Source organism: Phyllobates terribilis, unplaced genomic scaffold (genome assembly GCF_046119375.1).
Source record: "Phyllobates terribilis strain yellow unplaced genomic scaffold, ASM4611937v1 Scaffold_9__5_contigs__length_417890890, whole genome shotgun sequence".
Lineage (NCBI taxonomy): Eukaryota > Metazoa > Chordata > Amphibia > Anura > Dendrobatidae > Phyllobates > Phyllobates terribilis.
The window spans coordinates 408,235,930-408,372,422 of NW_027362769.1; the positions used below are offsets into that span (position 1 = coordinate 408,235,930).

The window sequence follows — 136,493 nt, forward strand, 5'->3', positions numbered from 1 at the left end:
AGAGCAAAATAAAGGAAAATTGGGACAACTCAAGGGCACCAAATATAATAAATAATCAGATATAGGAACGATAATATATAAATATATGCAAAATTTTATTATTCTCAAGACATAGAAACTAGAACATTCTTATAAAAAACATGATAAAAAACACATAGGACAAAAAACAGGAAGAAAAAAATCACCCAAAAAGGAAAAAAATGATAAATAAGCAAAACAATAATATATCATAAGTCTGTGCACAATCGGTATATATCAATAATGATGGTACATAAATCCAAATATCACTAGAGCATATATGGCATGATACAAATAAATAAATTAATCAAGGAGCATAGAAAAAAAATATATATAAGCTCCACTATCTAAGCCCATAAATGAATCAAGTATATAATAATAATAATATAGGAATAAAGACAGTACCAAATAAATAGTAGAGATGCATAGAGAAAAGGAAAATGAAATATAAATAACCTACGCGTTACGCCAAATGTTTATGGCTTCATCAGGGGTGTAATGATATATACCGATTGTGCACAGACTTATGATATATTATTGTTTTGCTTATTTATCATTTTTTTCCTTTTTGGGTGATTTTTTTCTTCCTGTTTTTTTGTCCTATGTGTTTTTTAATCATGTTTTTTATAAGAATGTTCTATTTTCTATGTCTTGAGAATAATAACATTTTGCATATATTTATATATTATCGTTCCTATATCTGATTATTTATTATATTTGGTGCCCTTGAGTTGTCCCAATTTTCCTTTATTTAACTTATTCAATATGATGACCTAATGTTATCAAATTCTGTGTCGTACCTCTGGGTTCAAAATGTTCACTATACACCTTAATAAAATCCTTGAGGGGTATAGTTTCCAAAATGGGGTCACTTGTGGGGGAGCTCCACTGTTTAGGCACATCAGAGACTCTCCAAACGCGACATGGTGTCCGCTAACAAATTGAATGGAAAATCGGCTCAAATTGTTAGCGGACGCCATGTTGCGTTTGGAGAGCCCCTGCGTGCCTAAACATTGGAGTTCCCCCACAAGTGACCCCATTTTGGAAACTAGACCCCCCAAGGCAACTATATAGATGCATAGTGAGCACTTGGAACCCCCAGGTGCTTCACAAATTGATTCGGAAAAATGAAAAAGTGAAAAAAAAAACACTTTTTCATTTTTATGAATCAATTTGTGAAGCACCTGGGTGCATCTAGATAGGTGACTTGGGGGGTCTAGTTTCCAAAATGGGGTCACTTCTGGGGGAGCTCCAATGTTTGGGCACACAGGGGCTCTCCAAACACAACATGGCTTCCGCTAATTATTCAAGCAAATTTTACAATCAAAAAGTCAAATGGCACTCCTTCCCTTCCGAGCCCTGCCGTGCACCCAAACAGTGTTTTTTCCCCACATATGGGGTATCTGCGTTCCCAGGGGAAATTGCACAACAAATTTTGGGGTCCATTTTTTCTTGTTACCCCTATGAAAATAAAAAAAAATTGGGTCTAAAGTAACATTTTTGTGAAAAAAGTTAAATGTTCATTTTTTTCTTCCACATTCCAAAAATTCCTGTGAAGCACCTGAAGGGTTAATAAAGTTCTTGAATGTGGTTTTGAGCACCTTGAGGGGTGCAGTTTTTAGAATGGTGTCACTTTTGGGTATTTTCTGTCATAAAGACCCCTCAAAGTCACTTCAAATGTGATGTGGTCCCTAAAAAAATGGTTTTGTAAATTTTGTTGGAAAAATGAGAAATCGCTGGTCAACTTTTAAACCTTATAGCTCCCTAACAAAAAAAATGTTGGTTCCAAAATTGTGCTGATGTAAAGTAAACATGTGGGAAATGTTATTTATTAACTCTTTTGTGTGACATATCTCTCTGATTTAAGGGCATAAAAATTCAAAGTTTGAAAATTTCAAAATTTTCGCCAAATTTCCATTTTTTTCACAAATAAACGCAAGTGATATCGAAGAAATTTTACCACAATCATGAAGTACAATATGTCACGAAAAAAAAGTCTCAGAATCAGGGGAATCCGTTGAAGCGTTCCAGAGTAATTACCTCATAAAGTGACAGTGGTCAGAATTGTAAAAATTGGCCCTGTCATTAACGTGCAAACCACCCTCGGGGGTTAAGGGGTTAACATTTTTCTTAGTTTTTGTTAATGATCAGTAAGGCGGTATTATTCGGTCACTGGAGGTACTGTTTGTGCCTCAGAGAGTAGTACTATTTGGAATATTGGTCTTCTTTTGGACTTCTTATTATTTGTTAACTGTGTGACATTATTACTATTATCATTACTATTACTTAGAGGTGTATTGGAATACACAGAAAATTATTATGGCTGTGCTGTGTATATACACCCATCAATGCCCATGGTGTCCAACAACATGCTGGTGGTGTCCAACAACATGCTGGTGGTGTCCAACAACATGCTGGTGGTGTCCAACAACATGCTGATGGTGGTGGTTTCCAGGCCCAAATATTTCCCTGAGTTCCTAGGACTCTGGTTACTCCTCTGGGGTTTTCAGCTGCACAGCATTTAATATCGCTTGTTCAGTCCCTTATGCCATACATCTTTGTAGAAGAAGGGAACTTGAGAATTACACTTAAGCCTTTCACGACATCCGCCATACATGCATTCCCGCTAACCACCATACGGCAAGACGATCGCACTGTCTCACTCCCAGAACCGGTGCAATCATCGGCAGGTGTCAGCGCTACATGATAACTGACACCCTGCGGCAATGCTCACAATCACTGCTAGCTCCAAACGCAGGCGTTTAACCCCACTGCTGCTGCTGTCAATAGTGACAGAGATTAATCGGCATAGCAGAAGGAAAGCGCCCCCTCTCTTCTCCGATAGGCACACCATGTATTTATACCAATAAATACATATATTTATGTAAAAACAAAAATAAACACATAAAGTACACATATTTGTTATCATCACGTCTGGAACGACCCAATCTATAAAACTTTCACACTGTTAAACCCCTTCAGTGAACACTATTAAAAAAAAAACGTGGCAAAAAAACGGTGCTTTTTCATCATACAACCCCTGGCAAAAATTATGGAATCACCAGGCTCAGAGGATGTTCATTCAGTTGTTTAATGTTGCTCCAGTGATTCCATAATTTTTTCCCTCTGATTGGTCTGAAAAAAATTACCCTTACTGAGTACCACATTTTTAATCTTGATTTCTTTTAGTGTTTCTTGAAGCCCTAAAGTTGCTATTTGAAATGACTTTAGTTTTGTGCCATGTCTGTGATCTGCTTTTTTTCAACATTAAACAACTGAATGAACATCCTCCGAGCCCGGTGATTCCATAATTTTTGCCAGGGGTTGTACTGCTGGAAAAAATTCTAAAACGAGATCAAAAAGTGAAATGTAAATAAAAATGATATAGCTGAAAATTTCATTTTGTTCCACAAAAAAGAAGCTGCCATACAGCTCCATCAATGGAGAAATAAATGTTATACCTGTAGCTCTCACAATAAAGCGATGCAAAACCAATTCTTTCTTCTATAAAAATAGTTTTTATTGTGCAAAAGCAGCAAAACATAAAAATATTATATAAATATGGTATCACTGTAATCGTACTGACCAGAAGAATAAAGCTGCATTATCAATTTTACCACACGGCATAAAAAAAAAAAAAAAACAATTCCTGGATATCTGATTTTTGTTTATTCTACCTCCAAAAAATCAAAATAGAAAACGATCAAAAAATGTCATGTTCCCAAAAATGGGACCAATAAAAACGCCAAATCATCCCGCAAAAAACAAGGCCTCACATGACTCTTGGTAGAAATATGGCGATGCAAAAACTACTTTTTGCAATAAATAGCATTTTTTGTGTGTGACAGAAGCCAAACATAAAACCCTGATATAAATCTGGTATAGCTGTAATCGCACGGACCCGAAGAATAAAGTCGTCTAATCACTTACACCGCACGAGGAACGGCGTAAAAAAAGAATAAAACCAATTCTTCACCCGCTGCTGATTTGTTCATTCTGCCTCCCAAAGATCGCAGTAAGGCTCGGTGCACATTTATAAGTTCCTTGAGGGGTGTAGTTTACAAAATGGGGTCACTTGGGGGTTTCTACTGTTTAGGCACATCAGGGGCTTTGCAAATGTGACATGGCGTCTGCTATCTATTCCAGCCAATTTTGAGCTCCAAAAATCCAATGGCGCTCCTTCTCTTCTGAGCCCTGCCATGCACCAAAACAGTAGTTTTCCTCCACATATGGGGTATAGACGTACTCGGGAGAAATTGCAGAACAAATTTTATGGTCCATTTTCTCCTGTTATTCTTGTGAAAAGTAAAAATTTGTGATTAAAAGAACATTTTTGTGGGAAAAATTAGAATGTTCATTTTTTTGTTTCCATATTGCTTTAATTTCTGTGACACACCTGAAAGGTTAATAAACTCCTTGAATGTGGTTTTGAAGACTTCAAGGGGTGCAGTTTTTGAATGGTGTCACTTTTTGGGGTATTTTCAGTCATATAGGCTCCTCAAAGTCACTTCAAATGTGATGTGATCCCTAAAAAAAATGGTTTTGTAAATTTTGATGGAAAAATGAGAAATTGCTGCTAAACATTTAACCCTTCTAATTTTCTAACAAAAAGTGTTTCAAAAATGATGCTGATGTAAAGTAGACATGTGGGAATTGCTATTTAATAACTATTTTGTGTAATATAACTATCTGGTTTAAGAGCATAAGAATTAAAAGTTTGAAAATTGAAAAATTTTCCAAATTTTCACCAAAATGTTGATATTTTCACAAACAAATGCAAAAAATATTGGCCTAAATTTACCAATAACATAAAGTCACGAAAAAGCGATCCCAGAATTATTAACTCATAAAGTGACACTGGTCAGAAATGTAACATTTGACCTATATACTAAGAAAGATAAATCCACATGATGGCTTACATTTATCATGGACGCTAGCCCTACCAACCCAAAAAATTACCTTCCGATATTGCACTTAAGGCATGAAATTTAAACGGGAAATTGGAATCAATTGTTTTTATTTAAATACATACAATTAGTGTAAATCTAAAAAAAAAGCTATCAAGTCACAGATCCAGTTATAATGAAGACATTGGTGCCAAAATCTTCAGTCTATGATTCTTCATGAACTGCCCCTTTCATCTTACACCCCAGGGGGACTGAGGACATCTGGTTAATTGAAGCTGGGGGCCCTTCCCAATTACCAACCATCATAGGATGCAGCACTGTGGCCGAATGGTCGGTCCTTGAGGATTATCATCACACATGCAGATATCTTATGGTTGTTTTTATCTGACTGTATTCATACATAACAGATTTTTGGTGGCTTTATTTTCACAATCTGCAATAATAAACATTTGCAAAAAATGTTTGTACCAAATCTTCCCTGGGATTTGCCTTCCAGTGGATCTCCGATGTCCATGCTTTCTTCATAAAACATTTTAACCATTGTTTCCTTTCTGGATGAATCGGTGTATGCACTATATTTATGGGAAGGAATTATGGGGCATCACACAGAGGCATAAAGCTGCCATAGAACGTTTCACGCTCACCACTGTCCTCCCGTCTGCACCATGTGAACATTATTTTCTTGTTATACGCTTTTCCTGCTTTTCTTTCCTTTTCCATTTTCCATCCTTTTCATTCTCTCCTGATGCTCGAACTGTTCCCGCAATCTCTGTCTCTCAAATTCTCCTTGTAGTCTCTCCATTCTTTCCTTATGTACGTCTCGATTCTTTTGCATCCGCGCTTCCTCCTCTTGCAGCCGTAGTCTGAAGGTCTGCTCCATCCGAACGTTCTCCACGTCTTTCTGTCTTCCTAGATTTGCCTCGTGAACCTTGATTTCCCTTTGGTGAACATAATTCAGTACCAATAGCTTCCGGTCTATCAGCTCCTGATCCGCGTCCCGGGGGTAGTTGACTCGAAACTGGGCATCACTGATGACTTCGTAGAGAAACTCCATCACCGCCTCGTGAGTTTCCTTTTTTCTCTTCTGATTTTTGTCTGTGTAATTTTCAATGCTAAAAATTGTTTCAACTCCGATGTCTCTGAACATATTTTCAATTTCGGTGTAGTTCGCATGATTTTTGTGAGTGAGGATGACGGTGGGTACAACCTCTGAAACGAAAGAATGAAAACCTCTCAATTTGTGATTACACTGACAGATTAGTAAATTTGTGACTATTCTTGTTTTGCTCTTTCACTATTGAGTAGATTTTTAAGAAATGCCACGCTGTCTATAGTCAGTGAAGACTAAAATATGGATCGATCTTCAATGTCTTATGTGCCGATAATACTGTTCCACATCAATAAATGTGACCATTGGCGAAACATCAGCATAGCAAAATCTTATTAATCAACGCTTCATTAATTATGTACAACTCGCTATGTAGAACATCCTACGGAACACTGCCCGGCATCTGGGAAATGATGAAGAAAGCAAATTATTCCCCTTATTGTACTATCACAGTGGAAACAGTGTGCACCATTGTACTCTATATACTATGGCTATTGTGCCTTTCGTTTTACTGTAATGTGGAGCATTATTACTCTTTGGAAGACAATTCAAGTCCAGCATCCAAAAAGTTTAAAAGTCCATGTTTATTTCAAAAGCTTGAAAGTTATATCCATGATGGTGTGGCGCGCCTGAGGGTTCAGTCGCCACAGAGGTACTGCACCTCACCCAGAGGTGTGGTGTCTCCTTCTCTCAGGTAAGGAGGGAGTGCTGCCAGGAACCCCAACACCCACATTCAACACTATACTACTCCAGGCCTGCAGGAGGGGCAAGATGCACTGTGTTTCCTGCTGAGCCCTGTCCCTGGCTGGAGTGTGGGGAACCAAAGGTAGGGGGAACCAGTAGTGGGTGTGGGTGGAGGAAGTAGATTAGGGGAGCACCATAGTAGGAGGTATATAAAGGGAAGCCATCTTAGGGTGGCAGGTGAGATCAGTTCAGACAGTGAGGACAGTCAGTCAAGGAGCAGAGTCTCTTCAGGAGCTCTGCTCCACAAGTGGGGCCTAGTGACAGAGGCCCAAGAGGGGAGCAGAGGAGGAAGGCTCCGTTCTATAGAAGGGATCCCAGGGGGTACGGCGAGTGCAGGACGGCACCCGTATGCCCCGAATCTGCCAGGCGTCAGAGGGATCAGGCCGCAAGAAGGGGACCGGCCCCTGGACCAGCCGTGTTACTCCTGGTCTCGGCTGGAAAAACCGGAGGCTTCTGACTTTTATAATGCAGTTGCCACAGCCTCATCTTAGCCACTGTGAGAGTCAAGCAGGTCCGGGAACTCCAGGTTGCCCAGAGGGACTTCAGAGCACCCAAGCTGGACTGTGTATGGGGAAGCGCAGGGCAGGAGGGAGAAGATCCAGCGTGAGGAGTCGGTCTAGTGAGGAACATAAGAAAGCGGGGATCTGTCAAGTGCTCCTGACACATCTGAGGAAGAGCTGAACCCCTGTTCTGGTGAACGCAGCGCGACGTGGGAGGCTGACACCCGTACAGTGTACCTGTGGAACTTACATAAGAACTGTAAGTAAAAACTCGGATGTCTGCACTGCACTGCCTCCGTCAGTTATTTCAGCTGCGCCATCTCTCCCTCTGCATTACAACGCCCAGCATCACCACCATCTGCACCTACACTGCCCCGGGGGCCCGCTCCGCCTGTGGGGAGCAGAAACATCCCAGCTGCCATCCCATCACCCCCGGAGGTCTGCAGCAGCGCTGGTAACCATTACCGGAAACCACAGGTGGTGTCACGAACACTTCCTAAAACTACAAACCCCATATAAATAACATTCCCCTTTTTGTTGACCGCCCTGGGCCACGGACCGGGCCAGCCACCGTGACATATCCCTTTCCTCAGCGTCCACCGGCCCGGCTGCCGAGTACCCCACAGCCCTGGGGGCGCGTCATTGGCGTCATAAAAAACATAAATAAAAATAGAACAAACAGACTGGTTTCGATCAATACTATCTTAATCATTGTTAGAAGGTAAGGGAAAATCTTTTCCCTTTCCTTCTAACAATGATTAAGATCGTATACAGGGTGGGCCATTTATATGGATACACCTAAATTAAATGGGAATAATTGGTGATATCAACTTCCTGTTTGTGGCACATTAGTATATGGGAGTGGGAAAACTTTTCCAGATGGGTGGTGACCATGGCGGCCATTTTGAAGTCGGCCATTCTGGATCCAACTTTATTTCTTTCAATGGGCGCATGAAACGAGATGTGCAGCATCTGAAACAACGGATACTGGAAGCCTGTGCTTGCATTTCTTCTGCGGTGTTGCTATCAGTGTGTCAAGAGTGGGAGAAGAGGGTTGCATTGACAATCCAACACAATGGGCAGCACTTTAAACACATTTTGTAAGTGGTCATAAACTTGCAAAAAACTCATGAAAGAATAAAGTTACCTTAAAACCAAGCACACCATTGTTTTTCTTATGAAATTCTCAATAAGTTTCATGTGTCACATGACCCTCTTCCCATTGAAAAAAATAAAGTTGGATCCAAAATGTCTGACTTCAAAATGGCCGCCATGGTCACCACCCATCTGGAAAAGTTTTGCCCCTCCCATATACTAACGTGCCACAAACAGTAAGTTGATATCACCAACCATTCCCATTTTATTTAGGTGTATCCATATAAACGGCCCACCCTGTAGAGTGAAACGCGTCTGTTAGTTTGTTCTGTTTTTATTCATGTTTTTTATGACGCCATCATGGATATACTGTAACTTTTAAAGTTTTTGAAATAAACTTTGAAAGGAGTTTTTGGATGCTGGACCTCGTCTCATGAATCAATACTCTCCGAGAAGGGTGAGCTGACTAATATCTTTTCCCTCCACAATTACTCTTTATTCCGTATTAAAGCTATGACGTAGTTTTGTGCCTTGATGGTGGCTTTCCCGATAGGCAGTTATGAGATTAGCATTAGATAAGGGTGTAGTCCTTCTGATTGCAGTCCATGCGTTCTGGATCGGTATATACAGGACACTTACTTGTTAGCTTTGTAGCAGTATCTAATATGTCTTTTAGCTCGTTCTTTAGCTCAGGAGTTGGAGAGTTTTTCACACTAAATAAAATAGGAAAAACAAATCAATCCCAATCTTCATGAATATAGGACAATAAAACCCTGTGATGGTGCAACTATGGGGGGGCTCAGAGGTGGCAGTTATATATACTGGATACTACAAGGGGCGGAGAGATGGCAGTTGCAAATGGGTCCTGGTACTTAAAGGGGTATTCCCATGTCAAAGATCCTATACCAAAATGTAGTAGTAGTAATAATAATAGCAAATACATTGAATTAAAAATGTAGTATAGTTCTACTGATAAGCTATGTTGCTTACCCAATGTATGTAGCTTAGGTATCCATGGGTATGACCACTAGCAAGTAACTGTCACTATATGAGTGGTCGTAACCATGGATACCTAAGCTACTGCAATGTCCTGCACATGGGGTAAGTGGCATAGCGAATCAGAAGCACTATACTACATTTCTATTTGGAGATATATGCTATTATTATTATTATTACCCCTACTACATATTGGGATAGGATCTTGGAGATTAGAATACACCTTTTAAGAGACCTCAAATGCCCCTCTGCCTCATATGGTAACCTCAGGATGGCAGGTTGGGGGCTTTGAAACACTTTTTGCTGTGGGCCCTTTCTAACCTGAAACATGTGTCAGCTAATGAATAATATATACAGTGCTGGCCAAAAGTATTGGCACCCCTGCAATTCTGTCAGATAATACTCAGATTCTTCCTGAAAATGATTGCAATCACAAATTCTTTGGTCTTATTCTCTTCATTTAATTTGTCTTCAATGAAAAAAAACACAAAAAGAATTGTCCTAAAGCCAAATTGGATATAATTCCACACCAAACCTAAAAAAGGGGGTGGACAAAAGTATTGGCACCCTTTGAAAAATCATGTGATGCTTCTGTAATTGGTGTAATTAACAGCACCTGTAACTTACCTGTGGCACCTAACAGGTGTTGGCAATAACTAAATCACACTTGCAGCCAGTTAACATGGATTAAAGTTGACTCAACCTCTGTCCTGTGTCCTTGTGTGTACCACATTGAGCATGGAGAAAAGAAAGAAGACCAAAGAACTGTCTGAGGACTTGAGAAACCAAATTGTGAGGAAGCATGAGCAATCTCAAGGCTACAAGTCCATCTCCAAAGACCTGAATGTTCCTGTGTCTTCCGTGCGCAGTGTCATCAAGAAGTGTAAAGCCCATGGCACTGTGGCTAACCTCCCTAGATGTGGACGGAAAAGAAAAATTGACGAGAGATTTCAACGCAAGATTGTGCGGATGGTGGATAAAGAACCTCGACTAACATCCAAACAAGTTCAAGCTGCCCTGCAGTCCGAGGGTACCACAGTGTCAACCCGTACTATCCACCGGCGTCTGAATGAAAAGGGACTGTATGGTAGGATACCCAGGAAGACCCCACTTCTTACCCCGAGACATAAAAAAGTCAGGCTGGAGTTTGCCAAAACTTACCTGAGAAAGCCTAAAACGTTTTGGAAGAATGTTCTCTGGTCAGATGAGACAAAAGTAGAGCTTTTTGGGAAAAAGCATCAACATAGAGTGTACAGGAAAAAAAAAGAGGCATTCAAAGAAAAGAACACGGTCCCTACAGTCAAACATGGCGGAGGTTCCCTGATGTTTTGGGGCTGCTTTGCTGCCTCTGGCACTGGACTGCTTGACCGTGTGCATGGCATTATGAAGTCTGAAGACTACCAACAAGTTTTGCCGCATAATGTAGGGCCGAGTGTGAGAAAGCTGGGTCTCCCTCAGAGGTCATGGGTCTTCCAGCAGGACAATGACCCAAAACACACTTCCAAAAGCACTATAAAATGGTTTGAGAGAAAGCACTGGAGACTTCTAAGGTGGCCAGCAATGAGTCCAGACCTGAATCCCATAGAACACCTGTGGAGAGATCTCAAAATGGCAGTTTGGAGAAGGCACCCTTCAAATATCAGGGACCTGGAGCAGTTTGCCAAAGAAGAATGGTCTACAATTCCAGCAGAGCATTGTAAGAAACTCATTGATGGTTACTGGAAGCGGTTGTTCCCAGTTATTTTGGCTAAAGGTTGTGCAACCAAGTATTAGGCTGAGGATGCCAATACTTTTGTCTGGCCCATTTTTGGAGTTTTGTGTGAAATGATCAATGATTTGATTTTTGCTTCATTCTCTTTTGTGTTTTTTCCTTGCAAGCAAATTAAATGAAGAGAATAATACCAAAGAATACAATTATATATATCAGAAATGTCTGATCACTGAGAGATTGGGGTGAGAAGAGCTCCTACCTGTACACCAATATAGGAATAGTGAAATCTGAGGCTTTCACATGGGGCTCGGCCTCCACAATCCTGTTCACCAGCTCAAATCCTTTGCTCCAATCCACCGACTTGTCCAGAGGCAGCAAGTTTGCTGAAAAGTTAAAATTTGGAGTTAAATAATTGATAACAACTGTGAATAATAGAATCAGAACAATTATAACTTGTGATCACTTTCGCACTCTCAGACTTTGAGCCGGGGGTTGGACCAGATGACCCAGGAGGTCCCTTCCAACTCTACCATTCTATGATTCTATGACTCCTTATTGTTATAATGAGGATGGTCTTACATGTGCGTGTAAGATAAGTGCCGCAATGACAAGAGACGAGTTGTCTCTTTGATCAGCAGCTTTTACCCGTCCTTACTTGTCATGACCGCCAATGTGACCAATAATGAATGCCCCTTTCCTCCGGTGCTCCCGTTCTTTCCGTGAGGGTATATCAGTCCTCTGAACCTGTGACCCAAATGTACCATGCTCCCTGGTCAGGTCACACTATGCCGGCCGGCCACCGCTCCATCCTCCCTGGTCCTAACTGTTCTCGCACACAACTCCCTCGTCCGGTCGTCAGCCGGCAAACACAACTCTGACTGGCTCTCTTCTAACCCCGTTTACACATCAGATGAAAGACATAAAGGCAGACAGACCTTTATAAAGTATACTATACATGTTCCAGAGAATCATCTCTAGTCTTCAATCAAAGGGCATGTACCCTATATTGTAGCCAAAAAAAAACTCATTTCAAAATATTCAAAAAAAAACGCAGAACACTGAGTTAGAGTGAATATTTAAAGGCAATTTTTATTAGATACATTTTAAAAATATTGCATACTAAACAAATAATAAATCAGAGCAGTGTAGAAGCCCAGAGTATGAGCTGGGGGACATGACCGCTGAGCACACACTCAATATAGTTGTGGTCAGCCTGTTAACGGGAAGAGAATAAACAGACTAAACACTGGACTCTCTCATGGTCATGATGTGCCTGCTAACGGGCAAGAAAGTAGCATAATTAAGACGTATTATCAGCTGTGGAAATACTGCTTGTCCCAATGCAAAGAATCCCCAAACAAGCATGTGCTTAGCAACTTGAGAGGGATACATCAAAAAAAGCTACACGGTGAAAACGCGCGTTAGGGGGCTGGAGACCTCCCGCAACACCACATTATGGGTATGAATTATTTATGCTACTGATCAGTGAAAATTACTTTAAAAATTGTGTTACAGCCTTATTATAAATCATATTTACTGTAAAGAGTTAACGATACACTCAGAATTTTACAGTTTCATAGTTTTAAGGTTAAAATTAGATGTAACAAGTTGAGATAAGTCTCCTGGATCAATGTCCCATCTCCATAATCCGGTACCTATATCCTGGAATATTATATTTTTTAAGAAAGGCTTCCAGACTACCTTGTACTTGTTCAGTGAATCGACCATCATAAATCTCACTGCTTGTACCGTATATCAATAGTCTCACGGCTCTAACAGTAAAGAATCCATAGTCTTATTGCTCGTAATGTAAAAAATTGCCATCTGCTGACTATTAAGCCTCCATCTTTATATGAAGAGAATGTCCCTCGGTAATTATCGACATTTACTAAGCACCTATATCGGAAGACACAAGGATAGAGTTGTGACAAGGAAGACTTCTGCCATGACTTCTTCAGGATGTGCCTCGGTAGAAATGGTTTATTCTCTACTTTCCTATAAGACTTCAATAAATCTCCAATTTTATATGAAATGACAGTGGATCCTCTACTTATACCACAATCAAGAATTCAGGGTACAGGAACAAATGTGAATGTTAAACCTTACACCCGACCACAAAAATGGATGAATTTGTCAGGTATTTTCTAAATTAGTTAAGATTTAAGATGATGATTTTGAGATTACTGATTATCACATGGAGATGACGAAGCTCAAAAAACATCCCGATCAAACAACATTAATGAATATGGGACTTGCGACCAATACATAATATTCTTGTGATTCCTAGTGACTACAGGATGTGTTTGGAAATACTCAAAACTCCAATCCTATACGGCTCCGAACATGATTGGATTGACCCAGCAGATAAGATCGAGTGGGATCTGGCACTTTTTTGGCTACTTTGCGTCTCATTTTTGGTTTATGCGGACAATAAAAATAGCATAAAAGTGCAAGTTCTGTATATCTAAAGGGTGACCCTAACACTCTACAGTATCTGTTCTATATAACTTAGGCTACAGAATATGTCGATACTAATGTCTATACTGTTAGCGTTTCATCATGGTGTCTATTATTTTACTAGAAAAATATGGCATATTGGCTAAATGCAGCCATCCATACCCTGAGTATATGTCTGCTATACGTTCATAGGGAACGGTGAACATCGATGGTTCTGTACAAGCCACCTCCATACATTTACCTGTACATGCTGAACTCTTACATTATGGTGCCCAAACTCCTGATTTCGTTACAAGACAGAAATGGAGAAAGCACGAATACAGTGACAATGTCCTGGAGAACGTGAGTAAGAAGCCAGGTCTTCCCTCGCACCTTCCTGTTATTTAGTTCTTACTTACCAAGTTGGGCGAAGATCTCCCCAGTTTCATATGTGTTCATTTTGGAGCAGCCCCTGTTATCGACCAGGACAATGTTCTCGGTGAGCAGGTAAGTCAACCTCTCCGTCGTGTGACCCTCGTCTGCACCTGCTGCATTCGCATGATTTTTGTAGTCACTGTTGGACCACACACACATCGCGGTGTTGATAAATGATGACTTCCCATGGCCGAGGTACCCGAACAGCTGCAGGAGGATTCTCTGAAAACCCTGGTTGCCCCTTTTACATTTGTCAAACGTAAATTCTCTAATCTTCCTCCTCCGTTCTTCATCCTCCATGGCTGATGAGATGTCTGCACCTTCAACGCTCTGCACTCAGAAAAAACCACCAAGACGTTAGGCCAAAGTCCTCTTTTTACAGCCGCTCATATGTGAATGTTTCTTCAAACCTTATCTACAATGAGTTTCTTCCTTGTTTTTTCTTTTTCGCTTTTCAAGACGGGAATTCAAGGTGGATTTTAATACATGGTTCAATGTTTAAATTCTTACCTGAATATGTTTCTACTTCCTTGTAGCGTCCTGCACAGTATGTGAGATAGGGGCGAGAAGGAAATACAGCCACAGCAATATATTTTATAAAGAAGAATCTATTATATTTTCCGCTATTTTGGGTTGCCCACAACCTGTTGGTCTCAAAGCTGACAGAAGTTCCTTTACAAATTATTACTGCCGTTCATTAAAAACTACTCTCAAGTGATTGCACTTCTTATAGCCCTAACTCGGAAGCGTCCTAATTCCCAGAACTGATCACATTCTTCTACTCAAGCCTTCCAAGAACTGAAACCTAATTTTTCTTTCGTGTCCAACACCATCATGATGTCAACCGACTGTTCTTTGAAGTGGATGCCTCTGTTATTGGTGTAGGAGTAGTTCTCTCAAAAAATTCCTCTGGAATCAAAAATCAGCTCTGTGGATTCGTCTCTTAAGAAATGCTCTCCAGCAGAACTACGTTAGTACATCGATGACCATGAGCTCTTAGCCATAAAAGTAGCCTTTTTCCCTTGAGGAATGGTGATATCTACTTGAAAGGCCCAACATCAGTGACCATCCATACTGGCCACAAAAATCTGTAATATTTTCAGTAAGCCGATGGGATGAATCCACATCAAGCTCGATGGTCTTGTGTTTTTCGAGAACTTAAAGGTCTCCTTTGTCTTCTCCTCAGCTTCTTACCCCCAAAGTAATAGGCAAAATGAGAGAATCAGTCAGTCCTTGGAGCATTATTTACACATTTTCCCCAACTCCCAAGATAATTGGCCAGATATGCTTTTTTTGGGAGCAAATTTTCCCACAAGAATTCAGTTTTCAAAGTGTTTTGGGAAGTCTCCAATTGTTCCAGTTTATGGCCGAAAACCTCGTCTTCCCCAGCCAATTGCATCTAAAAGTCTATTTCTGTGAATAGTGTTCCTTAGGGCATTCATAACATCTGGACTGAGGTGCAAACTTTCTTGGCTGCAGCTAAAGCAAAGAAGAGTGCTGCTACACTGTTGACCTGTTCCCAACAACACTCTCGGAGACAATGTTTGGCTTTCCACCAAAGTGGTCTTACAGAACGTTTGGTATTATAAATATCTCTCACTAGTAAAGAAATCAGGACTTCTGAGGGCCTTATTTGTCTTATCCTTCATTCATCTTCCCACTACAAAGATAGCCGGAATGCTAAATGCTATATATGTAATTGTCTATTGGAGGCATTTAATTTGGAAGGCTGATTAATCGCTACTTGCAGGTACTAAAGGTTTTACCGTTTGTTTACATGTCATAGGCAAAAAAAATTGAGACTGACACTCCAAAGGCATACTGATAGGGAATTTAGATTGTGAGCCCCAATAGGGACAGTGATAAAGATGTCTGCAAAGCTCTGTGGAATATGATGGCGCACTAATGAGGGTCTTCAGGAGCAGTGACGCACGGTGGAGGGTCCTGCTATTTGTGGCTGCATTTCAGCAGATGTAGTTAGGTATTTAGTCAGGAATAGTGTTGAGCATTCCGATACTGAAATATCGGGTATCGGCCGATATTCACTGTATCGGAATTCCGATACTTAATTCCGATACTTTTATAATATCGAATACCGGAATCGGAAGTTCCCATAATGCCTGCGCTCTGCAGTGTCTCTGAAGGATGACAAGCTGGATGGCAGCGCTCAGCTGCGATCCAGCTTGTCATCAGAATGCCATCCCAGCGTGGGAGAATTCTCCTGATTGTTTAAAAGCCGGCGCGCGGTAAAAAGCCGCTGGCTTTTAAACAATCACGCAGCCCCATACTGCTTCCCCGCAGCCTCCCACCCCGATCCTCCGCTCCCCTCGCCACCTCCAATCCCAATCGTAAATTAGGACCGGGCGGGGAGCGCAGCACCAAGGAGCGAAGGACCCGGGCGGGGAAGCCGGCAGTGAAAAGACTTCACCGCCGGCTTTCCCGTTCTGTGCTGCGCTTTCCCGCCGGTTATTTCAAATGAACAGCTGAGGTATCAGGTGATGCCGATCAGCTGTTCATTTGAAGTCGCCGCGGTGCCCTCAGAGGGTTCATGTGAGTTCATGCTTCACTGCATGAACTCACATGAACTTTCCCACGGCCGCACAGGTCAGCCTCACCTCCCAGACCCGTCATGATTAGTGTGTGCGGGTTGTGTGTGCGGGTGTGTGTGCGGGGTGTGTGTGTGTGTGTGTGCGGGGTGTGTGTGTGTGCGGGGTGTGTGTGTGTGCGGGGTGTGTGTGTGCGGGTGTGTGTGTGCGGGTGTGTGTGTGCGGGTGTGTGTGCGGGCAGACATAGGCCGATGTGACACTACTACTCCCATCGGCCTATGTCTGTCCCCCGTCCACTCCTGCCAGCAGGATCAGCTCGATGGGAGCAGTAGTTCCCATCAGCCTGATCCTGCTATTTAAATTGCCCTACTGTGTCCCCAATAAATGTTAAATACATGTCATTGGTGGCCAGTGGTTACCTAAAAGAAATTAGTTCATACATTACCTGTCCCCGCCGATCGCCACCTAAAATAAAGTAAAAAATAAAAAACTACACCTATACTCACCAAGACACCTAATTCCCCGAAGCCATCGATCTCCTGTAATAAAATATAAAATAATAAACCACAACCTTATCCTTACCCCTCCGTAGTAGTCCACGAGTGTCCCACGATGATCTCCAGTTCAGAGCAGCCACATAGAATGTGACCGCTCTGAACCGCTGCCGCCGCTAGAATGACGGGGCCGTAAGGGTTCACCGGAGTTCAGGCAGCGCTGCTCCGGTTAGCTCCTTTACGGCACTGCTGTATCGTGAGAAATTCCCACGGTACAGCACTGCCGTAAAGGAGGTCTCCGGAGCTGCGCTGCCTGAATGCACTCCGGTGACCTCAGTCAGTGGCTCCCGCTGCCGGGAGCGGACGTGTTCCCGGCAGCGTGAGCTTACAGCAGCCATGCACAGCTGTCACCATCTCCAGATGTGACAGCTGTGCATGGGAGATCAGCGCAGGAACGTGGACAGGTAACTATTTTTTTTTTAGTAAACTAAGAATTAAATAAAATGGTGTTTTATTTCAAATAAATTATTTTTTTCTGGGTGTAGTGTGTTTTTTCTTTTTAACACTTTGTAGGTTAGTAATGGGGGTGTCATATAGACGGCCATCATTACTAACCTGGGCTTCATGGCAGCTGGCGCTGACATGAACCCCACCACTATTACCCCCTGCCACCGCACCAGGGCAGCGTGGAAGAGCGAGGCTAAGTGCCAGAATTGGCGCATCCTATGGATGCGCCATTTCTGGGGCGGCTGACGGCTGGTGTTTCTAGCCTGGGAGGGGGCCAATATTCATGGCACCCTTCCTGAGCTATTAATATCAGCCCCCAGCTGTCTGCCTAGCCTTTGCTAGCTATTAAAATAGAGGGGACCCCACGTCATTTTTTTTTGGGGGGTCCCCCATTTTAATAGCTAGTAAAGGCTAGGTATTCAGCTGGGGGCTGATATTAGTAGCCTGGGAAGCTCCGTGGGTTTTACCCCCTTCCCAGGCTTCAAACATCTGCCCCAGCCGTCTGCTTAACCTCCGCTAGAGACTAAAATTATGGGGGATCCCACGCCATTTTTTTTTTAAATAAATCCTTTATTTTAACACTAAATGACATTTGAGGACTTAATAAAGATGCAGTCCCTAAATTATTATTTATTTTTTAATAAATTTTTCCCAAAACTTTTGACGTGGGCTTCGCCATATTTTTGTATGCCAGCCAGGTACAGCATCCAGCTTCTATGAACGCGCCATTTTCCGGGGCGGCCGCGGACTGCAATTTTCAGCGGGGGGGGGGGGAGGGCAAAAAGCTTGGGCCTCCCTGCGCTGCAGATTCCATCCCCCAGCTGCCTAGTTGTACCTGGCTGGACACAAAAATAGGGAGAAGCTCCACGTTTTTTTTTTTTTAATTATTTCATGAAATTCATGGAATAATTAAGAAAAAAAGGGCTTCCCTATATTGTTGTGTCCGGCTAGGTACAAATAGGCAGCTGGTGGTTGGGGGCAGCCCGTTCCTGCCTGCTGTACCTGGCTGGACACAAATATAGTGTGAAGCCCCACGTCAATTTTTTTTTAATTATTTCAGGAAATTCATGAAATAATTAAAAAAAAATTATGTGGGGCTTCGCCCTATAATTGTGTCCAGCCAGGTACAGCAGGCAGGAACGGGCTGCCCCCAACCACCAGCTGCCTATTTGTACCTAGCCGGACACAACAATATAGGGAAGCCCTTTTTTTCTTAATTATTCCATGAATTTCATGAAATAATTAAAAAAAAAAATGTGTGGCGCTTCGCCCTATTTTTGTGTCCAGCCAGGTACAACTAGGCAGCTGGGGGCTGGAATCTGCAGCGCAGGGAGACCCAAGCTTTCTGGGTCCCACCCGCTGCAAATTGCAGTCCGCAGCCGCCCCGGAAAATGGCGCGTTCATAGAAGCGCCATCTTCTGGCGCTGTACCCAACTCATCCAGGGCCCTGGTGCGGTGGCTCACTGGGTAATAAAGGGGTTAAGGCCAGCTTGGCATTATCCGCTGGCCCTAAGCCCGAAATTCATGGGGTCACGCCAATATTAGACATGACCGCCATGAATTTCTAGTAAAGTATTTAAAAAAAACACAAACACCCAGAAAAAAGTCCTTTAATTGAAATAAAGACACAATTCTTTATTGTTCTAAATTAAACCATACTTACCGCCACACCCATTCCAGCTGAAGCCAACGATCTCCTGCAATAAAAGTAAAATAATAAAGCAACCTCATCCTTACCTTTCCATGGTTCCCAGGACAGCTTCAGCTCTGCTACATCGAGATGACAGGCTGGACCGCAGCAGAACGCTGCCATCCAGCCTGTCATCCCGCGGACACTGAGAAGCGCAGGCATGCTTGCGCTCCTCAGTGTCTTTCTGTGACGTCATCCAGATGAGCCGAGGTCATGTCCAATGAACTCAGCTCACCTCATGCACGTCACTGACAGCGTGGGAAAATTCTCCTGCACTCAGCGCTTCAGCGTGAGAATTCTCCCACGCTGTCAGTGACGTGCATGAGGTGCGCCGAGTTCATGGGACATGACCTCACCTCATGCACGTCACTGACAGCGTGGGAAAATTCTCACGCTGAAGCGCTGAGTGCAGGAGAATTCTCCCACGCTGTCAGTGACGTACATGAGGTGAGCCGAGTTCATTGTCGGCTCATCTGGATGCCGTCACAGCCAGACACTGAGGAGTGGAAGTATGCCTGCGCTTCTCAGTGTCTGCGGGATGACAGGCTGGATGGCAGCGTTCTGCTGCGGTCCAGCCTGTCATCTCGATGTAGCAGAGCTGGAGCCGTCGTGGGAGCCATGGAAAGGTAAGGATGAGGTTGCTTTATTATTTTTCTTTTATTGCAGGAGATCGTTGGCTTCAGCTGGAATGGGCGTGATGGTAAGTATGGTTTAATTTAGAACAATAAAGAATTGTGTGTTTATTTCAATTAAAGGACTTTTTTCTGGGTGTTTGTGTTTTTTTTAAATACTTTACTAGAAATTCATGGTGGTCATGTCTAATATTGGCGTGACCCCATGAATTTCGGGCTTAGGGCCAGCTGATAATGCCAAGCTGGCCTTAACCCCTTTATTACCCAGTGAGCCACCGCATCAGGGCCCTGGATGAGTTGGGTACAGCGCCAGAAGATGGCGCTTCTATGAACGCGCCATTTTCCGGGGCGGCTGCGGACTGCAATTTGCAGCGGGTGGGGCCCAGAAAGCTTGGGCCTCCCTGCGCTGCAGATTCCAGCCCCCAGCTGCCTAGTTGTACCTGGCTGGACACAAAAATAGGGCGAAGCTCCACGTTTTTTTTTTTTTAAATTCATGAAATTCATGGAATAATTCAGAAAAAAAGGGCTTCCCTATATTGTTGTGTCCGGCTAGGTACAAATAGGCAGCTGGTGGTTGGGGGCAGCCCGTTCCTGCCTGCTGTACCTGACTGGACACAAATATAGGGCGAAGCCCCACATCAATTTTTTTAAATTATTTCATGAATTTCCTGAAATGATTTAAAAAAAATTGACGTGGGGCTTCGCACTATATTTGTGTCCAGCCAGGTACAGCAGGCAGGAACGGGCTGCCCCCAACCACCAGCTGCCTATTTGTACCTGGTTGGACACAACAATATAGGGAAGCCCTTTTTTTCTTAATTATTTCATGAATTTCATGAAATAATTAAAAAAAAAAAATACGTGAAGCTTCTCCCTATTTTTGTGTCCAGCCAGGTACAACTAGGCAGCTGGGGGCTGGAATCTGCAGCGCAGGGAGACCCAAGCTTTCTGCCCCCCCCCCCTCCCCCCGCTGAAAATTGCAGTCCGCAGCCACCCCGGAAAATGGCGCGTTCATAGAAGCTGGATGCTGTACCTGGCTGGCATACAAAAATATGGCGAAGCCCACGTCAAAAGTTTTGGGAAAAATTAATTAAAAAATAAATAATAATTTAGGGACTGCATCTTTATTAACTCCTCAAATGTCATTTAGTGTTAAAATAAAGGACTTATTTTAAAAAAAATTGACGTGGGGCTTCGCCCTATATTTGTGTCCAGCCAGGTACAGCAGGCAGGAACAGGCTGCCCCCAACCACCAGCTGCCTATTTGTACCTGGCCGGACACAACAATATAGGGAAGCCCTTTTTTAAAAAAATTATTTCATGAAATAATTAAAAAAAAATTGACGTGGGGCTTCGCACTATATTTGTGTCCAGCCAGGTACAGCAGGCAGGAATGGGCTGCCCCCAACCACCAGCTGCCTATTTGTACCTGGTTGGACACAACAATATAGGGAAGCCCTTTTTTTCTTAATTATTCCATGAATTTCATGAAATAATTAAAAAAAAAAATGTGTGGCGCTTCGCCCTATTTTTGTGCCCAGCCAGATACAACTAGGCAGCTGGGGGCTGGAATCCGCAGCGCAGGGAGACCCAAGCTTTCTGGGCCACCCCCGCTGCAAATTGCAGTCCGCAGCCGCCCCAGAAAATGGCGCGTTCATAGAAGCGCCATCTTCTGGCGCTGTACCCAACTCATCCAGGGCCCTGGTGCGGTGGCTCACTGGGTAATAAAGGGGTTAAGGCCAGCTTGGCATTATCAGCTGGCCCTAAGCCCAAAATTCATGGGGTCACGCCAATATTAGACATGACCACCATGAATTTCTAGTAAAGTATTTAAAAAAACACAACACCCAGAAAAAAGTCCTTTAATTGAAATAAACACACAATTCTTTATTGTTCTAAATTAAACCATACTTACCACCACGCCCATTCCAGCTGAAGCCAACGATCTCCTGCAATAAAAGTAAAATAATAAAGCAACCTCATCCTTACCTTTCCATGGCTCCCACGACAGCTTCAGCTCTGCTACATCGAGATGACAGGCTGGACCGCAGCAGAACGCTGCCATCCAGCCTGTCATCCCGCAGACACTGAGAAGCGCAGGCATACTTCCACTCCTCAGTGTCTGGCTGTGACGGCATCCAGATGAGCCGAGGTCATGTCCAATGAACTCCGCTCACTTCATGTACGTCACTGACAGCGTGGGAAAATTCTCCTGCACTCAGCACTTCAGCGTGAGAATTTTCCCACGCTGTCAGTGACGTGCATGAGGTGAGCTGAGTTCATTGGACATGAACTCGGCTCATCTGGATGACGTCACAGAGAGACACTGAGGAGCGCAAGCATGCCTGCGCTTCTCAGTGTCTGCGGGATGACAGGCTGGATGGCAGCTTTCTGCTGCGGTCCAGCCTGTCATCTCGATGTAGCAGAGCTGGAGCTGTCCTGGGAACCATCGAAAGGTAAGGATGAGGTTGCTTTATTATTTTTCTTTTATTGCAGGAGATCGTTGGCTTCAGCTGGAATGGGCGTGATGGTAAGTATGGTTTAATTTAGAACAATAAAGAATTGTGTCTTTATTTCAATTAAAGGACTTTACTCTGGGTGTTTGTGTTTTCTTTTAACTTTGACTATGGGGTTAGTAATGGGGGTGTCTTATAGACGCCTCTCCATTACTAACCTGGGCTTGATGTCAGCTGGCATTATAAGCTGACATCAACCCCAACCCTATTACCCCCTGCCACCGCACCAGGGCAGCGTGGAAGAGCGAGGCTAAGTGCCAGAATTGGCGCATCCTATGGATGCGCCATTTCTGGGGCGGCTGACGGCTGGTGTTTCTAGCCTGGGAGGGGGCCAATATTCATGGCTCCCTTCCTGGGCTATTAATATCAGCCCCCAGCTGTCTGCCTAGCCTTTGCTAGCTATTAAATTAGGGGGGACCCCACGTCATTTTTTTGGGGGGGTCCCCCATTTTAATAGCTAGTAAAGGCTAGGTATTCAGCTGGGGGCTGATATTAGTAGCCTGGGAAGCTCCGTGGGTATTACCCCCTTCCCAGGCTTCAAACATTTGCCCCAGCTGTCTGCTTAACCTCCGCTAGAGCCTAAAATTAAGGGGAACCCCACGCCAATTTTTTTTTAAATAAATCCTTTATTTTAACACTAAATGACAAGTACAGTAATCAACACTGTCACTGTACTTCATATATATGTGACTGACATGTTTCTATCTATCTAATCTATGTGTGATTCTCTATTCCTTCTATTCTAAATTGTCGGGTACAGATGCTGAATTGCCGGCCGGCTTTCTTAAAGAGACGGTGCATGAAAACACTATTATTTTTTTAAATAAATCCTTTACACTAAATGACAAGTTCTGTAAGCAACACTGTCACTGTACTTCATATATATGTGACTGACATGTTTCTATCTATCTAATCTATGTGTGAAGCTCTATTCTTTCTGTTGTAAATTGTCGGGTACCGGTGAATGCCGCTGATGAATTGCCGGCTTTTCATGTCATTCTACATTATTCTTAGTTGTTTTACTTCATGTAGAATTAACCTACAAGGAAAGAAAGGGTTTATTTTCATTCCGATATTTGTGTCCCATTGACTTGCATTGGTTTCCGGTATCGGAATCGGCGATATCCGATACTTTTTGGGTATCGGCCCGATCCAATCCGATACGATATTTCCTGATATCGGAAGGTATCGCTCAACACTAGTCAGGAATAATGGTATCCTCAATGCTGAGAAATACTGATGGAAACGTACCCATCATGTTGTACTATCAAGGAGCGTCTGCAGAATTTATTCTGCAGCTGGACAATGACCTCCAACATCAAGTCAATGTCAGTAAGAATGAGGATTGCTGGAGGTGATGATCCGGCCCCAGAGTCCTACTCACCTCATCCCGTCTGTCTGAGATCACATGAAGAGACAGAAGGATCCGCACAAGCCTCATACACAGAAGATCTGGGGTCAGGTCTCCAAGATGTTTAGCAGAACCTACTGCCGAGATCCTCCATAACCTGCGTACAAGAGATGAGAAGACTTGATGTTGTTTTGAAACAAAAAGGGGTCACAACAAATAGTGATTTGATTTAGAATTCTCTTTTGTTCATTCACTTTTCACTTTGTTAATTGATATTTATACATACACACCTCAACATTGAAATACAATACCAAATATGAAAAGTCATAGAATTATTAAAATAATAGTCTCTATAGAGATGATAATGATGGAAAAATTATGGAAAAACATACAAAATGTAAAAACATCTAAATTTATTTAGAAATCCCAGCACCTCTGGACTTGGCTGCTATCACTGAGGTCATTAATGGTCATCTGAGGAAGGTTCTGCTGCGGAATGTACAAATCTTCAGGATCCATTGCTGGCAGCTCCTGTGTGATCACCGACCGATGACGTCCCCGATGTGCTCGATGGAGACAAGTCCAGAGACGCTGCTGGCAGCTCCTGTGTGATCACCGACCGATGAGGTCCCCAATGTGCACAATGGCGACAAGTCCAGAGACGCTGCCGGCAGCTCCTGTGTGATCACTGACCGATCACATCCTCAATGTGCACAATGGAGACAAGTCCAGAGATGCTGCCGGCAGCTCCTGTGTGATCACCGACCGATGATGTCCCCAGTGTGCTCGATGGAGACTAGCCCGGAGATGCTGCCGGCAGCTCCTGTGTGATTGCCGACCAATGACGTCACTGATGTGCTCAATAGAGACAAGTCAGGAGACGCTGCTGGCAGCTCCTGTGTAATTACCAACCAATGACGTCCTCATTGTGCTCAATGGAGACAAGTCCAGAGACGCTGCTGGCAGCTCCTGTGTGATTACCGACCAATGACGTCCCCGATGTGCTGGATGGAGACAAGCCCGGAGACGCTGCCGGCAGCTCCTGTGGGATCACCGACCGATGACGTCCCAATGTGCTCGATGGAGACAAGCCCAGAGACGCTGGTGGCAGCTCCTGTGTGATTACCGACCGATGATGTCCCCAATGTGCTCGATGGAGACAAGCCCGGAGATGCTGCCGGCAGCTCCTGTGTAATCACCGACCAATGACGTCCCCGATGTGCTGGATGGAGACAAGCCCGGAGACGCTGCCGGCAGCTCCTGTGTGATCACCGACCGATGACGTCACAATGTGCTCGATGGAGACAAGCCCAGAGACGCTGGTGGCAGCTCCTGTGTGATTACCGACCGATGATGTCCCCAATGTGCTCGATGGAGACAAGCCCGAAGACGCTGCCGGCAGCTCCTGTGTGATTACCGACCAATGACGTCCTCGATGTGCTTAATAGAGACCAGTCCAGACACTGTGCTGGCAGCTCCTGTGTGATCACCGACCGATGAAGATCATAATGTGCTCAATGGAGACAAGTCCAGAGATGCTGCCGGCAGCTCCTGTGTGATCACTGACCGATGACGTCCCCAATGTGCTCGATGGAGACAAGCCCGGAGACGCTGCCGGCAGCTCCTGTGTGATCACCGACCGATGATGTCCCCAGTGTGCTCGATGGAGACTAGCCCGGAAATGCTGCTGGCAGCTCCTGTGTGAACACCGACCGATGACGTCCCAATGTGCTTGATGGAGACAAGCCCAGATACGCTGGTAGCAGCTCCTGTGTGATTACCGACCGATGATGTCCCCAATGTGCTCGATGGAGACAAGCCCGGAGACGCTGCTGACAGCTCCTGTGTGATTACCTACCGATGATGTCCCCAATGTGCTCGATGGAGACATGCCCGGAGACGCTGCCGGCAGCTCCTGTGTGATTACCGACCAATGACGTCCTCGATGTGCTCAATAGAGTCAAGTCCAGAGACGCTGCTGGCAGCTCCTGTGTGATCACCGACCGATGATGATCCCAATGTGCTCGATCGAGACAAGTCCAGAGATGCTGCCGGCAGCTCCTGTGTGATCACTGACCGATGACGTCCCCAATGTGCACAATGGAGACAAGTCCAGAGACGCTGCCGGCAGCTCCTGTGTGATCACCGACCGATGATGTCCCCAATGTGCTTGATGGAGACTTGCCCGGAGATGCTGCCGGCATCTCCTGTGTGATTACCGACCAATGACGTCCCCGATGTGCTCAATAGAGACAAGTCCGGAGACGCTGCTGGCAGCTCCTGTGTAATCACCAACCAATGACGTCCTCAATGTGCTCAATGGAGACAAGTCCGGAGACATTGCCAGCAGCTCCTGTGTGATCACTGACCGATGATGTCCCCAATGTGCTCAATGGAGGTAAGTCCAGAGACGCTGCCGGCAGCTCCTGTGGGATCACCGACTGATGATGTCCCCAATGTGCTCGATGGAGACAAGCCCAGAGATGCTGCCAGCAGCTCCTGTGTGATTACCGACCAATGACGTCCCCGTTGTGCTCAATAGAGACAAGTCCGGAGACGCTGGTGTCAGCTCCTGTGTAATCACCAACCAATGACGTCCTCAATGTGCTCAATTGAGACAAGTCCGGAGACGCTGCTGGCAGCTCCTGTGTAATCACCGACCAATGACGTCCCCGATGTGCTCGATGGAGACAAGCCCGGAGACGCTGCCGGCAGCTCCTGTGTGATCACCGACCGATGACGTCCCAATGTGCTCGATGGAGACAAGCCCAGAGACGCTGGTGGCAGCTCCTGTATGATCACTGACTGATGACGTCCCCAATGTGCTTGATGAAGTCAAGTCCGGAGATGCTGCCGGCAGCTCCTGTGTGATCACTGACCGATGACGTCCCCAATGTGCACGATGGCGACAAGTCTGGAGACGCTGCTGGCAGCTCCTGTGTGATCACTGACCAATGACGCTGACGATGTGCTCGATGGAGACAAGTCCAGAGACGCTGCCGACAGCTCCTGTGTAATCACCGACCGATGATGTCCCAATGTGCTCAATGGAGACACTGATGGTTGCTCCTGTGTGAACACCGACCAATGACGTCCCCAGTGTGCACAATGGAGACGAGCCCAGAGACACTTTCAGCAGCACCTGTATGATCACCGACCAATTATGTCCTCAATGTGATCGATGGAGACAAGTCTGGAGACGCTGCTGGCAGCTCCTGTGTAATCACCGACCAATGATGTCCCCAATGTGCTCAATGGAGACAAGTCCGGAGACATTGAAGCCATGGTAGTATATTTATGCCAAGCAGGCAGCTCACAGAAGCACGAGCAAAATGTGGCCTGGCTTGCTGTGTAGAATAACAGCTCCTGGACACTTTGGAAATATGGCTGCACCACTTGTTCCACAAGCAAATCACTGTAACGCCGAGCTGTTAGTATACCTGGAATGATGACTATAAGGGCCTGGCTGCAGTAGATTATGCTACTCCACATTATGCCACAAGTCCAGAGTTATTGCAGGCCATGTTATTACATTTATGCCATGCAGGCTGCTCAACTGGAATGAAGACTAGAGGGGTTCAGCTACTGAACATTATGCCAACCCACACTATAATCCTGGAAGTAAGACCAGTATGACGTTCCCTCATGAAGGCCGCTTGATGGTGTTGCCCATGTGGTCTCCAGACGAATCCCTGACTACTATTGTCTCACAGAGAAAAGTAGGATTCATCGCTCAACAGGATAGAGCTTCACTCCAGCCTCCATTATGGTCCTGTTCTGCACCTTGGCAGCCTGTGAAAGCGATGGTATGAGGTTAATGGACACCTGTAGCTGAACTTTTGTCTCATAGTCCAATTTCATGTGGATAATGTTGGGTGGCATGGTGTATGGTAGCCGGACCCCTCTAATCTCCATTCCAGGTACACTAACAGCTCAGCGTTACATTGATTTGGTCATGGAACCAGTGACCGGCAGGATGGCACGTCGGGCACGAGGACATGGCACACTCAGGAATCACAGATGAAGTGTAAGTTGGCAGGAACTAAAGCAGGTTAAGCACGGCGTGCACAGCCGGTGGACTACACCAAACTCCAGTCTTGAATCTCAATCCTAAAACACAAGTGTGTCCTAATTCGCCTTAAGTAGGAACATGGAGATCACATCACTGAGCCACGCAAGGCAATCTGTAAAACCTGACGTGGAGCACATCAAAGGGCAGCAGCCCCAGGTGAAGGAAGTGAAGCCTGGGATAGGTTGTGTAACACCACGCTATGGAAAGATACCAAAGGTTACTGGTGTCAAACTCTCACCAACTTTGTGTTCTCCAAGGAAAATAATTTCCAAGTGAAACAAGTCAGGCTCTGCGGTTGCTCTATGCAGATATAGTCGCAATTAGCATATAAGGTGCAATCCACACATCCAGCCCCGGACTGGACGATGTCTACTGCTACATGCATATGACGCGCCCCCTGGGCCAGTGTTGTTTGGGGGATACCCGGAGCCGGATCAGATGGGGGTTGTAGTCTCCGAGTGGCGGTGACCCGGTCCGTGCCCAGGGTGTCAAGCTCAGTGTGTGGCAGTCCTTATAGATGTTACTAGATGTTCTTTTATGTCGACTACGCCACCCGTTGAATTGCGATCAATACGGCCGCCGCTGCAGCAGAGTCCGCTGAGGCTGGTGATGTGTGTGCAGCTCAGGTAGTATAACCCTCAACGGGAGGGGTATAGCCTCAGGGGGTCAGGTGTAGAGGATGGTGGTTGTGGAGGTGCAGTGAGGATGGTAATGAGACTCAGAGTCGGGCTGTGCAGTTCAGGGTCTTTACTTACTGCTGTTATGCTGGTCACTCCGGCCTTGAGTGACCGCCCGAGCCGTGCTGCGTCCACCAGGTCCTGGACTCGGCCAACTCCCAAGTAATTCTGGAGCGTGATCCTGAGCTCCCTTTCTGACGTTCCTTCTCTCTGGCCTTCCCCACCAGGGATCCACCTAAGTCCGGCTCCCTCGGGCCTCTTGTTGGTAAACCCTTGTCTCTGGGTTCCCTGACCCTATTCTTGGTTTGCCTTCCGGGTGGATTTAGTGGGTGGTCGTGGCAGATCCTGCCCACGACCTCCGGTCTCTGGCTAAGGATTAGTGCCCTCCACCAGCTTGGGATCCGGTACCCTTGTGCCAACTCTTCACCCGCTGATCTAATCTTGGGTTCTTGGAGTTCTCTCTTCTCCCCCCTCTGGGTCCTTCTTTCTCCTCTCTCTCTCTGGGCCTTGGAGCTGCTCTTCTCCTCTGCTCTCTTCCTCTGACTCAACTCTGACAGACTGACTGACCCTGATCTAAGATGGTTACCACCTTATATACTCCCTCTATGTGTGAGCTCAGGTGACCAGCACCCAATGAGCTCCTAGCACTACCCAGACTGCTCCCCCTATCTGCCCCTACACTACTGGGATGTTCCAACCCCCTCCCACTCCAGCCAGGGACAGACACTGTCGTACCTGCACATTTCTCTAGTGGGAGTACTATTGATCTGTCCCCCGGAAATGGGATGTATGTAGTGCATGCAGCCTACTGAGCTCAGTTCCACACTCCATCCTTACCCGGGAGTGGAATACCACACCTCTGGCTTGAGGTGTAATACCCCTGTAGCAGCCGAATCCTCAGGGTGCTACATTCCCCCCTGGTAAATCACAGCACGTCCTCGGGCTGTTAAAGATAAAAACATCCACAAACATACAATTATTTTTCATAAACATCAACATATAAACATATAAAACATCATATATATATCAGCAATAAAACGTTTTCATAAATAACATTCTTGTAAACATTCCTGTCGCTGGTTCCTCCGGTCACGGTGCAACTTGTGACCGGGTAAAGTGCGACAGTCTCTTAAAGAAAATTGTTTCCTATAAAACCTGTAGGGGGCGCTTTAAGAAGCGCAACTATGTACAAGGGGAGGTATGGCCGCTCTCAGTCCTCGGCCAGGTATTAGAAACTAGGGACACACGGGCATAAGTTCACACTTTGTCCCAACGGGGAACATATTTTAAATAAGTAACAGTTCTTGGTACCCCGACGGGCAACTTTATACAGTCTCTGTCTACCGTACTTCAACGACGGCGTCCTCCTGCTCTTTCTTGTTGGTTGGTTTCAGTTTCAGACCCGTCCGGGTCCTCCTGCTCCTCCTCACACCGCAGCTCCTCTTCCGTCAGGCGATGCACATGGAGGGCGTAGGGTCCTTTGGCACACTTGTGCCGGGTGAAGGTGACCTCGTCCCCTACATACAGGTCACGACCTCTGTGTCCCTCCGGCAGATGGCTTTCTACGTCTCTGCGGGTCACAAAGACGTCGCCGGGGGTATGATGGTCTCTAATGAAGCCCCACCCATGCTGCATGTTGAATTTTATCACAGTCCCGGTGGAAGGGGGACCATGAGCTGCACGGGGATTCCTCCTGGTCCGGCTCTTCTGCTCCGCGCTTCTTATCTGCATCTGCTGTTCCCGGACCCGCCTCTCTCTCCGCTCCCTCTCGAAGACCTCGAGCTGCTGCCGGCAGCACTCTGCACGCTCCGCTGCGGCCGCCCGAGTCTCCTGAGTGAACCCCATGAGGTCTTCTCCAATGGGGTCCCACTCAAACTGTGCCTCCTCCAGCGGGGGCGAGATCCTCTTTACAGGCTTCGGAGCCGGAATCAGGGGCTCGCACATGGGCCTTGCTCTCTGGAGTTCCAGCTGAATGTACTCCTGGGGCCATACAAAGGGCTGCCCATCCGGGCACGTATGCTGGGCAAATAGATTTTCACCCAGGTGCGGCACTCTAGATGTTGAGGGCGCGTTGATGGTAGCGGCGCCCGGGTTGACCAGGCCTTGCGACCAGGCTTGGGGCACCCTAAAGGCAAAGGGCACCGTAAGAACGGCGGCGCCCTGGGTTACTCGGCCCTGCGACCAGGCCGGTGGCTCCGCGGAGGTAGGGGGCGCTGTTGGAATAGCGGCGCCCGGGGGTACTAGGCCTTGCGACCAGGCCGGTGGTATTTCCTGCTTGGCCACGCTCGAGGTCGAGGCGTGTGACGTCACAGGGGTCGCGGCCGCGGTTTCCGGTTGAGGCCTAGCCGGCGGCGGTGACGATGCCGCGACGGGCACGGCAGGGGGAACTTCGGGCTCTGCGACGGGGAGCTGGGGCAGGCACGCGGTTTCCCGGCTCGGGGTTGAGACGTCCCCTTTACCTGCCTCCGTCCGTTCAGCTCCCTTCTCGGCGCCGTCTCCGGCCTTCAGTCCTCCTGCACCATCCTCAGAGGCGGTCTGTCTCCTCGTCTCGGGTGGCGTGCTCCGCTGACGCGTTCCGGTCTGCTGGGCCATCTCACGGCTCCACTCCGTCAGCGTGTCTTGCTGCACCTGGGCCATCCTCCGTGCGAGGCCCTCCAGCGTGGTCTGTGCACACTCCCGGTCTCGGAGGAGCTGTGCTAGGATCTCCACTAAGCCTAGTGGAGTTGTTGCTTGCAACAGGCTCCTGACCACTGGGTCGGTGCTGCCTGCCTCTCCCTCCATCTCCGGGTACGGCTTCTCCGGAGTCCTCTCTAGACTTCTTGTCTCCGGGTGCGCTCTCTCCAGACCCCTCCAGGCGACACCCATCTTTGCTCTCTTCTTCTGTCTCCGCCCACATTGAAGGTGGTCCCGGGGCAACTTTGTGATTGTCAGTTCCAGGGGCAGTTCTCTTACGCTGATGGACACTTCCAGCATCACAGTCTCTGTTGGTGGGCGCGGTTTCCGCTTTTGGCGCCATTCTTCGACCTGGCCCACGATGGGAGGTGGCCTCTTGCCACCCTCTGGCACGCCCATAATGGCGTCCGCTCTTCCAAGGCGGGAAATCTTTGGAAATGGCGGGAATCGTCTCCCAGTGGTGAGAAACTCCATGGATGGCGGGAAAAAGCTGCAAATGGCGGACAACCGGCGGGAAACGACCTGTGATGGGGTCCGTTGGCGGGGACCCTCTGGAACCGGCGGGAGACTTCTTTTTAAGGTAACGGTGAACTTTTCTTCAGGCACGCAGTACCCGGTTGTTGCGGGCACGTAATCCTGCCGACTACGCCAAAGTTGACGCGCCCCCTGGGCCAGTGTTGTTTGGGGGATACCCGGAGCCGGATCAGATGGGGGTTGTAGTCTCCGAGTGGCGGTGACCCGGTCCGTGCCCAGGGTGTCAAGCTCAGTGTGTGGCAGTCCTTATAGATGTTACTAGATGTTCTTTTATGTCGACTACGCCACCCGTTGAATTGCGGTCAATACGGCCGCCGCTGCAGCAGGGTCCGCTGAGGCTGGTGATGTGTGTGCAGCTCAGGTAGTATAACCCCCAACGGGAGGGGTATAGCCTCAGGGGGTCAGGTGTAGAGGATGGTGGTTGTGGAGGTGCAGTGAGGATGGTAATGAGACTCAGAGTCGGGCTGTGCAGTTCAGGGTCTTTACTTACTGCTGTTATGCTGGTCACTCCGGCCTTGAGTGACCGCCCGAGCCGTGCTGCGTCCACCAGGTCCTGGACTCGGCCAACTCCCAAGTAATTCTGGAGCGTGATCCTGAGCTCCCTTTCTGACGTTCCTTCTCTCTGGCCTTCCCCACCAGGGATCCACCTAAGTCCGGCTCCCTCGGGCCTCTTGTTGGTAAACCCTTGTCTCTGGGTTCCCTGACCCTATTCTTGGTTTGCCTTCCGGGTGGATTTAGTGGGTGGTCGTGGCAGATCCTGCCCACGACCTCCGGTCTCTGGCTAAGGATTAGTGCCCTCCACCAGCTTGGGATCCGGTACCCTTGTGCCAACTCTTCACCCGCTGATCTAATCTTGGGTTCTTCGAGTTCTCTCTTCTCCCCCCTCTGGGTCCTTCTTTCTCCTCTCTCTCTCTGGGCCTTGGAGCTGCTCTTCTCCTCTGCTCTCTTCCTCTGACTCAACTCTGACAGACTGACTGACCCTGATCTAAGATGGTTCCCACCTTATATACTCCCTCTATGTGTGAGCTCAGGTGACCAGAACCCAATGAGCTCCTAGCACTACCCAGACTGCTCCCCCTATCTGCCCCTACACTACTGGGATGTTCCAACCCCCTCCCACTCCAGCCAGGGACAGACACTGTCGTACCTGCACATTTCTCTAGTGGGAGTACTATTGATCTGTCCCCCGGAAATGGGATGTATGTAGTGCATGCAGCCTACTAGCTCAGTTCCACACTCCATCCTTACCCGGGAGTGGAATACCACACCTCTGGCTTGAGGTGTAATACCCCTGTAGCAGCCGAATCCTCAGGGTGCTACACATACTTGGAAGTTGTTACCTTTCTGATTATCTTTTAATTTCACATTTCCATACTGTGTGGTGTCTTCACTCTTTTCACTCATATGCATTTCCAAAGTCTGTAATTTTTGGCCATAGACATATAACCCAGGCGGGGTTATTTCACACCAGTATCGTAAAGTTAAAACATTATTATTATTGTTTTGATATTTTGCATCCAAATTGGAGGAATGTTCCAAAAAATGTCCGGATATAAATAAAGATTTTTATTTAACTCAGAATGTAATATAAATATATTTAACTTTTTTTTCAGTTCAGGTTTCTAAATAAAAAATGGTGTCTCAGTGTGACAGGAACACACGCCAAATATTATTTTATGCATATTGTCATATTTTTATCTTCTATCTTTATGATTTTAAATTCTATGTTATTTAAATAATAACCTTGTAATTAAAGTTGGGAGTATCTAAATAAGAACTGTTTGAACGCTGATTAAGGCATGGAAGAAACCAGTATTTTGTGACGAAACCCTGGCTTTGGCAAAGTGATCATTGTTGCCACGAGGTGGCTAGTTGTGCTCATTTTTAATAGGTGCATATTTTAACCTTCTTTTAGTGAGAATTACTAATAAATAGTGTTGATCGAGCACTAAAATGCTCGGGTGCTCAAAGCTCGGGCCGAGCTCGCCGTGATACTTGGGTGCTCGACCCGAGCAACGAGCCCAATGTTAGTCTACGGGAGACTCGAGCATTTTTGCGGCGGCACCCGCGGCAGTCTGTAGAAAGCCTAAAAAGTGCCCAAAACGATAGTGACAGCGCTCAAAAGACATGGGGACAGCATGGGGATCGCCCCAGGAAGCATTTCTGACCCCCAGGTCACTGCTGTCAACAACGTGGTCAGAGGTATTAAGCCACTTTTACGGGCTCACAATAAAACGTTCAAAAACTAAACTGAAACTGCTTTCCTGTGAAATATGTTAAAGAAGTTCCTTTCCAGGGTAAAGACTTGTGTATAAGGTAAAATAAATAACCAAAAACAAAAATACTCCTCCACACCTTGGGCTATGTTCACAAGTAGCATTTTTCATGCGTTTTTGCACTTTTGTACTGCTTTCAACCGTGACAAATGCATTCACTGGGAAATGTCATTTTAACATTTTACAACCTTATCTGCCCATGTGCTGTGTGACACATGCATACGGTGCTGAAAAGACATGGGAACAGCATGGGGAAGACCCCTGGAAGCATCTCTGACACCCAGATCACTGCCTAAAAGTGTGCCCATCAAAGTGATCCTTGCCACATCAGAAGATGCAGACTTGCAACTATCCCCGTGCAAGTCCTTGTCCCAGGGCAGTGTTCAATTGTACCTCCCCCATTCCTTGCAATGCAGCCTGCCACCCACCCACCCCCAGGCTGCAATACCATACTGCTAGCTTTCACTTGAAATGGGGCCTTTTAGTTTGGAGGAGGCCGAAGCTGGCCAATACCTCATGGCTGCTTCGGCAGCGAAGTATCCATACTCAGTTCCCAGCCGCCCGGCGGCCGGGTGTCCATACTCGGTCCCCAGCCCCCCGCGGCCGGGTGTCCATAAACGGTCCCCAGCCGCCCCTATTTCTCCTGTCACCTTCCCACACACTTTTCTTAGCCTGGCCTGCTTTAGGGCAGCATTGGACGAGCCCACCAGAGAACCAGACTCCTCCGGTGGGCCATGGCTTCTCCATCAGGGGAGTTGAGAGTGCCAAGGTGAGGAGCATGATGATGATGATAGAAGTTAGCATCTGCTTTGTTTTCTTGGAATGCAAGCGCATGTATGTAGTAGCGGCTAGGCCTGAGGTGGTCAGCGTTTTGGCGCATATCCTACCTCCTCCGAGGATTGCTGGATGTTTCCTGCTACTATCCCAGTTCTATGACTCCCGTTAAAACAAAGCTTCAGGTGATAAATGATGGATGAGGTGGTGGCAAAGGATAAAGAGCAGGAGGAACAGGGACCATTCACATCAATATCAGGCCAGTCAACCAGATATGTCTTGTAGGATATGTTTCTGTAACAAAAGGAGCAGTTCTGCTACACAGTTATAGGGCATACAGTGAGTGCAATGCCTACCAAAAATTTCGAGGCACTCCAATGCCCCTTGGAAGTGACATGGAGGTCAGAGGGCCTTAACTAAACCATTTTTCCATTTATAGCAACTGGGTCTCCTGTACACTGTTGGCCTAAGCAGTGAATGGAAGGCTTTCCAAAAATTATGAGGAACTGCAATGCCCCTTGAAACAGACGTGGATTACAGCGTACTAAAAACCTTCTACCCATTATTGGGGAGTGGGTCTCCCTTAGTTTTCGCCTTTGCATTGAAAAGCAAAAGCTGACTAAAATTAGGAGGAAATGCAATGCCCGTTGGAAGAGTCGTGGAGGTTAGAGGTAATTACAAACAACATTTCAATGCCCCTTGGAAGAGCTGTGGAGTTCAGAGTGGTTTAACAAGACACTTTTAATGCCCCTTGGAAAGTGGTGGAGGTCACAGTAGCTTAACAAGACGGTTTAATGCCCCTTACAAGAGCCATACATTACAGCATCTTAAAAACATTATTCCCATTATTGGGGAGTGGGTCTCCCATAGTCTTTGCTCATGCCTTCCAAGCAAAAGCTACCAAAAATTAGGACGGAGGAACTTGCAATGCCCCTTACAAGAGCCATGCAGTACAGCATATTACAAACATTATTCCCATTATTGGGGAGTGGGTCTCCCATAGTCTTTGCTCATGCCTTCCAAGCAAAAGCTGCCAAAAATAAGGACGGAGGAACTTTCAATAATGGCAACATGGACCACGGTCACCCTGGTGGTTTAGTGGTGGTGGAGGCTGAGGATAAGGAGAAGAACATAAAACAGCCGAAATGAGGAAGCGTATACCCATGTGTGGGTGTGAAGCGGTGCATGTGAATACATCTCCCGAAATAACACAGTGGATTTGACTTTATGTTACTCTGCTGTCATTTGGTGGTGATGAGAAGTCTGGCTCAAACCAGGCCTTGTTCATTTTGATAAGGGTCAGCTTGTCAGCATTGTCAGTTGACAGGCGAGTGCGCTTATCAGTTATAATTCCCCCAGCGGCACTAAAAACACGCTCCGATAACACACTAGCGACAGGGCCAGGACCTCCAAGGCATACAGAGCGAGCTCATTCCAAGTGTCCAGCTTGGATACCCAATAATTAAAAGGCACAGAGGAATGACGGAGGACACTGGTACGGTCGGCAAGGTACTCCCTCACCATCTTTTGAAACTTTCCACTCCTTGTGAGAGTACCCCACGCCTGAGGGTCTGTCCGAAGGGAGGGTCTGAGAAAACTGTCCCAGAACGTTGACAGTGTTCCCCTGCCTCTGCTGGATTGGAGTTGCGTCTCTCTCGCATGTACGACTTGGTTGGGCAACGAACTGTGACCTCTGCCGCTAGCGTGTTCAGATGGGAATTTTTTTAACAGTTCTGCAGCAATGGCCTTCTGGTATTGCCCTATTTTTGTAGACCTCTCCACCTCAGGAATAAGAGAGTGAAAGTTCTCCTTGTAGTGGGGGTCTAAAAGTGTCACCAACCAGTAATGACTGTCACCCAACATTTTGACAACGCGAGGGTCACGATTAAGGCAGCGTAACATAAAGTCAGCCATGCGTGCCAGACTGGTAACGGGCAACACTTCCGTGTCCTCACCAAGATGACGACTGACCATGCTCTCCTCCTCCTCCCCCCCGTCCTCAGGCCACCCACGCTGAACCGACGGTATGACAGTTGTACAGGTAATACCGTCTACAGCGCATGATACCAGCTCCTGTTCTTCCTCCTCCTCCTCCTCTCCCTCATTGTCCCCCAATGCACGTTGGGATGAGATGAGGCTGGGCTGTGTGTAATAAACCGCTGCGGCTTCTTCATTCATCTCATCATACTCTGGCTGCAATGCCTCCTCTTTAATTCTCTGCAGAGAGCGTTGCAAAAGACAGACAAGTGGAATGCTGACACTAATGATGGCGTCATCGCCACTCACCATCTTGGTGGACTCCTCAAAGTTTGTCAAGATGGTACATATGTCAGACATCCAGGTCCACTCCTGAGGTCTTATGGGTGGAGTCTGACCTGAATATTGACGGCCTTGTTGCAGCTGGTACTCCACAACTGCTCTCTTCTGCTCACAAATCCTTTGCAACATGTGGAGGGTAGAGTTCCAACATGTGGGGACATCACACACCAGTTGGTGTGCCGGAAGCTGCAAACGCTGCTGCAACACATCAAGGGCGGCGGAAGCTGTAGCCGACTTGCGAAAATGAGCAGACAGACGGCGTACTTTGACGAGCAGATCTGGCAACTCGGGGTATGATTTAAGACACCGCTGAACCACGAGGTTAAGCACATGAGCCAGGCATGGTACGTGTGTGATCTTGCCTAGCCTCAGAGCCGCCACCAGGTTACGGCCATTGTCACACACGACCATGCCTGGATGTAGGTTTAGCAGTCTCAGCCACAGATCTGCCTGCTCTTTCACAGCTGTCCACAACTCACAAGCAGTGTGAGGTTTCTCACCTAAGCTTATGAGTTTCAGCACAGCCTGTTGCCGCTTGGTGGAGGCAGTACTGCAGTGCTTCCAGCTTGTAACTGATGTGGTGATATCTGAGATGGAGGCTGAACAAGAGGAGGAGGAGGAGGATGATGCACAGGAGCTGAACACTGTGGGGGCAACTGTGACTGACATAGGGCCCGCAATCCTCGGTGTGGGGAGGATGTGTTCCGTCCCAAGGCCTGACTGGGTCCCGGCTTCCACTATGTTTACCCAGTGTGCCGTCAGGGAGATGTACCGTCCCTGGCCACAAGCACTTGTCCACAAGTCCGTTGTCAGGTGGACCCTCCCAGTAACTGCGTTGTTGAGGGCACGGCAAATGTTTTGGGACACGTGCTTGTGTAGTGCGGGGATGGCACACCGGGCAAAATAGTGTCGGCTGGGGACCGAGTACCGAGGGACGGCCACCGCCATAAGGTTGCGGAAGGATTCCGTCTCCACCAGCCTAAAAGGCAGCATTTCCAATGCAAGCAGTCGTGAAATGTGCGAATTTAGGACTGTGGCCTGTGGGGTGTTGGTTGCGAATTTCCGCTTTCTTTCAAAGCTCTGGGATATGGATAAGTGAACGCTGCGGTGGGACGTGGACGTGGATGTTGATGCTGTTTCTTGAGAAACTGGCATAACAAGTGAAGACTGAGAGGAGGGGGCATCTTTACATGCAGTATGGACAGCGGATTGCCTTGCACACACAACAGGGGGTCCTCTTACATGCACAACAGTGGAAGAAGCAGTGGTGACACCCGCTGACACTGGTCGTGGACCCTGGGGTTCACCCCACAAAGTCAGGTGCTTTGCTGCCATGTGCCTGATCATGCTGGTGGTGGTCAGGCTGGTAGTTTTGTCACCCCTGCTGATGCTGGCATGGCAGGTGGTACAAATGGCCTTTTTGGGGTTATCAGCAGTGTCTTTAAAAAAAATTCCAGACTCTGGAAGACCTACTGCTTGTACTGGCAACGTCCCTCGTGTTGGTGTTACGGGGAACTGTTGCCTGCCTTCTGTGTGAGGCCACCACACTGCTTCTTCCTGCCTGTTGGGGTACTGTGCCTCCCTCACCCTGTGTGCTGCTGGCCTCGCTCTGTATGTCCTCCTGCCACGTTGGGTCAGTTACTAGATCATCCACCACCTCCTCCTCTTCCACTTGCACTCCACGATCCTCCTCCTCACTTCCTGGCAATTGTGTCTCGTCATCGTCCACCTCTTGTGACAAATTGTCATCGTTGACTTCCTGTGGCCGTGGCTGTTCAAATATTTGGGCATCGCTACATGGGATCTCCTCTTCCACCACTTCAAGCGGAGCAGGCGAGGGGCACAAATCTGGAAATGGACCAGTGAACAGCTCTTCAGAGTGTCCAAGTGTGGGATCAGTTGCTGTCTGACTACACTCGGCATGGTGGGAGGAAGGAGCATCAGGGTGAGGAGGAGTATGCGGTCGAGACTCACGGCTACGAAGACTTGACCATGTGAAAGACAGACCGGAGGTGGTGGTGCCCAGGTAACTGGAAGTATTATCTGCTATCCAATTAATAACCTGTTCACACTGATCAGTTCGCAATACTGGTGTTGTTCTGTGCTTCTCTAGTAATTCGGTCAAGAACTGGGAGTGAGAAGATGTGGCTGTTGGTTGTGGCACATTTTCACCTTGGCCACGGCCCCGTCCTCTGCACGCACCATCACCAGAACGTCCAGTTGCATGTCCCTTGCGACGCGCCTTGCCCATTGTAAATCAAGTAAAATAGCTTACACTCACACTATCAATAGAAAAAGGGTAATAAAGAGGAGATTAGAACCGAGGAAGAGGAAAACCACAGTTCTATTTCTCTTGACTACACCCAACTCTTTTAAACAATCTGAACAATCAGGGAGACACTATTACTGTTTTTCTTTACGGAAAAAATACCAAAAGCTGGATAATAGAGATTTTTTAACGTGGAAAGGCAAAACCACAGTTATAATTTACTGGTGTATACCAGACTTTTTAAAAAAGATATATTTGCAGCTGAACAGTGAGCGACACACAAACTGTTTTTTTATTAGGTAAAAATGGCCCAAAAGTGGATAATACAGAGGTTTGAACCGTGGAACTGCAAAACCACACTTCTATTTCTCTGGCCGACACCAGACTCTTTTAAACAGATATATTGGTGTCTGAGCAATCAGGGAGACACTATTACTGTTTTTCTTTACTGCAAAAAATGCCAAAAGCAGGATAATAGAGATTTTTTACTGTGGAACAGCAAAACCACAGTTATAATTTACTGGTGTATACCAGACTATTTTAAACAGATATATTTGTGTCTGAACAATCAGGAGACACTATTACTGTTTTTCTTTATGGAAAAAAAACCAAAAGCTGGATAATAGAGGTTTTTTTACCGAGGAACGACAAAATCACAGTTATAATTTACTGGTGTATACCAGATTCTTGAAACAGATATATTTGTGTCTGAACAATCAGGAGACACTATTAATGTTTTTCTTTATGGCAAAAAATGCCAAAAGCAGGATAATAGAGATTTTTTACAGTGGAACGGCAAAACCACAGTTATAATTTACTGGTGTATACCAGACTATTTTAAACAGATATATTTGTGTCTGAACAATCAGGTGACACTATTAATGTTTTTATTTACGGCAAAAAAAGGCAAAAGCAGGATAATAGAGATTTTTAACCGTGGAACTGCAAAACCGCAGTTATAATTTACTGGTGTATACCAGACTTTTTTAAATAGATATATTTGTGGCTAAAAAGTGAGCGACACACTCAACCTGATTTTTTTTTTCGTAAAAATGGCCCAAAAGTGGATAATACAGAGATTTGACCCGTGGAACTTCAAAACCACACTTCTATTTCTCTGGACTACACCAGACTCTTTTAAACAGATATATTGGTTTCTGACCAGTCAGGGAAACACTATTACAGTTTTTTACATGGCAAAAAATGCCAAAAGCAGGATAATACAGAGATTTGACCTGTGGAATTGCAAAGCTACAGTTCTATTTTTCTGGCCTACACCAGACTCTTTTAAACAGATATATTGGTGTCTGACCAGTCAGGGAGACACTATTACAGTTTTTTTTTTACGGCAAAAAATGACAAAGCAGGATAATACTGAGATTTGACCCATGAAACTGAAAAACCACAGTTCTATTACTCTGGCCTCAGACTCTTTTAACCAGATATATTGGTGTCTGACCAGTCAGGGAGACACTATTACAGTTTTTGTTTACGGCAAAAAATGCCAAAAACAGGATAATACAGATATTTGACGTATGGAACTGCAAAACCACAGTTATAGTTATGTGGCATACAATACAATCTTGTAAACAAATTTATTGGTGTCTGACCAGTCAGAGAGACACTATTACAGTTTTTTTTTACGGCAAAAAATGACAAGAGCAGGATAATACTGAGATTTGACCCGAGGAACTGCAAAACCAAAGTTCTATTTCTCTGGCGTACATAAGACTCTTTTAAACAGATATATTGGTGTCTGACCAGTCAGGGAGACACTATTACAGTTTTTTTACGGCAAAAAATGACAAAAACAGGATAATACAGATATTTGAACTAAGGAACTGCAAAACCACAGTTATAGTAATGTGGCGTACACCAGAATCTTTAAAACAGATATATTGGTGTCTGAATAGTCAGGGAGACACTATTACAGTTTTTTTTTTACAGCAAAAAATGCCAAAAACAAGATAATACAGATATTTGACCTAAGGAACTGCAAAACCACAGTTATAGTTATGTGGCGTACACCAGAATCTTTTAAACAGATATATTGGTGTATGACCAGTCAGGGAGACACTATTACATTTTTTTTTACCGCAAAAAATGCCAAAAGCAGGATAATACAGAGATTTGACCTATGGAACTGCAAAACCACAGTTATAGTTATGTGGCGTACACCAGAATCTTTTAAACAGATATCTTAGTGTCTGAACAGTCAGGGAGATACTACTACATTTTTTTTTACAGCAAAAAATGCCAAAAACAAGCTAATACAGAGATTTGACCCATGGAACTGCAAAACCACAGTTATATTTCTCTTGCCTACACCAGACTCTCTTATACAGATATATTGGTGTCTGACCAGAGAGGGGGACACTATTACAATTTATTTTACGGCAAAAAATGCCAAAAACAGGATAATACAGAGATTTGACCCGTGGAACTGCAAAACCACAGTTATATTTCTCTTGCCTACACCAGACTCTCTTATACAGATATATTGGTGTCTGACCAGTCAGGGAGACACTATTACAGTTTTTTTACGGCAAAAAATGCCAAAAGCAGGATAATACAGAGATTTGACCCATGGAACTGCAAAACCACAGTTATAGTTATGTCGCGTACACTAGAATCTTTTAAACAGATATCTTGGTGTCTGCCCAGTCAGGGAGACACTATTACAGTTTTTTAAGCGGCAAAAAATGCCAAAAACAGGATAATGCAGAGATTTGACCCGTGGAACTTCAAAACTACAGTTATAGTTATGTGGCGTACACGAGAATCTTGTAAACAGATTTATTGGTGTCTGACCAGTCAGGGAGACACTATTACATTTTTTTTTACAGCAAAAAATGCTAAAAACAGGATAATACAGAGATTTGACACGTGGAACTGCAACACCACAGATCTATTTCTCTTGCCTACACCAGACTCTTTTAAACAGATATATTGGTGTCTGACCAGTCAGGGAGACACTATTACAGTTTTTTTTTACGGCAAAAAATTCCAAAAGCAGGATAATACAGAGATTTGACCCGTACAACTTCAAAACCAAAGTTCTATTTTTCTGGCCTACACAAGAATCTTTTAAACAGTTATATTGGTGTCTGAACAGTCATGGAGACTCTATTACTGTTTTTTTACGGCAAAAAATGCCAAAAACAGGATAATACAGAGATTTGACCCATGGAACTGCAAAATCACAGTTATAGTTATGTGGCGTACACCACAATCTTTTAAACAGATATCTTGGTGTCTGACCAGTCAGGGAGACACTATTACAGTTTTTTTTTTGCGGCAAAAAATGCCAAGAGCAGAATAATACAGAGATTTTACCCGTGGAACTGCAAAACCACATTTCTATTTCTCTGGCCTACACCAGACTCTATTAGACAGATATATTGGTGTCTGACCAGTCAGGGAGACACTATTACTGTTTTTTTTACGGCAAAACATGCCAAAACAGGATAATACAGAGATTTGACCCGTACAACTGCAAAACCACAGTTCTATTTTTCTGGCCTACACCAGAATCTTTTAAACAGATATATTGGTGTCTGACCAGTCATGGAGACTCTATTACTGTTGTTTTACGGCAAAAAATGCCAAAGCAGGATAATATAGAGATTTGACCCGTGGGACTGCAAAATCACAGATATAGTTATGTGGCGAACACCAGAATCTTTTAAACAGATATATTGGTGTCTGACCAGTCATGGAGACTCTATTACTGTTTTTTTACGGCAAAAAATGCCAAAGCAGGAAAATAGAGAGATTTGACCCGTGGGACTGCAAAATCACAGTTATAGTTATGTTGCGAACACCAGAATCTTTTAAACAGATATATTGGTGTCTGACCAGTCAGGGAGACACTATTACAGTTTTTTTTACGGCAAAAAATGCCAGAAGCAGGATAATACAGAGAATTGACCCGTGGAACTGCAAAACCACAGTTATAGTTATGTGGCATACACCAGAATCTTTTAAACATATATTGGTGTCTGACCCGTCAGGGAGACACTATTACAGTTTTTTTTACAGCAAAAAATGCCAAAAACAGGATAATACAGAGATTTGACCCGTGGAACCGCGAAACCACAGTTCTATTTCTCTTGCCTACACCAGACTCTTTTAAACAGATATATTGGTGTCTGACCAGTCAGGGAGACACTATTACAGTTTTTTTATGGCAAAAAATGCCAAAAGCATGATAATACAGAGATTTGACCCGTGGAACTGCAAAACCACAGTTTTAGTTATGTGGCATACACCAGACTCTTTTAAACAGATATATTTGTGTCTGACCATTCAGGGAGACACTAGTACTGTTTTTTTAACAGCAAAAAATGTCTAAAGCAGGATAATACTGAGATTTGACCCCTGGAATTGCAAAACCACAGTTATAGTCATGTGGCGTACACCAGGATCATTTAAACAGATATCATGGTGTCTGACCAGTCAGGGAGACACTACTACAGTTTTTTTTTACGGCAAAAAATGCCAAAAACAGGATAATACAGATATTTGACCCGTGGAACTGCAAAATCACAGTTATAGTTATGTGGCATACACCACAATCTTTTAAACAGATATCTTTGTGTCTGACCAGTCAGGGAGACACTATTACAGTTTTTTTTTACGGCAAAAAATGCCAAAAGCAGGATAATACAGAGATTTGACACGTGCAACTGCAAAACCACAGTTCTATTTTTCTGGCCTACACCAGACTCTTTTAAACAGATATATTGGTGTCTTCCAAGTCAGGGAGACACTATTACAGTTTTTTTTACGGCAAAAAATGCCAAAAGCAGGAAAATACAGAGATTTGACCCATGGAACTGCAAAACCACAGTTATAGTTATGTGGCCTACACCAGACTCTTTTAAACAGATATATTGGTGTCTTACCATTCAGGGATACACTATTACAGTTTTTTTTACGGCAAAAAATGCCAAAAGTAGGAAAATACAAAGATTTGACCCATGGAACTGCAAAACCACAGTTATAGTTATGTGGCGTACACCAGACTCTTTTAAACAGATATATTGGTGTCTGACCAGTCAGGGAGACACTATTACTGTGCTTTTTTACGGCAAAAAATGCCAAAAGCAGGATAATACAGAGATTTGACCCATGGAACTGCAAAACCACAGTTCTATTTCTCTGGCATACTCCAGAATCTTGTAAGCAGATATATTGGTGTCTGACCAGTCAGGGAGACACTATTACTGTTTTTTTTTATGGCAAAAAATGGCAAAAACAGGATAATACAGAGATTTGACCCGTGGAACTGCAAAACCACAGTTATAGCTATGTGGCATACACCAGAATCTTTTAAACAGATATATTGGTGTCTGACCGGTCAGGGAGACACTATTACAGTTTTTTTTTTACGGCAAAAAATGCCAAAAACAGGATAATACAGAGATTTGACCCATGGAACTGCAAAACCACAGTTCTATTTCTCTGGCATAAACCAGAATCTTTTAAACAAATATATTGGTGTCTCACCAGTCAGTGAGACACTATTACAGTTTTTTTACGGCAAAAAATGCCAAAAATAGGATAATACAGAGATTTGACCCATGGAACTGCAAAACCACAGTTCTATTTCTCTGGCCTACACCAGACTCTATTAGACAGATATATTGGTGTCTGACCAGTCAGGGAGACACTATTACTGTTTTTTTTACGGCAAAAAATGCCAAAAACACGATAATACAGAGATTTGACCCGTGGAACTTCAAAACTACAGTTATAGTTATGTGGCGTACACCAGAATCTTGTATACAGATTTATTGGTGTCTGACCAGTCAGGGAGACACTATTACAGTTTTTTTTACAGCAAAAAATGCCAAAAACAGGATAATACAGAGATTTGACCCATGGAACTGCAACACCACAGTTCTATTTCTCTTGCCTACACCAGACTCTTTTAAACAGATATATTGGTGTCTGACCAGTCAGGGAGACACTATTACAGTTTTTTTTTACGGCAAAAAATGCCAAACGCAGTATAATACAGATATTTGACATTTGAAACTGCAAAACCACAGTTATAGTTATGTGGCATACACCAGAATCTTTTAAACAGATATATTGGTGTCTGACCGGTCAGGGAGACACTATTACAGTTTTTTTACAGCAAAAGATGCCAAAAACAGGATAATGCAGAGATTTGACCCATGGAACTGCAAAACCACAGTTCTATTTCTCTGACATACACCAGACTCTTTTAAACAGATATATTGGTGTCTGACCAGTCAGGGAGACACTATTACAGTTTTTTTACGGCAAAAAATGCCAAAAACAGGATAATACAGAGATTTGACCTGTGGAACTGCAAAACCACAGTTTTAGTTATGTGTCTTACACCAGAATCTTTAAAATAGATATATTGGTGTCTGACCAGTCAGGGAGACACTATTACAGTTTTTTTTATGGCAAAAAATGCCAAAAGCAGGATAATACAGAGATTTGACCCTTGGAACTGCAAAACCACAGTTATAGTTATGTGGCCTAAACCAGACTCTTTTAAACAGATATATTGCTGTCTTCCAAGTCAGGGATACACTATTACAGTTTTTTTTATGGCAAAAAATACCAAACGCAGGATAATACAGAGATTTGACCCATGGATCTGCAAAACCATAGTTAAAGTTATGTGGCGTACACCAGAATCTTTTAAACAGATATATTGGTGTCTGACCAGTCAGGGAGACACTATTACAGTTTTTTTTACGGCAGAAAATGCCAAAAGCAGGATAATGCAGAGATTTGACCTGTGGAACGGCAAAACAACAGTTTTATTTCCCTGGCCTTCACCAGACACTTTTAACCAGATATATTGGTGTCTGACCAGTCAGGGAGACAATATTACAGGTTTTTTTTACAGCAAAAAATGCCCAAAACAGGATAATACAGAGATTTGACCCGTGGAACTGCGTTACCACAGTTCTATTTTACTTTCCTACACCAGACTCTTTTAAACAGATATATTGATGTCTGAACAGTCAGGGAGACACTATTACAGTTTTTTTACGGCAAAAAATGCCAAAAGCAGGATAATACAGAGATTTGACCCATGGAACTGCAAAACCACAGTTCTATTTCTCTGGCCTACACCAGACTCTTTTAAACAGATATATTGGTGTCTGACCATTCAGGGAGACACTAGTACTGTTTTTTTCACAGCAAAAAATGTCAAAAGCAGGATAATACAGAGATTTGACCCCTGGAATTGCAAAACCACAGTTATAGTTATGTGGCGTACAGCAGAATCATTTAAACAGATATATTGATGTCTGAACAGTCAGGGAGACACTATTACAGTTTTTTTACGGCAAAAATTGCCAAAAGCAGGATAATACAAAGATTTGACCTGTGGAACTGCAAAACCACAGTTCTCTTTCCCTGGCCTTCACCAAACTTTTTTTAACCAGATATATTGGTGTCTGACCAGTCAGGGAGACTCTATTACTGTTTTTTTACAGAGATTTGACCCGTGGAACTGCAAAACCACAGTTATAGTTATGTGGCGAACACCAAACTCTTTTAAACAGATATATTGGTGTCTGACCAGTCAGGGAGACACTATTACAGGTTTTTTTTACAGCAAAAAAATCCAAAAGCAGGATAATACACAGATTTGACCCTTGGAACTACAAAACCACAGTTATAGTTATGTGGCGTACACCAGAATCTTTTAAACAGATTGTATTGGTGTCTGAACAGTCAGGGAGACACTGATTACAGTCTTTTTTATGGCAAAAAATGCCAAAAACAGGATAATACAGAGATTTGACCCGTGGAACTGCAAAACCACAGTTCTATTTCTCTGGCATACACCAGACTCTTTTAAACAGATATATTGGTGTCTGACCAGCCAGGGAGACACTATTACTGTTTTTTTACAGCAAAAAATGCCAAAAGCAGGATAATACAGAGATTTGACCCGTGGAACTGCAAAACCACAGTTATAGTTATGTGGCGTACACCAGAACCTTTAAAACAGATATATTGGTGTCTGACCAGTCAGGGAGACACTATTACAGTTTTTTTATGGCAAAAAATGCCAAAAGCAGGATAATACAGAGATTTGACCCGTGGAACTGCTAAACCACATTTCTATTTCTCTGGCGTACACCAGACTCTTTTAAACAGATATATTGGTGTCTGACCAGTCAGGGAGACACTGCTAGGAGGGCGGTTGCAGACAACTTTATTTTAATGGAACGCAACCGACCCCGGGGTCCCCGATGCTACCTGGTGGACTTCTGCCGAACACTTTCCGGGTGGAAAGACAAGCGACAACTTAAATGTAAAACCCTTCTGTGTTAACAGCACACCGGACCGGGTAAGGCGATACGCTCTATCTCCGTTAACTGCACGGAGGGAGAGCGACCGGCAACGCACCTATCAACTATCTTAGCCCTTCGTGTTAATGCACATGGAAGGGTAAGACGGTTCGCACAATCTCCAAGGACCGCAGGGAGACATGCGACCGTGGGAGAAGCAGTAGCCCTGTCTTTGATACAGGCGCTACGCTATGGGGTTTGGCGCTAGTATAACGGTTCACACAATCTCCAAGAACCGCAGGAAGACGTGTGACCGTAGGAGAAGCAGTAGCCCTGTCTTCGATACAGGCGCTACGCTATAGGAGTTGGCGCTAGCGTGCGGGTGTGATTCCCACCGGGTATTCGAGCACTCAGCCGGCGTGTTTCCGGACTGAGCAAACCCGCTCTATATAGCTCACAGGCGGAACAGACTTTTTCTAACCTGCCTAACTAAAGCTATGGCTCTATGAGGAGCCCAAGAGTACACCACAAACAGCCAGCTCAAATGATCTGAGCGCGTCGCCATCTTTGTGGGCGGGCCTTTTAAAGACTAAGTCCTGCCCACCGACGCACCATTGGTGACGTTACACGTGGACCAATCAGGCGGTGCCAGGTCACCGGGTCAGATGGGTGCCAACCCACCAATCATGATCCACCAGGTCACGGACATGCTCAGTGTGGCAAAACCGGGACTTAGATTCCACAAGCCCTGTCTCCCTCTGCAACCCAGGCTTAACATTGCTAGGCACAACTACCTGGGAGACAAACAGTGCTCACGGACCAGCTAGGTGTTTGGGCTGGACTGAAATGGGAGACCACAAAAGGTCTTGGACCCATTTCGAATCCAGCACAAGACCGACGCCTAACAGACACTATTACAGTTTTTTTACGGCAAAAATGCCAAATGCAGGATAACACAGATATTTGACCCGTGGAACTGCAAAACCACAATTATGGTTATGTGGCGTACACCAGAATCTTTAAAACAGATATATTGGTGTCTGACCAGTCAGGGAGACACTATTACAGTTTTTTTATGGCAAAAAATGACAAGAGCAGGATAATACAGAGATTTGAACCGTGAAACTGCAAAACCACAGTTCTATTTCTCTTGCCTATACCAGACTCTTTTAGACAGATATATTGGGGTCTGACCAGTCAGGGAGACACTATTACAGTTTTTTTTACGGCAAAAAATTACAAAAGCAGGATAATACAGAGATTTGACCTGTAAAACTGCAAAACCACAGTTCTATTTCTCTGGCGTACACCATACTCTTTTAAACAGATATATTGGTGTCTGACCAGTCAGGGAGACACTATTACAGTTTTTTATACAGCAAAAAATGCCAAAAGCAGGATAATACAGAGATTTGACCCATGGAACTGCAAAACTACAGTTATAGTTATGTGGCCTACACCAGAATCTTTTAAACAGTCATATTGGTGTCTCACCAGTCAGGGAGACACTATTACATTTTTTTTATGGCAAAAAATGAAAAGAGCAGGATAATACAGAGATTTGACCCGTGGAACTGCAAAACCTCAGTTCTATTTTTCTGGCCTACAACAGACTCTTTTAAACAGATATATTGGTGTCTGACCAGTCAGGGAGACACTATTACAGTTTTTTTAACGACAAAAAATGCCAAAAGCAGGATAATACAGAGATTTGACCCGTGGGACCCGTGGAACCGCAAAACCACAGTTATAGTTATGTGGCATACACCAGAACCTTTAAAACAGATATATTGGTGTCTGACCAGTCAGGGAGACACTATTACAGTTTCTTTTATGGCAAAAAATGCCAAAAACAGGATAATACAGAGAATTGACCCATGGAACTACTAAACCACAGTTCTATTTCTCTGGCCAGTCAGGGAGACACTATTACAGTTTTTTTTACGGCAAAAAATGCCAAAAGCCTGATAATACAGAGATTTGACCTGTGGAACTGCAAAACCACAGTTCTATTTCTCTGGCCTTCACCAGACTCTTTTAAACAGATATATTGGTGTCTGACTCGTCAGAGAGACTCTATTACTTTTTTTTATGGCAAAAATTGCCAAAAACAGAATAATATACAGATTTGACCCGTGGAACTGCAAAACCACAGTTATAGTTATGTGGCGTACACCAGAATCTTTTAAACAGATATATTGGTGTCTGACCAGTCAGGGAGACACTATTACAGATATTTTTACGGCAAAAAATGCCAAAAGCAGGATAACACACAGATTTGACCCATGGAACTGCAAAACCACAGTTCTATTTCTCTGGCGTACACCAGACTCTTTTAAACAGATATATTGGTGTCTGACCAGTCAGGGAGACACTATTACAGTTTTTTTTTACGGCAAAAAATGCCAAAAGCAGGATAATACAGAGATTTGACCCATGGAACTGCAAAACCACAGTTATAGTTATGTGGCCTACACCAGACTCTTTTAAACAGATATATTGGTGTCTGACCAGTCAGGGAGACACTATTACAGTTTTTTTTACGGCAAAAAATGCCAAAAGCAGGATAATACAGAGATTTGACCCATGGAACTGCAAAACCACAGTTATAGTTATGTGACGTACACCAGAATCTTTTAAACAGATATCTTGGTGTCTGACCAGACAGGGAGACACTATTACAGGTTTTTTTTTACGGCAAAAAGTGACAAGAGCAGGATAATACAGAGATTTGACCCGTGGAACTGTAAAACCACAGTTCTCTTTCTCTGGCCTACACCAGACTCTTTTAAACAGATATTTTGGTGTCTGACCAGTCAGGGAGACACTGTTAGGAGGGCGGTTGCAGACAACTTTATTTTAATGGAACGCAACCGACCCCGGGTCCGGGATGCAGCCTGGAAGGCTACTGCCGAACACTCTCCGGGTGGAAAGGCAAACGACAACTTAAATGTAAAACCATTCCCTGTTTCTTCACACAGGAACGGGTAAAGCGGTACGCTCTATCTCCGTTAACTGCACGGAGGGAGAGCGACTGGCAACGCATCTATCAACTATCTTAGCCCTTCGTGTTAATGCACACGGAAGGGTAATACGGTTCGCACAATCTCCAAGAACCGCAGGGAGACGTGCGACCGTGGAAGAAGCAGTAGCCCTGTCTTTGATACAGGCGCTACGCTATGGGGTTTGGCGCTAGTATAACGGTTCACACAATCTCCAAGAACCGCAGGAAGACGTGTGACCGTAGGAGAAGCAGTAGCCCTGTCTTCGATACAGGCGCTACGCTATAGGAGTTGGCGCTAGCGTGCGGGTGTGATTCCCGCCGGGTATTCGAGCACTCAGCCGGCGTGCTACCGAACTGAGCAAACCCGCTCTATATAGCTCACAGGCGGAACAGACTTTTTCTAACCTGCCTAACTAAAGCTATGGCTCTACGAGGACCCCAAGAGTACACCACAAACAGCCAGCTCAAATGATCTGAGCGCGTCGCCATCTTTGTGGGCGGGCCTTTTAAAGACTAAGCCCTGCCCACCGACGCGCCATTGGTGACGTTACCCGTGGACCAATCAGGCGGTGCCAGGTCACCGGGTCAGGTGGGTGCCAACCCACCAATCATGATCCGCCAGGTCACGGACATGCTCAGTGCGGCAAAACCTGGACTTAGATTCCACAAGCCCTGTCTCCCTCTGCAACCCAGGCTTAACATTGCTAGGCACAACTACCTGGGAGACAAACAGTGCTCACGGACCAGCTAGGTGTTCGGGCTGGACTGAAATGAGAGACCACAAAAGGTCCTGGACCCATTTCGAATCCAGCACCAGACCGACGCCTAACAGACATTATTACAGTTTTTTTACGGCAAAAATGCCAAATGCAGGATAACACAGAGATTTGACCCGTGGAACTGCAAAACCACAATTATGGTTATGTGGCGTACACCAGAATCTTTAAAACAGATATATTGGTGTCTGACCAGTCAGGGAGACACTACTACAGTTTTTTTTACGGCAAAAAATGCCAAAAGCAGGATAATACAGAGATTTGACCTGTGGAACTGCAAAACCACAGTTCTATTTCTCTGGCGTACACCATACTCTTTTAAACAGATATATTGGTGTCTGACCAGTCAGGGAGACACTATTACAGTTTTTTATACAGCAAAAAATGCCAAAAGCAGGATAATACAAAGATTTGACCCATGGAACTGCAAAACCACAGTTATAGTTATGTGGCCTACACCAGACTCTTTTAAACAGTTATTTTGGTGTCTGACCAGTCAGGGAGACACTATTACATTTTTTTTTACGGCAAAAAATGAAAAGAGCAGGATAATACAGAGATTTGACCCGTGGAACTGCAAAACCACAGTTCTATTTCTCTGGCCTACACCAGACTCTTTTAAACAGATATATTGGTGTCTGACAAGTCAGGGAGACACTATTACAGTTTTTTCAACGGAAAAAAATGCCAAAAGCAGGATAATACAGAGATTTGACCCGTGGAACTGCAAAACCACAGTTATAGTAATGTGGCCTACACCAGACTCTTTTAAACAGATATATTGGTGTCTGACTAGTCAGGGAGACACTATTACAGTTTTTTTTACGGCAAAAAATGCCAAAAGCAGGATAATACAGAGATTTGACGTGTGGAACTGCAAAACCACAGTTCTATTTTTCTGGCCTACACCAGACTCTTTTAAACAGATATATTGGTGTCTGACCAGTCAGGGAGACACTATTACAGCTTTTTTTACGGCAAAAAATGCCAAAAGCAGGATAATATAGAGATTTGACCTGTGGAACTGCAAAACCACAGTTCTATTTCCCTGGCCTTCACCTGACTCTTTTAAACAGATATATTGGTGTCTGTTAGGAGGGCGGTTGCAGACAACTTTATTTCAATGGAACGCAACCGACCCAGGGGTCCGCAATGCAGCCTAATGGACTTCTGCCGAACACTTTCCGGGTAGAAAGGAAAGCTACAACTAAACTGATAACCCGTCCGTGTTAACAGCACACCGGACCGGGTAAGGCGATACGCTCTATCTCCGTTAACTGCACCGAGGGAGAGCGACCGGCGACGCACCTATAATCTATCTCAGCCCTTCGTGTTAAAGCACACGGAAGGGTAAGACGGTTCGCACAATCTCCAAGAACCGCAGAGAGACATGTGACCGGAGAAGAAGTAGTAGCCCTGTCTTCGGTACATGCGCTACGCTATAGGAGACGGCGCTAGTATGTGGGTGTAATACCCGCCGGGTATTCGTGCACTCAGACGGCGAGCTACCGGACTGAGCAGACCCACTCTATATGGCTCAAGCTACCTGCCTGCAAAAGCTATGGCTCTTAGAGGAGCCCAAGAGTTTAAGCGTGCACACCACAAACAACCAGCTCAAGTGATCTGAGCGCGTCGCCATGTTTGTGGGCGGGCCTTTTAAAGACTAAGCCCTGCCCACCGACGCGCCATTGGTGACGTTACCCATGGACCAATCAGGCGGTGCCAGGTCACCGGGTCAGGAGGGTGCAAAATCTCCAATCATGATCCGCCAGGTCACGGACATGCTCAGTACGGCAAACTTTGGACTTAGACTCTGCAAGCACTGTCTCTCTCTGCAACCCAGGCTTAACATTGTTAGGCACAACTACCTGGGAGATAAACAGTGCTCGCGGACCAGCTAGGCGTTGGGGCTGATGATGATACTGAGCAGCATCAGCTCTGGCTGGACAGAAATGGGAGACCACAGAAGGTCCTGGACCCATTTCAAATCCAGCACCAGACCAACACCTAACATTATCTCCCTCCACTTGATGCTCATTCTCCTCCATGAGCCAGGGGGCAAGAATGTGGTCCAGCGGGTCACAGGAAGGATTCACAGAACTGTGACCCCTCTGGTGTAGAGGGTACCCTCTTTTAACGCGGGTAGCAAGATGGCAAGGAGTGACAACCGGTTCTCCATGTGTGGGATCCTTCACGGGTGACAGAGGGACAGGACCCGCTGGTCCCTGGCAGAAAGATTTATCTCTCGCGCAGACGGGACACGCGTTTACAAAGTCCTTGACGTCCTGGCGCCACCGGGGCCACCAATAGGACCGTTGAAGAGACTTAGTGGTACGTTTGACCCCCAGGTGGGCTCCGTTCTCAGGGGCATGAGCCCAGGAGAGCACCATATTCTGTAGATTAGGGGAAACAAACGTCTTTCCTGACAGAACCGGGTTAGAGGGCACTGCAGCCACCCTCTTTTCCTGAGAGTTTTTTATGACATAATCTGACAAAACCTGGGTCCTGGGGACAGACAAAGAATCTGTACCGGATGCCACAACGGTAGAGGAATCAGAGACTACCCTCCGGGTGACTTTGACCATACACTGAGACGCACAATTCTCACTCCAGGAAGAAATTCTCCCCGAATTCCAGTCAATGTGTGGAGAATGACAACGTAGCCAGGGGAGACCCAATAACACCTCGTCTAACCCACCGGGAATAATAAGAAATGAGATGACCTCCCGGTGGCCCTGAGGGAATGACATGATGAGGGGAATCGACTGGTGGGTGATTTGTGCGTCCAGGAGTGAACCATTGACAACACTAATGTTCATTGGTCTGGAGAGTAACTCAATAGGGATGGCATGCCTCTGGGCAAATGTAGATGATAAAAAATTGCCATCAGCACCAGAGTCCACCCACGCCTTAGCAGTAACTGTAGATTTACCTAGGGACAAAGTCACATTATATGAAAATTTGGAGGAAGAAGCCCCGGGCTTTAATACACCTCCTCCAACGGTGGTAAGACCTACTCGTTTTACCGACTGCTTGGAACCCTTATTTACGGGGTGCTCCAAGAGATGTGCAGGACGGGAACGAGAGGGACTAGACTCCGTCCGGGATACATCCATAGCCTCAGGCTCCGGGTCGGAGGTCTTGGATTTGGGTCTAAAGACGCCTGGTGCCAAAAGATACTGGGGACTGCCAACCTCTAGCTCTAACCTGTGTTCTGCATGACGCAAGTCTATACGGTCAGCGAGAGATATTAACTCCTCCAGGGAGGTTGGAATCTCTCTAGTAGATAAAGCATCTTTAATATGCCCAGCCAGACCCTTTCAGAACACCGGGATAAGCGACCGCTCAGACCAATCCAGTTCAGCCGCTAAGGTTCTGAACTGGACGGCATAGTGACTGGCGGTGGCCGAACCCTGGACCAACGCAAGGAGCTTAAGAGCCGTATCATGCGTGACCTGAGGACCCAGGAAAACACTTTTTAGGGTCTTAAGGAAGAGACCCGCATTTACTACCACCGGGTCGTTCCGCTCACAGAGCCCTGTGAGAAAGCAATGAGATGATATATCCCACTTTGGCTCTTTCGGAGGGGAACCGTGCCTCCATCATCTCCAAATGAATGGAGCATACATTAATAAAACCCCTGCAGAGTCTACTATCCCCAGAAAATTTCTCCGGGAGAGCAAACCGGGGTAATGGAGCACTTGCAGTGGTTGCAGTATTCACCGCAGCCGAGTTAATAATATTGGCTGTTAGAGTAGCCGCCTGGGAAGCTACTGCAGTGATATCAGCGACCGGAGCACTTTGTTCCAGAGTTCTAAGTCTGGTCTCCAGTTGTTGTACGCAACGCTGCAGTTGCTGGTTGTCGGCCATGTTCGGCAAGACCCTGGCGCTCAGATACTGTTAGGAGGGCAGTTGCAGACAACTTTATTTCAATGGAACGCAACCGACCCCGGGGTCCGCAACGCAGCCTAATGGACTGCTGCCGAACACTTTCCGGGTGGAAAGGAAAGCGACAACTAAACTGATAACCCGTCCGTGTTAACAGCACACCGGACCGGGTAAGGCGATACGCTCTATCTCCGTTAACTGCACGGAGGGAGAGCGACCGGCGACGTACCTATAAACTATCTTAGCCCTTCGTGTTAAAGCACACGGAAGGGTAAGACGGTTCACACAACCTCCAAGAACCGCAGGGAGACGTGAGACCGTGGGAGAAGCAGTAGCCCTGTCTTTGACACAGGCGCTAAGCTATGGGGATTGGCGCTAAAGCGGTTCACACAATCTCCAAGAACCGCAGGGAGACGTGTGACCGGAGAAGAAGCAGTAGCCCTGTCTTCGGTACAGGCGCTACGCTATAGGAGAAGCCGCTAGTATGTGGGTGTGATACCCGCCGGGTATTTGTGCACTCAGCCGGCGAGCTACCGGACTGAGCAGACCCGCTCTATATGGCTCAAGCTACCTGCCTGCAAAAGCTATGGCTCTTAGAGGATCCCAAGAGTTTAAGCATGCACACCACAAACAACCAGCTCAAATCACCTGAGCGCGTCGCCATGTTTGTGGGCGGGCCTTTTAAAGACTAAGCCCTGCCCACCGACGCGCCATTGGTGATGTTACCCGTGGACCAATCAAGCGGTGGCAGGTCACCGGGTCAGGTGGGTGCAAAACCACCAATCATGATCCGCCAGGTCACGGACATGCTCAGTACGGCAAACTCTGGACTTAGACTCCGCAAGCACTGTCTCTCTCTGCAGCCCAGGCTTAACATTGTTTGGCACAACTACCTGGGAGATAAACAGTGCTCACGGACCAGCTAGGCCATGGGGCTGATGATGATGCTGCGCAGCATCAGCCCTGGCTGGACCAAAATGGGAAACCATGGAAAGTCCTGGACCCATTTTGAATCCAGCACCAGACAGACACCTAACAGGTGTCTGACCAGTCAGGGAGACTCTATTACTGTTTTTTAACGGCAAAAAATGCCAAAAGCAGGATAATATAGAGATTTGACCCGCGGAACTGCAAAACCACAGTTATAGTTATGTGGCGAACACCAGAATCTTTTAAACAGATATATTGGTGTCTGAACATTCAGGGGGACACTATTACAGTTTTTTTTTTATGGCAAAAATTGCCAGAAGAAGGATAACACAGAGATTTGACCCGTGGAACTGCAAAAGCACAGTTATAGTTATGTGGCGTACACCAGAATCTTTTAAACGGATATATTGGTGTCTGACCAGTAAGGGAGACACTATTACAGTTTTTTTTACGGCAAAAAATGCCAAAAACAGGATAATACAGAGATTTGACCCGTGGAACTGCAAAACCACAGTTCTATTTCTCTGGCCTACACCAGACTCTTTTAAACAGATATATTGGTGTCTGACCAGTCAGGGAGACACTATTACAGTTTTTTTTACAGCAAAAAATGCCAAAAGCAGAATAATACAGAGATTAGACCCGTGGAACTGCAAAACCACAGTTATAGTTATGTGGCATACACCAGAATCTTTTAAACAGATATATTGGTGTCTGACCAGTCAGGGAGACACTATTACAGTTTTTTTATGGCAAAACATGCCAAAAACAGGATAATACAGAGATTTGACCTATGGAACTGCAAAACCACAGTTATAGTTATGTGGCCTACACCAGACTCTTTTAAACAGATATATTGGTGTCTGACCAGTCAGGGAGACACTATTACAGTTTTTTTTATGGCAAAATATGCCAAAAACAGGATAATACAGAGATTTGACCTATGGAACTGCAAAACCACAGTTATAGTTATGTGGCCTACACCAGACTCTTTTAAACAGATATATTGGTGTCTGACCAGTCAGGGAGACACTATTACAGTTTTTTTTATGGCAAAAAATGCCAAAAGCAGGATAATACAGAGATTTGACCCGTGGAACTGCAAAACCACAGTTCTATTTCTCTTGCCTACACCCGACTCTTTTAAACAGATATATTGGTGTCTGACCAGTCAGGGAGACACTATTACAGTTTTTTTTATGGCAAAATATGCCAAAAACAGAATAATACAGAGATTTGACCTATGGAACTGCAAAACCACAGTTATAGTTATGTGGCCTACACCAGACTCTTTTAAACAGATATATTGGTGTCTGACCAGTCAGGGAGACACTATTACAGTTTTTTTTATGGCAAAAAATGCCAAAAGCAGGATAATACAGAGATTTGACCCGTGGAACTGCAAAACCACAGTTCTATTTCTCTTGCCTACACCCGACTCTTTTAAACAGATATATTGGTGTCTGACCAGTCAGGGAGACACTATTACAGTTTTTTTTATGGCAAAATATGCCAAAAACAGGATAATACAGAGATTTGACCTATGGAACTGCAAAACCACAGTTATAGTTATGTGGCCTACACCAGACTCTTTTAAACAGATATATTGGTGTCTGACCAGTCAGGGAGACACTATTACAGTTTTTTTAATGGCAAAAAATGCCAAAAGCAGGATAATACAGAGATTTGACCCGTGGAACTGCAAAACCACAGTTCTATTTCTCTTGCCTACACCCGACTCTTTTAAACAGATATATTGGTGTCTGACCAGTCAGGGAGACACTATTACAGTTTTTTTATGGCAAAAAATGCCAAAAGCAGGATAATACAGAGATTTGACCCATGGAACTGCAAAACCACAGTTATAGTTATGTGGCCTACACCAGACTCTTTTAAACAGATATATTGGTGTCTGACCAGTCAGGGAGACACTATTACAGTTTTTTTATGGCAAAAAATGCCAAAAGCAGGATAATACAGAGATTTGACCCGTGGAACTGCAAAACCACAGTTCTATTTCTCTTGCCTACACCCGACTCTTTTAAACAGATATATTGGTGTCTGACCAGTCAGGGAGACACTATTACAGTTTTTTTATGGCAAAAAATGCCAAAAGCAGGATAATACAGAGATTTGACCCATGGAACTCCAATACCACAGTTATAGTTATGTGGCCTACACCAGACTCTTTTAAACAGATGTATTGGTGTCCACTGGGCTTATGCCGGTAGTGAACGGTAATGCAGAATAGTGCAACTCACCTAGTGTTGCTGATTAAAACCGTTGTCCTGCAATGCACCATGTACAAACATCCTTCAGTCATCTATTCAGTACCCCGGTAGCAGGATTGCCGAATGCTTTATATCTGTCTATTGAAGACATTTTATTAGGAACACTGATTTATCTCTACTGCAAAAGTGATGAAAACAAGATGCTAAAGCTTTTACTGGTTGTCTAGTGTATTCTGCTAATCCTTCACAATTTGATGGCCATCTACTGCTGATAAGAAGGGCTGCAACGAGCTCCTCAGAAACAACTGTAAGGCTATGTGCCCACCATGCAGAAATGCTCCAGATTTTTTCCTGAGCGTTTCTGCATCTCCCTGGCAGAAAAAAACGCATGCGGATTGTACATGCGGATTGTACATGCGGATTGTACATGCGGATCGTACATGCGGATTGTACATGCGGATCGTACATGCGGATTGTACATGCGGACTGTACATGCTGATTGTACATGCGGATCGTACATGCGGATCGTACATGCGGATCGTACATGCGGATCGTACATGCGGATCGTACATGCGGATCGTACATGCGGATCGTACATGCGGATCGTACATGTGGATTGTACATGCGGATTGTACATGCGGATTGTACATGCGGATCGTACATGTGGATTGTACATGCGGATCGTACATGCGGATTGTACATGTGGATTGCACATGCGGATCGTACATGTGGATTGTACATGCGGATCGTACATGCGGATTGTACATGTGGATTGCACATGCGGATCGTACATGCGGATTGTACATGTGGATTGTACATGCGGATTGTACATGCGGATTGTACATGCGGATTGTACATGCGGATCGTACATGCGGATTGTATATGCGGATTGTACATGTGGATTGTACATGCGGATCGTATATGCGGATTGTACATGTGGATCGTACGTGCGGATCGTACATGCGGATCGTACATGCGGATTGTACATGCGGATTGTACATGCGGATTGTACATGCGGATTGTACATGCGGATTGTACATGCGGATTGTACATGTGGATTGTACATGCGGATTGTACATGCAGATTGTACGTGCGGATTGTCCATGCGGATTGTACATGCGGATTGTCCATGCGTTTTCCTGCCAGGGACATGCGGATGTGAAGCGTTCTACACATACATTTCCGCATGCGGGTTGTGATTTTAGCATCACTTGGAAAGTGCTTGACAACTTGGTCACACTATATAAATCCATGCAACCGGCAACCGGCATATATAGTGTGACCGAAAGAATGGTAAAAAATAAAAAATAAATCTATACTTACCTTCTGATGGCCCCCGGAGTCCTTGTCTTGACTTGCCGGCAGCTCGTGGTAGACTAAAGGACCTGCCGACGTCAGCAATCGCGTGACCCGTCACATGACTAAATGACGTCAGCGCAGGTCCTTCAGTCCACCGCGAGCTGCCGGCAAGCCAAGGCAAGGACACCGGGGGCCATCAGAAGGTAAGTATAATGTATATTTTTTATTTTATTCTTTTTTTACAGGTTCTATGGTACCCGGGTCCGGGGGAGAGTCTCCTGTCCTCCACACCCGGGTACCATCCGCACATTGAAACGCATATAATCCGCATGTACAGATGCAGTGATGCGGATTCCATGCGTTCCAATGCAAGTCAATGGCGGCGAAAACGTCGCGATTCCGCAAAATAATTGGTAGTGCTGCGTTTTTTTTCCGCAATGATAATCAGCAGCGGAAATTTCCACAGCATGTGCACAGCACATGCGGATTATCACTGGGGAACATGGCAGGCCTTCTACCAAGCGTTTTTTAAGCGAAATTGCCGCTGCGGAAACGCTTAAAAAACGCATTGTGGGCACACAGCCTAAGGGTCTGCTTACAAGGACCTCCTTAATGATAGCTAATTGATAAATATGTACTGATTGCAGGGGAGGCACTTATGCAGGGGGCACTTTTGCAGATTTTATCAAAGTGCCTTATTTTTCCCAGTTTCAGGCAGTTAACCATGGCATGAATCTAACACTCGTCTCTCTTCTCTTCATACTGTTAAATATACTTATTTTTGTATGTTTTTTTTTTACATATGTAGGACTGTTTACCAGATGTAATTCCAAAGACTTGTCACGAAAATCTTATAGAAAAATGTAGAGGTTTATTCTTGCTTTGTCCATTAAAAAGAATAATTGCAGCAGTTACATAAAATAGGTGAAATAGTTATAAAGTGACTGATTCATGAGTGTCCATCTTTCCTTGAATCCTGAATGGTAGTTTGTCTGTCATTGTCAAGGACATGTCAGCATGGACCATGTGTCCGGCCCTGTCAGCCGTTTCCCCAGCATGGTGATCATTTGTCTGGTGTTGTGTAAAGTCCATGAGCCCCCTCCCTGTGTCTCACATGGGTTATATAGACCCCTCATAGCACCTGTTCTTCTACATATGGTACTAACTTACACTGAGCTAAAAATACAAGAATAGCACATTGTGATGTCAGCTAAAAACCCCAGCACGAGGCTGATGTAATCTATGCCATGTATGATGCAGAATTCAGATTAATATTTGAATATTTAACACATACAGATTCATGGTCATTTCTTCTGCTGTGTTTTGATCCTTTTAAAACTTTACTTAACTTTTCATCTTTGCAAACCTCAAGCAATGGTATATTATTATTATTATTATTATTATTATTATTATTATTATTATTATTATTATATCTTCATTTCATCTTACTGAGTCTGTTCCATGATGCTGTAAGATCATTTCACTTGCTCAAAGACTTTATGATCCATGTTGGCTCGCAAGCTTGTATGTTTGCCTTTGTATCTTATTGCCTCCTGCTGTCTTAAGTTAGTTAATTGCTAACTAGTTAAATTTCCTATATATTTAGACAGAGCCCAGGTGAAGGCACTTTTTGCAGAGAGGCACTTGTGCAGATTTTATCGAAGTGCCAGGTTAAGTTAAGTTAAACATGGCACTTGGACAGAATTGGAGACAGATAAGCCATTTAAGACATTCAAGCAAATTAGTTCCTAGTTCATTGGTGCTGCAAAATGAATTCACCCCATGTATTTGTGTCATTTATGTTCTAGTTGCTGCAGTCACTCATATCTACCGCCCTTTCATACACTCTGTGCATTCCATCCATATCAGTACTTCTCTCCTTCCCTCTCCTATGTATAACTCACACTCTTTCCACAATCTTAAACCACACAAATCCATCCATTCCCACCGCACAATACAAGAGACTCTCTCACAAATCACTGAACCATCTACTCTCTCTATTCTCCTTCTCCTAGTCGCAGGAGATATCTCCCCTAACTGCGGACCTTCTTGTAATAGTAACTTTAACTACTTCTCCACTACACTGAGAAAACCCACTAATCTCATTAATATTCCTTGCATGCCTTCTGTCTCTTTTAACTGTGCCCACTGGAACTCATGGTCAGTGTGTAACAAACTCCCCTACATCCATAACTTTTTCCTTTTAAACTCTTTTAACCTTCTGGCTCTTACAAAAACCTGGATCCAGCAGTCTGACGCCACCATCGCTGCTGCTCTTTCATATGATGGCCTTCCTTTTTCACATACCCCCAGACCTGAGAATAGACCAGGTGGAGGTGTTGGCGTGCTTCTTTCATCAAAATTTGCTGGTCAGGTTATCCCCCCAGTACCCTCACTTATCTTCCATTCTTTTTAGGTCCACAATGTCACACTTTTCCAGCCCTTCTCCCTGCAATTCACGATTGTTTATCCCCCTCCGGGCCCCACCCATCAGTTACTCGATCACTTTGCCATCTGGCTTCCACACTTTCTATCCTGTGATGTCCCCACTCTCATCATGGGGGGGTTTAATATCCCCATTCATGATCCCCTCTTCCCATCCATTCATCTTCTTTCTCTAACCTCCTCCTTCGGCCTTTCACAGCTTACTAACTCTTCTACTCATATTCTGGACCCGATCTTCTCCCGACTCAGTGCATGACTTTACTAACTTCCCTCTTCCGCTCTCTGACCACAATTTTCTTTTATTCTCTAAGAAGAACTGTCACAACACTCAGGACCACCACTTACCACGCTTATAGAAATATACACTCTATTAACACCCAGAAACTTATCAAGAATTTGCAGTCATCATTGGTCTCGATCTCCTCCCTCTCATGTCCTGACTCTGCACTGAAACATTATGATACACTGCAATGTGCCCTGGATAATGCTGCACCTCCGATACATAGATCAACTCGGCACATATGACAACAGCCTTGGCACATGCTGCTAATACGGTTCCTACAGTGGTGCTTCAGGTGCTGAACGTCTGTGGATAAAATCCAATCTGGGAGAACATTTCCTCCATTATAAGTTTATGCTTAAAACATATAACTCTGCCTTTCACCTCTCCCAACAAGCGACTTCAACACCCTCATCACCGCACTATCCAACAATCCTAAATGACTCTTTGACACTTTTCATTCTCTCATTAATCCAAGAGTGCCAGCCCTGACCACCGACTTCAGCGCTGACAATCTGGCCAATTATTGACCATATTCAACAGGAAATTTTCTCCCAGTCCCTTAATACCATGCACGGTCCTCCCTCTCCCATTGCATCTAGCTCATTTTCTGTCTTTGAAGCGGTCACAGAAGAAGTGATCAGGCTTCTTACCCTACTACCTGCACCAGTGACCCTATTCCCTCACATATCCTTCAATCCCTCTCCCCGGCTGGCACCACTCACATAACTAAAATATTTAACCTCTCTCTTTCATTTGGTATTTTTCCCTCCTAATTTAAACACTCAAGCATACATCAATTACTTCAATAACTATCCCTCGGCCAGAACTGTCCTTCTAACTACAGACCGGTCTCTAATCTCCCCTTCATCTCTAAACTCCAGGTCCACTCCCGTCTAATCCCTCAGATAACTCTCTTCTTGACCCTTTACAATCCGGTTTCCGCTCCTCACACTCTACAGAAACTGCCCTCACTAAAGTCTCTATTGATCTAGTAACAGCTAAGTGTAATGGCCACCACTCCCTTCTGATTCTCCTGGATCTCTCTGCAGCATTCGACACTGTGGATCACAATCACAAGGTTTTCTACTCTCCCAGAGAATATCCGCTAGGAATCCGAAAGTATCATTCTCAATCTCTTCCTAACGCAGAGAAGTAAGATTCATCACCATCATCTGATGCCTCCTTAAAAACCATGGACGATGGAATCTCAAACACTCTGCTGTCAGCAACTGCAATCTACAATTCAAGTCTCTCTGAATCGTATTGCATCCAAAGTAACAGAATATAAAAAAATAAAAATCTTGGTTGCGGAGCAAAGAGTGTCCGATTTAGAGAACTTGTTATATTCCTTCACAACCATCTAACATAAAATTACATCAAATGGATGAATCTGGTGTATGGAGTTGGTTCAAGAGTCCTCACCGTACCCAACAGATTCCAGCTGTCCCTCGGTGAAACTCAGCCTCAGGTTTATACAGAAGATACAGTCTATTCCTGTAATTTTCATCTGTATAACGCTTCTTCATCATCACTCATTGGGGAGAATTTGATGGCGGTCACAGAAGGTCGTAACGTTAGGAGTTTCCATTCACTGCCTTGTTTATAAGCGTTAGCTGCACTATAATAATAAGTGGTAGCAGCTGTGTCCCTAATCACAGCATGTATCCCTAATGATAGGAGACTGACACAGGGAAAAGCAAGGACTTGTCCTACAGAAGGTCACCCGACCACCCTTCTGGTCTACACCAACACTCTCCTCCTTCCTAACGCGGCTCAGTCTTGTGCAGGTTATAGCCATAGTTGTGAGGTTTAATCCACGAAGAAAAAAGTCTATACAGACGGAGGTCAGAATAGCCATATGATGGCCCACACTCACATGGGAGCTAATAAACAGTAAATAAAAAATGGCCTCCAGATATGGCTCTTACATAGTTACATAGTTACATAGTTTATAAGGCCGAAAAAAGACAAGCGTCCATCCAGTTCAGCCTATTTCTTGTGCACTGCAGCTATTCCGCAGCGTTGATCCAGGGGAAGGCAAAAAAAAAAAAACATGCGGTATAGGCCAATTTACATCATTGAGGAAAAATTCACTTCCTGACTCCAAATCTGGCAGTCAGATTAAATTTCTGTCTTGAGACAGAAAACTTATACTAGAGACTGGAGATGGACTGATTTTACTTAAATACTAACAATTAGTTTAAATTGGATAAAAAATATAATCAATCAAATTACAGAACCAGTTATAATAAAGGCGAATAGAGTCTAAAACTTAAGTCTGTCGCCCATCTACATGACCTGCACCTTTCATCTTACACCTCAGGGGGACTGAGAACATCTGGCAGAACGTGAATAGTAGCCAAAAGGCCCTTAGAAATTACCAACTGTCCTAGCATGCCGCACTAATGGCTGAACGATCAGTCCACCCCTCTACACCCTGGGGATTATCATATAATAGAATTTTTTTTTTAATTTAGCAATGTTCATACATAGCAGATTTTGAGGAGTTTTTTACAAACTCAATTAAGAAACAATCGCAAAAATGTTTCCACCAAAACCTCCCTGTGCAGACGTAGCATCTGGTGGATTTCTAACGTCAGCTTTTATGAATTAACTTTGCCTTTTTATATCCATTTTAGGCTCTCTGGACGAATCACTGTATTCATCACATATATATAGGGAGACATTATGGGACATCACACAGAGGCATAAATCTGCCATAGAGCGCATCACGCTCACCACTGTTCTCCCATCTGAACCATGCAGACAGTATTTTCTTGTTATACGCTTTTCCTGTTTTTCTTTCCTTTTCCATCCTTTTCATTCTCTCCTGATGCTCGAACTGTTGCCGCAATCTCTGTCTCGCGAATTCTCCTTGTAGTCTCTCCATTCTTTCCTTATGTACGTCTCGATTTTTTTGCATCCGCGCTTCCTCCTCTTGCTGCCGTAGTCTGAAGGTCTGCTCCATCCGAACGTTCTCCACGTCTTTCTGTCTTCCTAGATTTGCCTCATGAACCTTGATTTCCCTTTGGTGAACATAATTCAGTACAAAATGCTTTCGCTCAATCATCTCCTGATCCGCGTCCCGGGGGTAGTTGACCCGGAACTGGGCATCACTGATGACTTCATAGAGAAACTGGATGACCACCTCGTGAGTTTCTCTTTTTTTCCTTGGGTTTTTATCTGTGTAATTTTCAACACCAAAAATCTTCTCGACTCCGATGTCGCTGAACATATTTTCAACTTCAGTGTAGTTCTCGTGATTCCGGTGAGTGAGGACAACGATGGGAACGACCTCTGAAACGAAAGAATGAAAACATCAGAATTGATTATGACGCGCCCAGGGGATGTGGACGACTCGGCGCCTGGGCCTTCTTGCCTAGTTCTGGGGGATGTCGCGGTGGTCGGCTCCCGGGCTCGTATCCTGGGGTCACTCTTAAAAGAAGGGGGGAAGTTATATGGGATAGGGATGTTCGTGACGCCACCTGTGGTGTCTGGTGAAGATCACCAGTGCTGCGACAGTCCTCTGAGGCCAGTGTTTAGGCACCTTAGTTGGTGCGGCTCCCCACAGGTGGAGCTGGGCCTCAGGGCAGCGTAAGTGTAGGGATGCAGGACGGAGGGGACCCAGCCGGGTCAGAGGAAGAACAGGCACGCACACGGGAGTTCACTTCAGTACCTTTACTGGTGGTGTTTCTGGCACGGTCCAGGGTACTTCAGGGGAAGGATGCATATCAGGACTCTCCCCAGTGAGCGAGTGTGGGGCCTTCTGTTCCTTGCCTTTCCTTGATAAGTTTCTGACCTGCCTAGAGCTAGGCCTAACTTGGTCTCCGTCTTGCACCTGCTGACCTGGTGGTAGGGCCCTCTATTTGGAGATCACACTCCCTGGTCTCTTGGGCTTCCGGGACTCCTGACCCTGGTATAACAGTCAGCTTCTGGTGAACCTGGGACGTATAGTTCTCCAGGGGTTCCGGTTATTCCTGCTGGGGATATAGGCCCCCTGTAGGCGCGGACCCGGTGTCCGGTAAATGGTTTTGGGGTGAGCTGGTTAAGCTCCTCTGCCCCCTATGTTGCTTGCTTACTCCACTCACCTTTGGCCATGCTCGGGGCCCTCACTAGGCTTCACAATGGCAGTAGGCCTCGCTACTCTTCGCCGCTCTCTGAGCGTCGGCACGCTCCTGGCTCACTAATCTGAGTTCACTGAGTCTGAACTCTCTCTAGAGGAACTGACTGAGCTCCACTGCAGACTGACCTCTCTCAGGCTCATCTTCTGCAGGAACTGGAACTAACTCTGTCCCCTGAGGAAACTGTTCTATAGACTGCCTGCCTAACTTCACCCTCCAGTATATATATCCATATCCAGGCTCCCTCTGGTGGTCTGAGGTGGTTGGGTGGAGGTGTGTGAATGCTATGAGGGCCTCTTGTGGAGAAGTCCATCCATGCACCCCTCTGGGATCTGTGGCACCAATGCGCAGCAGGGCACCACAATTACATTTACAGAGGAGTAGATCGGTGAATAGCAAATAAAGTAGCACACTACAACGCTAAGTAAGCGAACACGAAATATATGAAATATGAATATCATTACTGCTCAGGAAAATATAAATAACTGAGAAATCTTAGCGCATAAATTGGCCAATTCATGTGTACCTGGTAGCCGCGATAAGGCGTTTCTCCTTACCAGGAACCTACCAATGTGTATCCTCTCTTAGAGTCTAAAATCTCTAATGAGAGGATAAAAGAGATTGCTGCTCCTAGTAAGCACGTGTTCACACCTATTTCTTGTTTTGGAAGTGACGGACAGTCTTTTTTGTTAATAGATCAGTGAATATTCAGCTTTTCCTCTTTCATTAGGGTACAGATGATCAATAACCAAGGCTCAGTTCCGCATATAAGTCAATGGAGACTGAAATACTGGAATATGGAGCGGCCTTCATTGTCTCACGTTTGGCTATGGCAGCTCAGTAATTCGAAAATGTGCAGAGTAACGAAACCTCAGCAAATTAAACGCCTACTGATTTACACATAACTACAGTCATACAGCACGTCCTACGGAACATCGTCTGCTCTCTGAGAAGTGAGGCTGAAACTAAAGGATCTCCAGAATTATTAAAATTTGGAAATATATACTAATGCACTGTATATACTATATGTGTCTCACCTGTGAGGCAGGTGGGATTGTCCAATACAGGATATTATATATAGGTGGTACCAAATCCAGGATTGAGGGTCTCCTTCTGTTCTGTGCACCTACCCCTACAGTATATACTATAGTATCTGTTGATAGGAGATACAGGTCCATAAAGTTCATTCTTTCTCCACCAGCTCTACATTCTCCATCACTAGATTATTGCCCACAATGCCATGTGTTGTGAGAAAGGCCTCTGCTCCATCTATAAATGCTGATACAGTGTCGGCCATTACTACCTCTGGTGGTCGGACAGTCCCCAGTCTGACTGCAATAACTGTAAAGAACCCTTTCCTATTTAAATGTCAGAATCGGCTTTTTCGCCTACGTAGTGTTGGATCCCATGAGTGTGTAATAGCGGAAACAAAAATGGCAAAACATTGAAACGAATTGAGCCCTGACAGATCGGAGTGTGGAGCTTGAGCCTGAACAAAATAATTCAGCAAGGAAAAGAGAGCGCCAGTCGGTTCATAGGCGGAGAAGTGAGCCAAAAATATGTTGCATAAAAGAGAGCTTGTGTGAAATAACAGCAGTGAAGCATCACCGTTACATCCCCTTGCACCTAGGGTACTTGGTTGAGGTAAATGCATTCTTTATGGAAGACTGGGAGAGAGCTGTGTCTGGAGGGATAGCCAGAAACAAACGTGGCACCTATTTTACTGACATTTAGTGGCCATGACCAGGCTGAGAATATCGCCCAATGTCACTGGTAAGAACAAAAGATATCTTGGCTGTAGTATTTTGTTATCGGTGCACCTGCAACGTATTTTGTTTCCTAGTGATGATAACTCTAAAATTTGGACTCTTACAGTCAATGATCTGAACTCTGCTGTTTAATACTATTACGGTGTACAGTGTCCATTTTAGGACATGATCAGATATCAAAGTCAAACATCAGAATGATGTCAGTTTGAGGCTAAATACCCTGTCTGAGAACTGATTTTGATAAGTGACTTTGATAAGAGACTTTGGCATCTGACTTTGATAAGTGACTTTTACAACTGTAATAATAAAAAAAGTTACTGTTCGCTGATGGGACTTGAACCCAAAGCTATGTCTAGAAGCCAATGCACTAACCACTGAGCTATAAACTCAGTGGAAAAAACCTATGCGTTCTATTTAGTTATGTGATTTTCAGTGCAAACCTGTCTGAAACTCATTAGGACTTATGCACAGATTTCAAGCAAGCCAAATTCAAATGATGTGTGATTTTGATGTGTTGATGTGTGAGTCTGATGTGTGACTTTCTTCAAACATCAGAATCAGAATCAGAATGACTTTTAGTCACCCTGAGTATTTTTATGGTTGATCTCATAAGACAAGAAAAGCTACAAGTCACCATCACTTGACTGGATGGCTGAATGGTAAAGCATCAGGCTCTAAAGCTACAGTGTCTGTGTTCAAACCCCAATAGAAGTAGAATTTTTTTTAAATTATGCCTAGTTAGCACACAAACTACATGGGTGCTTTACTTTTAATATTTGACATTCTGATTGTCATCCTGACGTGTTAAGAGTTTCAGACACGCTGTCTATTTGCATGGTAAATTACATAGCCAAAGTAAATTGGGAGTTTGCAGCCAGCTCATGGGTGAATGGAAAGAAAAATTTACAATAAAAAAATTTTATCATTAGACCCCTTTAAAAAATTATGCAAATGTACAGTCACTTGGAAACAATTGCAATAATCTTGAACAAAACGTGACAGTGACTGGTACAGGAGGAGCAAGGACCCTGCCCGCGAGGGCTCACAGTCTACAAGGGATGGGTGAGGATACAGTAGGTGAGGGTAGAGCTGGTCGTGCAGCGATATGGTGGAGCGAGGACCCTGCCCGCGAGGGCTCACAGTCTACAGGGGATGAGTGAGGATACAGTAGGTGAGGGTAGAGCTGGTCGTGCAGCGGTATGGTGGAGCAGTGGTTACTGCAGGTTGTTGGCTTGTCGGAAGAGGTGGGTCTTCAGGTTCCTGTTGAAGGTTTAGGAGAGCGTCCGATATGCTGGGGTAGAGCGTTCCAGAGTAGGGGGGATGCACGGGAGAAATCTTGTATGCGATTGTGGGAAGAGGAGATAAGAAGGGAGTAGAGAAGGAGATCTTGTAAGGATCGGAGGCTGCGTGCAGGTATGTACCGGGAGACTAGGTCACAGATGTATGGAGGAGACAGGTTGTGGATGGCTTTGTATGCCATGGTTATGAACTGGAGTCTCTGGGTAATCGGGAGCCAGTGAAGGGACTGACAGAGAGGAGAGGCCGGGGAATAGCGGGGGGACAGGTGGATTAGTCGGGCAGCAGAGTTTAGGATAGATTGGAGGGGTGCAAGAGTGTTAGAGGGGAGGCCACAGAGCAGGAGGTTGCAGTAGTCGAGGCGGGAGATGATGAGGGCGTGCACTGGTTTTTGCAGATTCGTGGTTGAGGAATGTGCGGATCCAGGAGATATTTTTAAGTTGGAGTTGGCAGGAAGTGGAAAGGGCTTGGATATGTGGTTTGAAGGAGAAGTCAGAGTCCAGGGTTACCACAAGGCAGCGAGCTTGCGGGACTGGGGAGAGTGGACAGCCATTGACTATGATGGATAGGTCAGTTGGGGGGGGTTGAGTGAGATGGCGGAAAGATGATGAATTCTGTTTTATCCATGTTAAGTTTTAGAAATCTAGCAGAGAAGAAGGATGAAATAGCGGACAGACATTGTGGGATTTTGGTTAGTAAGGAGGTGATATCGGGTCCAGAGAGGTAGATCTGTGTGTCATCAGCATCGAGGTGATACTGAAAGCCATGAGACTCTATGAGCTGTCCCAGGCCTAAGGTGTAGATGGAGAAGAGCAGGGGTCCTAGAACTGAACCTTGGAGGACACCGACAGATAGGGGGTGAGATGAGGAGGTGGTGCGTGAGTGGGAGACACTGAAAGTCCTGTCTGTTAGGTAAGAGGAGATACTAGATAGGGACAAGTCTGTGATGCCGAGAGATGAGAAAGTCTGTAGTAAGAGGGAATGGTCCACTGTGTCTAAGGCAGATGACAGTTCCAGGAGAAGGATGACAGAGTAGTATCGCTTGTATTTGGCAGTTAGTAGGTCATTGGTGACTTTAGTCAGGGCAGTTTCAGTCGAGTGATGCGGTCGGAAACCAGATTGTATCCGGTCGAAGAGGGAGCAGGAGGAGAGGTGGGAGGACAGTTCAGAATGGATGTGTTGTTCCAGTAGTTTTGAGGCATAGGGGAGAAGTGATATGGGGCGATAGCCAGTCAGAGAGGATGGGTCAGGGAGGGCTTTTTGAGGATGGGTGTGATTGAGGCATGTTTGAAGCATGAGGGGAAGACACCTGTCGTTAGTGACAGGTTGAAAAGGTGGGTTAGGGTTGGGATGAAGATAGTGGTAAGGTTTGGGATGAGGTGGGACGGGATTGGGTCAAGTTTACAGATGGTGAAGTGTGATTTGGAGAGTAAACAGGAAAGTTGATCTTCCGTAATGGTGGAGAAGGTGGTTTTGGAGGAGGAGGGTTGAGTGGATATGAGGAGGGGCTGTGGGGACTTTAGGCAAACGCTTTGTCTGATGGTGTCAATCTTCTGCTTGAAAATTGAGGCAAAGTCTTCAGCTGAAATAAGAGGAGAGGGTGGAGGCACTGGGGGATGCAGGAGAGAATTGAAGGTGTTGAATAGCTGTTTGGGGTTGTGAGACAGGGAGGATATGAGAGATGAGACGTATGTTTGTTTTGCTGCAGTGAGTGTGGACTTGAAGATAGCGAGGGACTGTTTGAATGCTGTGAATTGCCCATTGATGTGGGACCTTTTCCATCTACACTCAGCGACCCTGGAGGCCTGTCGCAGTTCTTTAGTTAGGCTCGTGTGCCAGAGTTGCCTGTTAATTGTGCGAGCTTTGGTATGTATGAGGGGGGCAACCGAATTGAGAGCTGCAGCTGTTGTGGTGTTGTATAAAGTGGCAGCAACGTCTGCATCATATAAGGAACTAATGTCTGTAAGAGGGAGAAGGGATTCAGAGAGTGAGGGTAGGTCAAGGTGTTTAAGATTTCTGTGAGGGTGTGCAAGTTTGTGGAGTGGGGATAGAGGACCTGGAGAGGAGAGGGCAGAGAATGTAAGTAGGTTGTGGTCAGAAAGAGGGAGGGGTGAGTTAGAGAGGTTAGACAGGGGGCAGAGGCGGGTGAAGATGAGGTCCAGAGTCTGGCCATCTTTGTGGGTGGCTGCGGAAGACCACTGGGTAAGGCCGAAGGAGGAAGTGAGGGATAGAAGCTTAGAGGCAGCTGGGAGGGAAGTGTCAATGGGGATGTTGAAGTCACCCATGAGGATAGTGGGGATATCAGTGGAAAGGAAATGAAGTAGCCAGGTGGTGAAGTCGTCAAAGAAGGTGGTGGCTGACCTGGGGGACGGTAAATGACAGCCAGTTGGAGGTTAGAGAGGGAGTAGATGCACACACAGTGCACCTCAAAAGAGGGGAGAGTAACGGAGGGCAGCAGTGGGATTTGGGTGAAGGAGCAGCTTTCTGATAGGAGGAAACCTACTCCTCCACCATGATTGCCGGTGGGGCGGGGTGTGTGGGAAAGGTGGAATCCACTGTACGAAAGTGCATTAGGAGTAGCTGTGTCGGAGGGGGTGAGCCAGGTTTCAGTGATACTGAATTATTGGTAGTGATGAAGAGATTGTGAATGTAGGAAAGTTTGTTGCAGACAGAGCAAGTGTTCTATAGAGCTCCTGTTAGAGGGACTGTGGAAGCGGGGGCTGGGCGGATGGGTATAAGGTCAGAAGGGTTGTGAGAGTTTGTGATAGATCGTGGGTAGGAGGTGGAAGTGACTGTGGGGATGTTGTGAGGAGGACCAGGATTTGGGGAGATAGTGCCAGCAGTGAGGAGGAGCAGTGAAAGTGTTAGTAGGTGGGAGCAGGAAAGGGTATGAGGTGGCTGTCTGTGTTTTTTAGACACAGGATAGAATGTTGAGGAATAGTTCTGAGGAGTAGGTGAGATGAATGGGGGGGATGGAGGGAGAGATTAAGAGTTCATTACTAGGTGTAGGGATTAGGGGTGGTTGTAAAAAGTGAAGGATTAAGGGGGTGAGAGTGAAAACAAACGCAAACATTGTTTACTGTGACTTAGTATTCAGTTACCTTCAGTTCCCCTCAGATTCAACTCAGGTATAATTCATATTTCTCACACTTAAGCAATGGACATACTTAAGGTGATGGACACAGACTAAAGTGTAACAGACTCCTAGTTCACAATATATTTGCTACAGAATGCATTAAGCTGTGAACCAGAGGGGAGTGGTCTGTGCTCATCTTGACCAGCTTATTAAGGCTGAACCACATGCTGGATATTCAAAGGCCAAGTAAACAGTCATAAATAAGAGTGGGGGGTAGTAGTTGCTAGTTGAAAAACATACCATTAGTACATAGGAGTAGGGAGGTAGAGAGAAATCAGCATGGAAATCGGGGTGGGAATGCTGGGTCACGTACCATTAGTATATAGGAGCTAATATGCTGTGTATAAACCCCCATTCTGGCCAGCAACAAAAGAAAAACACCTTTTACTATACTCACCTATGGGGCGGTTCGGTCTGAGGAGCGTCGCTGGTCTTGGTCCGGTGCATCCTTTCTTCTTTCATGCCGTCCTCCTTCTGTACTTCGTGTGGATGATGCATCCCTGCGTCATCCACACAGGGTCCCCAGCATCGCGCTCCTGCACAGGCGTACTTCAAGACAAGAGCAAAGTACTTTAAAGTGCATGCGCTGGGGCTCTTTGCCTTTCCCAGCATATGGGCACTGCAGTACATTGCTCTGCCCTCAGCAGTGCCAAGAAGTACGCCTGTGCAGGTGTGTGATACCGTGACCCTATGTGGATGACATAGGGCGCATTATCCACACGAAGCACAGAAGGAGGACAGCATCGAAAGAAGAAGGGAGGCGTCGGACCATGACTAGCAACGCCCCTCGAACTGGACCGCCCCATAGGTGAGTATAATAAAAGGTGTTTTTCTTTTCTTGAAGACCAGATCGCGTGCATATACACAGCATATTAGTATGCTATTTATGAGAGAAAAGTGGTGGCCTTCTCCCATATGGGGCAAACTGGTGACAAGTTCCCTTTAATACCATTCCCTTGTTAAACCATCCCCCTTCTTTGGTCCATTTATCACTGGTAAAATACTGGATGAGAAACATGTGTCACTGAGGATGTTAGCCTCAGCGATATGAACCTAGAAAAATGCTCCAGTACACTAAGTGCTGAAAGGGGTTATTCAGCCATATTAAGGACTGAGTTTTTGTGGACAGTTGAAGAGTGGGTGGGAGGCTGTTCACCATATCTCCACCCCAGGGTGTGGTCCAGAAGGAAAATGTGGAGCCTTTGGACTCATTCAGTGTTTAGTGTGTCTGGAAATCTCCAGAGCTGTACTCACGTTAAAGAGAACTGAATTTTGTTTTTTGTTCCCCTGAGCGGGAGAATCCCAACAGCCACACAGACTGTACTCTATGTTGTTTTGTTTTTCCCATTATGCCAGAAGGGCTGTGTTTGTTTGCCTAGTTTTGGAAAGGCTTAAGCAGTACATTTTTAATAAACCAATTGAAAACTTAAATGGAAAGCGTTCCTTTCACTATCTCTTTAAGCAGCCGAGTGAGTCGATCTGACACAGTGTATATGCATGTATGTGTGTATATACAGTACAGATCAAAAGTTTGGACACACCTTCTCATTTAAAGATTTTTCTGCATTTTCATGACTATGAAAATTGTACATTCACACTGAAGGCATCAAAACTATGAATTACCACATGTGGAATTATATACTTAACAAAAAAGTGTGAAACTACTGAAAATATGTCTTATATTCTAGGTTCTTCAAAGTAGCCACCTTTTGCTTTGATGACGGCTTTGCACACTCTTGGCATTCTCTTGATGAGCTTCAAGTGGTAGTCACCGGAAATGGTCTTCCAACAATCTTGAAGGAGTTCCCAGAGTTGCTTAGCACTTCTTGGCCCTTTTGCCTTCACTCTGCGGTCCAGCTCACCCCAAACCATCTAGATTGGGTTCAGGTCTGGTGACTGTGGAGGCCAGGTCATCTGGCGTAGCACCCCATCACTCTCCCTCTTGGTCAAATAGCCCTTACACAGCCTGGAGGTGTGTTTGGGGTCATTGTCCTGTTGAAAAATAAATGATGGTCCAACTAAACGCAAACCGGATGGAATAGCATGCCGCTGCAAGATGCTGTGGTAGCCATGCTGGTTCAGTATGCCTTCAATTTTGAATAAATCCCCATCAGTGTCACCAGCAAAGCCCCCCAACACCATCACACCTCCTCCTCCATGCTTCACGTTGGGAACCAGGCATGTAGAGTCCATCCGTTCACCTTTTCTGCGTCACACAAAGACACGGTGGTTGGAACCAAAGATCTCAAATTTGGACTCATCAGACCAAAGCACAGATTTCCACTGGTCTAATGTCCATTCCTTGTGTTCTTTAGCCCAAACAAGTCTCTTCTGCTTGTTGCCTGTCCTTAGCAGTGGTTTCCTAGCAGCTATTTTACCATGAAGGCCTGCTGCACAAAGTCTCCTCTTAACAGTTGTTGTAGAGATGTGTCTGCTGCTAGAACTCTGTGTGGCATTGACCTGGTCTCTAATCTGAGCTGCTGTTAACCTGCGATTTCTGAGGCGGGTGACTCGGATAAACTTATCCTCAGAAGCAGGGTTGACTCTTGGTCTTCCTTTCCCGGGGTGGTCCTCATGTGAGCCAGTTTCTTTGTAGCGCTTGATGGTTTTTGCAACTGCCCTTGGGGACACATTCAAAGTTTTTCCAGTTTTTCGGACTGACTGACCTTAATTTCTTAAAGTAATGATGGCCACTCGTTTTTCTTTACTTAGCTGCTTTTTTCTTGCCATAATACAAATTCTAACACTCAGTAGGACTATCAGCTGTGTATCCACCAGACTTCTGCACAACACAACTGATGGTCCCAACCCCATTTATAAGTCAAGAAATCCCACTTATTAAACCTGACAGGGCACACCTGTGAAGTGAAGACCATTTCCGGTGACTACCTCTTGAAGCTCATCAGGAGAATGCCAAGAGTGTGCAAAGCCGTCATCAAAGCAAAAGGTGGCTACTGTGAAGACCCTAGAATATAAGACATATTTTCAGTTGTTTCACACTTTTTTGTTAAGTATATAATTGGTCTGTACTGTATGTGTATGTGTACCCAGTTTTCAGGATGGGTGGGGGTCCCAGAGATTTGACTCCCAGCGATTTATGGAAATATACCCAATCCCACAGATAGGGCATAACTTCCAAACTTTAAATAAGTGGTAAGTAAAGCAAAATTTACTGAGCCATGCATTGCTTCTTTACGGGTGGGTTGTGGGGGTTATATGTGGCTGGTGGGGTTTGTGTGCCAGGACTGTTTTTTCGTCTCAGTCCGACCCTGGCTTCTGCAGTCTGATAGCGCTTTTTTGGGGGTCTCAAACACCATCATTAGAGTATGGTGAATGTGGTGTTTCTTTCTGTCTTTTTGCACTTGGTAGGGGTCTGACCTGCGTGTCACATGCATGCTGGATATCTACATACAGGACACTTACTTGTTAGCTGCTTAGCATTATCAAACATGTCTTTTAGCTCTTCCTTTACATCAGGAGTTGGAGCGTTTATCACACTAAATAAAAAAGAAATAAAAAACAAACAATCAATCGACCCAATGTTTATATAGTACATTTATATCGCATGACTACAGGGGTGCAGAGGTAGTGGTGAGCACTATGACTATAGGGGTGCAGAGGTGGCGGTGAGCACTATGACTACAGGGGTGCAGAGGTAGTGGTGAGCACTATGACTATAGGGGTGCAGAGGTGGCGGTGAGCACTATGACTACAGGGGTGCAGAGGTAGTGGTGAGCACTATGACTACAGGGGTGCAGAGGTAGTGGTGAGCACTATGACTATAGGGGTGCAGAGGTGGAGGTGAGCACTATGACTATAGGAGTGCAGAGGTAGTGGTGAGCACTATGACTACAGGGGTGCAGAGGTAGTGGTGAGCACTATGACTATAGGGGTGCAGAGGTAGTGGTGAGCACTATGACTATAGGGATGCAGAGGTGGCGGTGAGCACTATGTCTATAGGGGTGCAGAGGTAGTGGTGAGCACTATGACTACAGGGGTGCAGAGGTGGCGGTGAGCACTATGACTACAGGGGTGCAGAGGTAGTGGTGAGCACTATGACTATAGGGGTGCAGAGGTAGTGGTGAGCACTATGACTATAGGGATGCAGAGGTAGTGGTGAGCACTATGACTACAGGGGTGCAGAGGTAGTGGTGAGCACTATGACTACAGGGGTGCAGAGGTGGAGGTGAGCACTATGACTACAGGGGTGCAGAGGTGGTGGTGAGCACTATGACTATAGGGGTGCAGAGGTAGCGGTGAGCACTATGACTATAGGGGTGCAGAGGTGGCGGTGAGCACTATGACTATAGGGGTGCAGAGGTAGTGGTGAGCACTATGACTACAGGGGTGCAGAGGTGGAGGTGAGCACTATGACTATAGGGGTGCAGAGGTGGCGGTGAGCACTATGACTATAGGGGTGCAGAGGTAGTGGTGAGCACTATGACTACAGGGGTGCAGAGGTGGAGGTGAGCACTATGACTATAGGGGTGCAGAGGCAGGAGTGAGCACTATGACTACAGGGGTGCAGAGGTGGAGGTGAGCACTATGACTATAGGGGTGCAGAGGTAGCGGTGAGCACTATGACTATAGGGGTGCAGAGGTAGCGGTGAGCACTATGACTATAGGGGTGCAGAGGCAGCGGTGAGCACTATGACTATAGGGGTGCAGAGGTAGTGGTGAGCACTATGACTATAGGGGTGCAGAGGTGGAGGTGAGCACTATGACTACAGGGGTGCAGAGGTAGTGGTGAGCACTATGACTATAGGGATGCAGAGGTGGAGGTGAGCACTATGACTACAGGGGTGCAGAGGTGGAGGTGAGCACTATGACTATAGGGATGCAGAGGTGGAGGTGAGCACTATGACTACAGGGGTGCAGAGGTGGAGGTGAGCACTATGACTATAGGGGTGCAGAGGTAGCGGTGAGCACTATGACTATAGGGGTGCAGAGGCAGCGGTGAGCACTATGACTACAGGGGTGCAGAGGTAGTGGTGAGCACTATGACTATAGGGGTGCAGAGGTAGCGGTGAGCACTATGACTACAGGGGTGCAGAGGCAGCGGTGAGCACTATGACTACAGGGGTGCAGAGGTAGTGGTGAGCACTATGACTATAGGGGTGCAGAGGCAGCGGTGAGCACTATGACTACAGGGGTGCAGAGGTAGTGGTGAGCACTATGACTATAGGGGTGCAGAGGTAGCGGTGAGCACTATGACTACAGGGGTGCAGAGGCAGCGGTGAGCACTATGACTACAGGGGTGCAGAGGTAGTGGTGAGCACTATGACTACAGGGGTGCAGAGGCAGCGGTGAGCACTATGACTATAGGGGTGCAGAGGTAGTGGTGAGCACTATGACTACAGGGGTGCAGAGGCAGCGGTGAGCACTATGACTATAGGGGTGCAGAGGTAATGGTGAGCACTATGACCATAGGGGTGCAGAGGTAGTGGTGAGCACTATGACTACAGGGGTGCAGAGGTAGTGGTGAGCACTATGACTACAGGGGTGCAGAGGCAGCGGTGAGCACTATGACTATAGGGGTGCAGAGGTGGAGGTGAGCACTATGACTACAGGGGTGCAGAGGCAGCGGTGAGCACTATGACTATAGTGGTGCAGAGGTGGTGGTGAGCAGTATGACTACAGGGGTGCAGAGGTAGTGGTGAGCACTATGACTATAGGGGTGCAGAGGTGGAGGTGAGCACTATGACTACAGGGGTGCAGAGGCAGCGGTGAGCACTATAACTACAGGGGTGCAGAGGTAGTGGTGAGCACTATGACTATGGGGGTGCAGAGGTGGTGGTGAGCACTATGACTACAGGGGTGCAGAGGTAGTGGTGAGCACTATGACTATAGGGGTGCAGAGGTGGAGGTGAGCACTATGACTACAGGGGTGCAGAGGCAGCGGTGAGCACTATGACTACAGGGGTGCAGAGGCAGCGGTGAGCACTATGACTACAGGGGTGCAGAGGTAGTGGTGAGCACTATGACTATAGGGGTGCAGAGGTAGTGGTGAGCACTATGACTATAGGGGTGCAGAGGTAGCGGTGAGCACTATGACTATAGGGGTGCAGAGGCAGCGGTGAGCACTATGACTACAGGGGTGCAGAGGCAGCGGTGAGCACTATGACTACAGGGGTGCAGAGGTAGTGGTGAGCACTATGACTATGGGGGTGCAGAGGTGGTGGTGAGCACTATGACTATGGGGGTGCAAAGGTGGTGGTGAGCACTATGACTACAGGGGTGCAGAGGTAGTGGTGAGCACTATGACTATATGGGTGCAGAGGTAGCGGTGAGCATTATGACTACAGGGGTGCAGAGGCAGCGGTGAGCACTATGACTATAGGGGTACAGAGGTGGCGGTGAGCACTATGACTATAGGGGTACAGAGGTGGCGGTGAGCACTATGACTACAGGGGTGCAGAGGTAGTGGTGAGCACTATGACTATAGGGGTGCAGAGGTAGCGGTGAGCACTATGACTATAGTGGTGCAGAGGTAGCGGTGAGCACTATGACTACAGGGGTGCAGAGGTAGCGGTGAGCACTATGACTATAGGGATGCAGAGGCAGCGGTGAGCATTATGGCTACAGGGGTGCAGAGGTAGTGGTGAGCACTATGACTATAGGGGTACAGAGGTGGCGGTGAGCACTATGACTACAGGGGTACAGAGGTGGCGGTGAGCACTATGACTACAGGGGTGCAGAGGTAGTGGTGAGCACTATGACTATAGGGGTGCAGAGGTGGCGGTGAGCACTATGACTACAGGGGTGCAGAGGTAGTGGTGAGCACTATGACTATAGGGGTGCAGAGGTAGCGGTGAGCACTATGACTACAGGGGTGCAGAGGTAGTGGTGAGCACTATGACTATAGGGGTGCAGAGGTGGCGGTGAGCACTATGACTATAGGGGTACAGAGGTGGCGGTGAGCACTATGACTACAGGGGTGCAGAGGTAGTGGTGAGCACTATGACTATAGGGGTGCAGAGGTAGCGGTGAGCACTATGACTACAGGGGTGCAGAGGTAGTGGTGAGCACTATGACTATAGGGGTGCAGAGGTAGCGGTGAGCACTATGACTACAGGGGTGCAGAGGTAGTGGTGAGCACTATGACTACAGGGGTGCAGAGGTAGTGGTGAGCACTATGACTACAGGGGTGCAGAGTTAGTGGTGAGCACTATGACTATAGGGGTGCAGAGGCAGCGGTGAGCACTATGACTATAGGGGTGCAGAGGTAGTGGTGAGCACTATGACTATAGGGGTACAGAGGTGGCGGTGAGCACTATGACTATAGGGGTACAGAGGTGGTGGTGAGCACTATGACTATAGGGGTACAGAGGTGGTGGTGAGCACTATGACTATAGGGGTGCAGAGGCAGCGGTGAGCATTATGGCTACAGGGGTGCAGAGGTAGTGGTGAGCACTATGTCTATAGGGGTGCAGAGGTGGCGGTGAGCACTATGACTATAGGGGTACAGAGGTGGCGGTGAGCACTATGACTACAGGGGTGCAGAGGTAGTGGTGAGCACTATGACTATAGGGGTGCAGAGGTAGCGGTGAGCACTATGACTACAGGGGTGCAGAGGTAGTGGTGAGCACTATGACTATAGGGGTGCAGAGGTGGCGGTGAGCACTATGACTACAGGGGTGCAGAGGTAGTGGTGAGCACTATGACTACAGGGGTGCAGAGGTAGTGGTGAGCACTATGACTACAGGGGTGCAGAGGTAGTGGTGAGCACTATGACTATAGGGGTGCCGAGGCAGCGGTGAGCACTATGACTATAGGGGTGCAGAGGTAGTGGTGAGCACTATGACTATAGGGGTGCAGAGGTGGTGGTGAGCACTATGACTATAGGGGTGCAGAGGTGGTGGTGAGCACTATGACTATAGGGGTGCAGAGGTAGCGGTGAGCACTATGACTATAGGGGTGCAGAGGTAGTGGTGAGCACTATGACTACAGGGGTGCAGAGGCAGCGATGAGCATTATGGCTATAGGGGTGCAGAGGTAGTGGTGAGCATTATGACTATAGGGGTGCAGAGGCAGCGGTGAGCACTATGACTATAGGGGTGCAGAGGTGGTGGTGAGCACTATGACTATAGGGGTGCAGAGGTAGCGGTGAGCACTATGACTATAGGGGTGCAGAGGTGGAGGTGAGCACTATGACTATAGGGATGCAGAGGTAGTGGTGAGCACTATGACTACAGGGGTGCAGAGGTAGCGGTGAGCACTATGACAATAGGGGTGCAGAGGTAGTGGTGAGCACTATGACTACAGGGGTGCAGAGGTAGTGGTGAGCACTATGACTACAGGGGTGCAGAGGCAGCGATGAGCATTATGGCTATAGGGGTGCAGAGGTAGTGGTGAGCACTATGACTATAGGGGTGCAGAGGTAGTGGTGAGCACTATGACTACAGGGGTGCAGAGGTAGTGGTGAGCACTATAACTATAGGGGTACAGAGGTAGTGGTGAGCACTATGACTATAGGGGTGCAGAGGTGGAGGTGAGCACTATGACTATAGGGGTGCAGAGGTGGAGGTGAGCACTATGACTATAGGGATGCAGAGGTAGTGGTGAGCACTATGACTATAGGGGTGCAGAGGTAGCGGTGAGCACTATGACTATAGGGGTGCAGAGGTAGTGGTGAGCACTATGACTACAGGGGTGCAGAGGTAGTGGTGAGCACTATGACTACAGGGGTGCAGAGGCAGCGATGAGCATTATGACTATAGGGGTACAGAGGTAGCGGTGAGTACTATGACTATAGGGGTGCAGAGGTAGTGGTGAGCACTATGACTACAGTTGTGCCGAGGTAGTGGTGAGCACTATAACTATAGGGGTACAGAGGTAGTGGTGAGCACTATGACTACAGGGGTACAGAGGTTGTGGTAAGCACTATAACTATAGGGGTACAGAGGTAGCGGTGAGCACTATGACTACAGTTGTGCCGAGGTAGTGGTGAGCACTATAACTATAGGGGTACAGAGGTAGTGGTGAGCACTATGACTACAGGGGTACAGAGGTAGTGGTGAGCACTATAACTATAGGGGTACAGAGGTAGTGGTGAGCACTATGACTATAGGGGTACAGAGGTAGCGGTGAGTACTATGACTATAGGGGTGCAGAGGTAGTGGTGAGCACTATGACTACAGTTGTGCCGAGGTAGTGGTGAGCACTATAACTATAGGGGTACAGAGGTAGTGGTGAGCACTATGACTACAGGGGTACAGAGGTTGTGGTAAGCACTATAACTATAGGGGTACAGAGGTAGCGGTGAGCACTATGACTACAGTTGTGCCGAGGTAGTGGTGAGCACTATAACTATAGGGGTACAGAGGTAGTGGTGAGCACTATGACTACAGGGGTACAGAGGTAGTGGTGAGCACTATAACTATAGGGGTACAGAGGTAGTGGTGAGCACTATGACTATAGGGGTACAGAGGTAGCGGTGAGTACTATGACTATAGGGGTGCAGAGGTAGTGGTGAGCACTATGACTACAGTTGTGCCGAGGTAGTGGTGAGCACTATAACTATAGGGGTACAGAGGTAGTGGTGAGCACTATAACTATAGGGGTACAGAGGTAGTGGTGAGCACTATGACTACAGGGGTACAGAGGTTGTGGTAAGCACTATAACTATAGGGGTACAGAGGTAGCGGTGAGCACTATGACTACAGTTGTGCCGAGGTAGTGGTGAGCACTATAACTATAGGGGTACAGAGGTAGTGGTGAGCACTATGACTACAGGGGTACAGAGGTAGTGGTGAGCACTATGACTACAGGGGTACAGAGGTAGTGGTGAGCATTATGACTATAGGGGTGCAGAGGTAGCGGTGAGCACTATGACTATAGGGGTGCAGAGGTAGTGGTGAGCACTATGACTATAGGGGTGCAGAGGTAGCGGTGAGCACTATGACTATAGGAGTGCAGAGGTGGTGGTGAGCGTTATGACTATAGGGGTGCAGAGGTAGTGGTGAGCACTATGACTATAGGGGTGCAGAGGTGGAGGTGAGCACTATGACTATAGGGGTGCAGAGGTAGTGGTGAGCACTATGACTATAGGGGTGCAGAGGTAGCTATGAGCACTATGACTATAGGGGTGCAGAGGTAGTGATGAGCACTATGACTATAGGGGTGCAGAGGTAGCTATGAGCACTATGACTATAGGGGTGCAGAGGTAGCGGTGAGCACTATGACTATAGGGGTGCAGAGGTAGTGGTGAGCACTATGACTATAGGGGTGCAGAGGTAGCTATGAGCACTATGACTATAGGGGTGCAGAGGTAGTGGTGAGCACTATGTCTGTAGGGGTGCAGAGGTAGCGGTGAGCACTATGACTATAGGGGTGAGCACTATGACTATAGGGGTGCAGAGGTAGCGATGAGCACTATGACTACAGGGATGCAGAGGTAGTGGTGAGCACTATGACTATAGGGGTCAGAGGTAGCGGTGAGCACTATGACTATAGGGGTGCAGAGGTAGCGGTGAGCACTATGACTATAGAGGTGTAGAGGTGGAGGTGAGCACTATGACTATAGGGGTGCTGAGGTAGCGGTGAGCACTATGACTATAGGGGTGCAGAGGTAGTGGTGAGCACTATGACTATAGGGGTGCAGAGGTAGTGGTGAGCACTATGACTATAGGGGTCAGAGGTAGCGGTGAGCAATATGTCTATAGGGGTGCAGAGGTAGTGGTGATCACTATGACTATAGGGGTGCAAAGGAAGCGGTGATCACTATTACTATAGGGGTGCAGAGGTAGTGGTGAGCACTATGTCTATAGGGGTGCAGAGGTAGCGGTGAGCACTATGGCTATAGGGGTGCAGAATTAGTGGTGAGCACTATGAATATAGGGGTGTAAAGGTAGTGGTGAGCACTATGACTATAGGGGTACAGAGGTAGTGGTGAGCACTATGACTATAGGGGTGCAGAGGTAGTTGTGAGCTCTATGATTATAGGGGGTCAGAGGTGGCAGTGAGCACTAAGACAATAGGGGGTCAGAGGTGGTGGTTGCATATACACACGTGGTCAAAATTGTTGTACCCTTCATTTAATGAAAGAAAAACCCACAATGGTCTCAGAAATAACCTGAATCTGACAAAAGTAATAATAAATGAAAATCTATGAAAATGAACAAATGAAGGTCAGACATTGCTTTTCTGCTTCCATGAAACCTCATGAAATCGGCCTGGACAGAAATGATGGTTCTTCTTCTTCTTAACTTAATATTTTGTTGAACCTTTTGAGGCGATCACTGCGATCAAACGATTCCTGTAACTGTCAATGAGACTTCTGCACCTCTCGACAGGTATTTTGGAGACTCCTCATGAGCAAACTGCTCCAGTTGTCTCGTGTTTGAAGGTTGCCTTTTCCAGACTGTTTCAGCTCTTTCCAAAGATGCTCAATAGGATTTAGGTCAGGGCTCATAGAAAGCCACTTCAGAATAGTCCAATGTTTTCCTCTCAGCCATTCTTGGGTGCTTTTAGCTGTGGGTTTTGGGTCATTATCCTGTTGCAAGACCCATGACCTGCGACTGAGACCAAGCTTTCTGACACTGGGCAGCACATTTCTCTCTAGAATCCCTTGATAGTCTTGAGATTTCATTGTACCCTGCACAGATTCAAGACACCCTGTGCCAGATGCAGCAAAGCAGACCAAGAACATAACAGAGCCTCCACCATGTTTCACAGTAGGGACAGTGTTCTTTTCTTGATATGCTTCATTTTTCCATCGGTGAACATAGAGCTGATGTGCCTTGCCAAAAACTTCCATTTTTGTCTCATCTGTCCATAGGACATTCTCCCAGAAGCTTTGCGGATTGTCAACATGTAGTTTGGCAAATTCCAGTCTGGCTTTTTTATGATTTTTTTTTCAACAGTGGTGTACTCCTTGGTCGTCTCCCATGAAGTCCACTTTGGATCAACCAACGACGGATGGTGCGATCTGACACTGATGTTCCTTGAGCTTGAAGTTCACCTTTAATCTCTTTAGAAGTTATCCTGGGCTCTTTTGTTACCATTCGTATTATTCGTCTCTTTGATTACTTTTGTCAGATTCAAGATATTTATGTGACCATTGTGGGTTTTTCTTTCATTAAACGAGGGGTACCAACAATTTTGACCACATGTGTAGGTTCTGATACCTGAAGGAGCTCAAATGCCTCATACATTAACCCCAGCACACATGGCAGGTTGGCGGCTCTAGTACAGATTTTGCTATTGGATCTTTCTAAACTGAAACATGTAGCAGCTACTGAATATATATAAGAAATGTCTGATCAGTGAGATATGGATCATATATGGTGAGAAGAGCTCCTACCTGTACACGAATATAGGAGCAATGAAATCAGAGGCTTTCACATGGGGCTCGGCCTCCACAATCCTGTTCACCACCTCAAATCCTTTGCTCCAATCCACCGACTTGTCCACGGGCAGCAAGTTTGCTGAAATTATACATTTTAGGTATCAAATAAATGATAAAAACTATAAATGATAGAACCAGAAGGAATTTAATTCATTATCACTTCCGCAAACCCTGTTTATTCTGTTAATTCTGATATAAAGCGGATAGTCTGATGACCTGTGTGGCCACCACTCCTGTTATGGATGCTAAGGACAACAGTGGCCACTGCTGACACACACATCTATTACACGTGCCATCAATATCTCCAGCGAGAAAAGCACTTTATAAAACGTGTCAAAATCTGATTCTAAATGTTATGTAATGTGTGTATTTATATATAGGTGCATCTCACTAAATTAGAATATCATCAAAACTTACTGCATTTCAGTTCTTCAATACAGAAAACTCCTATATTATATAGAGTCATTACACACAGAGGGATCTATTACATAGAGTCATTACACACAGAGGGATCTATTATATAGAGTCATTACACACAGAGTGATCTATTATATAGAGTCATTACACCCAGAGTGATCTATTATATAGAGTCATTACACACAGAGGGACCTATTATATAGAGTCATTACACACAGAGGGATCTATTATATAGAGTCATTACACACAGAGGGATCTATTATATAGAGTCATTACACACAGAGGGATCTATTATATAGTCATTACACACAGAGGGATCTATTATATAGAGTCATTACACACAGAGGGATCTATTATATAGAGTCATTACACACAGAGGGATCTATTATATAGAGTCATTACACAACGAGGGATCTATTATATAGAGTCATTACACACAGAGGGATCTATTATATAGAGTCATTACACACAGAGGGATCTATTATATAGAGTCATTACACACGGGGATCTATTATATAGAGTCATTACACACACAGTGATCTATTATATAGTCATTACACACAGAGGGATCTATTATATAGAGGCATTACACACAGAGGGATCTATTATATAGTCACTACACGCAGAGGGATCTATTATATAGAGTCATTACACACAGAGGGATCTATTATATAGAGTCATTACACGCAGAGGGATCTATTATATAGAGTCATTACACACAGAGGGATCTATTATTTAGAGTCATTACACACAGAGGGATCTATTATATAGAGTCATTACACACAGAGGGATCTATTATATAGAGTCATTACACACAGAGGGATCTATTATATAGAGTCATTACACACAGAGGGATCTATTATATAGAGTCATTACACACAGAGGGATCTATTATATAGAGTCATTACACTCAGAGGGATCTATTATATAGAGTCATTACACACAGAGCGATCTATTATATAGAGTCATTACACACAGAGGGATGTATTATATAGAGTCATTACACACAGAGGGATCTATTATATAGAGTCATTACACACAGAGGGATCTATTATATAGAGTCATTACACACAGAGGGATCTATTATATAGAGTCATTACACACAGAGGGATCTATTATATAGAGTCATTACACACAGAGCGATCTATTATATAGAGTCATTACACACAGAGGGATCTATTATATAGAGTCATTACACAACGAGGGATCTATTATATAGAGTCATTACACACAGAGTGATCTATTATTTGGAGTCATTACACACAGAAGGATCTATTATATAGAGTCATTACACACAAAGGGATCTATTATATAGAGTCATTACACACAGAGGAATCTATTATATAGAGTCATTACACACAGAGGGATCTATTATATAGAGTCATTACACGCAGAGGGATCTATTATATAGAGTCATTACACACAGAGGGATCTATTATATAGAGTCTGTAACATACCTGGCGGCGTCCTTGCATAGTGGTCCATCTCCCACTGTGCAAGAGCGCGCACTTGATCTCCAGTCCAGTCTGCTAGCCTGGCTTCCCTCCATGCTGTCTGTTTGCTTCTGTTTCTGCTGCTTAAGGGCGGCGCCCGATCACTTCCTGCTTTTTGTACCTGCTGTGGGTCACACCCCTTGTGCGTCCTCAGCCTATTGCTGTCTGTCACCTGGTATTTAAACCAGCTGCTCCAATTAACCCAGGCCTGAGCATCTTGCCCTGTCAGTTGGCTTCTTGTCTCTGACATGCCAGGTCCTGTGTATGTTACCTGTCTTGCAGTATCTGTTCCCATGTCTGTACTGTGTTCTACCTGTGTACTCTAACCTGCAGTCTGTACACGCTCTCTAGCCTGTTGTCTTCTGCCTATCCTGGAGGCTGTATTTCCAGGCCAGTGTGAACACGCTCCTAGCCTGTTCTTTCCGCCTTCTAGGGGCCGCATACCTAGACCTGTTCCTGTATCTTGCCTGTTCTTGTCTGTAAACTCTCTTAGTCTGTTACCTGTTTTTCTCCATGTCCGTACCTTCCCTTTTCTTGCAGAATCTGATCTCGTACCTATCTCCTACTCGTTGTCTCTGTACTCCCGTTTGTGAGTTTAGAGTCCACTCGCTACTTCATTGCAAGTATCCTGTGTGTACCTGGTTCTGCCTTTCCCTTCCAGTCTGTTCCGTGTGAACAGAGCCCTGTCCCCTCCGCTCTGCCTTGCTTGCCACTTCGGCGGTTCTTGCCTGCTCAGTCCTGTCCACCGCATCTGCATTTTCGCTTTGCTCAGCCCTGTCCACCGCGTCTGCGGTTTCGCTTTGCTCAGCCCTGTCCACCGCATCTGCGGTTTCGCTTTGCTCAGCCCTGTCCACCGCGTCTGCGGTTTCGCTTTGCTCAGCCCTGTCCACCGCGTCTGCGGTTTCGCTTTGCTCAGCCCTGTCCACCGCGTCTGCGGTTTCGCTTTGCTCAGCCTTGTCCACCGCGTCTGCGGTTTCGCTTTGCTCAGCCCTGTCCACCGCGTCTGCGGTTTCGCTTTGCTCAGCCCTGTCCACCACGTCTGCGGTTTCACTTTGCTCAGCCCTGTCCACCGCGTCTGTGGTTTCGCTTTGCTCAGCCCTGTCCACTGCGTCTGCGGTTTCGCTTTGCTCAGCCCTTTCCACCGCTTCTGCGGTTTCGCTTTGCTCAGCCCTGTCCACCGCGTCTTCGGTTTCGCTTTGCTCAGCCCTGTCCACCGCGTCTGTGGTTTCGCTTTGCTCAGCCCTGTCCACCACGTCTGCGGTTTCGCTTTGCTCAGCCTTGTGTACCGCGTTTGCGGTTTTGCTCTGCTCAGCCTTGTCTACCGCGTCTGCGGTTCTGCTCTGCTATGTCTTGTCTACCGTGTCTGCGGTTCTGCTCTGCTCGGCCTTGACTACCGCACCTGCGTTTTCGCTTTACTTTGTTTGTTTACCGCATCTGCGGTTCCGAATTTGTCTCCCAGTCTGTACTGGACCCTACCCAGCCTGCGCTCTAGTCTGCCTGTTCCTGTATTCCCCGGTGTGGGTCAACAGCCATGTCCGGAGTCTGACCTGGAGTAGACCCTGGTCCCTCTGCTCGGTTCCTCCCTGGTGCACTGGCGTCGTATCCCGTTGTGCGACCTTGGTCGGATCGGGAAGATACTTAGTTACGCCCCTCCAGACACTCTCCGGTTCATGGCACAGTGGAATCACTAAATCACGCACACGCCACTCAGCCCGGGCGTGTGCATTACAGAGTCATTACACGCAGAGGGATCTATTATATAGAGTCATTACACACAGAGGGATCTATTATATAGAGTCATTACACACAGAGGGATCTATTATATAGAGTCATTACACACAGAGTGATCTATTATATAGAGTCATTACACAAAGAGTGATCTATTATATAGAGTCATTACACACAGAGTGATTTATTATAAAGAGTCATTACGTGCAGAGGGATCTATTATATAGAGTCATTACATGCAGAGTGATCTATTATATAGAGTCATTACACGCAGAGGGATCTATTATATAGAGTCATTACATGCAGAGCGATCTATTATAAAGAGTCATTACACGCAGAGGGATCTATTATATAGAGTCATTACACACAGAGGGATCTATTATGTAGAGTCTTTACACACAGAGGGATCTATTAGATAGAGTAATTACACACAGAGGGATCTATTATATAGAGTCATTACACACAGAGGGATCTATTATATAGAGTCATTACACACAGAGGGATCTATTATATAGAGTCATTACACACAGAGTGATCTATTATACAGAGTCATTACACACAGAGGGATCTATTATATAGAGTCATTACACACACAGTGATCTATTATATAGAGTCATTACGCACAGAGTGATCTATTATATAGAGTCATTATACGCAGAGGGATCTATTATATAGAGTCATTACATGCAGAGCGATCTATTATATAGAGTCATTACACACAGAGGGATCTTTTATATAGAGTCATTACACACAGAGGGATCTATTATATAGAGTCATTACACACAGAGGGATCTATTATATAGAGTCATTACACACACAGGGATCTATTATATAGAGTCATTACACACAGAGGGATCTATTATATAGAGTCATTAGAGACAGAAGGATCTATTATATAGAGTCATTACACACAGAGGGATCTATTATATAGAGTCATTACACACAGAGTGATCTACTATTATATAGAGTCATTACACACAGAGGGATCTATTATATAGAGTCATTACATGCAGAGTGATCTATTATATAGAGTCATTACACGCAGAGGGATCTATTATATAGAGTCATTACATGCAGAGCGATCTATTATATAGGGTCATTACACGCAGAGGGATCTATTATATAGAGTCATTACACACAGAGGGATCTATTATGTAGAGTCATTACACACAGAGGGATCTATTATATAGAGTCATTACACACAGAGGGATCTATTATATAGAGTCATTAGAGACAGAAGGATCTATTATATAGAGTCATTACACACAGAGGGATGTATTATATAGAGTCATTACAACCAGAGTGATCTACTATTATATAGAGTCATTACACACAGAGGGATCTATTATATAGAGTCATTACATGCAGAGTGATCTATTATATAGAGTCATTACACGCAGAGGGATCTATTATATAGAGTCATTACATGCAGAGCGATCTATTATATAGGGTCATTACACGCAGAGGGATCTATTATATAGAGTCATTACACACAGAGGGATCTATTATGTAGAGTCATTACACACAGAGGGATCTATTATATAGAGTCATTACACACAGATGGATCTATTATATAGAGTCACTACACACAGAGGGATCTATTATATAGTCATTACACACAGAGGGATCTATTATATAGAGTCATTACACACAGAGGGATCTATTATATCGAGTCATTTCACACAGAGTGATCTATTATATAGAGTCATTACACACAGAGGGATCTATTATATAGAGTCATTACACACACAGTGATCTATTATATAGAGTGATTACGCACAGAGTGATCTATTATATAGAGTCATTACACACAGAGGAATCTATTATATAGAGTCATTACACGCAGAGGGATCTATGATATAGAGTCATTACACAGAGGGATCTATTATATAGAGTCATTACACAGAGGGATCTATTATATAGAGTCATTACACACAGAGGGATCTATTATATAGAGTCATTACACGCAGAGGGATCTATTATATAGAGTCATTACATGCAGAGGCATCTATTATATAGAGTCATTACATGCAGAGCGATCTATTATATAGAGTCATTACACACAGAGGGATCTTTTATATAGAGTCATTACACACAGAGGGATCTATTATATAGAGTCATTACACACAGAGGGATCTATTATATAGAGTCATTACACACACAGGGATCTATTATATAGAGTCATTACACACAGAGGGATCTATTATATAGAGTCAATAGAGACAGAAGGATGTATTATATAGAGTCATTACACACAGAGGGATCTATTATATAGAGTCATTACACACAGAGTGATCTACTATTATATAGAGTCATTACACGCAGAGGGATCTATGATATAGAGTCATTACACAGAGGGATCTATTATATAGAGTCATTACACAGAGGGATCTATTATATAGAGTCATTACACGCAGAGGGATCTATTATATAGAGTCATTACATGCAGAGCGATCTATTATAAAGAGTCATTACACGCAGAGGGATCTATTATATAGAGTCATTACACACAGAGGGATCTATTATGTAGAGTCTTTACACACAGAGGGATCTATTAGATAGAGTAATTACACACAGAGGGATCTATTATATAGAGTCATTACACACAGAGGGATCTATTATATAGAGTCATTACACACAGAGGGATCTATTATATAGAGTCATTACACACAGAGTGATCTATTATACAGAGTCATTACACACAGAGGGATCTATTATATAGAGTCATTACACACACAGTGATCTATTATATAGAGTCATTACGCACAGAGTGATCTATTATATAGAGTCATTACACGCAGAGGGATCTATTATATAGAGTCATTACATGCAGAGCGATCTATTATATAGAGTCATTACACACAGAGGGATCTTTTATATAGAGTCATTACACACAGAGGGATCTATTATATAGAGTCATTACACACAGAGGGATCTATTATATAGAGTCATTACACACACAGGGATCTATTATATAGAGTCATTACACACAGAGGGATCTATTATATAGAGTCATTAGAGACAGAAGGATCTATTATATAGAGTCATTACACACAGAGGGATCTATTATATAGAGTCATTACACACAGAGTGATCTACTATTATATAGAGTCATTACACACAGAGGGATCTATTATATAGAGTCATTACATGCAGAGTGATCTATTATATAGAGTCATTACACGCAGAGGGATCTATTATATAGAGTCATTACATGCAGAGCGATCTATTATATAGGGTCATTACACGCAGAGGGATCTATTATATAGAGTCATTACACACAGAGGGATCTATTATGTAGAGTCATTACACACAGAGGGATCTATTATATAGAGTCATTACACACAGAGGGATCTATTATATAGAGTCATTAGAGACAGAAGGATCTATTATATAGAGTCATTACACACAGAGGGATCTATTATATAGAGTCATTACAACCAGAGTGATCTACTATTATATAGAGTCATTACACACAGAGGGATCTATTATATAGAGTCATTACATGCAGAGTGATCTATTATATAGAGTCATTACATGCAGAGGGATCTATTATATAGAGTCATTACATGCAGAGCGATCTATTATATAGGGTCATTACACGCAGAGGGATCTATTATATAGAGTCATTACACACAGAGGGATCTATTATGTAGAGTCATTACACACAGAGGGATCTATTATATAGAGTCATTACACACAGATGGATCTATTATATAGAGTCACTACACACAGAGGGATCTATTATATAGTCATTACACACAGAGGGATCTATTATATAGAGTCATTACACACAGAGGGATCTATTATATCGAGTCATTTCACACAGAGTGATCTATTATATAGAGTCATTACACACAGAGGGATCTATTATATAGAGTCATTACACACAGTGATCTATTATATAGAGTCATTACGCACAGAGTGATCTATTATATAGAGTCATTACACACAGAGGAATCTATTATATAGAGTCATTACACGCAGAGGGATCTATGATATAGAGTCATTACACAGAGGGATCTATTATATAGAGTCATTACACAGAGGGATCTATTATATAGAGTCATTACACACAGAGGGATCTATTATATAGAGTCATTACACGCAGAGGGATCTATTATATAGAGTCATTACATGCAGAGGCATCTATTATATAGAGTCATTACATGCAGAGCGATCTATTATATAGAGTCATTACACACAGAGGCATCTTTTATATAGAGTCATTACACACAGAGGGATCTATTATATAGAGTCATTACACACAGAGGGATCTATTATATAGAGTCATTACACACACAGGGATCTATTATATATAGTCATTACACACAGAGGGATCTATTATATAGAGTCAATAGAGACAGAAGGATGTATTATATAGAGTCATTACACACAGAGGGATCTATTATATAGAGTCATTACACACAGAGTGATCTACTATTATATAGAGTCATTGCACACAGAGGGATCTATTATATAGAGTCATTACACACAGGGATCTATTATATAGAGTCATTACACACAGAGGGATCTATTATATAGAGTCATTAGAGACAGAAGGATCTATTATATAGAGTCATTACACACAGAGTGATCTATTATATAGAGTCATTACACACAGAGGAATCTATTATATAGAGTCATTACACACAGAGGGATCTATTATATAGTCATTACACACAGAGGGAACTATTATATAAAGTCCATTACACACAGAGTGATCTATTATATTGAGTCATTACACACAGAGCGATCTATTATATAGTCATTAGAGACAGAGGGATCTATTATATAGAGTCATTACACACAGAGTGATCTATTATATAGAGTCATTACACTCAGAGCAATCTATTATATAGAGTCATTGCACGCAGAGTGATGTATTATATAGAGTCATTACACACAGAGGGATCTATTATATAGAGTCATTACACACAGAGGGATCTATTATATAGAGTCATTACACACAGAGTGATCTATTATATAGAGTCATTACACACAGATGGATCTATTATATAGAGTCACTACACACAGAGGGATCTATTATATAGTCATTACACACAGAGGGATCTATTATATAGAGTCATTACACACAGAGGGATCTATTATATCGAGTCATTTCACACAGAGTGATCTATTATATAGAGTCATTACACACAGATGGATCTATTATATAGAGTCATTACACACACAGTGATCTATTATATAGAGTCATTACACACAGAGGGATCTATTATATCGAGTCATTTCACACAGAGTGATCTATTATATAGAGTCATTACACACAGATGGATCTATTATATAGAGTCATTACACACACAGTGATCTATTATATAGAGTCATTACGCACAGAGTGATCTATTATATAGAGTCATTACACGCAGAGGGATCTATTATATAGAGTCATTACACAGAGGGATCTATTATATAGAGTCATTACACAGAGGGATCTATTATATAGAGTCATTACACACAGAGGGATCTATTATATAGAGTCATTACACACAGAGGGATCTATTATATAGAGTCATTACACGCAGAGGGATCTATTATATAGAGTCATTACATGCAGAGCGATCTATTATATAGAGTCATTACACACAGAGGGATCTTTTATATAGAGTCATTACACACAGAGGGATCTATTATATAGAGTCATTACACACAGAGGGATCTACTATATATAGTCATTACATACACAGGGATCTATTATATAGAGTCATTACACACAGAGGGATCTATTATATAGAGTCAATAGAGACAGAAGGATCTATTATATAGAGTCATTACACACAGAGGGATCTATTATATAGAGTCATTACACACAGAGTGATCTACTATTATATAGAGTCATTGCACACAGAGGGATCTATTATATAGAGTCATTACACACAGGGATCTATTATATAGAGTCATTACACACAGAGGGATCTATTATATAGACTCATTACACACAAAGGGATCTATTATATAGAGTCATTACACACAGAGGGATCTATTATATAGAGTCATTAGAGACAGAAGGATCTATTATATAGAGTCATTACACACAGAGTGATCTATTATATAGAGTCATTACACACAGAGGAATCTATTATATAGAGTCATTACACACAGAGGGATCTATTATATAGTCATTACACACAGAGGGAACTATTATATAAAGTCCATTACACACAGAGTGATCTATTATATAGAGTCATTACACACAGAGCGATCTATTATATAGTCATTAGAGACAGAGGGATCTATTATATAGAGTCATTGCACGCAGAGTGATGTATTATATAGAGTCATTACACACAGAGTGATCTATTATATAGAGTCATTACACGCAGAGGGATCTATTATATAGAGTCATTACACCCAGAGTGATCTATTATATAGAGTCATTACACACAGAGGAATCTATTATATACAGTCATTACACACAGAGCGATCTACAATATAGAGTCATTACACACAAAGCGATCTATTACATAGAGTCATTACACACAGAGGGATCTATTATATAGAGTCATTACACACAGAGGAATCTATTATATAGAGTTATTACACACAGAGGGATCTATTATATAGAGTCATTACACACAGAGGGAGCTATTATATAAAGTCATTACACACAGAGTGATCTATTATATAGTCATTACACACAAATCGATCTATTATATAGAGTCATTACACACAGAGTGATCTATTATATAGAGTCATTACACACAGAGGAATCTATTATATAGAGTCATTACACACAGAGCGATGTATTATATAGAGTCATTACACACAGAGGAATCTATTATATAGAGTCATTATGTAGCACCCTGAGGACTCGGTTGCTACAGGCTTATTGCACCTCGAACCAGAGGTGTCGTATTCCACTCCCGGGTAAGGATGGAGTGTGGAACGGAGCTCAGTTAGCTGCATACACTACACTCACCCCATTTCCGGGGGACAGATCAACGGTACTCCCACCAGATAGATGTGCAGGTACCACAGCGTCTGTCCCCGGCTGGAGTGGGGAGGGGGGAGGAATATCCCTGTGGTGTAGGAGCAGACAGGGGAGGGACTCTGGGCATAGGTAGGAGCCCATTGGGTGCTGGTCACCTGGGCTCACACATAGAGGGAGGTATATAAGGTGGGCACCATCTTAGATCAGGGTTCAGTTCAGGCAGGAGGAGAAGAGGAGAGGAGCTCAGCCAGAGAGGGCTGACGGGGAGATGTGGCTCAGTCTGGGCCCAGCTCCAGAGGCAAGCCTGAAGTGAGACCTGAGACAGAGAGAGAGAAGGAATAGAAACACAAGGAAAGGCCCAGAGACGCAAGCACAGAAGGAACCCTGAGATCCCACAAGATACCGGGTGAAGGGTTGGCAGAACAGGGTGCCGGATCCCAAACTGGTGGAGACCAATTATCCTTAGCCAGGAACCGGAGGTCGTGGTCAAGTTTTGGCGCGACCCCTCGCCACATCCACCAGGAAGGCATACCATATAGGGTCAGGGACACCGGGAAAGGTTTCACCACCAGAAGGCCCGAGGGAGCCGGACAAAGGTGGGTCCCTGGTGGGGACAGCCAGTAGGAAGGAAGAGAGGGGAGCTCTGGTCCACGCTCCACAATTGCCTGGGAGTTAACCGAGTCCCTCACCTGGTGGGCGCAGCACGGCTCGGGTGGTCCTTACTGCGCACAAGTGACCTGATAAAGAACTGTGAGTAAAGCTGTGAAAACTGCAACCGCACGTCTCAGTGATTCCTTGTCACACCACCACTACCACCATCATTCCTCCCTGCCTCATTACCTGCCCTGAGGCTATACCCCTCCCGTTGGGGGTTATACCATCCACGCTGCACTACCGTACCACCGGCCTCAGCGGTCTGCCCTGCAGCGGCGGCTTCATAGCCGCAATCAACGGGTGGCGTAGTCGAACTCTATAACATCTTAATGCCGAGCACTGCCACTTAGTTTGACCACCCTGGGCACGGACCGGGTCACCGCCACGAGGACTACCACCCCCAACAGATCCGGCTCCGGGTATTCCCCGCGTGCGCAACGCTACAGAACATGGCCCAGGGGGCGCGTCAATTACACACAGAGTGAACTATTATATAGAGTCATTACACACAAATCGATCTATTATATAGAGTCATTACACACAGAGTGATCTATTATATAGAGTCATTACACACAGAGGAATCTATTATATAGAGTCATTACACACAGAGTGATCTATTATATAGAGTCATTACACACAGAGGAATCTATTATATAGAGTCATTACACACAGAGCGATGTATTATATAGAGTCATTACACACAGAGGAATCTATTATATAGAGTCATTACACACAGAGTGATCTATTATATAGAGTCATTACACACAAATCGATCTATTATATAGAGTCATTACACACAGAGTGATCTATTATATAGAGTCATTACACACAGAGGAATCTATTATATAGAGTCATTACACACAGAGGGATCTATTATATAGAGTCATTACACACAGAGGGATCTATTATATAGAGTCATTACACACAGAGGGATCTATTATATAGAGTCATTACACACAGAGTGATCTATTATATAGAGTCATTACACACAGAGTGATCTATTATATAGAGTCATTACACACAGAGCGATCTATTATATAGAGTCATTACACACAAAGGGATCTATTATATAGAGTCATTACACACAGAGGGATCTATTATATAGAGTCATTACACACAGAGCGATCTATTATATAGAGTCATTACACACAGAGGGATCTATTATATAGAGTCATTACACGCAGAGGGAACTATTATATAGAGTCATTACACACAGAGGGATCTATTATATAGAGTCATTACACGCAGAGGAATCTATTATATAGAGTCATTACACACAGAGGGATCTATTATATAGAGTCATTACACACAGAGCGATCTATTATATAGAGTCATTACACACAGAGGAATCTATTATATAGAGTCATTACACACAGAGGGATCCATTATATAGAGTCATTACACACAGAGTGATCTATTATAGAGAGTCATTACACACAGAGCGATCTATTATATAGAGTCATTACACACAGAGTGATCTATTATATAGAGTCATTACACACAGAGGAATCTATTATATAGAGTCATTACACACAGAGGGATCTATTATATAGAGTCATTACACACAGAGGGATCTATTATATAGAGTCATTACACACAGAGGAATCTATTATATAGAGTCATTACACACAGAGTGATCTATTATATAGAGTCATTACACACAGAGTGATCTATTATATAGAGTCATTACACACAGAGCGATCTATTATATAGAGTCATTACACACAGAGTGATCTATTATATAGAGTCATTACACACAGAGGAATCTATTATATAGAGTCATTACACACAGAGGGATCTATTATATAGAGTCATTACACACAGAGGGATCTATTATATAGAGTCATTACACACAGAGGGATCTATTATATAGAGTCATTACACACAGAGTGATCTATTATATAGAGTCATTACACACAGAGTGATCTATTATATAGAGTCATTACACACAGAGCGATCTATTATATAGAATCATTACACACAAAGGGATCTATTATATAGAGTCATTACACACAGAGGGATCTATTATATAGAGTCATTACACACAGAGCGATCTATTATATAGAGTCATAACACACAGAGCGATCTATTATATAGAGTCATTACACACAGAGCGATCTATCATATAGAGTCATTACACACAGAGGGATCTATTATATAGAGTCATTACACGCAGAGGGAACTATTATATAGAGTCATTACACACAGAGGGATCTATTATATAGAGTCATTACACGCAGAGGAATCTATTATATAGAGTCATTACACACAGAGGGATCTATTATATAGAGTCATTACACGCAGAGAGATCTATTATATAGAGTCAATACACACAGAGGGATCTATTATATAGAGTCATTACACACAGAGGGATCTATTATATAGAGTCATTACACACAGAGGGATCTATTATATAGAGTCATTACACACAGAGGAATCTATTATATAGAGTCATTACACACAGAGCGATCTATTATATAGAGTCACTACACACAGAGCGATCTATTATATATAGTAATTACACACAGAGGGATCTATTATATAAAGTCATTACACACAGAGGAATCTATTATATAGAGTCATTACACACAAAGTGATCTATTATATAGAGTCATTACACACAGAGTGATCTATTATATAGAGTCATTACACACAGATGAATCTATTATATAGAGTCATTACACACAGAGCGATCTATTATATATAGTAATTACACACAAAGCGATGTATTATATAGAGTCATTACACACAGAGTGATCTACTATATAGAGTCATTCCACACAGAGGGATCTATTATACAGAGTCATTACACACAGAGTGATCTATTATATAGAGTCATTACACACAGAGTGATCTATTATATAGAGTCATTACACACAGAGGGATCTATTATATAGAGTCATTACACACAGAGTGATCTATTATATAGAGTCATTACACACAGAGGGATCTATTATATAGAGTCATTACACACAGAGTGATCTATTATATAGAGTCATTACACACAGAGGGATCTATTATATAGAGTCATTACACACAGAGTGATCTATTATATAGAGTCATTACACACAGAGTGATCTATTATATAGAGTCATTACACACAGAGGGATCTATTATATAGAGTCATTACACACAGAGGGATCTATTATATAGAGTCATTACACACAGAGTGATCTATTATATAGAGTCATTACACACAGAGTGATCTATTATATAGAGTCATTACACACAGAGGGATCTATTATATAGAGTCATTACACACAGAGGGATCTATTATATAGAGTCATTACACACAGAGGGATCTATTATATAGAGTCATTACACACAGAGCGATCTATTATATAGAGTCATTACACACAGAGGGATCTATTATATAGAGTCATTACACGCAGAGGAATCTATTATATAGAGTCATTACACACAGAGGGATCTATTATATAGAGTCATTACACGCAGAGGGAACTATTATATAGAGTCATTACACGCAGAGTGATCTATTATATAGAGCCATTACACGCAGAGTGATCTATTATATAGAGTCATTACACGCAGAGGGAACTATTATATAGAGTCATTACACACAGAGGGATCTATTATATAGAGCCATTACACACAGAGGAATCTATTATGTAGAGTCATTACACACAGAGCGATCTATTATATATAGTAATTGCACACAAAGCGATCTATTATATAGAGTCATTACACACAGAGGAATCTATTATATACAGTCATTACACACAGAGCGATCTACAATATAGAGTCATTACACACAGAGGGATATATTATATAGAGTCATTACACACAGAGGGATATATTATATAGAGTCATTACACACAGAGGGAGCTATTATATAAAGTCATTACACACAGAGGAATCTATTATATAGAGTCATTACACAGAGTGATCTATTATATAGAGTCATTACTCACAAATCGATCTATTATATAGAGTCATTACACACAGAGTGATCTATTATATAGAGTCATTACACACAGAGGAATCTATTATATAGAGTCATTACACACAGAGCGATGTATTATATAGAGTCATTACACACAGAGGGAACTATTATATAGAGTCATTACACACAGAGGGATCTATTATATAGAGTCATTACACACAGAGGGATCTACTATATAGAGTCATTACACACAGAGGGATCTATTATATAGAGTCATTACACGCAGAGGGATCTATTATATAGAGTCATTACACACAGAGGGATCTATTATATAGAGTCATTACACACAGAGGGATCTATTATATAGAGACATTACACACAGAGGAATCTATTATATAGAGTCATTACACAGAGCGATCTATTATATAGAGTCATTACACACAGAGGAATCTATTATGTAGAGTCATTACACACAGAGCGATCTATTATATATAGTAATTACACACAAAGCGATGTATTATATAGAGTCATTACACACAGAGTGATCTACTATATAGAGTCATTCCACACAGAGGGATCTATTATACACAGTCATTACACACAGAGTGATCTATTATATAGAGTCATTACACACAGAGTGATCTATTATATAGAGTCATTACACACAGAGGGATCTATTATATAGAGTCATTACACACAGAGTGATCTATTATATAGAGTCATTACACACAGAGGGATTTATTATATAGAGTCATTACACACAGAGTGATCTATTATATAGAGTCATTACACACAGAGGGATCTATTATATAGAGTCATTACACACAGAGTGATCTATTATAGAGAGTCATTACACACAGAGTGATCTATTATATAGAGTCATTACACACAGAGGGATCTATTATATAAAATCATTACACACAGAGGGATCTATTATATAGAGTCATTACACACAGAGGGATCTATTATATAGAGTCATTATACACAGAGGAATCTATTATATAGTCATTACACACAAAGCGATCTATTATATAGAGTCATTACACACAGAGTGGTGTACTATATAGAGTCAATACACGCAGAGGGATCTATTATATAGAGTCATTACACACAGAGGGATCTATTATATAGAGTCTTTACACGCAGAGTGATCTATTATATAGAGTCATTACACACAGAGAGATCTATTATATAGAGTCATTACACGCAGAGGGATCTATTATATAGAGTCTTTACACACAGAGTGATCTATTATATAGAGTCATTACACACAGAGGAATCTATTATATAGAGTCATTACACACAGAGTGATCTATTATATAGAGTCATTACACACAGAGGGATGTATTATATAGTCATTACACACAGAATGATCTATTATATAGAGTCATTACACACAGAGGGATCTATTATATAGAGTCATTACACACAGAGTGATCTATTATATAGAGTCATTACACACAGAGTGATCTATTATATAGAGTCATTACACACAGAGTGGTATACTATATAGAGTCAATACACGCAGAGGGATCTATTATATAGAGTCATTACACACAGAGGGATCTATTATATAGAGTCATTACACGCAGAGTGATCTATTATATAGCGTCATTACACACAGAGTGATCTATTATATAAAGTCATTACACGCAGAGGGATCTATTATATAGAGTCTTTACACACAGAGTGATCTATTATATAGAGTCATTACACACAGAGGAATCTATTATATAGAGTCATTACACACAAAGCGATCTATTATATAGAGTCATTACACACAGAGTGATCTACTATATAAAGTCATTACACAGAGAGAAATCTATTATATAGAGTCATTACACAAGGAGGGATCTATTATATAGAGTCATTACACACAGAGGGATCTATTATATAGAGTCATTACACAAGGAGGGATCTAGTATATAGAGTCATTACACACAGAGGGATCTATTATACACAGTTATTACACACAGAGTGATCTATTATATAGAGTCATTACACACAGAGTGATCTATTATATAGAGTCATTACACACAGAGGGATCTATTATATAGAGTCATTACACACAGAGTGATCTATTATATAGAGTCATTACACACAGAGGGATCTATTATATAGAGTCATTACACACAGAGTGATCTATTATATAGAGTCATTACACACAGAGGGATCTATTATATAGAGTCATTACACACAGAGTGATCTATTATAGAGAGTCATTACACACAGAGTGATCTATTATATAGAGTCATTACACACAGAGGGCTCTATTATATAGAGTCATTACACACAGAGGGATCTATTATATAAAATCATTACACACAGAGGGATCTATTATATAGAGTCATTACACGCAGAGGAATCTATTATATAGAGTCATTACACACAGAGGGATCTATTATATAGAGTCATTACACGCAGAGAGATCTATTATATAGAGTCAATACACACAGAGGGATCTATTATATAGAGTCATTACACACAGAGGGATCTATTATATAGAGTCATTACACACAGAGGGATCTATTATATAGAGTCATTACACACAGAGGAATCTATTATATAGAGTCATTACACACAGAGCGATCTATTATATAGAGTCACTACACACAGAGCGATCTATTATATATAGTAATTACACACAGAGGGATCTATTATATAAAGTCATTACACACAGAGGAATCTATTATATAGAGTCATTACACACAAAGTGATCTATTATATAGAGTCATTACACACAGAGTGATCTATTATATAGAGTCATTACACACAGATGAATCTATTATATAGAGTCATTACACACAGAGCGATCTATTATATATAGTAATTACACACAAAGCGATGTATTATATAGAGTCATTACACACAGAGTGATCTACTATATAGAGTCATTCCACACAGAGGGATCTATTATACAGAGTCATTACACACAGAGTGATCTATTATATAGAGTCATTACACACAGAGTGATCTATTATATAGAGTCATTACACACAGAGGGATCTATTATATAGAGTCATTACACACAGAGTGATCTATTATATAGAGTCATTACACACAGAGGGATCTATTATATAGAGTCATTACACACAGAGTGATCTATTATATAGAGTCATTACACACAGAGGGATCTATTATATAGAGTCATTACACACAGAGTGATCTATTATATAGAGTCATTACACACAGAGTGATCTATTATATAGAGTCATTACACACAGAGGGATCTATTATGTAGAGTCATTACACACAGAGGGATCTATTATATAGAGTCATTACACACAGAGTGATCTATTATATAGAGTCATTACACACAGAGTGATCTATTATATAGAGTCATTACACACAGAGGGATCTATTATATAGAGTCATTACACACAGAGGGATCTATTATATAGAGTCATTACACACAGAGGGATCTATTATATAGAGTCATTACACACAGAGCGATCTATTATATAGAGTCATTACACACAGAGGGATCTATTATATAGAGTCATTACACGCAGAGGAATCTATTATATAGAGTCATTACACACAGAGGGATCTATTATATAGAGTCATTACACGCAGAGGGAACTATTATATAGAGTCATTACACGCAGAGTGATCTATTATATAGAGCCATTACACGCAGAGTGATCTATTATATAGAGTCATTACACGCAGAGGGAACTATTATATAGAGTCATTACACACAGAGGGATCTATTATATAGAGCCATTACACACAGAGGAATCTATTATGTAGAGTCATTACACACAGAGCGATCTATTATATATAGTAATTGCACACAAAGCGATCTATTATATAGAGTCATTACACACAGAGGCATCCATTATATAGAGCCATTACACACAGAGGAATCTATTATATACAGTCATTACACACAGAGCGATCTACAATATAGAGTCATTACACACAGAGGGATATATTATATAGAGTCATTACACACAGAGGGATATATTATATAGAGTCATTACACACAGAGGGAGCTATTATATAAAGTCATTACACACAGAGGAATCTATTATATAGAGTCATTACACAGAGTGATCTATTATATAGAGTCATTACTCACAAATCGATCTATTATATAGAGTCATTACACACAGAGTGATCTATTATATAGAGTCATTACACACAGAGGAATCTATTATATAGAGTCATTACACACAGAGCGATGTATTATATAGAGTCATTACACACAGAGGGAACTATTATATAGAGTCATTACACACAGAGGGATCTATTATATAGAGTCATTACACACAGAGGGATCTACTATATAGAGTCATTACACACAGAGGGATCTATTATATAGAGTCATTACACGCAGAGGGATCTATTATATAGAGTCATTACACACAGAGGGATCTATTATATAGAGTCATTACACACAGAGGGATCTATTATATAGAGTCATTACACACAGAGGAATCTATTATATAGAGTCATTACACAGAGCGATCTATTATATAGAGTCATTACACACAGAGGAATCTATTATGTAGAGTCATTACACACAGAGCGATCTATTATATATAGTAATTACACACAAAGCGATGTATTATATAGAGTCATTACACACAGAGTGATCTACTATATAGAGTCATTCCACACAGAGGGATCTATTATACACAGTCATTACACACAGAGTGATCTATTATATAGAGTCATTACACACAGAGTGATCTATTATATAGAGTCATTACACACAGAGGGATCTATTATATAGAGTCATTACACACAGAGTGATCTATTATATAGAGTCATTACACACAGAGGGATTTATTATATAGAGTCATTACACACAGAGTGATCTATTATATAGAGTCATTACACACAGAGGGATCTATTATATAGAGTCATTACACACAGAGTGATCTATTATAGAGAGTCATTACACACAGAGTGATCTATTATATAGAGTCATTACACACAGAGGGATCTATTATATAAAATCATTACACACAGAGGGATCTATTATATAGAGTCATTACACACAGAGGGATCTATTATATAGAGTCATTATACACAGAGGAATCTATTATATAGTCAATACACACAAAGCGATCTATTATATAGAGTCATTACACACAGAGTGGTATACTATATAGAGTCAATACACGCAGAGGGATCTATTATATAGAGTCATTACACACAGAGTGATCTATTATATAGAGTCTTTACACGCAGAGTGATCTATTATATAGAGTCATTACACACAGAGTGATCTATTATATAGAGTCATTACACGCAGAGGGATCTATTATATAGAGTCTTTACACACAGAGTGATCTATTATATAGAGTCATTACACACAGAGGAATCTATTATATAGAGTCATTACACACAGAGTGATCTATTATATAGAGTCATTACACACAGAGGGATGTATTATATAGTCATTACACACAGAATGATCTATTATATAGAGTCATTACACACAGAGGGATCTATTATATAGAGTCATTACACACAGAGTGATCTATTATATAGAGTCATTACACACAGAGTGATCTATTATATAGAGTCATTACACACAGAGTGGTATACTATATAGAGTCAATACACGCAGAGGGATCTATTATATAGAGTCATTACACACAGAGGGATCTATTATATAGAGTCTTTACACGCAGAGTGATCTATTATATAGCGTCATTACACACAGAGTGATCTATTATATAGAGTCATTACACGCAGAGGGATCTATTATATAGAGTCTTTACACACAGAGTGATCTATTATATAGAGTCATTACACACAGAGGAATCTATTATATAGAGTCATTACACACAAAGCGATCTATTATATAGAGTCATTACACACAGAGTGATCTACTATATAAAGTCATTACACAGAGAGAAATCTATTATATAGAGTCATTACACAAGGAGGGATCTATTATATAGAGTCATTACACACAGAGGGATCTATTGTATAGAGTCATTACACAAGGAGGGATCTAGTATATAGAGTCATTACACACAGAGGGATCTATTATACACAGTTATTACACACAGAGTGATCTATTATATAGAGTCATTACACACAGAGTGATCTATTATATAGAGTCATTACACACAGAGGGATCTATTATATAGAGTCATTACACACAGAGTGATCTATTATATAGAGTCATTACACACAGAGGGATCTATTATATAGAGTCATTACACACAGAGTGATCTATTATATAGAGTCATTACACACAGAGGGATCTATTATATAGAGTCATTACACACAGAGTGATCTATTATAGAGAGTCATTACACACAGAGTGATCTATTATATAGAGTCATTACACACAGAGGGCTCTATTATATAGAGTCATTACACACAGAGGGATCTATTATATAAAATCATTACACACAGAGGGATCTATTATATAGAGTCATTACACACAGAGGGATCTATTATATAGAGTCATTATACACAGAGGAATCTATTATATAGTCATTACACACAAAGCGATCTATTATATAGAGTCATTACACACAGAGTGGTATACTATATAGAGTCAATACACGCAGAGGGATCTATTATATAGAGTCATTACACACAGAGGGATCTATTATATAGAGTCTTTACACGCAGAGTGATCTATTATATAGAGTCATTACACACAGAGTGATCTATTATATAGAGTCATTACACGCAGAGGGATCTATTATATAGAGTCTTTACACACAGAGTGATCTATTATATAGAGTCATTACACACAGAGGAATCTATTATATAGAGTTATTACACACAAAGCGATCTATTATATAGAGTCATTACACACAGAGTGATCTACTATATAAAGTCATTACACAGAGAGAAATCTATTATATAGAGTCATTACACAAGGAGGGATCTATTATATAGAGTCATTACACACAGAGGGATCTATTATATAGTCATTACACAGAGAGGGATCTATTATATAGAGTCATTACACACAGAGGGATGTATTATATAGTCATTACACACAGAATGATCTATTATATAGAGTCATTACACACAGAGGGATCTATTATATAGAGTCATTACACACAGAGTGATCTATTATATAAAGTCATTACACACAGAGTGATCTATTATATAGAGTCATTACACACAGAGTGGTATACTATATAGAGTCAATACACGCAGAGGGATCTATTATATAGAGTCATTACACACAGAGGGATCTATTATATAGAGTCTTTACACGCAGAGTGATCTATTATATAGCGTCATTACACACAGAGTGATCTATTATATAGAGTCATTACACGCAGAGGGATCTATTATATAGAGTCTTTACACACAGAGTGATCTATTATATAGAGTCATTACACACAGAGGAATCTATTATATAGAGTCATTACATACAAAGCGATCTATTATATAGAGTCATTACACACAGAGTGATCTACTATATAAAGTCATTACACAGAGAGAAATCTATTATATAGTGTCATTACACAAGGAGGGATCTATTATATAGAGTCATTACACACAGAGGGATCTATTATATAGAGTCATTACACAAGGAGGGATCTAGTATATAGAGTCATTACACACAGAGGGATCTATTATATAGAGTCATTACACACAGAGGGATGTATTATATAGTCATTACACACAGAGTGATCTATTATATAGAGTCATTACACACAGAGGGATCCATTATATAGAGTCATTACACACAGAGTGATCTATTATATAGAGTCATTACACGCAGAGGGATCTATTATATAGAGTCATTACACACAGAGGGATCTATTATATAGAGTCATTACACACAGAGGGATCTATTATATGGAGTCATTACACACAGAGGGATCTATTATATAGAGTCATTACACACAGAGGGATCTATTATATAGAGTCATTACACACAGAGGGATCTATTATATAGAGTCACCACACACAGAGGGATCTATTATATAGAGTCATTACACACAGGGGGATCTATTATATAGAGTCATTACACACAGAGGGATCTATTATATAGAGTCACTACACACAGAGGGATCTATTATATAGAGTCACTACACACAGAGGGATCTATTATACAGAGTCATTTCACGCAGAGCGATCTATTATATAAAGTCATTACACACAGAGTGATCTATTATATAGAGTCATTACACACAGAGGGCTCTATTATATAGAGTCATTACACACAGAGGGATCTATTATATAAAATCATTACACACAGAGGGATCTATTATATAGAGTCATTACACACAGAGGGATCTATTATATAGAGTCATTATACACAGAGGAATCTATTATATAGTCATTACACACAAAGCGATCTATTATATAGAGTCATTACACACAGAGTGGTATACTATATAGAGTCAATACACGCAGAGGGATCTATTATATAGAGTCATTATACACAGAGGGATCTATTATATAGAGTCTTTACACGCAGAGTGATCTATTATATAGAGTCATTACACACAGAGTGATCTATTATATAGAGTCATTACACGCAGAGGGATCTATTATATAGAGTCTTTACACACAGAGTGATCTATTATATAGAGTCATTACACACAGAGGAATCTATTATATAGAGTTATTACACACAAAGCGATCTATTATATAGAGTCATTACACACAGAGTGATCTACTATATAAAGTCATTACACAGAGAGAAATCTATTATATAGAGTCATTACACAAGGAGGGATCTATTATATAGAGTCATTACACACAGAGGGATCTATTATATAGTCATTGCACAGAGAGGGATCTATTATATAGAGTCATTACACACAGAGGGATGTATTATATAGTCATTACACACAGAATGATCTATTATATAGAGTCATTACACACAGAGGGATCTATTATATAGAGTCATTACACACAGAGTGATCTATTATATAGTCATTACACACAGAGTGATCTATTATATAGAGTCATTACACACAGATTGGTATATTATATAGAGTCAATACACGCAGAGGGATCTATTATATAGAGTCATTACACACAGAGGGATCTATTATATAGAGTCTTTACACGCAGAGTGATCTATTATATAGCGTCATTACACACAGAGTGATCTATTATATAGAGTCATTACACGCAGAGGGATCTATTATATAGAGTCTTTACACACAGAGTGATCTATTATATAGAGTCATTACACACAGAGGAATCTATTATATAGAGTCATTACACACAAAGCGATCTATTATATAGAGTCATTACACACAGAGTGATCTACTATATAAAGTCATTACACAGAGAGAAATCTATTATATAGAGTCATTACACAAGGAGGGATCTATTATATAGAGTCATTACACACAGAGGGATCTATTATATAGAGTCATTACACAAGGAGGGATCTAGTATATAGAGTCATTACACACAGAGGGATCTATTATATAGAGTCTTTACACACAGATGGATGTATTATATAGTCATTACACACAGAGTGATCTATTATATAGAGTCATTACACACAGAGGGATCCATTATATAGAGTCATTACACACAGAGTGATCTATTATATAGAGTCATTACACGCAGAGGGATCTATTATATAGAGTCATTACACACAGAGGGATCTATTATATAGAGTCATTACACACAGAGAGATCTATTATATGGAGTCATTACACACAGAGGGATCTATTATATAGAGTCATTACACACAGAGGGATCTATTATTTAGAGTCATTACACACAGAGGGATCTATTATATAGAGTCACTACACACAGAGGGATCTATTATATAGAGTCATTACACACAGGGGGATCTATTATATAGAGTCATTACACACAGAGGGATCTATTATATAGAGTCACTACACACAGAGGGATCTATTATATAGAGTCACTACACACAGAGGGATCTATTATACAGAGTCATTACACGCAGAGCGATCTATTATATAAAGTCATTACTCACAGAGGGATCTATTATATAGAGTCATTACACGCAGAGGGATCTATTATATAGAGTCACTACACAGAGAGGGATCTATTATATAGAGTCATTACACACAGAGGGATCTATTATATAGAGTCATTACACGCAGAGGGATCTATTATATAGAGTCACTACACACAGAGGGATCTATTATATAGAGTCACTACACACAGAGGGATCTATTATATAGAGTCATTACACGCAGAGCAATCTATTATATAAAGTCATTACACACAGAGGGATCTATTATATAGAGTCATTACACGCAGGGGGATCTATTATATAGAGTCATTACACGCAGAGGGATCTATTATATAGAGTCATTACACACAGAGGGATCTATTATATAGAGTCATTACACGCTGAGGGATCTATTATATAGAGTCACTACACACAGAGGGATCTATTATATAGTCACTACACACAGAGGAATCTATTATATAGAGTCACTACACACAGAGGGATCTATTATATAGACTCATTACACGCAGAGCGATCTATTATATAAAGTCATTACACACAGAGGGATCTATTATATAGAGTCATTACACGCAGCGGGATCTATTATATAGAGTCATTACACGCAGAGCGATCTATTATATAAAGTCATTACACACAGAGGGATCTATTATATAGAGTCATTACACGCAGAGGGATCTATTATATAGAGTCATTGCACGCAGAGGGATCTATTATATAGAGTCACTACACACAGAGGGATCTATTATATAGAGTCACTACACACAGAGGGATCTATTATATAGAGTCATTACACGCAGAGCGATCTATTATATAAAGTCATTACACACAGAGGGATCTATTATATAGAGTCATTACACGCAGAGTGATCTATTATATAGCGTCATTACACACAGAGTGATCTATTATATAGAGTCATTACACGCAGAGGGATCTATTATATAGAGTCTTTACACACAGAGTGATCTATTATATAGAGTCATTACACACAGAGGAATCTATTATATAGAGTCATTACATACAAAGCGATCTATTATATAGAGTCATTACACACAGAGTGATCTACTATATAAAGTCATTACACAGAGAGAAATCTATTATATAGAGTCATTACACAAGGAGGGATCTATTATATAGAGTCATTACACACAGAGGGATCTATTATATAGAGTCATTACACAAGGAGGGATCTAGTATATAGAGTCATTACACACAGAGGGATCTATTATATAGAGTCATTACACACAGAGGGATGTATTATATAGTCATTACACACAGAGTGATCTATTATATAGAGTCATTACACACAGAGGGATCCATTATATAGAGTCATTACACACAGAGTGATCTATTATATAGAGTCATTACACGCAGAGGGATCTATTATATAGAGTAATTACACACAGAGGGATCTATTATATAGAGTCATTACACACAGAGGGATCTATTATATGGAGTCATTACACACAGAGGGATCTATTATATAGAGTCATTACACACAGAGGGATCTATTATATAGAGTCATTACACACAGAGGGATCTATTATATAGAGTCACCACACACAGAGGGATCTATTATATAGAGTCATTACACACAGGGGGATCTATTATATAGAGTCATTACACACAGAGGGATCTATTATATAGAGTCACTACACACAGAGGGATCTATTATATAGAGTCACTACACACAGAGGGATCTATTATACAGAGTCATTTCACGCAGAGCGATCTATTATATAAAGTCATTACACACAGAGTGATCTATTATATAGAGTCATTACACACAGAGGGCTCTATTATATAGAGTCATTACACACAGAGGGATCTATTATATAAAATCATTACACACAGAGGGATCTATTATATAGAGTCATTACACACAGAGGGATCTATTATATAGAGTCATTATACACAGAGGAATCTATTATATAGTCATTACACACAAAGCGATCTATTATATAGAGTCATTACACACAGAGTGGTATACTATATAGAGTCAATACACGCAGAGGGATCTATTATATAGAGTCATTACACACAGAGTGATCTATTATATAGAGTCATTACACGCAGAGGGATCTATTATATAGAGTCTTTACACACAGAGTGATCTATTATATAGAGTCATTACACACAGAGGAATCTATTATATAGAGTTATTACACACAAAGCGATCTATTATATAGAGTCATTACACACAGAGTGATCTACTATATAAAGTCATTACACAGAGAGAAATCTATTATATAGAGTCATTACACAAGGAGGGATCTATTATATAGAGTCATTACACACAGAGGGATCTATTATATAGTCATTGCACAGAGAGGGATCTATTATATAGAGTCATTACACACAGAGGGATGTATTATATAGAGTCATTACACACAGAATGATCTATTATATAGAGTCATTACACACAGAGGGATCTATTATATAGAGTCATTACACACAGAGTGATCTATTATATAGAGTCATTACACACAGAGTGATCTATTATATAGAGTCATTACACACAGAGTGGTATATTATATAGAGTCAATACACGCAGAGGGATCTATTATATAGAGTCATTACACACAGAGGGATCTATTATATAGAGTCTTTACACGCAGAGTGATCTATTATATAGCGTCATTACACACAGAGTGATCTATTATATAGAGTCATTACACGCAGAGGGATCTATTATATAGAGTCTTTACACACAGAGTGATCTATTACATAGAGTCATTACACACAGAGGAATCTATTATATAGAGTCATTACACACAAAGCGATCTATTATATAGAGTCATTACACACAGAGTGATCTACTATATAAAGTCATTACACAGAGAGAAATCTATTATATAGAGTCATTACACAAGGAGGGATCTATTATATAGAGTCATTACACACAGAGGGATCTATTATATAGAGTCATTACACAAGGAGGGATCTAGTATATAGAGTCATTACACACAGAGGGATCTATTATATAGAGTCTTTACACACAGATGGATGTATTATATAGTCATTACACACAGAGTGATCTATTATATAGAGTCATTACACACAGAGGGATCCATTATATAGAGTCATTACACACAGAGTGATCTATTATATAGAGTCATTACACGCAGAGGGATCTATTATATAGAGTCATTACACACAGAGGGATCTATTATATAGAGTCATTACACACAGAGAGATCTATTATATGGAGTCATTACACACAGAGGGATCTATTATATAGAGTCATTACACACAGAGGGATCTATTATTTAGAGTCATTACACACAGAGGGATCTATTATATAGAGTCACTACACACAGAGGGATCTATTATATAGAGTCATTACACACAGGGGGATCTATTATATAGAGTCATTACACACAGAGGGATCTATTATATAGAGTCACTACACACAGAGGGATCTATTATATAGAGTCACTACACACAGAGGGATCTATTATACAGAGTCATTACACGCAGAGCGATCTATTATATAAAGTCATTACACACAGAGGGATCTATTATATAGAGTCATTACACGCAGAGGGATCTATTATATAGAGTCACTACACAGAGAGGGATCTATTATATAGAGTCATTACACACAGAGGGATCTATTATATAGAGTCATTACACGCAGAGGGATCTATTATATAGAGTCACTACACACAGAGGGATATATTATATAGAGTCACTACACACAGAGGGATCTATTATATAGAGTCATTACACGCAGAGCAATCTATTATATAAAGTCATTACACACAGAGGGATCTATTATATAGAGTCATTACACGCAGGGGGATCTATTATATAGAGTCATTACACGCAGAGGGATCTATTATATAGAGTCATTACACACAGAGGGATCTATTATATAGAGTCATTACACGCTGAGGGATCTATTATATAGAGTCACTACACACAGAGGGATCTATTATATAGTCACTACACACAGAGGAATCTATTATATAGAGTCACTACACACAGAGGGATCTATTATATAGACTCATTACACGCAGAGCGATCTATTATATAAAGTCATTACACACAGAGGGATCTATTATATAGAGTCATTACACGCAGAGGGATCTATTATATAGAGTCATTACACGCAGAGCGATCTATTATATAAAGTCATTACACACAGAGGGATCTATTATATAGAGTCATTACACGCAGAGGGATCTATTATATAGAGTCATTACACGCAGAGGGATCTATTATATAGAGTCACTACACACAGAGGGATCTATTATATAGAGTCACTACACACAGAGGGATCTATTATATAGAGTCATTACACGCAGGGGGATCTATTATATAGAGTCATTACACACAGAGGGATCTATTATATAGAGTCATTACACGCAGAGGGATCTATTATATAGAGTCATTACACGCAGGGGGATCTATTATATAGAGTCATTACACACAGAGGGATCTATTATATAGAGTCATTACAGACAGAGTGTTCTATTATATAGAGTCATTACACACAGAGTGATCTATTATATAGAGTCATTACACACAGAGCGATCTATTATATAGAGTCATTACACACAAAGCGATCTATTATATAGAGTCATTACACACAAAGTGATCTATTATATAGAGTCATTACACACAGAGGGATCTATTATATAGAGTCATTACACACAGAGGGATCTATTATATAGAGTAATTACACACAGAGGAATCTATTATATAGAGTCATTACACACAGAGGGATCTACTGTATAAAGTCATTACACACAGAGAAATCTATTATATAGAGTCATTACACAAGGAGGAATCTATTATATAGAGTCATTACACACAGAGGGATCTACTATATAAAGTCATTACACACAGAGAAATCTATTATATAGAGTCATTACACGCAGAGGGATCTATTATATAGAGTCATTACACGCAGAGGGATCTATTATATAGAGTCATTACACACAGAGTGATCTATTATATAGACTCATTACACACAGAGGAATCTATTATATAGAGTCATTACACACAGAGTGATCTATTAGATAGAGTCATTACACACAGAGGGATCTATTATATAGAGTCATTACACACAGAGGGATCTATTATATAGAGTCATTACACGCAGAGTGATCTATTATACAGAGTCATTACACACAGAGTGATCTATTATATAGACTCATTACACACAGAGGGATCTATTATATAGAGTCATTACACACAGAGTGATCTACTATATGGAGTCATTACACACAGAGGGATCTATTATATAGAGTCATTACACGCAGAGTGATCTTTTATAGAGTCATTACACACAGATGGATCTACTATATAAATTTGTTACACACAGAGAAATCTATTATATAGAGTCATTACACACAGAGTGATCTACTATATGGAGTCATTACACACAGAGTGATCTATTATATAGAGTCATTACACGCAGAGGGATCTATTATATAGAGTCATTACACGCAGAGGGATCTATTATATAGAGTCATTACACACAGAGTGATCTACTATATGGAGTCATTACACACAGAGTGATCTATTATATAGAGTCATTACACACAGAGGGATCTATTATATAGAGTCATTACACACAGGGATCTATGATATAGAGTCATTACACACAGAGTGATCTATTATATAGAGTCATTACACGCAGAGTGATCTTTTATAGAGTCATTACACACAGAGGGATCTATTATATAGAGTCATTACACGCAGAGTGATCTTTTATAGAGTCATTACACACAGAGGGATCTATTATATAGAGTCATTACACGCAGAGTGATCTTTTATAGAGTCATTACAATTTTTGAGAAACACTTGTAGATTGTAGCTTGTGATCAGGACTCTCACTGCTCCTGTAACTGGTGGTCTATGTGTTACTCTGTGATCTCTTTATTATCTGTACATGTCCGCGCTTATTGTAATGGGGTGCAGAAGAAATAAAAATATTATTTGTCAGAATTTTACATATTATACACGACCCCCCCAACATGTTTCACCACATAGAAGTGGGGTCTTTAAGGAAAATAGGGCAAAGACACTTTATACCATCTATTATTAACGCACAATGTAACGTATCACTAAAATAAATCATTTTCGGAATTAATAACTCAGGTTTTGTTCAGAGACCCCAGAATTCAGTAGCTGCGGCAACTAATGGGCCCTTTTCATTTAGGTCCCTTTTCTTCTTGTCTTGTTTTTAGTTATTTCTGTTTTAATAAGAAACATTATGACTCTAATTAGTTCAGTTGCTCAGTTGGGGCAATGACATATACTGTATACAGTATGACTCCAGAAATCCCCCAGAAACTGTAAAACAATCCATATACAGCGGGTACGGAAATTATTCAGACCCCTTTACATGTTTCACTCTTTGTTTCATTGCAGCCATTTGGTAAGTTCATTTTTTTCTCAGTAAAGTCCACTCCGCACCCCATCTGGACTGAAAAAACACAGAAATGTAGAAATTTTTGAACATTTATTAAAAAAGAAAAACTGAAATATCACATGGTCATAAGTATTCAGACCCTTTGCTCAGACACTCATATGTAAGTCACATGCTGTCCATTTCCTTGTGATCCTCCTTGAGATGGTTCTACTCCTTCATTGGAGTCCAGCTGTGTTTAATTAAACTGATAGGACTTGATTTGGAAAGGCACACACCTGTCTATATAAGACCTCTCAGCTCACAGAGCATGTCAGACCAAATGAGAATCATGAGCTCAAAGGAACTGCCCAAGGAGCTCAGAGACAGAATTGTGGCAAGGCACAGATCTGGCCAAGATTACAAAAGAATTTCTGCATTACTCAAGGTTCCTAAGAGCATAGTGGCCTCCATAATCCTTAAATAGAAGAAGTTTGGGACCACTAGAAGTCTTCCTAGACCTGGCCATCCAGCCAAACTGAGCAATCGTGGGAGAAGAGCCTTGGTGAGAGAGGTAAAGAGGAACCCCAAGATCACTGTGGCTGAGCTCCAGAGATGCAGTAGGCAGATGGGAGAAAGTTCCACAAAGTCAACTATCACTGCAGCCCCCCACCAGTCGGGCCTTTATGGCAGAGTGGCCCGACGGAAGTCTCTCCTCAGTGCAAGACATATGAAAGCCCGCATAGAGTTTACTCAAAAACACGTGAAGGACTCCCAAACTATGAGAAATAAGATTCTCTGGACTGATGAGAAAAAGATAGAACTTTTTGGTGATAATTCTTAGCGGTATGTGAGGAGAAAACCAGGCACTGCTCATCACCTGCCCAATACAATCCCAACAGTGAAACATGGTGGTGGCAGCATCATGCTATGGGGGTGTTTTTCAGCTGCAGGGACAGGACAACTGGTTGCAATTGAAGGAAACATGAATGCGGCCAAGTACAGAGATATCCTGGGTGAAAACCTCTTCCAGAGTGCTCTGGACCTCAGACTTGGCCGAAGGTTCACCTTCCAACAAGACAATGACCCTAAGCACACAGCTAAAATAACAATGAAGTGGCTTCAGAACAACTCTGTGACCATTCTTGACTGGCCCAGCCAGAGCCCTGACCTAAACCCAATTGAGCATCTCTGGAGAGACCTGAAAATGGCTGTCCACCAACGTTCACCATCCAACCTGACGGAACTGGAGAGGATCTGCAAGGAAGAATGGCCAAGGATCCCCAAATCCAGGTGTGAAAAACTTGTTGCATCATTCCCAAGAAGACTCATGGCTGTACTAGCTCAAAAGGGGGCTTCTACTCAATACTGAGCAAAGGGTCTGAATACTTATGACCATGTGAGATTTCAGTTTTTCTTTTTTAATAAATTTGCAAAAATTTCTACATTTCTGTGTTTTCAGTCCAGATGGGGTCCAGAGTGGACTTTAATGAGAAAAAAAAAGAACTTTTTAGAATTTACCAAATGGCTGCAATGAAACAAAGAGTGAAAAATGTAAAGGAGTCTGAATTCTTTCTGTACCCACTGTAATTACAGTGACAATCAATGTCCTGGAGAACGTCAGTAAGAAGCCTGGTCTTCCCTCGCACCTTCTTGTTGTTTAGTTTTTACACTTACCAAGTTGGACGAAGATCTCCCCAGCTACATAGGTGTTCATTTTGGAGCAGCACCTGTTATCGACCAGGACAATGTTCTTGGTGAGCAGGTAAGTCGACCTCTCTGTTGTCTGACCCTCGTCTGCACCCGATGCATTCGCATGATTTTTGTAGTCACTGTTGGACCACACACACATCGCGGTGTTAATAAATTCTGACTTCCCATGGCCGAGGTACCCGAACAGCTGCAGGAGGATTCTCTGAAAACCCTGGTTGCCCCTTTTACATTTGTCAAAGTAAATTCTCTAATCATCTTCCTCCGTTCTTCATCCTCCATGGCTGATGAGATGTCTGCACCTTCAACGCTCTGCACTCAGAATAAACCACCAAGACGTTAGGCCAAAGTCTTCTATTTACAGCTGCTAATTTACTTCTTGACTTTTTTTCCCTGATATGGGTTTTCCAAGTGGATTTTAATACAGGGGTCAATGTTTGAATGTTTACCTGAATGTGTTTCTACTTCCTTATACATTAACTTCCTACTCCATATATAATGTAGAGGTGAGAAAGTTAAAATGGCTTTAGCAAGAAATCTTTCTAAGAATTATTATTAGTGTTGAGCAAGCATGCTCGACACTGTTCGGTACTCGCCCGAGCATCTCACTACTCGGGATGTTCGGCGAGCACCGAGCATTTCCGGGTTACTCGGGCGGGAGCTCGGGTCTCCGCCCTGCATGTTTGGCGCTCTTTACAGAGCCAATGAACATGCAGGGATTGCCAGCCAGTCACTGTAATGCTGCAGCCATGTTGGTTGTGGGCATTACAGTGATTGGCTGGCCGCACAGCGTCACCTCGAGTATTTAAAACCGGGCGCCGCCATCTTGGACACAGTAGCTACGGATCAGACAGTGTAGGGACAGCGCTGCTGAGCTAGGGAGAGACATAAACTGCGAAATAGTTAGTGTAGGGTCTGTAAAGGCTGCCAGAACAAACAAACAGACCTTTTCAGGACTAATATCCATCCCAGATACCAGGCAGGCAGGCAGGCTGTATAGGAGATGCAGTGGTTATGCCAGCAAACGCTGCATTACAGTCCTGTGTGCTCCTGCTGGTCAAATTGCTAGACTTATCCCCCGGTCTCAGGGGCCAGGAAAAATCCTTTTTTTTTTTCATCTAAGTCCTCTTTTTTTTTTCCTCCTTCACACTGTACAAATACCCGTCTTATTAACATTTTGGTGTCCCCTCCCCCCCCCCCCAAAAAAAAACAGTGTGTCTCTGATTTTTCAGACACAAATATAACTGTTGAGAAGAGTCTGGTGTAGGCCACAGAAACAGAAGTGTTGTTTTGCAGTTCCTTGGGTAAAATCTCTGTAGTATCCAGTTTTGGGCCTTTGGTATCTAAAAAAAACCTGTTTGAGTGTGTTGCTCACTGTTCAGCCACAAATCTATATATTTTAAAAAGTCTGGTATACCCCAGTAAACAATAACTGTGGTTTTGCTGTTCCACGGTAAAAAATCTCTATTATTCAGGTTTTGGTATTTTTTCCGTAAGGAAAAACAGTAATAGTGTCTCCTGATTGTTCAGATTGTTTAAAATAGTCGGGTGTGGGCCAGAGAAATAGAACTGTGGTTTTCCTCGTCCACGGTTCTAATCTACTCTTTATTACTCTTTTGCCATTGATAGTGTGAGTGTAAGCTATTTTACTTCCTTTACAATGGGCAAGGCGTGTGGCAAGGGACGTGGAACTGCACGTTCTGGTGATGGTGCGTGCAGAGGACGAGGCCGTGGCCAAGGTGAAAATGTGCCACAACCAACAGCCACATCTTCTCGCTCCAACTTCTTGACCGAATTAATAGGGAAGCACAGAACAACACCAGTATTGAGAACTGATCAGTGTGAACAGGTTATTAATTGGATAGCAGATAATACTTCCAGTCACCTGGGCACCACCACCTCCGGTCTGTCTTCCACACGGTCAACTCTTAGTAGTCGTGAGTCTCGACCGCATACTCCTCCTCACCCTGATGCTCCTTCCTCCCACCATGCCGAGTGTCGTCAGACAGCAACTGATCCCACACTTGGACACTCTGAAGAGCTGTTCACTGGTCCATTTCCAGATTTGTGCCCTCGCCTGCTCCGCTTGAAGTGGTGGAAGAGGAAATCCCATGTAGCGATGCCCAAATATTTGAACAGCCACGGCCACAGGAAGTCGACGCTGGCAATCTGTCACAAGAGGTGGACGATGACGAGACACAATTGCCACGAAGTGAGGAGGAGGATCGTGGTGCGGAAGTGGAAGAGGAGGAGGTGGTAGATGATCTAGTAACTGACCCAACGTGGCAGGAGGACATGCAGAGTGAGGCCAGCAGCACACAGGGGGAGGGAGGCAGAGTACCCCAACAGGCAGGAAGAAGCAGTGTGGTGGCCGCAGACAGAAGGCGGGCAACAGTTCCCCGTAACACCAACACGAGGGACGTTGCCAGTACAAGCGGTAGGTCTTCCAGAGTCTGGAATTTTTTTAAAGACTCTGCTGATAACCCCAAAAAGGCCATTTGTACCACCTGCCATGCCAGCATCAGCAGGGGTGACAAAACTACCAGCCTGACCACCACCAGCATGATCAGGCACATGGCAGCAAAGCACCCGACTTTGTGGGGCGAAACCCAGGGTCCACGACCAGTGTCAGCGGGTGTCACCACTGCTTCTTCCGCTGTTGTGCGTGTAATAGAAACCCCTGTTGTGTGTGCAAGGCAATCCCCTGTCCATACTGCATGCAAAGACGCCCCCTCCTTTCAGTCTTCACTTGTTATGGTAGTTTCTCAAGAAACAGCATCAACGTCCATGTCCACGTCCCACCGCAGCGTTCAATTGTCCATATCCCAGAGCTTTGAACGAAAGCGGAAATTCGCAGCTTACGCCCCACAGGCCACAGTCCTAAATTCGCACATTTCACGACTGCTTGCATTGGAAATGCTGCCTTTTAGGCTGGTGGAGACGGAATCCTTCCGCAACCTTATGGCGGTGGCCGTCCCTCGGTACTCGGTCCCCAGCCGACACTATTTTGCCCGGTGTGCCATCCCCGCACTACACAAGCACGTGTCCCAAAACATCTGCCGTGCCCTCAACAAAGCAGTTACTGGGAGAGTCCACCTGACAACGGACACGTGGACAAGTGCTTGTGACCAGGGACGGTACATCTCCCTGACGGCACACTGGGTAAACATAGTGGAAGCCGGGACCCTGTCGGACCTTGGGACGGAACACATCCTCCCCACACCGAGGATTGCGGGCCCTATGTCAGTCAGAGTTGCCCCCACAGTGTACAGCTCCTGCGCATCATCCTCCTCCTCCTCATGTTCAGCCTCCATCTCAGATATCAACACATCAGTTACAAGCTGGAAGCACTGCAGTACTGCCTCAGCCAAGCGGCAACAGGCTGTGCTGAAACTCATAAGCTTAGGTGATAAACCTCACACTGCTTGTGAGCTGTGGACAGCTGTGAAAGAGCAGGCAGATCTGAGGCATGGTCGTGTGTGACAATGGCTGTAACCTGGTGGCGGCTCTGAGGCGAGGCGAGATCACACACGTACCATGCCTGGCTCATGTGCTTAACCTCGTGGTTCAGCGGTTTTATTAAATCGTACCCCGAGTTGCCAGATCTGCTCGTGAAAGTACGCTGCCTGTCAGCTCATTTTCGCAAGTCGGCTACAGCTTCCGCCGCCCTTGCTGTGTTGCAGCAGCGTTTGCAGCTTCCGGCACACCGACTGGTGTGTGCTGTCCCCACACGTTGGAACTCTACCCTCCACATGTTGCAAAGGATTTGTGAGCAGAAGAGAGCAGTTGTGGAGTACCAGCTGCAACAAGGCCGTCGATATTCAGGTCAGACTCCACACATAAGACCTCATGAGTGGACCTGGATGTCTGACATATGTACCATCCTGACAAACTTTTAGGAGGCCACCAAGATGGTGAGTGGCTATGACGCCATCATTAGTGTCAGCCTCCCACTTGTCTGTCTTTTGCAATGCTCTCTGCAGAGAATTAAAGAGGAGGCATTGCAGCCAGAGTATGATGAGATGGATCAAGGAGCCGTAGTGGGTAATTACACACAGTCCAGCCTCATCTCATCCCAACGTGCATTGGGGGATAATGAGGGAGAGGAGGAGGAGGAAGAGGAAGAACAGGAGCTGTTATCATGCGCTGTAGACGGTAGTAACTGTACAAGTGTCATACCGTCGGTTCAGCGTGGGTGGCCTGAGGACAGGGGGGAGGAGGAGGAGAGCATGGTCAGTCGTCATCTTGGTGAGGACACGGAAATCTTGCCCGTTACTAGTCTGGCACGCATGGCTGACTTATGTTACGCTGCCTTAACCGTGACCCTCACGTTGTCAAAATGTTGGGTGACAGTCATTACTGGTTGGTGATACTTGTAGACCCCCGCTACAAGGAGAACTTTCACTCTCTTATTCCTGAGGTGGAGAGGTCTACAAAAATGGGCCAGTACCAGAAGGCCCTTGCTGCAGAACTGTTAAAAAAATTCCCATCTGAACACGCTAGCGGCAGAGGTCACAGTTCGTTGACCAACCAAAGCGTACAAGAGAGAGAGAGGCAACTCCAATCCAGCAGAGGCAGGGGAACACTGTCAACGTTCTGGGACAGTTTTCTCAGACCCTCCTTTCGGACAGACCCTGAGGCGCGGGGTACTCTCACAAGGAGTGGAAAGTTTCAAAAGGTGGTGAGGGAGCACCTTGCCGACCGTACCAGCGTCTTCCGTGATTCCTCTGTGCCTTTTAATTATTGGGTATCCAAGCTGGACACTTGGAATGAACTCGCTCTGTACGCTTTGGAGGTCCTAGCCTGCCCTGCCGCTAGCGTGTTATTGGAGCGTGTTTTTAGTGCCGCTGGGGGAATTATAACTGATAAGCGCACTCACCTGTCAACTGACAATGATGACAAGCTGACCCTTATCAAAATGAATAAGGGCTGGATTGGGCCAGACTTCTCATCACCACCAAATGACAGCAGAGTAACATAAAGTCAAATCCACTGTGTTATTTCGGGAGGTGTATTCATATGCACCGCTTCACACCTACACATGGGTATACGCTTCCTCATTTCGGCTGTTTTATGTTCTTCTCCTTATCCTCAGCCTCCACCACCACTATACCACCAGGGTGACCGTGGTCCGTGTTGCCATTATTGAAAGTTCCTCCGTCCTTATTTTTGTCAGCTTTTGCTTGGAAGGCATAAGCAAAGACTGTGGGAGACCCACTCCCCAATAATGGGAATAATATTTTTAAGATGCTGTACTGTATGGCTCTTGTAAGGGGCATTAAAAGCGTCTTGTTATACCACTCTGACCTCCACATCTCTTGTAAGGGGCATTAAAAGCGTCTTGTTATACCGCTCTGACCTCCACGTCTCTTGTAAGGGGCATTAAAAGCGTCTTGTTATACCACTCTGACCTCCACGTCTCTTGTTAGGGGCATTAAAAGCATCGTGTTATACCACTCTGACCTCCACGTCTCTTGTAAGGGGCATTAAAGGCATCTTGTTATACCACTCTGACCTCCACGTCTCTTGTAAGGGGCATTAAAAGAGTCTTGTTATACCACTCTGACCTCCACGTCTCTTGTAAGGGGCAATAAAAGTGTCTTGTTATACCACTCTGACCTCCACGTCTCTTCTGAGGGGCATTAAAACCATCTAGTTATACCACTCTGACCTCCACGTCTCTTGTAAGGGGCATTAAAAGCGTCTTGTTATACCACTCTGACCCCCACGTCTCTTGTAAGGGGCGTTAAAAGTGTCTTTTTATAACACTCTGACCTCCACATCTCCTGTAAGGGGCATTAAAAGCGTCTTGTTATACCACTCTGACCTCCACGTCTCTTCTGAGGGGCATTAAAAGCATCTTGTTACACCACTCTGACCTCCACGTCTCTTCTGAGGGGCATTAAAAGCGTCTTGTTATACCACTCTGACCTCCACGTCTCTTGTAAGGGGCATTAAAAGCGTCTTGTTATACCACTCTGACCTCCACATCTCTTCTGAGGGGCATTAAAAGCATCTTGTTACACCACTCTGACCTCCATGTCTCTTGTAAGGGGCATTAAAAGCATCTTGTTATATCACTCTGACCTCCACGTCTCTTCTAAGGGGCTTTAAAAGCGTCTTGTTATACCACTCTGACCTCCACGTCTCTTGTAAGGGGCATTAAAAGCGTCTTGTTATACCACTCTGACCTCTACGTCTCTTGTAAGGGGCATTAAAAGCGTCTTGTTATACCACTCTGACCCCCACGTCTCTTGTAAGGGGCGTTAAAAGTTTCTTTTTATACCACTCTGACCTCCACATCTCCTGTAAGGGGCATTAAAAGCATCTTGTTATACCACTCTGACCTCCACGTCTCTCCTGAGGGGCATTAAAAGCATCTTGTTACACCACTCTGACCTCCACGTCTCTTCTGAGGGGCATTAAAAGCGTCTTGTTATACCACTCTGACCTCCATGTCTCTTGTAAGGGGCATTAAAAGCGTCTTGTTATACCACTCTGACCTCCACATCTCTTCTGAGGGGCATTAAAAGCATCTTGTTACACCACTCTGACCTCCATGTCTCTTGTAAGGGGCATTAAAAGCATCTTGTTATACCACTCTGACCTCCACGTCTCTTCTGAGGGGCTTTAAAAGCGTCTTGTTATACCACTCTGACCTCCACGTCTCTTGTAAGGGGCATTAAAAGCGTCTTGTTATGCCACTCTGACCTCTACGTCTCTTGTAAGGGGCATTAAAAGCGTCTTGTTATACCACTCTGACCTCCACATCTCTTCTGAGGGGCATTAAAAGCATCTTGTTACACCACTCTGACCTCCATGTCTCTTGTAAGGGGCATTAAAAGCATCTTGTTATACCACTCTGACCTCCACGTCTCTTCTGAGGGGCTTTAAAATCGTCTTGTTATACCACTCTGACCTCCACGTTTCTTCTGAGGGGCATTAAAAGCGTCTTGTTATACCACTCTGACCTCCACGTCTCTTCTGAGGGGCATTAAAAGCATCTCGTTACACCACTCTGACCTCCACGTCTCTTGTAAGGGCATTAAAAGCGTCTTGTTATACCACTCTGACCTCCACGTCTCTTGTAAGGGGCATTAAAAGCACCTTGTTATACCACTCTGACCTCCACGTCTCTTCTGAGGGGCATTAAAAGCGTCTTGTTAAACCTCTCTGACCTCCACGTCTCTTCTGAGGGGCATTAAAAGCGTCTTGTTATACCACTCTGACCTCCACGTCTCTTCTGAGGGGCATTAAAAGCGTCTTGTTATACCACTCTGAACTCCACGTCTCTTCTGAGGGGTATTAAAAGCATCTTGTTATACCACTCTGACCTCCACGTCTCTTCTGAGGGGCATTAAAAGCGTCTTGTTATACCACTCTGACCTCCACGTCTCTTCTGAGGGGCATTAAAAGCGACTTGTTATACCACTCAGACCTCCACGTCTCTTCTGAGGGGCATTAAAAGCGTCTTGTTATACCACTCTGACCTCCACGTCTCTTCTGAGGGGCATTAAAAGCATCTTATTACACCACTCTGACCTCCACATCTCTTGTAAGGGGCATTAAAAGCGTCTTGTTATACCACTCTGACTTCCACGTCTCTTGTAAGGGGCATTAAAAGCGTCTTGCTATACCACTCTGACCTCCACGTCTCTTGTAAGTGGCATTAAAAGCGTCTTGTTATACCACTCTGACCTCCACGTCTCTTCTGAGGGGCATTAAAAGCGTCTTGTTATACCACTCTGACCTCCATGTCTCTTCTGAGGGGCATTAAAAGCCTCTTGTTATACCACTCTCACCTCAACGTCTCTTCTGAGGGGCATTAAAAGCGTCTTGTTATACCACTCTGACCTCCACGTCTCTTCTGAGGGGCATTAAAAGCATCTTGTTAAGCTACTGTGACTTCCACGTCTCTTGTAAGGGGCATTAAAAGCGTCTTGTTATACCACTCTGACCTGCACGTCTCCTCCAAGGGGCATTAAAAGCGTCTTGTTATACCACTCTGACCTCCACGTCTCTTTCAAGTGGCATTAAAAGCGTCTTGTTATACCACTCTGAGCTCCACGTCTCTTGTAAGGGGCAATAAAAGCGTCTTGTTATACCACTCTGACCTCCATGCCTCTTCTGAGGGGCATTAAAAGCATCTTGTTATACCACTCTGACCTCCACGTCTCTTCTGAGGGGCATTAAAAGCGTCTTGTTATACCACTCTGACCTCCACATCTCTTGTAAGGGGCATTAAAAGCGTCTTGTTATACCACTCTGACCTCCACGTCTCTTGTAAGGGGCATTAAAAGCATCTTGTTATACCACTCTGACCTCCACGTCTCTTGTTAGGGGCATTAAAAGCATCTTGTTATACCACTCTGACCTCCACATCTCTTGTAAGGGGCATTAAAAGCGTCTTGTTATACCACTCTGACCTCCACGTCTCTTGTAAGGGGCATTAAAAGCATCTTGTTATACCACTCTGACCTCCACGTCTCTTGTTAGGGGCATTAAAAGCATCTTGTTATACCACTCTGACCTCCACGTCTCTTCCAAGTGGCATTAAAAGCGTCTTGTTATACCACTCTGACCTCCACGTCTCTTGTAAGGGGCAATAAAAGCGTCTTGTTATACCACTCTTGTTAAAATAATCTGTATTTTTGCATGCATTAACTATTTCATATAATATATACATAGTACTTCTACATCCCCAATCATTGCTGCTTCCAACTTAACTAACGTTCATACTAAGTGTAACTGTGTTAAGTTCATGCTTATTATAGCAAAAATGTACGAGATATAAGTGATTAGATGACGTGTGCTGAATGCGTGTGTAGTACTCTGCTTAGCAAATACAACAATGGAGCTGTCACGCATTTTAGGAAGCTGCGAGATTAGTGTGGAATCTGAAGGTTAGGGGGCTACGGGAGGAAGATAATACATTCCTTACGTTAGTATATGTGAATATTAACAGTCATTGTTTTGTTGAACCTTATACCATTTATGAATATTGTGATATTGATTCAGCTAGAGCAATAAATAGAATCCAGGATTCACAGGATATAAAGTTATTTTGCCCAGTTGCCCTAGAAAATTTTAATAGGAATTGGAGTACAAGAAGTGCTGTGGTGGAGAATGAGGAGGTGTTAATGACTGAAGTGGTGATTAAGAGAAATGAATAATTGATAGGCTGCAAAAGTATACATGACTTGTGAAAAGTGTTTGTGCTCGGTTACAGTAGTGAGAAAGCGAAAGCCTCATGGTAGGGATACTGCTTCGTTTCTGGAAAGGATACATTTGTACCCTGTAAGTGCACACCAGTATAGGAGAAGTAACGTTACATACCGAGTTTTCCCTGCCATATTGTTCCACATCCACACACTATAGGTAAAGAGTGGCAGTATATTATAGAAAACAGATGGTATATGCCTGTGTGACAGGATATTATTACTCATAATAATTATCTTGCCAATATTGGCACGGACTCAGGAATAGACGTAGGATATTCTTCAAGTGAGGACTCTGACCCAGATGTATGAAGAATATATAGCGATTGCTTTTGGAACGGTTTTTGTTTATAATAGTCTACATTTATTTGTTTAGACAAACTTGTCTCAGCATCAGAGCAGAGCAAAGAGTTGCAGTTCAGCTTAAGTCCCTCGAATCAGGGGTAACTGGCTAACGTACTTGACCAGTTGACCCAGCTGATTGAATCAGGGGTAACCAGCTAACGTATCTGACTGGTTGACCCAGCTGATTATATAGCAGGATACTGAAGATAGGGATCGCAACCCTTGACAAATCCTGTTATGGGTGCTCGAATCTCCAGATCAAGGAACAAGGATCCGAGGTGCACCATGTGTGATCTGGTGAGAATGGAGCATGGCAGGGCAGCTGTAAAAGATGCAACAAAGATATTGAAAAAGAGCTGGTATGCCAGCCAAGGGATGCCTAGATGCTGAGAGATGGAAACGGTTTAGTCAGGAACATTCACAATGGATTGATAAGCATGATTACGGAGCACAGGTTGCAGCCTGGTTGAGAACTAGTGAGAGACATCATCCCCTTTTAATTCCCGATGATGATGAAACTGATCAGGTAGTGATCAGAAGCAGATCTCATGTCATACAACCCCCGACACCTAGTCGGGAACAAGGTCCAATCCAGGCTGCGCCCTCCGCTCAGTCAGAGAATAGATTAGAGCCAAGTGATAGGTCAGAGTCAAGTGTAAGTGTTGAGAAAGAAAAATCACTGTCCGAGGTTTCTACCTCCCCAACAACCATACATAGTGCCAGCACTATCAATTTTCTCCCCCGCATAGTACTGCATCTACTACAGATAGTGACAGATCCCTTCACCTGCATATGACACCATCCCCACCATGACTCCACGAGAAAAAATAATTTTAAAACTAAAAGTAGGCAAGGACGGGACTTGGGGGGGGTTGAGGATAAAGAGAGAGAAAGGGAAAATCTAGCTATCAGCTCAGTTGCCAGTGAGGAGGACGGTGGAGAGGAGAACGCAGGCACACACATGCAGCCCACAGACCCTCCCCGCACTCAGCAGCTAAGAGGAACAATAGCACTACGCTCTAAAACATGGATCTGCCCAGGATGTCAGGATAGTAATACAATATTTCAGTGTGAAAACTGTAATCTCGACAAAAGAAAACCAGAGACGGCTGCATTCCCAGTCATTACACAAACAACCAGGGGTACACAGGGGGATGAAGGACAACAGGTAAAACGGATACCACCACTTGGTATAAACCATGGTCTAGGTCAGAACAATTGTCCATGGCAAATAGTTTTCCAGACATGTATAAGACTCCGATAGGATATTATAAGACGGTGAAAGGGGTAGCTGAGAACTATGATGCCACTTGGAGTGATCTGGTACCGCTCTGTAGTCTCAATGGTGGAGTACCACTTGTGGAAAAGGTTAAACAGGTCCACGTAGGAGACGGAATAGAAGCGCTACCGGGTGACACTAAGACCCTAGAATCGAGGAAACCGTTTATCCTCCGGTTAAATGCAGTCACTAAAATAATGGCAGAAAGCCTTATCTCAGGGATGCCAGAGATATTCCAAGAACCTGAGGAAACGGTTGATAAATTTCATGCTAGGTGCGTAGCTGTGTTTAAAGATCATGATTATAATTTGAATAATCCAAGGGAATTGGGGTTTCTGAGAAATATGTTTATCACTGGTCTCAGAGAAGACCTCAGGGCAGAGGTGTTTAAGCTGCACCCAGAATGCTTATATGCCCCTTGGAGCAGTAAATATCCACATTCAGAGGATTAGAACAGGCCATAAATAAGAGAAAAAGAAAGATAAGGTCACCCCAATTATGGTAAATATACACCCAGATGCCTTTCAGGACACTATTAAGGACACAGTAAAGTCAGTTACCCGAATTACTTTAGGCGGAAAAGTAGACGGGAAAAAAAAAAATAATAAATGGACCCAGAGGATTGTAAACAAAGGGTTTCTGTTTTGGGTACGGTGAGAAGGGTCACATCTAATGGAAACTGAACCTGTAAATGTTAAAGATAGCACATGCTATTGACTTATGTACCCATCTTCTTGTCTCAGATAAATATCCTAGAAATTTAATAGGTGCAGACATTCTTAATGTAGTGAATGCAATGATTAAATTTGGAAAGAAAGGTGTTACCATTGCAGGTCCATTATCTGAAACAACAATATCAACAATGATGTCAATAATTCAACTTGAAAAGGAGGTGGATACAGGTCTCGATGACAACATACAGGAGATGCCTGGTAACGTGTTGGACTGTTAAAAATAACCCCAGTGACAATTAGGTTGAAGCCTCGTGTTGCACCGGTACGTATGAGACAATATCCCCTGAGCAAGGAGCAAACAGAAGCAATTGCACTACAGGTGAATAAATACCTAGAAAAAGGTATAATCAAGGAATGTATGGTCCATGATTTGAGAGAGATTAATAAATTAATGGTTGTAGACACGCCCATAGTACCAAATCCACATACCCTATTAAATCAAATTCCATCTAATGCAAAATTTTTCAGTGATTGACCTCAGTAATGCTTTCTTCTCAGTGCCAATAGATGATGAGAGCCAGCTGCTGTTTGCCTTCATCCATGGAGGAAAGCAGTATTGCTGGACCCGGTTGCCTCAGGGGGGGGAGCAACTTCTCCCTCCATGTTCTCAGAGGCAATGGCAGGAGTACTTCTCTCTTGGCATCCTGAGAATCAAGACATTCAGCTACTTCAGTATGTGGATGATCTACTGTTGTGCACCCCAAGTAAGGATGTATGTTTAAAAGAGACATTATCTTTACTAATCTTCTTGTACCACGAAGGTTACAAGGTATCCAAGGAAAAACTGTAAATTGCAAAGGAAAGAGTAGTGTTCTTAGGACATTGTATCTCCTTCCCACTCAAACATATCACTCCAGAAAGGAATAAAAAACAAACAAAAAAAAAAAAAAAACAACAATCAGTCAGGCTGTAGAACCAACAACTTCCAGCGCATTAAGAACGTTCCTGGGGCTGGTCAGCTACTGTAGAGAGTGGATTCCTTCTGCATCTGCCATGATGCAGCCCCTATTTCACATGCTCTCTGCATGCAATAAGGGTCAGCTTTATTTGCTGACCCTAAAAGAAAAACAGGGGTTTCAAATGCTCAAGGACGCCATTCTCTCAGCACCAGCACTAAAAATCCCCAACTACGGCCTACCATTTTTCCTTTTCTGTCATAAATCAGGGGGGCATGCTAAAAGTGTGCTCACCCAAAAATATGGAGGTAGACATCGTCCTCTAGGATACTACTCTGCTCAGCTCAATGTTGTTGCAAAGGGAGCACCCTCATGCATCAGAGCGGTAGCCGCCTGTGCAATGTTGAAAGAAAAGGTGGCTAATATAGTGCTAGACAATGCACTAGAAATTCAAGATCCCCATTCAGTACAGGAACTTCTGCTCCAGGCCAGGACAAAACACCTGTCCATGAGCAGATTGACCAAGTACGAGGTGGCAATATTGACTCTCCCAAATGTCACTATCAGAAGGTGTACAACTCTTAACCCTGCCACACTAATACCTGAACCAATTGATGATGAAACATTACACCTTGAGCATAACTGCTTTGAGTTAATGGACGCAGAAACTAAACCACTAGCCAATGTACAAGAAACACCAATTTCCGAGGTGGATCTAGAGCTATATGTAGATGGCTCCCGATACTACCTAGATGGGAAGCCCCATACAGGCTATGCCATAGTCAGTCAAAATGAAGTATTAAAGGATGAGGCACTGTCCCCTAGAATGTCTGCCCAGGAAGCTGAGTTAAAAGCACTCGCTGAAGCATGTATAATTGCAGAAAACAGAATTGAGAATGTTTTTACAGACAGTCGCTACGCATTTGGCATTTGCCATGATTATGGTCCCATATGGAAAAGCAGAAAGTTTATTGGTTCTTCTGGTAAACCCATAAAGAATGCAGAAGCAGTAGCACAACTCCACAGAGCGTTGGAGTTCACACCAAAGAGTGCACAAAAGAGGCTGAGGGAAACAGGAGGGTGGATGCAGCTGCAAAAGCTGCAGCCCTGTTGCCCCTCCCAGTAGAAACATACACTGTGCAAGTGTCTGGGAGTGTGGACCTGGATCTCTTGCAGAGCCTACAGGATCAGGCCTCTGCACCAGAAAAGGAAGAATAGACTAAACGCTCAGCTAAACAGGGAAAGGATGGACTGTGGAGAGCAGATGGCAAATACTGTCTGCCAAGATCCCTGTACTCTATGATGTGCACTCTTTCTCATGGACCAACCCATCAGTCCAAGGATGCAATGGTAAGTCAGGTAAAGATCTATTGGGTAGCACCAGAATTCCACTATGCTGCTGTTAAATTCATACAGGGATGCATAATCTGTGCATGTCACAATGTGGGAAAAACGGTGAAAGTGCCACCAAAGTGCACTGTGAGACCATTATACCCGTTTCAGCGACTTCAGATAGATTTCATTCAGCTCCCGAAGGTAGGCATTTATGAGTATGTGCTTGTCTGTATCGACTTATTCTCATCATGGCCAGGGGCCTGTGATATAGAACAAGCACAGCGGGTCAAGGAAGGTGTGCGGAAGGCAAATGCCTTAGAAAATTTACCACTACCCGAGTGGCTCGCTTGCATGAATCCTTTAAACTTATTTAGGGAAGTTTGAGGGTGAATAAGTGGTGTCATACATTTCTTGATCCAGGCTGTGTTTATAATAGTGGTGGTTGCAATAATCATGAAACTTTTTGTGATGATGATAAAGAAAATTCTTGCTTCTAATTGTAAATGTTTTCCAGGTAAATCCCAACATAAAATTGATACAGACACTGAAGTGAAACAAACCCAAGTCCTTACTACAATAATAACCACAGCACAGCGAGAATGCATCTTCTGCAACAAGATGACTGCAGCAGACTTATCGGATTGTATGTTCTGCGCAAAACCATTGGTCTGAAAAGCAAATCCTACCAGGAGAGGATGGAACCTGATAGATGCTGAACTCTCAGCTACTATTTACTCAAAGATACCGAACATATAACTTGTAGTTGTATATACACAGCAGTCTATTATATTAAAGTAGACATATACCTGACAATCCCTCTATACATATAGCAACTATACTCAGAAAATGGTAGGGAAAGTAAGGGACAGTGGGTCTGATAACAAATTAATTTGAACGGATGCGCAGCAGGACTGGCATCCCACTACATACGGAGGGTAAGCCCCGTGATGTCGTGAAGTAGGGTTAATTTGCAGGCCTAGAATTTAGGTAGGGACATGAGGGACAGACAGTATGACAAGATGATAAAAAGAGGGGAATTGTTAAAATAATGGGTCAGCTTCGAATCATTGCCTTTAAGAAGACTTGTTTTTCAGTTAGATAATCCTTATTTAGCAATACTTTTGTTTGTTCTGTTTTCTTGTAGTGTTCTCATGACCTTTATAAGAATTGGCTCATTGGTTTATAATTATCATACTTGTCCTATGTCTGTACACAAAATAAAGTCCCAATATATCACCACCAGGAAACTCCCTAAGTTCACCATGACCTGGACTGTATTCAGTACTATCAGTGAGAAAGGATGTTGGGAGTATCATACATCATGAATATCCTGCAGATGTATTGACAAGCACCTGTTATTTAATTATTCTGCGCCAAAGATAACATATTACTTACATCATCTCATACGCATGTATCAAAGCACAACCCACGTTGATTGGGGTATATAATTACATTACATCTTAAAATAAACAGAATCATTCTCTTGAGACAGTCTGTAGTGAGTGTCTTATTTGAAGCGTCATTCCTATAGGAAATCTATATAGGTAATCTCTTTTGTCTACCTGAGAAGAAGTGAGATCCCCTCCCGTCTTTAACACTCTGACCTCCATGCCTCTTCTGAGGGGCATTAAAAGGGTCTTGTTATACCACTCTGACCTCCACGTCTCTTCTGAGGGGCATTAAAAGCGTCTTGTTATACCACTCTGACCTCCACATCTCTTGTAAGGGGCATTAAAAGCGTCTTGTTATACCACTCTGACCTCCACGTCTCTTGTAAGGGGCATTAAAAGCATCTTGTTATACCACTCTGACCTCCACGTCTCTTGTTAGGGGCATTAAAAGCATCTTGTTATACCACTCTGACCTCCACGTCTCTTCTGAGGGGCATTAAAAGCATCTTGTTATACCACTCTGACCTCCACATCTCTTGTAAGGGGCATTAAAACCGTCTTGTTAAGCTACTGGGACCTCCACGAGTCTTCGAATGGGCATTGCATTTCCTCCTAATTTTTGGAAGCTTTTGCTTGGAAGGCATAAGCAAATACTATGGGAGACCCACTCCCCAATAATGGGAATAATGTTTGTAATATGCTGTACTGCATGGCTCTTGTAAGGGGCATTGCAAGTTGCTCCGTCTTAATTTTTGGCAGCTTTTGCTTGGAAGGCATAGGCAAATACTATGGGAGACCCACTCCCCAATAATGGGAATAATGTTTGTAATATGCTGTACTGCATGGCTCTTGTAAGGGGCATTGAAAGTTACTCCTTCTTAATTTTGGGAAGCTTTTGCTTGGAAGGCATAAGCAAATACTATGGGGGACCCACTCCCCAATAATGGGAATAATGTTTGTAATATGCTGTACTGCATGGCTCTTGTAAGGGGCATTGCAAGTTGCTCCGTCTTAATTTTTGGAAGCTTTTGCTTGGAAGGCATAAGCAAATACTATGGGAGACCCACTCCCCAATAATGGGACTTATGTTTGTAATATGCTGTACTGCATGGCTCTTGTAAGGAGCATTGCAAGTTGCTTCGTCCTAATTTTTGGAAGCTTTTGCTTGGAAGGCATAAGCAAATACTATGGGAGACCCACTCCCCAATAATGGGACTTATGTTTGTAATATGCTGTACTGCATGGCTCTTGTAAGGAGCATTGCAAGTTGCTTCGTCCTAATTTTTGGCAGCTTTTGCTTGGAAGGCATAAGCAAATACTATGGGAGACCCACTCCCCAATAATGGGAATAATGTTTGTAATATGCTGTACTGCATGTCTCTTGTAAGGGGCATTGCAAGTTGCTCCGTCCTAATTTTTGGAAGCTTTTGCTTGGAAGGTGTCAGGAATATGCCGGCCGGTGGGTGCAGCTCTCTGGCGCCCCCTTACCTCTCAAGTCAGTCAAGGTACTGCACCTAGAGTAAGTAGTGCCAGGAAGCTGCTACCAGCGGGGGGGGAAACACGGTGGTGTGTTGTCCCTTACACGCCACCAATCCGTGACGCCACAATACAAGCACAACTCTCTGCCGCCCCCTTGCCTCTCAGGTCAGTCAAGGTACTGCACCTAGAGCGAGTGGTCGCCGGAGAGGCTGTCCTGTAGCCCACTGGGTATTTGAGGCCCTCTGCAGTGAGGGCGGTATATATATATTCCCCTGGCTGCGCCAGTAATATATATCCACACCTCTGACCGTCACTGCCAGCCTTCCTCAAATCCCCCAGATGGTATGCTGCCACCAGTTTCTCGTTTGATACAAGCCCGGTGTTAATGGACTTGTATCGGGTCAGGAACCAACCCGGTAGCGTTTATGGCTTCGGGGAGGAGAACGATTACAGAACAAAAGAAACAGAGCTATTAAATTTTATATTTAATCCAAAAGGGAGGCAGTGTTTAGGAAAGTTATATACAAGGGTGTTACACAGGGAACATTAAAATACATAAACCGTTACATAAAAGGATAAAGAGTGAGAATTACTTACACTACACGATCGCGGAGACGATTCAATATAGTGGGAGGGGGGGTTCTCCAGATTGCTGTTATTGAACAGGACCCTTTGCGTATAATTCGTATTCCCCCCAGCAATGAGTACTTCTGTCTTCCCCATAGACTCTTTTATTCCTAAGGGAGATCTGGCCACACGCCCCTGGTGGTGACATCATGTGGGCCGGTCTCCAGCCTGTACATTTTTATTAGAACCGCTGATTTCTGCGATAACTCATCGCCTGTTAATCGCAGAAGCTCGCAAACTACGCCATATTTTTCCTCATGATTTTATCTTTCTTTTGATATTACGCATCACATAGCTGCAGTCTGCTATTCCGTGGTTCTTGCACTACGGCCCCCCGATGTTGGTTACGGCCATGGAAAAATACCTGCATATTCCGGGGCTGATTTGGTTACTCCACATATGGGTCCCGTTATTGTCGGACCTATAGAACTCATATTATTTCATATCTAATATCGCAGTCATCATGTCTGCAAATTCCCCTTTGAAGCTGGGGAACTGGTCTTCAACAGTTACATGTAAATTAGCGCAAGCCCTCATAGTAATTACCCCCTGCTCTGTCAGAGACAAGAGGCTTGGTTCCCTAACGAAGTTTTCACACTTCTTCCCTGGCCGTGTGTGAATAACTATTTATCAGTCGTGCGTTAATTGGGGATTTGTGCTGGCAGAAGGAGAATAAGGGAGGGGGGTGAACATCTGTGTCACTCAGGTGGAAGGACATTTTCCTGATATCAATATTTTATAATATTCCTGACATCTCCCCCTCTTTGAGGTGGCATAAGGGGTGATTTACAGATCGCCCCTTGAGACTACCTCCTCGGTCTCTCCTTGTCGGGACAGCCCGTCGGCGTTGCCATGTTCACTACCCTTCTTGTGCTGAATGGTAAAATCGTACTGCTGGAGAGCCAGGCTCCACCGCAGTAGTTTACCATTGTCACCGGACACCCGATGCAGCC

At 43.5% G+C, this 136,493-nt stretch overlaps 2 protein-coding genes across 4 annotated transcripts; both read right to left on the reverse strand.

Moving 5' to 3' along the window:
- Positions 1 to 5,018: 5,018 nt before the first annotated feature.
- LOC141162652 (uncharacterized) lies at positions 5,019 to 14,318 on the reverse strand. The gene is made up of 4 exons (XM_073648981.1): positions 13,935 to 14,318; positions 11,339 to 11,462; positions 9,012 to 9,085; positions 5,019 to 6,134 (listed from the first exon to the last, which is right to left on the reverse strand). Exons 1-4 carry the CDS (start codon positions 14,248 to 14,250, stop codon positions 5,611 to 5,613), a joined length of 1,038 nt encoding a protein of 345 aa, XP_073505082.1. The 5' UTR covers positions 14,251 to 14,318; the 3' UTR covers positions 5,019 to 5,610.
- A 9,388-nt stretch (positions 14,319 to 23,706) lies between these two features.
- LOC141162653 (uncharacterized) lies at positions 23,707 to 118,663 on the reverse strand. 3 transcript variants are annotated; one of them, XM_073648984.1, is made up of 5 exons: positions 118,204 to 118,663; positions 85,060 to 85,183; positions 76,179 to 76,252; positions 65,173 to 65,730; positions 23,707 to 23,843 (listed from the first exon to the last, which is right to left on the reverse strand). In XM_073648984.1, exons 1-5 carry the CDS (start codon positions 118,376 to 118,378, stop codon positions 23,821 to 23,823), a joined length of 954 nt encoding a protein of 317 aa, XP_073505085.1. In that variant the 5' UTR covers positions 118,379 to 118,663; the 3' UTR covers positions 23,707 to 23,820. The 3 variants fall into 3 exon arrangements, with proteins under 3 accessions (XP_073505085.1, XP_073505084.1, XP_073505086.1); XM_073648983.1 differs by lacking the exon at positions 23,707 to 23,843 and having other exon boundaries at positions 60,372 to 65,730; positions 118,204 to 118,661; XM_073648985.1 differs by lacking the exons at positions 23,707 to 23,843; positions 76,179 to 76,252; positions 85,060 to 85,183 and having other exon boundaries at positions 60,372 to 65,730; positions 118,204 to 118,644.
- Between the last annotated feature and the right edge of the window lie 17,830 nt (positions 118,664 to 136,493).

Bases quoted from the DNA above. Each gene is read 5' to 3' on its own strand.
- LOC141162653 (XM_073648983.1), bottom strand. From the start codon at position 118,378: ATGTGTGTGTGGTCCAACAGTGACTACAAAAATCATGCGAATGCATCG. The intron at 85,184-118,203 runs GTAAGTGTAAAA...GTATAATTTCAG, and splicing joins GGAGATCTTCGTCCAACTTG to CAAACTTGCTGCCCGTGGAC. The intron at 65,731-76,178 runs GTAAGTGTCCTG...CTTTCGTTTCAG, and splicing joins TAATGCTAAGCAGCTAACAA to AGGTCGTTCCCATCGTTGTC.
- LOC141162652 (XM_073648981.1), bottom strand. From the start codon at position 14,250: ATGGAGGATGAAGAACGGAGGAGGAAGATTAGAGAATTTACGTTTGAC. The intron at 11,463-13,934 runs GTAAGTAAGAAC...TTAACTTTTCAG, and splicing joins GGAGATCTTCGCCCAACTTG to CAAACTTGCTGCCTCTGGAC. The intron at 6,135-9,011 runs GTAAGTGTCCTG...CTTTCGTTTCAG, and splicing joins TACTGCTACAAAGCTAACAA to AGGTTGTACCCACCGTCATC.